The sequence below is a fragment of the Nyctereutes procyonoides genome, unplaced genomic scaffold (assembly GCF_905146905.1).
Source record: "Nyctereutes procyonoides isolate TBG_1078 unplaced genomic scaffold, NYPRO_anot_genome, whole genome shotgun sequence".
NCBI classification, from domain to species: domain Eukaryota; kingdom Metazoa; phylum Chordata; class Mammalia; order Carnivora; family Canidae; genus Nyctereutes; species Nyctereutes procyonoides.
In genome coordinates, this window is record NW_026575043.1 from 50,216,178 (window position 1) to 50,336,382 (window position 120,205).

The 120,205-nt window shown below is 46.7% G+C and overlaps 1 protein-coding gene across 1 annotated transcript; it reads left to right on the forward strand.

Moving 5' to 3' along the window:
- Positions 1-17,511: 17,511 nt before the first annotated feature.
- On the forward strand, positions 17,512-107,575 carry NOS1 (nitric oxide synthase 1). The gene is made up of 29 exons (XM_055323363.1): positions 17,512-18,600; positions 31,507-31,633; positions 47,692-47,820; positions 49,314-49,459; positions 51,060-51,222; positions 51,939-52,030; positions 54,677-54,818; positions 57,180-57,319; positions 59,030-59,204; positions 62,578-62,679; positions 64,129-64,323; positions 64,750-64,835; positions 67,404-67,548; positions 68,825-68,929; positions 69,486-69,544; positions 70,483-70,584; positions 72,670-72,786; positions 77,460-77,634; positions 81,886-82,024; positions 82,469-82,547; positions 89,267-89,460; positions 90,846-91,015; positions 94,100-94,310; positions 95,036-95,123; positions 96,920-97,041; positions 98,139-98,287; positions 99,766-99,960; positions 100,540-100,658; positions 102,063-107,575. Exons 1-29 carry the CDS (start codon positions 17,885-17,887, stop codon positions 102,076-102,078), a joined length of 4,398 nt encoding a protein of 1,465 aa, XP_055179338.1. The 5' UTR covers positions 17,512-17,884; the 3' UTR covers positions 102,079-107,575.
- The last annotated feature ends 12,630 nt before the right edge of the window (positions 107,576-120,205 follow it).

Below are 120,205 nucleotides of genomic sequence, written 5' to 3' on the forward strand. Positions count from 1 at the left end.
GGAAAAACCTTCATTTGTCATTTCTTTCCTGGTATCACCGTAGTCACTGAAATAAAATCCTTTTGTTTCTCACCAGGCAGGGTATAAAATAATGAGACAGGATGGATGTTTTGGGTTGATATGTTGTTTATTGGGTTTGATTATTTTTTAACAAGGATGCAAAACTCCTACGTGTAGTAAATGTTTCCTTAACTGCTGTCTTCAATGCACAGGATTTCTTGGAGGGTACCTCCTTCAAGACTTGCCTTCCAAAATTATATATTTCTTTCTGACTTTCCTGAGTGATAGCTCATTGGGCTTTTAAGGGATCATTTGCATTTCAGAAATAACACAAAGTCACTGGAAGCCACATTTTGTGGTTAAAATGGGTGATTACATGGGTTGAACTCATGTGGAGATTTTGTTTTGAGGAGGGGCTCTTTTCCAAAACAATGTAGTATAAACAGACAAGCTTTTTTGTCTGGTTGCAAACTGATGTCTAAGCCAAGCATTGTGCCCTGTGCACTTCATCTTGAGACTCTGATGACGAGAACCAGCCCCATGAAGCCAAAAATCTTCCCGCTCAAGAACCTCTTGACAGCCTCTTTACATGTGGCAGATTGGCTTCTCTCTCCTGAGCAGTAGGGATTAGATTTACTACCTCGATTGCCATTGTTTAACACACAACCTTAACTGAATATTTTGGGACATTTTATAAGGATAGTTAATTTTCTTTGGTGTAATAATGATACTGTGGATTTTGTGGGAGACTGTCTTTTTTTTAAGATTTTATTTATTTATTCATGAGAGACACAGAGAGAGAGAGGCAGAGACACAGGCAGAGGGAGAAGCAGGCTCCATGCAGGGAGCCTGATGTGGGACTCGATCCTGGGACTCCAGGATCATGCCCTGGGCCGAAGGCAGATGCTTAACTGCTGAGCCACACAGGGATCCCTGGGAGACTGTCTTTATTCTAAGATACGCATGTTTAAGAATTTAGGGCTGGAGCATCATGACATTGGCAACTTATTTTCAAATGGTTCAGCAAAAGAGAGCTGCAGACAGATGATAGATAGTAGCATAGATAGAGAGGTGAAGTCAGAGAGAGATGGATGGATAGATGGATATACAGACAGACAGGGCAAATAGGACCAATGGTAAGTTGGAAGTTTATAGTTGGTATTGTACTATTCTTTTCAATTCTCTGTGCTTAAATATCTCATAATAAGAAGTTGGATGGCAAGAATAGCTTTAGGCTTTCCTCCGTGTTAAATTTTCCCAAGTTTCTTACGAGAATAACATTCAGCCTCCTCATCTCCGTCCCCCTCCCCACACACAGAGAGACACACACTCATGAGCGCTGCTTTTCCTGGAAGAAATAATCCTGCAGTTTAGCAGAATGTCACTGTTTTCCATGGCAGCCTTTCTTTACATTTTTCTCTCAGCATTTTAATTAGGGCTGTGAGTCACTGTGCTTTATGAAGGCTGGTGACAATGTCATTTACGGCTGTTTAGCATCCCAATCGAGCTCTCTTCTGCGGCGCTCATTACATCAGGGGCATTGAGCAGTGAGCAGGCGACACTTCTCTCTGTCAGCAGCAGAACAGGCTCCGGGCCTCTTGAGGAATTCAGAAATGAGCTTGAGGTTTGTCCCTGGAATATCTTCCTGAGTCCCCTTTTCCATTGCTGGGCTTTATAGTTCTGGTGTGGTTTTGAATGCATTTCAGCTCCAGAAGGTGATCCAAAACTGAGCACTTGACATCCTTCTTGGAGACAGCAGGCTTTTCTCCCAGGCACTGGGGTCTGACTTACCCTGACATCAGCTCTTGGATGCACGAGCCTCTGGATATGAAGTGACAGCACGAGGCAGGATTCTGGAGCCCTTCCAAGCCAGATTCGAATCCAGCCACTGCTACTTATTCATCCTGTGACCTGGGGCAGGCTATTTTATCTCTTTTTAAACCTCTGTTTCCTCTTCTGTAAACGTGAGGGTAACTCCACTTCACTGGGTTATCAGGACCATTAACACCTGGTGCCTGTTGGGTGCTCCATATGTTTGTTCGTGACGATGAGGATCGCCTTAGGATCATCTGATGTAGACATGCTACTCCCTTGACCATTGGGGTCACTGCTGATAGTCCTTATCCCTAGATCCAAGATGCAGTGGAGGTGAAGGTTTGTCAGCCAGGGTCCAAGCAGAACACAGAAGACACCTGTAACTGTGCTACTTTGACTCCAAGATAATGTAATGAAAGTGTTACTTAGATACAGTTTAAGATACTGACAAGGGAGAGTGAAGCATCCAGGAACCAGCAAGGAGGGGGAGGAGGTGATGGCCACCACAGGACTGATGGAGCAGGGGGAAGGAGCATGTTACTGAAGCCCTTTGGGCCATAGAATGAGGTGTGGGAAGCTCTCAGCAGAAGCTGTGCCCAGAGAGGAATGCAGACCTCTCCAGACCACAGCACTGGGATGGCGTAGATCCCCCTCTCTTTCCTCCTTTGCATCTCCTTTGTGCCAAACCCAATTCGAAGCCAGAGGACATGGAGCCTATTGATATCCATAGAGGTCAGCCCCCTCCTGGGACCCAGATAAGTTAGGAGAAGGGCAGAGGATGCATCAGGGGACAGAGGATGGAGAACAAGTATCCTCACACAGACAGGGAAACGAAGAAGGCCTCTCTGATAATCAGGAAGAAGAGCAAGCCCAACTCATCAGCTCTGAGCAGAGACATGCTTCCCTCATCGAGGATATGCTAGAGTGTCTCCAGTTTTCAGTAGGATCCCCCATGAAATTCTCAAAACAAATCAGGTGTTTGCTTTCATTTCAAACATGAAAATGCATCCCAAGGTGCTTTGAGGAAATAGGAGTGAGCATTATAAAATCAAATAAACAATTTCAAGGCATTACAACCTAACCAGCAAATTTTAGGGTAGCATCTCAGGTAAATAAAGCCTCTGGTCTACTGAGGAGGTAAGGCTTATTGGAGAAGCTGCTGATACACGTTTGGTGTTCAGTCAACAAGTAACCAGTGTGGTATCTGTTAAATGTCCACTCTGTGTGGCTCTGAGCACATAGCTGGAGATGATGGCCAGGTGTGACATACCTGTCAGGTGTGCACCTCGTGAAGCAAGAGACCTTGGATGCCAAAGCAAGGCATTCTAGTTGGTGTTATCCTAGTGACCCTGAAATTTCATTGCTGATCTTCAAAGAAAGTAGTAGATCAAACTTGAGGGAATTTTCTTGGTGAAAGCCACAGGATGGTGTAGAAAGAACCACAGAATGGTAGCCAAGAGGCTGGTAGGGGTCTAGCACCAATGATAGCACAGACCAGCATTCTTCATACACCTGCTGAGGGCTCGGTACTGTGCTAAGTTCTGGGCTCACCAAAGCACAGCTTTTCCAAAATGATAAATTATGGTAAAATCCACATTTTAAGAAATACCAATTTCTCATCTTAAAGTATACAATTTAGTGGCATTGAAGACATCCACCAGGTTTTACAGCCATCACGTCTATCCAGCTCCAAAGCATTACATCACCCCAGTGGAAAGCGTTATCCCCACTAAAAATTGAAAACAAGTGTTCAGGCAAAAACTTGTACGTGAATGTTCACAGCAGCATAACTCGTCATAGTCAACAGGTGGAAACAACCCAAATGTCCATCAACAGATAAACACAGTGTGTCCCAAATAACCATACAATGGAATAATAGTCAGCTATAAAAAGGAATGACTTACTGATGCGTACTACAATGTAGATGATCCTTGAACACAGTATGCTAAGTGAGAGAAACCAGGCACAATAGGCCACATATTCTAGGATTCCATTTATATGAAATGCTTGGAATAGGCAAATCCATAGAATCAAAATGGGGTTGCCAGGCGCTGGAGGGAGATGGGGAGAGACTGCTTATCTTCTACTCGTGTTTTAAAACTTTTAATTTTGAAGTAATTTTAGACTTACAGAAATATTGCCAAATAGTGCAACAAGTCTCATTATACCCCTTTATCCAGCTCCCCCTAATGTTAACGTCATACATAGTTTTAGTACAATTATTAACTAAACTACAGACCTTATTTGAATTTCACTTTTCCCATGAATGGCCATTTTCTGTTCCCGAAGTTTATCCAGAATCCCATATACTTTTAGTGGTCATTTTCCTTTAGTTTCTTCTGACCTGTGACAGGTTGTCACACAGGCTGTCTCTCCTGACTTTGACACTTGTGAAGATTACTGGTGGGTTTCTTTGGAGAATATCCCTCACTTTGAGTTTGTTCAATGCTTTTCTCATGTTTGGAACAAGATAGTATCCACTTTTTTTATTTGCATGTTAAATCTTTGGATCAATAATAGAAAAACGTAGCTGCCCCTTTGTACAATGATTTCATGGATGTTGTTCCTTTGGATGAGGCTTTAGTAAGTATTTAAGGTAGAAAGTGAGTCCACTCTAAGGAAAAATTGTAAGCAGATGATAGCATAGGATGAGATACAGGTAATGGCACAAAGATATGAAGGTGGCAAGACCAGCTGGGGAAACATGACGTCATTTTATGTAATCTTCATAAAAGCCTTCCAGAGTAACTACTATTATTTGCCATTTTACAGCTGAGGAACCAGAGATACAGAGTTGCTAAATGTCTTACCCAAGGCTAGCCAGTCAGTAAATGGCAGAGTCAGCATTTGAACCCAGGACCTACCATCTTAACCATGACAATCCCCCATAAGCCTTCCTTCCCACCTCTGTGATGTCAGCTTAGATGCTACTCATGGTGGCATCATTCTGTTTTCTCTATGATTTTACTGCAGGGGGAAGTTTGCAGAGCTGTATTCAGTGAGGCCAAATCAGGTGAGAATGTATCACTCAGGGCTGAGGGAGGGGTGTCTTCTAGGGGCTTACCATACTGGCACAATAGGAGTTGAAGAGCCGGCAGGTTCATGTCACCCCAAAGTAGAGTCCCTAAGGAAAATGAATGGGGTCTTGGATGGCGTGTTCCCTGTAAATGAAGAAGGGAAGCTGGTTACCATTCAGCTCTTGTTGGAATAAGTAGGCAGACTGGTTTGACATCCAAAGTAAAAGCTCCATTTACAGAGAAGGGCGTCACTCCGGGAAGGGGTTTTTATAAACCAAGTTGAGAGAAGAAACAGCTATGGAATTAAGGATGACTATTATGTGAATTGCTCTACCACTCTCAGAAGCTTTAACCCAAGGAAAATGAGGGCAGAGAGCATCAGCCATAGGGCAAAGGCTGGAACAGATGCTCTCAGGAAGGTGGACATCAGTCGAACACCCGGATCAGCCAAGGGCATCTATGGCAGGACCCAAGTCACTAAGCACATCTGTCCTTCCACTGAGCAGCTTCTAAAGATGACCTTCCTTGTTTTCCTTTAAAATTCACTACATAACAAGGGTCCTCATAGTCAAATAAACACCTGCGGGGTCCTGGCAAGAAACAAATGAGTGAAGGAAGCTACATGGGGGCCAAGGGGAACTGGAGAGCCCATTCCCTATCTAAAGGGGCCACACCATCTACTACTCCAGCTGTTTGCTGACTTTCTGGAATACAGAGCCAGTCTTAATGTGCCTTCCAGTTTCCAAGAAAACCAAAATTTGCATTTCACATGAAATTTCCAGTTTTTATGTGGTGGTAAACAACATGAAAAAAAATTTTTTTAGCTGTATTAACCAAACAAAACTCATGTGTCGTGCCTACGGGCTGTTGTTCATAGCATCTGACTAGAGACTTTTTGAAACAGTGGTATCCTGAATCTAAAGCACTTTTGTGCAGAACAGTTTATAGTTTAGGTGGAAATGAAATTTCATTTGCGACTGCCATTTTTGCAGGTCACAAAGTCATTGGATATCTGCAATTTTACTTGGTTCAACCTAATATTATTGCTCCCTTGACTCAAGTGTTCTGCTTGAAGCTTCATGGGACTGCAAAAAAGTAACATAGGCATTCAGAGGCAAACTTGACCAATGTTTCTCAAGCCATAATGTGCACACTAATCCCCTGGGGTTTTGCCGAAAATGCAGAGTCAGATTCATAGGGCTGGGGCTCTGTATTCCTAACCAGCTCCCAGGTGATGACTGCTGGTCCATGGACCACACCTTGTATAACAGGCACTAGACCATGTCCGTCACGTGATTTTACAAACTACATCGAGACACGCCCCCCTCTTTTACCTCTCCTTTTTCTGAATCCAGGTGTTCTTACCTGAGTTGTGTGAAGTTTCATTTATTTGTTCTTTAATTTGTAATGGGCCATGTTATCACAGCTGCTTGACAAGAAGTGAGCCAATACTTGCCTTGCCAATAGTGCTCTGGATGTGGCACGATGGTCCAGTTCTTTACTGGTCCCCACTGCTCCCTCTCACTTCCCATCTGGGCTACTTCATTCAATAGCTGTGGACTCAAGAGATTGAGACTCTGATTTACTGAGCACCTATTATGTGCCAACCAACCTGCTGTGCACCAGGGGTACAACAGTAAACCAGAAAACCATGATCCCTATCTTCAAAGAGCATACAATTTCATAGTTCATTTAGGATGATATGTTTTTGGAACAAAGTCGTTACCCGGTAAAAGCTGAGAAGATGAAGGAGTTGTGGCCAGGATCTGTTATACTATGATCCTTACTTTTATTTTATTTTAAAAAGTACGTTGTTTTTATAGCTCTGTTAATCAGTACTAAAAAACATATAATCAGGTTTTTATCCTAATTATAAATTTGATCTTTTATTTTATTTTTTTAATTTTTATTTATTTATGATAGTCACAGAGAGAGAGAGAGAGGCAGAGACACAGGCAGAGGGAGAAGCAGGCTCCATGCACCGGGAGCCTGACGTGGGATTCGATCCTGGGTCTCCAGGATCGCGCCCTGGGCCAAAGGCAGGTGCCAAACCGCTGCGCCACCCAGGGATCCCTGATCTTTTAAACATTTACTTTGACAAGCAACTAATATGGTGTCTGTGGGCCCCTACAGGGCTCTAGGAAACCTGAAAATCTGGAATTGCATGCACAGCTTTTGTGATGATTTTCCCCCTCCCTTCACCTGTCGTGATATCTTCACACCCCATATTATCAGTCCTGGATAGGCAGATGATAATTGGTGGTAGTTCACCAGGAAGGGATGAATGAGGACATACTTGATGGCTTGGGCTTATTTTGAACAATCAAGAAACAGTATAATAGACGTAAAGGGCATCTACAAAGAAGGCTGCATCTTACATCCTAAGATTAGCATTACTGTCAAATATAGGACCCTGAGTAAATTTCCTAATTTCATGGAAGAAACAAAGAAAATGAGCCTGTAACTTGAATTTGAGAATAAATCACACAAGAGAACAGGATTCTGGCTCTGACTCAATCTGTAAGAACCTTTGGCAAACCCTTCCCTATCTGTAAGCCTTGAACTTCTCATCTGTAAAATGTAGAGTTAATCTAGTGACTTCTACTCTTACTGGTTACTGAGTCATGGAGTGCTTAGAAAATCATATTATGGACTATCTCCTCATAAAAAACATGCATATGCACAGACACAAAAGTTGTGCACACAATTCCAGAATTGTCAGGAATCCCCAATCCCTCCTGCAGGTCCATAGACGCCATATTATGAGCAATTGAAATAGAAAGCCCTACAGTCCATTTCAGCCACCAATTACTAACATTATAAGTGGTGACTCCAGCCAAATGAAATAAAAATACTATTAGTATTTGGAAAATGGCAACAGCAAAGACTTTGAACTATCATTATTTATAGATGATATAATTATCTGCTTAGAAAAGATGAGGCTAAAATTTACTGGAGATAGTAAAAGAGTTTAGTAAGTAAAAAATAAAAAGTGGAGACTTTGAGCTCAAACTTGGTTTGAATCTCTGTCACTGACACTAGCTGAATAAACTTCTATGATGTAATTAACCTCTTTGAGCCTCAGTTTCAACATCAATAAAATGGGAATAGCAAAATCATGACCTTCATATAGATGTTGCAAGGATGAAATTAGATAATTCAATGAAGTGTTTACATATATAAATATTCAAAATATGAGGTTGAACTATAAGACAATGGTGAATTTGGTCATTTGCAAAACTGCTAGTTTAGTATAGTTCAACCTGATTAATAAAAATTAAATGAAAGAAATTGCTGTGGATAACTGATCATTTATTCAGTAAATATTTATTTTGTCCTGATCAGGTGCTAACATATTTTAAGAAGAGAGTGAATTATATCTTTCAAATCAAAGCAGACCTATGCTGCCTATGCAAATGTACATCAAACCCATACCTGCCTTTGCAAGCTGTTTTTCCTCCTGTCCTTCGCCCTTGTCCCCACATCCATGCTGATATAAAGCAACTGAAAATGCATTTAGTCAACCTGAGAGTCTTGATCTTTTATTCAAGTTTAACCCATTTACATTTATTGTTTTTGCTGATCCATCTTGTGGTGTTATTCTCAGCATTGTAGTTTGTGTTTTCTATTTAATGTATTTTCTCTTTGCTGAAATTCATCTGTAACTGATTGGGATCTACATGGATACTGTGATCTATCTGCAGGGAATTTCCAAGTTAAAGGAGCAGACATTATCACTCGTCCCTTAAAAATAACCATTCTTACTTCTTTTTCCTTCTATGGGTACCTTTTGCCTAACCCAGCTTCCCTGCACCAGGGACACCCAAGTATGCCAGGCATGAGAGGAGAAACTTGGTTGAGTCTCAAGTTAACACTGAGCAGCAATCTGAAGGGTATCATTCTTGATGTCCCCCTTGAAATAAAGACTTATCATTGCTACAACAGTTGACAGTCATGGTTTATAAAGTGCTCTTCACAGCACCTGTCTTATTGAATCTTCACAAAACCCTTGTAAGTGGTTGTTATTACGTTTTCAATTTTGCAAAAGAAATTGACATTCAAAGTGCTTAATGACTTGCCCCAAATCAAATAGCTGGGGAATGAGCCAAATCAAGTGTATATTTTCTATAACCCCTCCCTTCATTCTCAGAATTATGGAAATAATGCTATCAGGAAATGTTGACTCTTGCAGTATACTAGACCGCAGTTAAATTATTTATTATTACTCAGGAAGGACAGTTTTATCAAATTAGTCTCATTCATTCTTATCCTTTCTTTTGCCCTATTTTTACCCTGCCCTCCTGTGCTCTCTTAGCCAGGAAATGGCATCATGATCCATCTACTTGTGGAAGCCAGAAGCTGGGAAGTCACCATGGACACCTCTCTCTCCTTTGCCCCCTCCATGCACTCAGTTACCACATCCTGTTGACCCAACCTCCTAAATATCTCTTAAACCTACCCACTTCCCCCCTTCCTCCCTTCACTATGCTAACCATGGTCATTTCTCATCTCTGGCCTGCAACAGCCTCCTAACTGGGCTCCCCATAGCCAGCCTTGCCTCCTCCCCACCCATTCTCCATGCTGCAGCCGGAGTGATCTTTCTAAATCTAAATCTGACCACAGAACTTCTCTCCTCAAAACTCTCCAGTGCTTGTCATCACTGTAAGAATAAGGTCCAAAATCTTTAACTTGGCTCTCAAAAGAGCTGCATGATCCAGCTTCTGAAGATCTCTCCAGCTTTATAAGACATTGGCTTGCTTCTCCTGCCACAGTGGAGAGGGCATAGGCATGTCCCTCAGATGCCTGTTCTCTCCCTTCTGACTGCCTTCTCTCCCCCACCCCTCCCTTCAACCACTCTCGCCTTTAATCTGGCTAACTCTGCATGCTGACTCTTCCTCCAGGAAGCCTTCCCTGCTCACCTACCACTGAAACTGTTAGATGTCCTATCCATGCCCCTGTTAACACCCTATATTTCCACTTTGTTCTACTCACTGCATTTGTCACTAATATCTCTCTCCACCACCTTCTTTCTCCCTTCCCCCAGCAGTATGCTCTGAGGGCAGGAAAGCTGTCTGTCTTATCTATCCCTCCATTTCCAGTGTCCAGCTTCTTGTTGGCCCAGGTGGGAGCTGTATAAGCATTTATAAGGAGCAAATGGACAGTATGAATGGGGGGGGGAAGGAAGGAAGAGAGGAAAGGAAGGAGAGAAAGGGAGGGGAGAAAGAAAGAGGAAAAGAGGGGAAGGTTAATTGGCATATGAAATATGCACTGACTTTTTGTAATGATTCCTAATAAGTGTTTCAGAAACCAATGGCAGTGTTTCATTTTTACAGTAATGAGGCCATCCTTTTGGCTGTGATGATGTTCACATATCTGGCCCAGGATCATTCATTTTCCTTGATACAATCTAGAGACTCTAAAAAGAGAAGTTTAGCAGTGCCACACATTTTGCATAGATTAACCCATCAAATGTACTCCCATTGAATTATCCCATGTAATATATTGGTTTCTACCTTAAAGGTTGTTCCTGTTTTCCCATTGTTCCCATTTTATAGATGACTAATCTGAGGCTAAGAGGTGGTAGAAGACGTAGGTTGCAAACCCTTGTCTTGTGGCTCTAATGTTCATGCCTTTGACCACTACGTGACACCTCCAGCAGTGGAGGATGTCTGGTGCACAGGGGGAAGGGGGAGAGGAGACGTGCATCTCTGTGAATTTTTGTGCCACTGAGGGGTGATGGGAGGAATTTAATTACCTTAGCCCCAAACTCTGGAGTATTCTGTCTCAATGATGGATATAGTGCTCTACAGATGGCTGAACTCACTCATAAAAATGAGCCTTGCAAAATGAAGATAAAATAAAAACTCTATAATACCCCAGACCTGTTCCAACATGGGGATAACAGCCCTGTGGCTCTCTACTGATGATGGACTGGACCCATGACATCCCTGTCCTGCCCCAGTGGTGTTGACTCACCACCGGGGTCCAGGGCCTGAGTTTCTGGCTGCTTCTCTTGAGTTCCATGCCCCTACATGCCGAATCCTGCTCCTTTGGTGTTCCAAGGACATGGTGACAGGCACCTACTCCGCTGAAAAAGTAAGACCAATCTATGTGTCTGCAGCTTTCTCTTGGTTCTTCAGCAGAGTGCTTTAAGCAATATATGTCCACTTGACAGCATAGAAGACCAATAGGATAATGGCTGCTTGTATGAGAGTTATTCATAATTGTAGTGGGAAGAGGGTTCATCTGTTGGGCACTTACCATAGTGTATGGCATATTGTAAGAACTCAGTTAATATCAACTATTGTTCCATCTTCAAAGATACCCTGAAGAGATGCTATTATCACTCCCATTTTATAGATTCAGGAACTATGACTCAGAGCGGGTAAGCACCTTGCCCACCCACCACCACAAAGCCAAGTGGAGAAGCTAGAGTACACATTTAAGACAGTCTGACTTAAAAGACTGTGATCTTTTTTAATATACGATACATAAACATAGTAAAAGATGAATAAATAAGAAGTACAAAGGAACATACCAAAAAAAGAATATACAATAAAAAGTAAGCTTTCCTCCCATCCCACCCGGCCCCCTCTCCCAGAAGCAAGCACTGTTACCAGTATCTTGGATGTTTTTCCAGAGATTCTCAATGCATCTCTGAACTTATATGGAAGTGGGAATGAACACATAGGATGGATGTGTAAATATATTTATATGCCAATGCTCTCCACTTTGTAAGGTATAACAGTGTATCTTGAAGACCATTCCCCATTGGTCCTTTTAGATCTAATCCCCTCTTATGTCATGCCTGCACAGGCTCCCATTGTAAATATGTGCCATTGTTTATTTACTCTGTTGATATTCTTAACAGCCCTGCAAGGAAGAGGCATGTGTATATCTGTGTGTGTGCAAGTAAGGATGTTCCTTCTAGTTTATCTGCAGGAGAAAGTCCTAAAAATTGAATTGCTGGGACAAGTATCTGTGTATTTTAAATATTAGGGTAGATACTGTCAAACTGCTGCTCAAAGAGGTAGTACAAAACAGCAGTGTGAGAGAGGGAGGCTTTCCCAAAGCCTCACGACAAGGTATACTGTCAAACTGGAAATACCCATGAATACTCATTCTACTAACTCTGAATTATGCTCATGGGGTGTGGGCATTAGATCTGGAAAGATTAAGGTATCATCAGCAAACCACACCCATGAAAGTGGGGGAGTTACATGGTGGGGCCAAGGTGCCCCTGTATCTGGGATCCCCAAAACACAGAACACCAACTGACCCCCCTGATTTGCAGAGGTTGGCAAGTTTGTAGCTATGATCTGCCAGCGTGGGAGAAAGCTCGTCAGCTTGATTCCCGGGTGGTGTTCTCTCTGGGGAAAGACTGCAAATTAGCAGTTTGGGAGATGTAAGGAAGTTGGTTGCTTTGTCGTGTTTTGTTGTTTTTTTTGTTTTGTTTTGTTTTGTTTTTTTAAGAACACAGTTGGGTTACGGTGTGGGTCTTTTGTTTGTGTTGAGGGTGGCGGTATCTTCTTTTGTTTTTGAGACACCAAGACTTGGAATTTGTTTCTAAATGAGATAAGAGGGAGATGGGAAATGGAGCTGTAACTCCATCAGAGATTTTGTGAGTGTGCAAACAGAAAACACCCAGGAGTTCACAGGCTGAGTGTTGTTTTCTTCAATATTATTCATTTAAAAGGTAATACACATGTAATTAAAAACATCATTTAAGTGATATTCAAATAGAAAAATAAGGTAGACAGTGCAAAGTATGTTTTTCTCCTACTTGTGATTTCTCATATTCCTTGTAAATTACAACCAGTGATACCCATTCCTTCCAGAGTATTCTCTGCATTTACATGTGCAGAATTTACATGTATTTTTGTATCTTGGAACTCATATCGTACCTATAAATAGAGATCTGCATCATTCTTTTTAACTAAACATTCATTATATACATAGGTTAGACTTCAAATGACCTTCGGACAACAGGATATTGCACACTCTACTGTTGGCCTAAGGGACATCCTATTACCTCTCCCTTCACGTAGTTCTAGGTGGATTCTCTCCCTTACCCCATCCCCATCACACGTATTCTCAGAGGTCAACCTCAAAAAGTGGCAAGATCTTTGCTAACCCTGTGTCATTTTTCTGGTTTCTTTAGAAAGAAGTATTATCTTCTCTGGTGAAGTTACCAGTATATTCTCAAGGGGGCCCAAGGGACAGTGGGATACAGAGAGGAAGTCAGACTCCAGACCTGCACCACCCAATGGCAATACAATGTGGTCCAGAAGTGTGATTTTTTTTAACCGTACAGTAGTCACTTTTAAAAAGAGTTTAAAACGCCACAGGTGACATTAATTTTCATAATAATTTTATTTAACCCAGTAGATCCCAAACATTACCAGTTCAACATGTAACCGATATTGAAAAATTATTGAGCTATTCTATGTTCTTTTTTTCAAACTAGACTTTGAAACCCAATGTGTGTTTGCTCTAACAGCAGATCTTAATGGAACCAGACACAGTTAAGGAGTTCAGTGCCCACATGTAGCCACATGTAGCTAGTGGCTGCCCTACTAGAGAGCATAGCCCTAGATTCCCCCCCCCCCCCACCTATCGCTGATCATGTTGAATGAACCCCTTGGCTCTCCAGGCCTCTGCTTCCTCATTTTTTAAAAATATTTTTTGTTTATTCCTTTAAGAAAGAGAGAGCACAAGCCATGGGAGAGGCAGAGGGAGAGGGAGAAGCAGACTCTCCGCTGAGCAGGGAACCTGACGTGTTCGAACCCAGGACCTGGAGATCATGACATGAGCCAAAGGGCAGACACCCAACCATCTGAGCCACCCAGGCACCCCTGTTTCCTCATTTTTGAATGGAAGTTGAGTTGGGTGATCTCAGCACCTCCCCTCCCCTAATGTCCTCTGACTTTCAGTACTAAAAATGGACAGTCATGGACAAAAAAGTAGCTTAATCTCACCATCTATACAATGGGGACCATCAAATGTGACCCTAATCAAAGTGAGGATGAAAAATATGGAGCCAATGAGGATGTGCTTTGGGGAGGAAAAGAAATGAGGCAGTTTGTGGGTATTAGGATTGGAATCGACCCCGTTATGAGGACTCAGAAGCCACTTGATAGACCCACCGGGTTCACTTATCTGAACCCCACTCACCTCGCCCATGGGTAAGGTGGGGCTAGGAGTTTCTCCATACAGTCTCTGCCACAATCAAATAAGACAGCCATGCAGAGGGCTCGGCGCCATGCTCGGCACACTGGAAACTCTCCATTACCAGAAACTGCTGCCATCCCCACCGCTCTGGTTGCACAAAGGCGGCCCAGAATAGGAAGTGGCTTGCCCAAGGTCGCACGGTGAGATGGTGGTAGCAGACGCTGGCCTATTTTGGCTCCCTCCTTGTCTCTGGCAATTGTTCCAAAAGTCAGCCACTAATTTCCTCGCAGCAAGGTAAATGAAATAAATACACCCAAAACCACTGAACTACTCGCATGAGGCCCAGGTCCAAGTATTGTTTCCATGGTATGTACGCTGGAGTGCATGCATGTGATTTGTTTAAAATCACAGCTCCACAGGGCGGGGGCTGGCTTGGCAGGACGCACTGCCCTGCACCCAGCTCCCTGTGCTCAGAGCCCCATTCCACGACCCGTGCCAGACTCCACCAGATTTCCAGCAAAGGGCCCCCTCTAGATGGCACATGAACTACCTTTTGGTGAAACTGTGATGGTGTAGAAAATTAAAATTAAAAGCCAGGAAGCCTGAATTGTTATATATTATATAACAATAACAGGAAGCCATTTCTTCTGGGCATTTGCTGTGTGACATTGCTGGGTACCCTGCATTCACCATTGTAATTAATCCTTTTGGTTACCCAGGGTAGAGGTAACCACTTAACAACTCCATTTTACAGCTGAGGAGATAGAAATTCCAAGAAAATAAGGAACTCACCCAGAAATACACAGACAGAGCCAGAAGGGGCCTTAAAAATCTTCCCTGGGGCAGAGGCATTGCCAGCCACCCCACTGACCCAGGAGCCTACTGGACACTAGACATTCACCAGCTAGGACAAGTGGGTCTTCCTAGAGCACCTTAATTTATTTATCTGTAAAATGGGGATATTTGAACTTGACTTTGGTGAGAGTGAGGATAAAAACATGGCAGCAGATGAGGATGTGCTCTGGGAAGGAAAAGGAGGGAGATAAGGTGTTGTGGAATGGTTATTAAGATTAAGGTAGAGCCTGGCAAGTGCTCAGAATCTGCTGGCTGAGACACAGGGCTTGTTGCACTCTTGCGCTCGCTCTCTCTCTCTCTCTCTCTCTCTCTCTTTGCTGGCAGACACTGAATATCCCTGTTTCCCCCAAGCCTAGTCTCTTTCCAGTTCCTTCCAAAGATCAAGTTTCCTTTCTAAGGCCAAAGTCTAAGAAACATCACCCCAATCTCCCAAGCACCAGCCAACAGCCCTCCTTGATTTGGAAACCAACTGAGAAAGAGAAAAAGCTGAGCAAGGCTGGGAAGGTTTATGGATCACTTCATTCTTTTTCTTTTTCCTTAAGCCAAGCCCAGGCTCTGTCCTCTTTAGGGTTTGGCCCAAGCCAGAAGTGTAAGAAAAGCACTTGGAAGCTTTGCCTTCCCAGAAGCTCACCTACAAGTCCCTTCCTTAATTAAAAAACAGAGTCCACTGCCAAACTTGGACACCTAAGAGCTCTGGAGGTCCCAGCTATCTCTGCCTCCAGCTCAACAATGAACATCGTGGATTCAGTACCCAGAAGAAATGAGGCTTGGGGAGAGTTAAGGAAGTAAGGAAGTGAGGGGAGGACCGATCTTGCCCCGTGAGGAAAGACACAGAGATTCTGGATGGTTTTCTCTGCAAATCAGAACCCCAGCAGCAAGATGCTGAAAGACATTCAGCCGGTCGACACTCGAGAAACACACGCTCACACACACAGCAGAGAAATGACACAGCATGAGGGCAATGCATGAATACACAGAGAGAAACACACACATACAGCGACGCCAGATGGAGAACGCAGCCTGGGCTGGGCCTGGGTATTCATTATTCCCTCACCCACACAGGGGCTGGCAGAGTTACATAATACAAGCTGCAAAAGGGGAGGCTGACTTACTAACCGACCCGCCTTGAGGGGATCCAGGAAGTGGCACCTCCTTCTTGGGGGGAGGGGATGTCTGTACCCATCTCCTGCTCACAGAGGCAGTGGGAGCTTGTCAGCTGCCTCAGCCCCTGGATGACCCCGAGAATTCACTAAAAGGGAAATGAGGGAGTGAGTGTCACTTTGTTAGTAGTGGCAGATGGGGGCTCCCTCCTTTCGCTAAGCATGGTGAGGATGCCAGCAGGGAAGGGAAGGGGTAGAGCTGGAACCAGGACTTGAACTGGGGGACAGAGAAAGATGGAGGGGTTCTTTGCTGCTCCCACCTGCCCCTGACTCCACCCATAATCCACAGATCACCTGCTCCAACCCAGACCTGTAGGACACACTTACATAGCTGCCTGCCGTGTGCTTGCTACAGATGCATGCACCTCCCCTGGGCTGCAGCATGCCCAGCGGGGCCTCCCTGTTGCCCTTTGGTACCCCAAGCATTCCCCGAGCCTGGGGAAGCTGGTGGAAGTTGAGAAAATAACCAGAATATGAAGTTTCTTCAATTAGACTGTAAGTTTAAAAGCTCGGCTCAGGAGTGGGGCAGACCTGAGTTCAAAGCCTCTCTTTACCATCATTTCTGTGTGATTTTGGACAACTAACTAAGCCCCTTCCCAGGCTTCTCATCTATTGAAGGGTAACCATGAGGATCAAAGGAGGAAGAAAGATATATATGTTAGGAGCCTACATGTTCAATAAGTGTCGGCTGTGTTTAATCATTTGCGATTTTTCTTCATTCAACAAATACTCATTGAGCACCTGCTGTACACTTGTGCTAATCCTAGGGGTACACAGCCTGCTCTCCTTAGTATTTCCCCGTTAGGGTTTCAGGTTGTAGAGTACAGATGTTCTCTAAAGTTTTGTGTGGAATCCATGTCTTTGGTGTTTATTACATCAGATTGGCTTTATGATGGTTTGTAATGTGGCCACATCTGTTCTCTTGAGCCTAGAACAGGTCGATATTTACAAAAATGGTCAGAAAGGCCAGTTGACCCCTTGTCAGGATTCCCCTTCCAGTGGGTTTGTTGTGAGGACTTTGGGAGTGGCCAGGACAGAGAGTTCAAAGATCTGTGCTGGCTGAGCTCCTAACCTGTTAGTGGAAAATGTACGTAAAATGCTGAGAGCCAAAGGCCACATGACAAGCTGGAATGGTGGCCTCTCAGGACGGGAAAGAGATGAGATGAGATTGTGATTCTTGCCTTTTGATTTCTAGGCTGTCAGTGGTTCCCTTGGTTTCAGAGGCCTTTGATCATGGGAGGTGAAACCAGGCAATTTGCAGCTAACAGGGAAGGTACCCCCTCCCCTCGAGGAGGAAGGATTTCATTTCGAGGTTGGCTTCCAAACTCCAGGGTCTCATGGCTAGACTTCTCAGTTGGCTGCATTTCCCATCTCGGTTTTGACGGTGGCGTTGGGCATCCACATCAATCTCTCTTTTTGTAACTTCACCCCCTCCCTTTTCCTTCTCTCCAGCACAGGTCTGACGAGCTGGTGATGCCCAGAGAATAGTGCATGGTAGCTTGCGTCACCTCGAGACACATCTAGACGCAGCCACCAGACGCTTCTCCTCCCCAGTCTGCCTGACCTGTTGCTTAGGGACACGTCCCACGGCTTCTCCTGACGCCTGCCTGATCGACCATCACTTCCTAGAGAACAAGGAGGAAGGCCAACACAGGAAATCATGCCACCGACGGCCGGACAGCAATGAGTGGGTGACGCCAAGTTGACGTCAAAGACAGAGAAGACAAAGCCCAAGAGCAGCTCAAAGTTGAGACTCCTTGCGGCACCAGCTCTTCCTCTCGGTGTGGCATTAAGCCTGGCTCCTCCTGGTGAAGTCATCTTGGCTTGATATAGTGTAAGTCTTCAGACCCTTGGACCGTAGACACCATGGAGAGTCAGGTGTTCAGTGTTCAGCAAATCCAACCCAACGTCATTTCTGTCCGCCTCTTCAAGCGCAAGGTTGGGGGTCTGGGCTTCCTGGTGAAGGAGCGAGTGAGCAAGCCGCCCGTGATCATCTCTGACCTGATTCGGGGGGGTGCTGCGGAGCAGAGCGGGCTCATCCAGGCCGGCGACATCATCCTCGCAGTCAACGGCCAGCCTTTGGTGGACCTGAACTATGACAGTGCCCTGGAGGTGCTCAGGGGCATTGCCTCTGAGACACATGTAGTCCTCATTCTGAGGGGCCCTGAAGGCTTCACCACTCACCTGGAGACCACTTTCACCGGGGATGGGACCCCCAAGACAATCCGGGTAACACGGCCCTTGGGTCCCCCCACCACAGCTGTGGATCTGTCTCACCAGTCATCTGCCAGCAAAGAGCACACACTGGACGGGGCCACAGGTCCTGGCAATGGGCCACAGCATATCCAAGACAGTGGCCAGCAAGCCAGCTCACTCTCGAATACCAACAGCCTGGCTCCCAGACCCCCGAGCCAGGACTCTACCAAGAAGAGTACCGGGGTTGCTCTCCAGGACAGCCAGAACAATGAATTGCTCAAAGAGATAGAGCCTGTGCTGAGTCTTCTTACCAGTGGAAACAAAGGGGTCAATGGAGTGGGACCTTCCAAAGCAGAGACAAAAGATGCAGAAGTCCAGGTGGACAGGTAAGCTCTACAGGTGTGTGCGTGCATGTGTGCGGTTATGTGGTGTATGCAAGCATGTACTGCAACTCAGATCAGAGCCCAGAAGCCAATCCGAGCTGTTCCAGACACCTGCACAGACATATCCACTCGGCCACTCTTGCCTCTTTCCCTTAAAACTGTAGTTTTAAGATTGGAATGGGCATGACTTCTAGCCTGTATCTTTTGCCGTGAGACCCAGTGCTGAGAGTCGTGGTAGCTGATGTCATGTCTTCCAGCAACCCCTCAAGGTGGTTATTTTTGCAGTCTATAATTCATGGGGCAGAAGATTGAGACTTAGAGGGAAGGGACTCTCCTAAGTCACCTAGTGAGCGAGAGGCATGTCCATGGCAGCCTCAGCATAGAGTGAATGCCAGGGTCCTGGGAAGAGAGAGAGGATGAGCAGAAGCCTGGGTAACCCTCAGCCTAAACCAGCTCTTGCCTTGTGACAACCACTTGGGAGCAAGGGAGGTTCTAAAGGAACAGAATGGAATCAAAGTAGAGAAATGGCCCCAACTTCCCAAAACAGTGGTTGTGCTCATATTATGTAGGATCCAAGGCTAGAACATGAAGACCTGGGTCCCAGCCCCTCTGTATTTGCCAGATTGAAATTTTTTTTGCTTCTGGGGAGGAAGAAAACAGGTGACACAGTGAGTGATTCTAGCTCCTTCTTTGGAAGAAATTGGTAGCTAAGCCCGGGTGTCAGAGAATAGCGGGTCCAGAGACTTAAGAGAGACATTCCTTTCCACTCTCATCTTCGATTAGCACTAACCCTATAGCTGCTACTTCTTATCCATGCCCCACTACAGAGGAGGCACAGGTGTGGGGCCAGAAACCCAGGCCAAGATTTCCCAACCCCCTCCCCAAGGACCCCTGAGGGTCCAGAGAGCATGTAGAGGTGCCCAGGATGCCCCTCGGGAGCCTGGATTGAAGCAACCCTCCAGGCCCCTGCACTGATTCATTTAACAGATGTTCATTGGAGACCTCCCGTGGCCAGACACTGCTCTGGGCGCCAGGGATGAAGCAATGAATGGAACAGACAAACCCTCTGACCTTGTGAATGAATGATATAGACAAGTCCCTTGACCTTGGGGAGCCAATTACAGTGTAGTGGGGACAATGAAGAATAAATGAGACAAAGATGTTAAAATACACCAGCCATCAGTGATATGTGCTAACGAGAGAGATGTTACAGGGAAGGAGTCAGGAAGTATTGCAGAGGGTGAATTTTAGAGGGAGAGGCTGGGTAGGCCTCAAGGAAGGTGATGTTGGAAGACCCAGAGGAAAGGGAAGAAGGGCACCTTGAAGCTTAATAGAAGAGAGACATTCTGGACAAAGGGAAAGGCAGGTGCCAAGGTCTGGAGGTAGGAGTGAGCCTGAAGTGGTGGAGGAACCACATGGGATCCAGTCTTCCTTCCTAATAGGTCAGCCCCCATTTTGTGGGGTCTGTGGCATCCCGCCTCAGCCAAGTATTGCATCCCGAAGCTTTTCTAACTTCTCACACCTGGGCAAAAACCAAGCGAATTTCAGCAAGACCCCAAGAGAAAAGGTAGAGGCTCTGTCAGAAGCCCCCAAAGGGCCCCCCACTGCCCTTTTTTTAAAGATTTTATTTATTTATTCATGAAAGAGAGAGGCAGAGACATAGGCAGAGGGAGAAGCTGGCTTCATGCAGGGAGCCCAATGTGGGACTCGATCCCAGAACTCCGGGATCACACCCTGAGCCAAAGGCAGGTGCTCAACTGCTGAGCCACCCAGGCGCCCCCCCCACCCCACTGCCCTTTGAAGGTGGGAGCCCCTTTTGTCTTGACGTTCCTTTCCAGAGCTGGGGGCCTGGATCAGTCCTCGAGTCTGTCCCAGCTTGCAGAGATCCGGGGTCTGGTTAGCCCATGACTAGCATGGAGACCCCCCACAGGCTACAGCCCAGTCCTCAGGAGAGCTGCCACCTCCCGGGGGCCCCTACAGTGGCACACACATAGAGATGACATGGTCTTGACATAGCTTCCGGGAAGCCAGCAGCCCCCAAGTCCACTCAATGGACTTACATCCTAAAGCAGCTGTAAAATCCAGAATCAATCATTGGCCTGGTTTTCTGGGAGGCACCAGAAGTGCCTCCTCCTCTCCAAGGCTCAAGAGCAGCAGGACCGTGAATAAGCGTGGCCTTCCCCCTTGGGGGCTATATTCCATACACTTGGTTCTGATTCTTGGCTGGGCACGGGACGGGCATGGAGTCATGAGCATCGGAATTCCCTGGGGCTATATTTCAGCCTGCCTCCCGGAGCCTGAATCTCCATGTGTGACATGGAGACATCCCCTGGAAGGTCCCCCCCCCCACTCTGAAAAGCCGGTATGACCCTCTTCCAGGACACGAAAGCCCGGTGCAGGACTCTAGGCTTGGGGGAGGTCATCAGATATGAAGGGCTTTAACAGGAGCCCTCTTACCAGCCAGCCCTGAGGGGCCTCTCCAAACACCAACACAGAAAAGCAGCCTTCATTTCCCCAAGGATGGGGGAAGGGCATACCTGTCTGGCACGGGGTTTCCTCCAGCAGATTTTTTTTCCCAAATTGGGAGGCTGCACCTGAGCTCTCAACCTGTCACCATCCATCACAGTCTTCCTTCTAGTGACCAAAAGGAGCAGAAAGCACTGCTTTGGAGAAGGTGCAATTTGGAAGACAGTGGCCCAGGGCAGGGACAGGCCTCCATGAACCCCATTAAGGTAAATGGTTCTATGGATGAGTATTAGCTAAATCTAGTGCATGTTCCCCTGATTCAGTGGTTTACACCTGTGCTGGACTCAGAAACCCACCCCTTCACCCCGCCACTTGAACACATATTTTTAAATGCCCCCTTTACTAACCAGGAGCTAGTTCATGTATCATATAACCTACTCACACTTTATACTTTTTTAATAAATATCATGCCCTAACTATAAAGTAAAGGAGACTATAAAAGTAATTCATAGTAGGGGCACCTGGGGAGCACAGTCGGTAGGGTGTCTGACTCTTGGTTTCAGCTCAGGGTCATGGGATCGAGCTCCACATCAAGCTCCATGGTCAGCAGAGAGTCTGCTTGAGTTTCTCTCTCCCTCTCCCTCTGCTGCAACCGCCTGTGCTCACTCTCTCTTTCTCTCTCAAATAAATAAATCTTTAAAAGAAAAAAGTAATTTATAGTAACAGGAGCTATAATTCAATATATCAGTGCTCAGATATTTGCCCCTAAACACAGAATTAGTCCGCACACGACAGTGTCAAATGCAGATTGACACAAGTGTGTTATTTTGGCAACTCAGATGTCACCAGTGGTGTTGCCTTAGTGATGGGATGGTGTGATTGTCCAAAATGGCGACAGATTCCCAATAAAATGATATCCTGTCTTTTTTTTGTTGTTTTTTTTTTTGATGTCCTGTCTTTAATTTATCCAGTGGCAGCGTGCACAGAAAACTCAACATATTTTTTTCTTTTTTTTTTCAACATATTTTAAAGTCATGTTTATGTGTAAGACCAATTGGGATCTTGGCCCAGGAATTTCAGCTTGCTTTTTTATCTGTGTGGATGTCCAAAAGTTTTGTGGCAGCCAGGACCCTTCTTCCTGGTGTTGCTTTGTCCCTTGCACTGCAGGATATCTACCCTCCCTGATGCCACCTCCTTCCCGCTGTGATGCCGGGGCCCTCACCATTGTTGGAACAACCAAAACTTTGGTTATTGCAAAAGTTCCCTCAGAAATTACCAAACTGCCTCCTAGGGGCTGAGATAAGTGTTGTGCTAAGTGTCAGCATCCCAAGACAGGAAATGGAAGCCCAGGAACAGAATGGCCTTCGTGGTCACTCTTGGGGCTGGCAGGTCAGGGAGCATTCAAGCTCCTTGGAGCATGTGGCTGCCTGGAATTACTCATTACTCATCCTTCCAGTGGCTTCCCCATCCAGGATGGGGATCGGAACTGGCAACCTGGATTCTCTATGGCCAGGTGACAGTGAGGCTGGCTGCCCACCAGCCCTGGAGCCCCACATCCCAGTCAGTTCAGCAGTCTGTGGCTTCTTGGGGCCAAGCATAGGCTGAGGCTATTCCTAGTTCTAGCAGTGCCCTTGACTCTCCTGCTGTCTCAGCCTCCTTTCCTTTCTTCCCTGTTTCTTCTTGGATACAGGCCTATTCTCCTGCTTCATCTAGTTCTTCTCCCTCACGGGGCATCCCTGGTCCTGTAATTTGGGGATGCTGGCCCTTTGTTGGCGGGGAGAAGTGATGCTTTCTTAGTCTAGACGCAGTGTCACCCTTGATCCCAGGGGGAAGGTGGGCCTGGCAGGTGGTAGCTGCGTGTAGGGAACGTAGGAAAGGGAAATCTGGGGGCTTCTGGGACCTTCTGCACTTGGGAGCTGTCACTTTAAAATGCTGCATATCGGAGGATATCCAGATTGTTCAGCTTGCTGCCCTGAAGGAGGGTTCTAAAGAGGCCAAGGTCCCTGGCCCAGCATCCATCTGGACCAGCCGGTCAGCCTCACCCTGCACTCTGATGACTTCCTCTCCACTTGCAGGGCAGCCGGTTACTGACGACAGAGTACCTTCCCAACAGCCATCTCTTCAGAGCTTCGGTGAATTCAGCTCCCTAAGTGGGTTGTGTGGTCTGGGCTCCCCATAGAGACCAGGAAACTGAAACTCCAAGAGGGGGAGCAGTTTGCCCAGGGTCACGTGGCACTGGCCACAGGGTGCTATCTTGGTTCTATCTAGAAATCTCACTATGGATGTCTACTGTTAAAGAGAAACTAGGCAAGACAATGTGGCTGGAGGCACAGAAGTCAATTTTGACCCCAGAGAATGAGCTTAATTAGGGAAAGGTGGTCTCCTGTAGCAAGCCTGTGTTTTGTGACCATTATGCAGGTCAACATATACTGAGCACTCCAGGTGGGCCTGACTCCAAGCTAAGGTCTTTACATCAGTTAATTCATTTGTTCCTCATAGCACCTCATTTTCCTAATAAGAAAACCAAGACTCAGAGATGTGCAGTCACTTGTGCCAGGTCACATAGCTAGCAAGCAACAAAGCCAGGACTTGACCCGAAGCCTTGACTCTTGGCTTCTACTGGCATAGATGGCACTGTTGGCCACTAGCCACCAAGTGTACTCAACCACTAGCCATCAAGTTGCTGGGGACATTGGAGCATTTTCTCCATCTAGAAAGGAAACTGAGGCCCTAAGGTGCTATCTAAGAGAGAGAGCACCCCTGGAGAACTGATCTCAGACCAACCAATGACAGCATTGACCTCAGGACCATCTGCATTAGAGGATCTCCTCCCTGGCTGGACTGGACATGCCTTGTGGCTTTGGATCACTCTGTTGGCATTGACTCCAATGACTGCCTTCACACTGAAAATCAGTGTAAATTTTCATTCTCACCTTGACTGTTTGAACACAAGGGGCTTCCCCAGTCCATCCTTTCCTGGGAAGGGAGAGAAGTCCTATTTATAGAGTTACTACTCTTGCTTTGCACTCTCTTCCATCTGTGTCCCCACCATCTTATTAGATAGGCACCTAGCCCCTCATTTTGGGGAAGAGCTATGGAATAAGCCCACCTAGCCACCACTCACCCCAGATTGCATGTAACTAGGGGGTGTCTTACCATCTTTCATTCAACAGATATTTATTGAGCATCTGTTCTGCTCCAGATACTGTCCTTAGAACTGAGGATCCACTGATGAGCTCTGACCATTCATAGGCAAGAAATGAATAATAAACAGGTAGATTCAGGCAGTCGTTTTAGATAGCGACGCATGCATGAAAGAAATGAAATAGTGATTTGAAGAAACATGGCTTGGGGTTAGGTTAAAAAAAAAAAAACTAGATCGGAGGGTAAGAGAAGGCCTCCCTAAGGAGGCAACATTTATACTGAGGCCAGAAGGTGTGAACCATGTGAAATCTAGGGAAAGGCATTCCTGGCAGAAGGTACAGCAGGAGAAAAGGCCCTGAGGCAGAAACAAGGTTGGGATGTTCAAGGAACATAAAGAAGGTCTGTGGGACGTGAGCATAATGAGTATAAAGAGTGAGGCAGTGACATCGCACACATGGGCAGGGCCACCAATCCCTCCCCTTCACCCCCCGCACACCCTCCCTTCCTCTGCCACCAAATATTCACTGTATCCATTTCCCCTGGCTCTTTGCTACAGTAATGAAGTCCACAAACTGGCCTAAAACCACACGCATTCACTCTCTTACAGCTCTGGAGGTCTTATGTCTGAAGGCTCTAAAGGTGAATCTGCTTCCTTACCTTCTGCAGCCTCCAGAGCTACATTCCTTGCCTTTCATGGCTGGTGGCCCCTTCCTGCCCCTTCAAAGCCAGCATGAGGCATCTTGTTTCCAGGGTCACATGGCCTTCTACTTTTATGGCCGATCTCGCTCTGCTTCCTTCTTATAAGGACATGTGTGATGGCATTTAGGGCACACCCAGTTAATCCAAGATGATCTCCCCATTTTCAAGATCCTCAACGTCATCACCCCTGCAAAGACCCTCTTTCCACATAAGGAACCATATATATAGGCTCCAGGGGTGAGGACTTGATGTCTCTGGGGGCCATTTTCAGCCCACCACACCCATCCAACAAACTCCATTGAGCGATGCTGTGTCTAGGCCCTGGATAGGCCATTGCTATGAGGTCTAACTGGACTGGGATCAGGGACATTACTTCTAGTCCCCCTTTGCGGCTCACCAGCTCCATAGATGAGCCATAAGATTCTTCCCGGAGCTACCATTCAGGTTCCTCCCGAGGTAGGAGGTCAGTGGTGGGCATACTCATCACAGGCCAAGCAACTGATCAGTCCACCTCCTTGTCAAGCCCACCTAGAAGGTTAACTGCTCCCTTCGACCTCTCTCCAGGGGGAGGAGCTCAAATATCCCTTTAGGTCAGAGGTCACAAACTGGAGTTAAGGCTCATACCCAAATCTCCCTCCAGTTTTATTGGGCCTACAGAATTTTCTGGCAAAGTGATTTTTGTTGCAAAATAGAGAAATCAAGAGGTTTCACACTAAATCTGATTTCCAGCCTATCAAAACTAGAGAGACTAGCCGAAGAGCTATTAGCACCAAACCTGTATCGTAGGGAGACAGCCAGCCTCGGGGACTGGGTGGGGCTAGCGTGAGCCCTCCAGTTCCCCAGGATCTAAAATCAGCCAGTCGGCTCAGCCTGGACACTGTAAACACTGGAGTTTAAGGATCCTGCCCAGTTTTTGTAATGTTAACAATTATACTCATGATTACTGCTGAGCCCAGAGACCCTCATCCCAACTCTCCAGCTAGAGCATTGTGAGAAAATTCCAGCTCTCAAGAGCCTACTCTTCTCGTTTGCTCAGGTTCCCCTACCCTAGCATGATGAGATCTAGAACGAAGCTTTGCAGAGACCCCAGACTCATTTCTCACAGCCCCCAAGTCTTCCTGCTTTAACTTAGCTCCCAGCATCCACAACCAGGTGGATGGCGGACAGCAAGAAGGGGAAAGTGGTGAGGGCATAGTGTGGTATCTGAGGAGAGACGCAGCAGGCTTCTTGCCAGGACCAGCTGCTCCTCAGCGGCCTCCTCGCCTGGTTGGGGCGGAGCAGGTGGCTCCTACGTCCCGACCATGCCCAACACACAGGCCTGGCCCACCTGCTCCCCATCCTGGGTACTCTCGGTTGGTTTGTGGTCAGTACTGGGCTGACCAGCACTTGTGCAAACTCCCCATGGAGTGGGCCCAGGACCCCCACACCCTCTGCCTGAGAGCCTAACATCTGGCCCCCAGGAAGCTTAAGTTGGAAGGAGCTGGCAAAGGTCTTCAGAAGGTCTAAAGAATGCCAGACTGACTGTGAGCTTGGATGTGATTGTCCAGTTGGCAAAATGGAAGCAAAGGAGCTTGGGTTTCGTCCTTGCCAGGAAGCTCAGAAAATGCTCGCCAAGTAGGAAATAGAGCTCCAGGCCTGATCTTATTGTGGGGGAGGGGAAGCAGAAAGGGAGCTAGGGGGACATTGACGTTCCTAACCAGGAGGGAACCTTGCTGTTCATTGCTAGAGTCAGACCCAGAGGCCTCCCAGGAAGGGGGTTCTGCAAGGATGTCCATGGACCATGCTTCTGACAGTGCAGATTCCACTGTCCCCACTTAGACCCACTACTTTGGACTCTCCAGGGGGCAAGTTCAGGGGAATTTTAACAGGCCCCTCAGTGGATTCCAGTAGCCCCTGGAGCATGAGAACCGCCATCATGGGATCATGATACTGGGGATACTGGTCCACCTGGAATGCAAGCCCACTGGAGGGTGGCTTCCCAGGGGGCTGAAGACACCTGAGAGAAGGTGAAAGCCACATGGCAAAGGCAACGTTTTCAATCCTATCTGGGAACAAGGGTGAACTAGTAAATAAATCCTCATGGATATAGAGATGGGCATAGAGCAAGGATGGGAAGCATGAGATTGGGGTCCTTAGCCACACCTAAGCCAGTGCTTCTCAATAAGGAGGAGTACATTTTGTTTCCTCCCCAAAGGGACATGGGGTAATGTCTGGAGACACTTTGGATTGTCACAACTGGCAGAGACTGTGGAGGGGAGAGGAGTATTCCTGGCATCTGATGGGTAGAAACCAGGGAGACTGTGAAACACCCTGCAGTGTACAGGATACCCCCACAACAAAGAATTATCCAGCTCCCAAAATATCAGTTGTTCCAGGTTCAGAAATTGTGATCTAAACTGAAACCACTCCAGGCAGCTACGCAGGACCAACATTCATAAGGACTAGCAAAGGAGAGTCACCATCCAGGCTTCTAAGTAGTCAAGACAGGCCCCATCCACCTCCATCTATGGGTTCCCAGTATATTTATTTAAATGAAGAAATGATACATCAGAGCAACCAAAAACCTCATCCAATGGATAAATACATTCAACATCTCTACTGCATTTAGAGGGAAAGAACAATATCTAGATTTGAGGTTCTTCACCAATATGAGATTCAACTAGATGATGACTCTCCCACCACCCCCTTAAGCCCTGTTCTCAGTGATTTGCAGCCAGAGGAACAGCAAAAAAGGGGACATCTGACTTTCAGCCTTTCTCCACTGCTCATTGGTGGTGTGACCTTTGACAAGTTACCTAATCTTTCTGAGCTTCAATGACCTTAGTTGTCAGTGAAGATACACATATTCGATCAGTTCTGACTGTGTTAGGCATTCTTCATGCATGGCTTCGTTTAACCCCCAGGAGTCGAGAGGTGTAAAGTGGGTGTTGAAGGTTGACTAGGAGTTGGTTCCCAGCAGAGGGAAGATGAAAGGGCATCCCAGGGAGGTCAAGTGTAAAGGTAGGAGTGGACAACACTCCCTCGAGAGGAAGGGAGAGTGTAGATCAGGACTGAGAATGATGGAAAGTGAGAGTCTGGAAGGGGAACAGAGGATTCTTGAAGTCCTGTGCTCTGTGAATAAGACATGACAGTTTAGAAAGGGTCTGAGTATCCCTGCCCGTGCCCTCAAACCCCCAGGAAACATGCTTTTTCTCAGCTTAGAGCTATATATGCCTTCATTTCCCAGTCTTCAGAGACATTAAGGCTTTGAGGGGCACTTGTCCAATGCTACAACCATCGGCCACATTTAGCTACTCAATTAAAATTAGATAAAATTTCAGATTCAGTTTCTCATTGCCCATAGGAACATTGCAAGTACTCAATTGCCACATGTAACCAGTGGCCATAAAACTGGACAGATGTAGGATGTTCCCATCATCGCAGAAAGTTCTACTAGACCCTGCTGGCATAGAGGAAACTTGGCTGTTTTATACAGAACCAGCATTTTCCTTTTTCTGTTTCTGTCTAATCAGCCCATAACAACATTAGTAGGTGCTACACACCTAATGGCTATTAGCTTTACCTCGTTTAACCACTGCTGCCACGCCACGAACTAGGTATTATTAACCCTGCTGTGGAGATGAATATGGAGGTTAAGAAAGCATAAGTATCCAAAATATCCAAAGTTGCACAGCTTATAACCAGCAAAGCCAAGAGCTGAACCCAGGGCCACCCAACCCATAGCCCATGGTCTTAACCACCAAGCTACTCTGCCCGTACAAACCCATCAAGCAGCTAGATCCCGGGGGGAACAGATTCGTGGCAATGAACCAGAGGTTTCCCTCAGACCTGGTAATCACTGTCAGGCTGGGAGCTGAGAATCTACTGAAATCTACTTCTGATTTTGCTCCTGGTTGAATGGAAGCAGAATAGCTCAACCCAGACAGTCCCTGGTTCCATATTAAAAATATTCTTGCCCTGATCATCACACAGGACTCTTAAATAAGTTTTTGTTGACAAAATATTTCAAATGCATTATTTAAACAAAGGTGTTAAAGGCTTTTTTTAAAAAGGAGGAAAAAAAAATAAAAAATAAATAAAAAGGAGGGAGTGCAGGAGGGAATAAAAGCAGCTCTCCCTGAAGATTCACAACAGACAAGCCATGTGAGCCACTTCAGAGTTGCCTAGGTAATTGTCCCCTAGAATTTTTGCAGACTGGCCTCATTCAGGAAAGAAATGTTGGATTACTTACTCTTTAGCCTCTGGCTCAGAGTAACTACGTTTTCCTGTCTGCTTTAAAAAGGAAGGATCTGGGCCGAGCATCAGTGAGACCTAGTTTCAAATCCCAGCCCTTCTGTGTGCTCACTGTGGGACCTTTGGAAACTTACATAACCTCTCCAGGCTCAGTTTTTGCATCTGTAAAATAGGGCTTTTAATGTCTGTTGCGAGTAAATGAAGTAACTTCCGTCCTAGTACCTGGCATGTTACAGACACTCGAACACTATTAACCTCTTGTCTCTACTGAATCCCCATTTATAGTCACGTGATATCATAGGATCAGGAGTTTCAGAGTTGAGAGGGAGCTGAGTGACATTGAGAGCTGCCATCTCAACAGACAATTCCTCTGTTTATCATCATGTAGGTAAACCATTGGCTTGTGAAATGTCTGTAATCAAGGACCACTCCCCGTGTGTTTTAGTGACATTTTAAAGAGGGTAAAACAGAATGTTACCTCCAACGATTGCAGTCTTCTCTAAGCAGAAGAGGTGGCTCTGACCCAGGCCACCAGGACTTTGTAAAACACAGTGAAGGGGGGAGGTCTGGCTGGCCCTGAGTGAGCAGCCAGAGGGACCACTCAGGGCCAAGCACTAGAGCTTGACCCCTGACTTCCAATTGATCCCAAATGACTGTCAGTGCCAGACTAGGGGTTGAGGGAAACTATAAAACCAGGATTTTAAATCCCTAAAGCTGGAAATGTAGAACAGAGGACTAGGTAAGGGTTCACCTTGACACCTGGGACCAAAACCAGGAGGGGCCCCAGAGCAAGCCACAGTGCCCAAAATTGGGGAACAGACAGATGCTATAGTCAAACTAAAAGTGGATGGGAGGGTTAAAAAGAGGCCAGTTGTCAGGAAGCAAGAGGGCAGAGCTGAGAGGGAGCAAGGACAGAAGGGAGATGGGGCTGGTCAGGAGGTCTGGATTTTGATGCAACATCAGTCCCATTGCAGCCATGATTTCTTTCCATGTTAGAGGATGACCAAGCTGTGGAACCTACCTGAGATTGTCTCCTCCTGAATCTGAGTTCAAGAGCAGAGAGCCAGGAAAGCTTTGCAGTTAAGAAGTCAGGATTTAATCATAAACAAGTCTGGTTTTGAATCCCAACTCCACCATCTGTGGCTGTGTGACTTTGGCTAGTGATTTAACCTCTCTGAGCCTCATTCTCCTCATCTGATGAGAATTATGAGGATTATGATTATAGCAACGGAGATGCTAATGATGGTGATGATGGAAGGAGGATGGTGATGCTGGTAGTGATGGTGATGACGATGAATAGTATGATGTAATGAAAGTGATGATGGTAATGATGAGAGTGATTATGGCAATGGTGATGGTGATAATGGTGGTTATGCTGATGAGAAACTGGATGGTGATGATCATGGAATGATGGTGGTGGTGGTGGTGATGGTGGTAGCAGTGGAAGTTTGGGTAGTGATGCTGATGGTGGTGATAGTGGCAGTGGTGATGGTGATGTGATGGTGATGCTGGCAGTAGTATTGATAGTAATTCTTGGTGATGGTGATGATAGTGATGCTAGTGATTGTGATGATGGTGGTGGTGGTGATGGTGGCAGTGATGGTAATGATGATAATGATACTGATGAATGATGATAATGAGAGCCTCCACTGCAGAATGGCTGTGAAGAGTGGGCTGGAAAACTGTGGCCTTGAACATCTTAGTTTCTGTCTTGCTTACACCATCTATAAAATGTGGTTAATTTTCATTCATTGTCACAAGGATCAAATTAGAACACTTGAAAAGTGCTTGACACATTATAAGTGCTTAATAAACACTAGCTATTGTTTTTAATAGTATTATTATTTTTGTTGCTCTGTTCCTCTCATTTTCAGAATCTTTTCTGTTTCTCTTGGGCTAGTATCATCAGTCTCCTTATCAGCGCTTATTCAGAATTAGGATGACTTATCACCCTAGCCCCCAAGACTTGTTTTCTTCCCTGTTCATCCTGCTTCCTACATCTTAAGTTGTCCAGGGGATCTGCCAGGAGATGAGCCTTCTGTGTTCCTAGATCTTTGAGATGGGGAAGTGAGAAGGGAGGATCAAAGCCACATCGTGGCTATCCTGAAGTGATGTCCACACTAGTTAGTGCTTGCCAACCATCAGTGCTGACCTCAATGAGCTCACCTTTATGCTTGACCACAGGGCTGCCTTCCTCCGTGTTGCTGGCAATTCTGTCGAGCAGCAGGCTGGGCACCCACGGTTTGCTGGCTCCACATGTGGGTGAACCATGAAGGTTCTATACAGACTCAGGACTTGTAGACCAGGGCCGTTAGCCTGCCACTCCTGATGTCATGCCTTTCTCACATCCCCTGCCTTGCCTTTCAGAGGTATGGACAGCAAGTCACACAAACCACTGCCCCTTGGCGTGGAGAATGACCGAGTCTTCAGTGACCTGTGGGGGAAGGGCCATGTGCCTGTCATCCTCAACAACCCGTATTCAGAGAAGGAGCAGGTAAGTGGGTGGTGCCAGCTTGGCTCCCACATTCCACAGCTTGCTGAACCTTCTCCAGTGTAACGATGAGGGGAGGGAGGCCAAACAAATGTCAAACCATGTTGGGATGGAAATGAGCTACCACGGCTGGAGGGGTCAGGGATGCGGAGGCCAGGAGCATGTATCCTGGGATACAGGTTTGGCTCTGTTTTGCTTTGTCTGTGATCTTGCCATTTTCCAAATTTCAATTTTGCTTCCACCAGGAAAGGCTCTCCCATGCCGTTCACATTCCAAATTTAGAAGGTAAAGATACATGGTAAAAAGTGTTCCTCCCTCCCCTAATCCCAGCCACACGGTTGCCTTCCCAAGAGGCAAGCAACAGTTATCATTTCTATGGTCCTTTCAGCAAAACTTTATGTGTAGACTGACAAATACGCACACATTATTTTCACACAAATGAGAGCAGCACATTATGCATTTGCCTCTTGCTTTTTCACTTATCAACATATGTTGGTGATTAGTCCCAATCGGTAGGTGAAGAGAGTCCTAGTTCTTTTTTCATGGATGTATAATATTCCATTCCATACCTCTGCTATACTTCTTGAGTCAGTCCTCCATGTGGACACCTAGGACATCGCCAGTATTTTGCTAGGATGTTGCTATAATGAGTGACATTGCATAAATGCCTCACATGGCTCACGGGCAGGCTTTTCAATAGCATAAATTCCTAGAAGTACAATTGCTGGATCAAAGATCATAGATATTTGTGATTGGGGCAGAAATTGAGAAATTCCTCACTGTAAAGTTTGCTCCAGTCCTGCCAGCTAAACAGGAGAGTAGTGGTATCCCCACAACCTCGTCATCCTAATGGATTATCAAACTTTTTGGTCTCTGCCAATTTGCTGAGATGTGTTTTGACAGCTGTGTCAATATTGTTCCTGAGCATGGAGAGATTTGGCTAGAGACTTACAGTGCCTTTTTCTCACCTGCTTGGGCAGCTAATGGACCAGGCCACTGCAACCCTATTAAAATGTGTGAATTTCCCGCCCATCCTCTGTACTGCAGTGAAGTGGGAGGTCAGAACAGGGAGATGGGCTAAGTCACTCAGCAGGCCACCTTCTTCTTCTCTCCACCTGCCCCAAGCCCTGTATGGCACAGGGCAGGTTGTCAGATTCTGTCTTCTGATGCATCCATGTGGACAGCACCTTTTGCTACCAGCTCACTTGAGCAATGACATAGCCTCATGGGGGGTTGGGACATTCCAGAGCCTCGGGGGGGATTGCTTTCCTTAGCAGCTGATAGCTGGCCAAGAAGATAAGGATGTCCAGGATTCTGCACTAGGTCATCCCCATGCTCCCACTGCTAGTTTCTCTCCCTCCTCCAGTGACATCTAGGAATGCTGAGAGAAGCACTAATATAGACTTCTGTTATGCCATCCTCAAAAATCAGGGTCACTCTGTTAGCATGAGGGGACCAGTGTCCATTCATGATTAAATGAACAAATAAAGTTAACACATTTTTCTTTGTATTTTCTTTCCTAACCAGAAATAAAGGGATATTACCATAATTCAAGTCCTCCCAAGACAAAAGAAAAAAAGAACAGAAAGAGACAGCCTCAGGCTAGATCCAGGCTCTGGACATGACTTGTTAGATCAGCACGTTCTTGCCCTAAGGGTCAATTTTTATTTGTACTTTGAGTTTACTGCCACTGTTTTGAAATTTTATATAAATATCATATTCACAATTTTTCTCTAAAAATGCAGACACTCTGACCACCTCGAGCCTGTATTTTTTTTTTAAGATTTTATTTATTTATTCATGAGAGACACGTGAAAGAGAGGTAGAGACAAAGGCAGAGGGAGAAGCAGGCTCCCTGTAGGAAGCCCGATGTGGAACTCAATCCCAGGATCCTGGGATCATGACCTGAGCTGAAGGCAGATGCTCAACCACTGAGCCACCCAGGTGCCCCTCGAGCCTATATTCTTATGGGACAATAATCTGTACGGACTGAGTAGCAGCTGCCCGTCTAGATAGACAGAACATGGGCTTTCCAATTTGCCACAAACTTCACCACTCCCTATCATCTGTCCCCTTAAGGCCCTGTCTATTTTCACTTTTTATAACATTAGTACTGTTGATTTTCTTAGGATGCAAGGGGAATATTTTTATATCCATGACTTTGTTATCAGTGGCAGATAGAGACAGACCAAGAGGTTTGTATGTTTCAGGAAACATGAGAGAGATTTCATGTTTTATAAAAATGAAGAATATTCTTGCATGTTTAATATGCAACCAAGTGTTCTGTCTTGAAATCAGCCAGCCTGCTTTGCTAATTTACCTTACCTACCTACCAGTCCTCTCCAGGTATCAGAGTTTGTAACTGCTGGTATACAGTAACCCCTGAGTCTCTGACTCACAGAGACAAAGCTGAGGATGCCTTGACCCCATTAGAAAGACCCTTAAAGTCACAGCTGCATTCTAAGCAGTGGCAGGATAATGGCCATTTCCTTTAATGCTGTCACTTCGGTTAGACGGTGACAGCTTGGAAACCATAACCTTGGACTTCAAGCCCTCAATGTTGGGAACAGGGCAGGAGTGATTAATAGGACCACTGACCCTCTTCTCAGAGCTCCGTGATGAAATGATCAGTGTCTGAGGTCAGGCAGGCTGCTATAATTCCAGAATTCTAGAAACTGAGTGGCTTACAAACAACAGACATTTATGTCTCACAATTCTGGAGGCTGGGAAGTCCAAAATCAGGGCACTAGCAATTCAGTATCTGATGAGAAACTTCCTGGTTCATGGCAGGTATCTTCTCGCCATGGCCTCACATGGCAAAAGGGGCATTTCTCTGGGGTCTATTTTACAAAGTGATCTAGTCCCTCCCCCAAGGCCCCACCTCCTAATACCTTCACCTGGGGGATCAGGCTTCAACATATGAATTTGGGGGTGACTCAGATATTTAGTGTGCAGCCATCAGGGAGTGGTGCTGAGAATCTCCCCCTCAAAAATGGCAGTTCCCTTTGCTTAGAGAAGGAGAGAGGGTGCTGGGCAAAGGAGGAAAGACCACATACATCTTCCTGGGGTTAAGACAGCCAGATAGTTTTAAAATTGGGAGCTCCTGGACGCACGCCATACAGACAGCCCATGCTTGGGATGTATATTCACTCCTTTATCCTCAGCAAATCCTCACTGTCATCTATGACCCCAGAACCCCTGGCCAGCAAGATCACCCTGGCTCAGTTGTCTGAGATAGTTTTCCAAATGCATCTCAAAAATACAGCTGCAAGAGGGTAGAGTTCCCAGTGCCTGGTTATATTTGAGTCCCAGCCCCTGAGCTACAGAAACAGCCCTGTTACCTCCTGCTAGACATCTCCAAAGCCACAGCGCCGAGAAATGTTTCCCAGGCTGAGCAAATTAATAGAAAACATAATGTTCTTCTTTCCATCCTGAAAGACCAGCATATATGCTTAGCCTCTTCTCTACCTGCTCAAAGCCACTTTACCTGGAGCTCCGGGGATCGGCTTCCTTCCTCTCAGTTGTAACCCACATTTGCTGCTTTTTTTGGCATCTGTGGGGGGTTGGCATTGTTAATAACACAAAGAGAGACCCAGCCACTACCTGCTTTCCTGAGTCGGGAAGGGACAGGAGGAGGTGGAAGCACAGCTGATCTGCCTTTTTTGCCCAGGACCAGGCAAAAGGCAACAGAGTCTAAGTGAAGCAGGGTGGAGACAAGCTAGACAAGAGAAAGAACTTCCTGATTCAGAAGCCTATCAGCTCCCTGACAGAATCATGAGATCTGCCCCATGCTTCTTGATTCCCTCCTCTAACCAAATTCAAGGAATATCAGCCATAGAAGCACCTTCTCTTAAATCAGCCACAGGAGGCTGAGATGTTAATTTCTATCTAGTGGTGATTTCTCTTGCTAAAGGTCTGGTTCAGCAGTAGGTACAGCCTGTGAGACTCAAGTCCCTGGTCACTGGAACACAGTGTGTGGATGACTATAGTGCTCATCTTTAGCATCCCCTTGCAAACAGTATCTGGCCTGGGCTGGTATATAGAATAAATCATTTCACCCATCACCTGCCATGTGCATAGCTCTGGGGTGGAAGCAAAGGGGAGTTAACCTCGCCCTCCCTGCCCTTAAGACCTTCACAGATGCCTGTGGGGGGACAGACACAGGTACAGTGAAATTCATCCTAAAATACAAAGGGACACAAAACACTGTGAGACCACGAATACCTCAGCAGGTATCAGAAAAGGTTTAGCTGAAGAAGTAACATTTGAGCTGAGTTTTGAAGATCATGTAGGAATTTGCCTAATAGAAACTAGGAAAAGGTATTATAGTAAAAGGAACACCTGTGGCTGATATATGATATGCTCCATTTTTCTTTCTTGCTAAAGATCATTCTTGGACCTCTGGTGCTGATACCACCTGGGATGCATACTGAATTTTGGCAGCATTCTAAAGGCCCTGTACCTTATAATCCTCTTAAGTTAAAATGCTCTCCCACGTAAATGACTTGAAAAACTACTGTTGGTCTGTTCTCCCTATAAAACCTCAGGATTTGAGTCAAGCTCTTCTCTGTCCCCCCTGCTTTTTTTGTTAAGATTTATTTATTTAGGGGCACCTGGGTGGCTCAGGCAGTTAAGCATCTGCCTTCAGCTCAGGTCATTATGTCATGATCCTGGGGTCCTGGGATGGAGCCCAGCAGGGAGCCTGCTTCTCCTTCTCCTTCTGCCCTCCTCCTGCTCCTGTGCACGCTCTCTCTCTCAAATAAATAAATTACATCTTTTTAAAAATTTATTTATTTGAGGAGGGGAGATGCCAATGGAGAGGGAAGGAGAATCTTTTTTTTTTTTACTTTTTTTATTGGAGTTCAATTTGCCAACATATAGCATAATACCCAGTGCTCATCCCGCCATGTGCCCCCCTCAGTGCCCATCACCCAGTCACCCCAATCCCCCGCCCACCTCCCTTTCCACTACCCCTTGTTCGTTTCCCAGAGTTAGGTGTCTCTCATGTTTTGTCACCGTCACTGATATTTTCACTCATTTTCTCTCCTTTCCCTTTATTCTCTTCCACTAATTCTTATATTCCGCAAATGAATGAGACCATATAATGTTTGTCCTTCTCTGATTGACTTACTTCACTCAGCATTATACCCTCCAGGTCCATCCATGTCGAAGCAAATGTGGGTATTTGTCATTTCTAATGGCTCAGGAATATTCCATTGTAGCCATAGACCGCAGCTTCTTTAGGGAAGGAGAATCTTAAGCAGACTGCACACCCAGCGCAGGGCCCGATGTGGGGCTCAATCTCACAACCCTAAGATCATGACCTGAGTTGAAATCGGGTCGGCTGCCTAACCAACTGAGCCACCCAGGTGCCCCTCTGCTTCCCTTCTCATTAAGCAACTATTTCCTTACCTGCCCGATTTGCTTTCCTAAGGAGGAAGGGGTGAATTGTCTCTTGCTTCGGGGCAGCATGTCTATTGTCAGATATTAATTAAGCATCAATCCAGTCCTTAGTGGATGTGAGGGAGGGTCTTGGGCCAGGGGGAGGTGGGTTTTCCAGTTGGGGCTCCCCCCCATCTTATTCGGCTGGCTGCCCCTCTCCAGCCTCTTGCTGACACTGGCAATCAGGTAATCGGATAGATGACTGTGACCATCAAAATCCCCATCCCCACCGTCACCACCTCCTCCAGAGCCTGGCATTTCCTCACCCCTGGGGACATGGGGCTTGCTGGCTGCTTTCAAAATGTCAGAATCTGTTGAGAAGCTTTTCTGTACTACAAAATAAGTGGCAGCATCATCCCAGTCTCTGGAGAGCCCCAAATTATGAGGTGTGGGGGGGCATATTTGTGGGTCCCTAGCATCCAGAGGATCAGAGGGGGTCAGGACCCCTCTCCACACAGGCACACGCCCCTGCTGGCCATCAATGCCTTTGTGGAAAGCCGAGAGCAGGCAACCAGCCCCAGCAGGGCTGCGTCTGAATGAAGGCAAGCCAGTGACACTCTGCCTCTCAGCGACACCCCAGCCTGCTGCTGGGAAACCTGCACGTTAATGATGTCAGGATAAAAATAACAGTAATGCAGATTCCGGTACCACCGTGAGGGTATGGCCGCTCTAACTGTGGGATCCCCTGCCCCCAGCTCTGGGGTCCTCTGGCGTTGGGCCTCATCCTGCTGATAACCTTGGTCAGACAGCAAGTTAGCACCTGTGCTGAGGCTCCATTTCCTAATGGGCTCGTCCAGCTGGGGGGAGGTGAGGTGGGAAATGACAGCATCTCTAAATATCAGCTGATATGTATGTCGAGCAGTGTCGGCCACTATGCCGAGCACTTCAGGACCGTGGTCTCAGTGAAACCCCACCCCAACTCAATGAAGTGCTATCGCCCTCATTTTACAGATGGCTAAACTGAGGCACAGAGGGTTAGCTTGAGGAGGCCTAGGAGGAATGGTAGAGATGGGACTGGAACCCAGGCCGCAAAGCCCCAGAGCCTGCCCTTAATTCTTAAAGGCCCAGCACAGAATAAGTTCTCTGAAAATGTGCATCTTTATTACTATTGTTGGTATGGTTGCTGTTGCTTCATTTGGCTGATTATTATATTGCTCATTTAGATACAGTTTTCCTGGTAACTGTTAAATTGCTAATGTGAGGCAGACAGGGCAGGAAGCACCATCCCGGTTCTACAGATGATACCCTTGGGGTCTGGAAAGGGAATGTGAGCAAGCAGCCACTGAGTCTCGGTGACAGAGCCACACCTCTCTCCCTCGGTGACTCCGTCATCATCCTCATCAATCATTCCGATTGAGGCAGCATGTGTCCTTCTGCTGCGGGGGGCCAGGCTCTCAGAGTCCACTGGGGCGAGTAGCCAGGTCTGCAGTGGAAAGGCCCAGCCTGTGAAAGCCTGAACCCCATGCCCAGCTCTGTTGCCTATTAGCTGTGAATTTGAAGATAGTCATTTCACTTCTTAGAGCCTCTGTTTTCTCCTCTGAAAAATGGGTTGCCAGGAGGATTCCGTGAGCCAGTAGGTGTACAATGGCCTAGCTTTGCTCAGCCTCTGAATAGGCATTTACTAAACGTTGCTTACTACATTAGGGAATCAGGTGCAATCACTGCACTTAAGAAATTCACTGTCTGAGCATCATCTCTTCATCAAAGCGTTGTCTGACCTCCAGAAACTTCTACTTCTAGGATGAGCTACAGGCCATATCGCACGCGCGCGCACACACACACACACACACACACACAGCAGTTATCACAGTGTGATATTTGGGGTTTCATAGCATCACATCCAGACATTCTCTGGAGACCTGCCCTGCTGGCTTTGGTAGATTCAGTGGCTCCGTTTAGGGTGTCTGTTGATTACTCCCTTCCCTAAGCCTCTCTGAGCGCTTAAGAAACTCCTGTCTTTTGAGATTAATCTCTTTCTGTGGGAGGGTCCCCCAAATCACTAGCCATAAACTCCTACTAAACTCATTACTGCCCCCAGCTCAGTGGGACCAGCTTTCCCTCGGCTTGATCCAGCCCATGACCGGAATAAGACATACAGGTTGGAGTTTCCCAAAAGCACCTTCCATAGCTCACTCTTTACAGGTCACCCAGTGTTCCAGGGATGCCCTCAAACAGGGGATAAAAAAAACCTCAACAAAGATACTTTCTGGGAATTTATGTGGAATGGAGTCTCCCTCGGCCCCCAGTGGCAGCAGAATCCAAACCTCGCTGATGTTTCGCTTCCTCCCACCCATGCCATCACCTGCTGGGTACCTCTAGGGTCTTTGTAGGCCACTTTGCCATGAGACCAGCCATCCCTGTCCTGCTTCTTCAGGTGGTCAGAGCCAGGGCGGAGCCAGGAAGCAGGGCCTGAATTAATGGGGGTTTGGGTTCAGCCCTGCAGGAATTTCCACATATTTTGCTGTTTGTTAGCTGTTTGTTTTAATAGTGAGTATATTCAGAGCAAGCCGTCCCAACTGTTTCCATTGAGACAATGATGTCTGGCTCAGGAAGCAGTGATACCGCTCTGCATGCTTAGTCATTGCAAACCATATTCAAGTTCAAACTATATTCAAGTTTTTTCCCCAGATAAGCCAAGTCAAAGTGCTTTTTCCTCCCCTCTGTGCAGATTGATACCCCTCCAAACAGAGATTCTGAGAGGTCAACAGGGCTTTCAGTTTCTGAGGGTCACAATACCTTAAAGGTAAAAACTCCAAATCACAATTGTAAGGCTTGTGCATTTTAAATAGTTACCTTTAGCAAGTCAATGCTTTGAATAAACAGACACACACACACACACACAGAGTCCAAATGTAATAGAAAGGGGTTAGGGCACAAGATAATTATTACAGCATTTCTTTTAAAATTAATTCATGAGGCACATATTCATTGTGGTCTGGTAATGGGATGAAGTTTAAAGTTGTCTAATAACATCTGGCTACCTTGCAACATCAGTGCCACTAAACATCTACTCAGCAATGTACCTTAAGGACCCCTTATCTTCACAGGCCCTTGTCTGTGGCTGCAAACTGTGATGGTCTGACTCTGGAGCATCTCCTTCTTTAATTATCCTCCACAGAAAATGGCCTGTTGAATCAGGATGGGGAAGGGGGGAGAGAATCAATGATTTCAACCTTCCATGGAGTTATTATAAAGAATGAATCACTTTATAAATAATGCTTTGCATACACTACAAGGAAATTATACTCAAAGGTACTAAACACAGTTGGTTAAGTTTTATAAGTAGCAATTTTTTCATCACACAGCATACCTGCTGATTTGCGGGTCTGTGGTCCTGGACCCTGATCTGCCACAGCTCATAACCCAGTTACACCTGCTGCCCTGAGGAGGTGGTAGCCACAGGTTAGAGCAATGCTGCTTGGGGCTGCAACAGAGGGCACGGTGTGTGGACCTGGCCTCTAGGGTGGCTGGCGTGGTGCCCAGCTCAGCCCCAGGATGCTGTCCTCATTTTAGGACAAGCCAAGCAGGGCAGGTTGCTGCAGGCCTAGAAGGGAAAAGCTGTCTCTGGGGCCGATAGTTAAAGAGTAAGAAACTACTTGCTTCCTACAGGTTCCGGCTTTAGCTCCTGGATTATTTCTTAGGGTTCTTGTAACAAAGCATCACAAACTGGGTGGTTTAAACAACAGAAACAGGGTACCTGGGTGGCTCAGTGGTTAAGCATCTGCCTTTGGCACAGGCTGTGATCCCAGGGTCCTGGGATCAAGTCCCACATTGGGTTCCCTGCATGGAGCCTGCTTCTCCCTCTGCCTGTGTCTCTGCCTCTCTGTGTGTGTGTGTCTCTCACGAATAAATAAGTAAAATCTTTAAAAAATAAAAACAAAACAACAGAAACATTCTGGAGCCTGGAGAGCTCCTAAAATCAAGATGTTGGCAGGTTGGTTCCTTCTTAGGGCGGTGAGGGAGAATCCTCCACAGGGCTCTCTCTGTGGCTTGTGGACGGCAGTGTGTATGGGTCTTGAAATTTCCCTTTTATAAGGGCACCAGTCATATTGGATTAGGGCCCACCCAAATGACCTCACTTTAACTTCATTACCTCATTAAAGACCCCAGGTAAGACCATATTCTGAGGTGCTGGGAGCTAGGACACCAGTATATGAATTTGAGAGGGACACAGCTCAGCCCTTAACAGTTCCTAGAATGTGGTGTCTCCCAGGGAGCTTCCTCGCTGCTGTCAAGCTCCTGGCCCCATTCCATGACAAGGCTCTTGGCTGGGAGGGCCCACAGTTGGGGAACAGCAAGGTACTTGGCTGCTGTGTCCAGATCTTCCAAATTCTGATGTCTTGTGTCTATGTTCCTGCCTTAAAAAGCCCCCCTCCACCACCTTCCTGTCACTGCTGCTCCTTACTCCCCGATGTCCTCCCACTCACGAGGAGGCCTCCGAGTCACTGTTGATTTTGTCCCTTGCCCCCTCCTACCCTCTCACACCCCCGGGCTGTCTGTTCTGCTTCTGGCACCCCACTCTGGCTCCTCCCACCCCACCACAGCTGCTGCAGCTGTGCTTTGCCCTCCCGGCTTCCCCCCTGCACTGAGGCAGCCCCGTGGTTCTCTCCGCACTCACCCTCTCCCTCCCACAGCCCTCGCAGCTACGTGGCCTAAACCTTGGCTTTGAGAAGTGCCCCCCCCCAATCAGGCAGCTTCATGGGTGGGGGCCCATTCTCTACTTAATCAAGACAAAAGCCTTTGGCTTAGCATTCAAGGGATTTTGAAATGCATTTAGACCTTGTGTTCCTTGGCTTGGGCTGCCATCACAAAATACCACTGACTGGGGTGGCTTAGAAGTAGAAAGTTATTTCTTGTAGCTCTGGAGGCTGCAGTCCACGGTCAGGGTGCCAGTGTGGTCACACTGGGCAAGGGCTCCCTTCCTGGCTTGCAGACGGCCACCTTCACCATGTCCTTATTTTGGTTTTCTGTGTGTGCGTGGAGGGAAAGAGAACGGTCTCTTCTTCTCATAAGGTCACCAATCCTGTCAGATTAGGTCCTACTCATGACAATTTTTTAAAAATATTTTATTCATTTATTCATGAGAGACACACAGAGAGAGAGGGAGGGAGGGAAGCAGAGACATGGGCAGAGGGAGAAGCAGGCTCCATGCAGGGAGCCCGACCTGGGACTCGATCCCAAGTCTCCAGGATCACACCCCAGGGTGAAGGCGGCACTAAACCGCTGAGCCACCCGGGCTGCCCCATTTTTTAAAATTTAATTTATTTATTTGAGGGGGAGTGAGCAAGAAAGAGAGAGTGTGCAGGAGTGAGGGAGAGGTGAGCAGAGAGAGAGTGAGAAGCAGACTCCCTGCTGAGCAGCACGACATGATATGGGGCTGGAACCCAGGACCCTGAGATCATGACCTAGGCCAAGGGCAGATGCTTCACCCACTAAGCCACCCAGGTGCCCCTCTTATGGCCTCTTTTCATCTTAATTACTTCCTGTCTCCAACAGGTTAGGGCTTTCACATAGGAGTTCAGAAGGGACAGTTCATCTGTGGCAGACCTCAGTTTGTTGAGCATGTACAATGTGCTGGACACTGGTCTAGGGGCTAGACACAGAGCAAAGTAGACAATGGGTAAGCAGAAAACCATATCTGTAGACATCATATATATGTATATATATGTATGTATTATGTCTAACCGGATCCATAAGACATAGAGACTTAGACATATATACATTCACATGCAAATACATATACACTCGCGAATTGCAGGCAGTGATAAATGCCTTGAAGAAAACTAAAGCATGATAAGGGAGCACAGAATACTGGGTGGGGCGCTATTTTAAAGGACAATCAGGAAAGATCTCGAATGCAGGGCCATTTAAGCAAGTGGAGACACAGGTAAAAATAACTTAAGCGTTCCACCACTGGAAGTCGATTCTCTGGATCAAGAGTCTAGATTTTTCTGTAAGGGGAAAGGTAGGAAATAGTTTTAGCCTCTGTGGCCCTTAGGACCTTGGTCTCCGTGACAACGACCCTGCTCTGCTGCCCTATCCCTAAAGCCTCCACAGATAATCTAAGAACAAATGAGGGTGGCTGTGTGCCAATAAAACTTTATTTATGGACACTGAAATTTGAACTTCATGTAACTTGTATGTATCATGAAACACGACTCTTCTTTTGATATTTTTATTCAACGGGCTAAAGATGGGGGGAAAAAAATCCTAGCTTGTGGGCTGCATAAAAAGCAGGCAGCGGACCAGGTTTGTCCCCGGGGCCACAGTCTGAGACTGTGGCACGCAGCCAGATGAGGCTTCTCCTGGTTGCGGGATGAGAGTGGGGACCACCTTAGGGCCAAGAACACGAGTCCCAGGCACACAGTAGGTGCTCAGTGTGTATTTGTTGAAGGAGAGGGAGATGGAAGAGAAGGAGAGGGCAGAAGGAACCAGGGTGTCAGGGTGCCTACAAGGCTGAATTCCTGGCTCCCTCACTATCTCCTCTTGGACTGCAAGGCCACGACCTTCCATTTCACAGCCCCTGCAGGCTCCAGAAGCAAAGAGGTGTGGACAGAGCCTTTGAAATGCCCACTTAGGAGCGATGTCCCAGGCAGCCCTCCCACAGAGCCCACCAAGATCTAACCAGGATCTCCCATCACCTAAACAGCGTCCGCTGACCACACCAGGCACAACTCTAGTAAAGGACACGTGGAGCTGCTGCCCAAAGCCCACCTGTGCCCTGTCCCCAGCTTAATAACTCGCAAGTGCCACTAATCTGCATTTTTAACGAGAACATTTCAGCCCCACTCGGAAAAGTCATTTGCATGCCCCATGCAGGGCCCCTGACTGCTATATTAATCTCCCCATTTGTCCCCTCCTGAGTCATCTAATATTACTGCTGGCTAATTAAAACATCAAAGCCCCAAGTACAACAGCCCTGCCAGAGGCTTCCTAATGCCTGGTTTCAAGTGTGTGCAGTTCAGCACAGCCCAGCGGGCAGAGAGGCGCAGCTCGTGCCTGAGCCCCCCATTCCTTGGCTCGAAATGACCACCCCTCACACATCTGGAACCTCAACAGATGGCCTCTTTCGTTATGCCTGTTACTCCCTCCACACACTGCCGATGAAGGCTGCCGGCTGCCCACCCACTAGCTGTACCCCACCCCTCTTCCCCCTGCCTCACTCTGCTCCCCATCCACCTGCCCTCCCACCCCCTCCATGGATCCTAGGCCTGACCCCAGCGCTAGCACTGTGTCTGTCCCATTATCCTCTCTCTGGGATTCCAGCTGCTCCCCAGCTTCCAGGACATCCATGTGGGTGGTTAAGAGAGTTTGCAAACTGGCTGAATGATGTGCAATATTTAGGGAGGATGGCTCGGGTGCCTCCCGCATGGGCAAGGTCAGATTTTTTTGGTTCTCATGTTGGCATGGTCGGAGGAATGTGTTGCTACAAAGTCTTGCCCAAAGATGTGACTTCCATCCCTTGCATGTCTGCTGGAAGAGACTGTAGTGAAGACAGATCTTAAAGAAGTGTTGGTGCTGTCTGGCCAGGCCTTCAAAGGAAATGGAACTGTCTGCATGTGGCTTCACAAGGCGACATAGTAAAATAACTCAGAGCTCAGCAGGCAGAAAGTGCAAATGGGAGTGAAGGGAAGACTCCTACATCCTTCTCCTGTTCCTGGTGTGGCAGGACTATAGTAACACTTATGGCCGTGGCATTACTGATAGGACTAGCAGGGGTACTGACCCTAGCAGATTATGACACTAAGAGCAGGAAGTGGTGGCTGACATTTAGGAGGTGATCACATTCATCCAAGTGAAAGATGATTTTGTCTGGCGAGGGTACTGGCTGGTTAGATGGGGAGAAAAAGGAAGGGGTGTATTCTAGAGCTATTTTGAAGCTAAAATGGGGGGACTTGGGGGAGGATCAGGTGTGGAGGATAAAGAGTACTATGTCCAGGATAGCTCCCACCTGTGTCTTGCACAGGTGGATGGATGGTGATGCCCAGCACTGAGATGGGAACCACTGGAGATGACCGGATCTGGCCACAGCAGGGAGGTGTGGAAGATCAGGAGTCATGGCACCTTCCTTTTGTTCTCTGCTACCACTTGGATGGTTCTGGAGCTGTCTTTAACATGCTGTTCACCTATCCTCAGCTCCCCAGATACTAACATAGCAACATAGATGCTTAAGCACAGAGCTCTTATTCCACTGGCCAGAAAGGAGGCTATGATATGCCTGTCACCTCAGGACCTTTGCATAAGTTGTTCTTTCTGCCTGCAAGACCTTGCTCTTCTTTCTTTGCCTGATTAACACCTACTTGTCCTTCAGATCAGATCTCAACTTAGAAGTTGATGCTAAGTAACCTAAATGCTATAGGTTAGGTGTCTCTCTTTTGTGTTTCCACAGTCCTTTGTACACCACCAACGTCCCATATTATGACACCCACTGGTACTTGATTATAATGATCATACAACTGTCATCTCTCCCCCCACCCCAACATTGCACTAAGAACTCCATGAGGGCAGAGTTCTCATCTGTCTAGTTGTCACTATAGCCCTGGCCCTTGCTGCCTTGCTTGGAACATAGAACCTACTCAATAAACATATGTTGAATGAATGAATGAATGACTTATGCATAATGGCGAAGAGGCAGGAGAGTCCAACAATTAATAACATGGTTTGAGGGACTCCTGGTGGCTCAGTCAGTTAAGTGTCTGCCTTTGGCTCAGGTCATGATCCCAGGGTCCTGAGATCAAGCCCGGCATCAGGCTCCCTGCTCAGCTGAGAGCCTGTTTCTCCCTCTCCCTTTGCCTGCCACTCTACCTACTTGTGCCTTCTCTCTCTCTGTCTCTCTCTCTCTCTCTGTCTCTCTCTGTCAAATAAATAAATAAAATTTAAAAAAAAAGAAAAAGAAAAAGAACATGGTTTGAAAGACAGACTTCCAGGATTTGACTCCTGGCTCCAGTGTACTAGCTCTGTGACCTTGGGCAACTTAACCTCTCTGTGCCTCCGTTTCCTCATCTGTAAAATGGGCATGATAAGCTCTTGCTTGGCATACAGTAAATGCTTCTTGAATGCCAGTTTTCAGTCTTAGCCCTTCAGCATGCTCTATGATTTCTTTCCTGGACTTAGCCCACTTAAGTGTAATTCACAGCTTCCTTACCCACCTGAGTTCCACCAACCCAGTTCCTCCTGCCTCCTGCCTGACTTCATCTCCTTGCCCTAATCACCCTCCTGCACTCCAGCCACGGTGGCCTCCTTGCTGGTCCTTTGAACTTAACAAGCCTATCCTTACCTCAGGGCCTTTGCACTTGCCTTTCTCCCCTCCACTTAGTCATCATCATATATCCTTACCACCAGCTGATACTACATTGTTCACATACGGGTTTACTTGTGACTTATCTCCACTTCTCTCACATCAGTGTCCCAGAAGGGCCAGAGCACTCTCTGTCTTGCTCACCACAGTGCCCCCATTGCCTAACAGTGTCTAGCTCATAGTAGGTGCTCAATAAATACTAGTTGAGTGTGTGAATGCCCTCCCACAAGGTCTCTGTCCAGGGCTCCATTCTTTGGCATGAGTGTCACTCCACACTGGTTTGTCTTCTCCCTTCCCCCACCTAGCTGGGCATACCTGCTGCTTCTCCCTTACAGTTGCTGACTGACGCTTGTCTGATGCATAGACAGGTAGACAATTACTCGGAAACACCCAAGACAGAACGTAATCCTTATTAATGAGATCTAAAATGGATGGGCCAACTTTGGTCAGCCCAAGACTTATCGCCTAACACCAACTGGACATTTTGTTTATAGAAGGGAAGACAGATGGGAGACTGAAGGTGTTCAACACAGAGGGAGCAGTCAGTGCAAAGGCCCAAAGGCAGGAACACATTTGGCATTTTCGAGAGACAGAAGCATAAAATTCAGGGGAAATATTCTATACTTTGAAATTTTTTAACTTAATTTTTTCCGTTTTCCCAGTGCTCACCAGATGTAGTGAGTTTGGACTATAGCAGGGAAGCCCAGGAATCCAAGGAATTTGACCTAGCTTCAGCTTTGATTCCTCAGGCCTAAAAGCCAGCACCATTCAGAGAGGCAGACTCTGTCCCTTGGTCATTTACTCATTCAGCAGACATTCAGTGAGTCCCTGCTATCTGCAAGGACCTGTGCTAGACACCAGAGAGGCCACCTTTGAGTTCTTGACCCCTCCCCAAAGAATAGAACCCAAAAGGCTTTTCCACAGTGCCTCCTTTGGCATAGGTAGAGGGACCAGGTTCCCAACCACCTTGTAGGTGTCACGTGGGAGAATGAGTCCTTCTCTCTGTGCAGGTGCTTGGTAACTCTGGCAGATTCCAGGAAGAGCAACTCACCTGCCTCCTGCCTGATTTCATCTCCTTGCCCTAATCACACTCCTACATTTCAGCCACGGTGGCCTCCTTGCTGGTCCTTTGAACTTAACAAGCTTATCCTTACCTCAGGGCCTTTGCACTTGCCTTTCTCCCTTCTACTTAGTCATCGTCATATATCCTTATCACCAACTGATACTACATTGTTCACATACGGGTTTACTTGTGATTTATCTCCACAAGTGGAGACAGTTTTCCAGTCTCTGATGTCCCATACTTCCTTGTCTCCTCCAGCCCCCTGCCTCGGGAAAACAGTCTCCCACAAAGAATGGAAGCCCCTCCAAGTGCCCCCGCTTCCTCAAGGTCAAGAACTGGGAGACGGATGTGGTTCTCACTGACACCCTCCACCTTAAGAGCACATTGGTGAGTATCCCAGCAGGACAGAGACCAACTTCACATTTGGCGTTGGCTAAGTCTTTGTTGTGGGGACTGCCCTGTGCCTGTAGAGTGGTTAGCATCATTTCTGGCTTATACTCATGAGATGTCAGTAGCCCCCCTGAATTTGTGATAACCAAAAATGTCTCCAGATATTACTCAGCGTCTCCTGGTAGGGAAATCCACTCCCATTTGAGAACCACTGTTGGATACTTACTCATGGAAATACTTTTCATTTGTATACCTTGAACCCACAAGAATCCAAGTGGAGTTGCTGGTTCTGAACACATCTTCTTTGTCTCCCACAGTGTGACCACTGATAAGGTATTGAAAAAGCCCTTCCTTTGTTTCACTGGGTTTCTGCTAAACTTTTATTTATTATATTTTTTTAAGATTTTATTTATTTATTCATGAGAGATACAGAGAGAGAGAGAGCAGAGACACAGGCAGAGGGAGAAGCAGGCTCCATGCAGGGAGCCTGACATGGGACTCAATCCCGGGTCTCCAGGACCACGCCCTGGGCTGAATGCGGCGCTAAACTGCTGAGCCACCCGGGCAGCCCTCTGCTAAACTTTTAGATCATATTTTTAACAGTTAGCAATTCAACACATTGCTTTACATTTTTGTTGAAAATGAGCCTCTTGGAAGAATAGTGTGTTGGTTAGCTATTGCTGCAAAACAAATATACCCAAAAGTCAGGGACTTAAAACAACAACCACTCATTATTTTCCAAAAGTCTACAGATTGGCTTGGTGGTCCTGCTGGTTTCAGTTGATTTCAAGCGTCTGCAATCATCTGAGGGACACCAGGCAGGTCTAGGATGGCCTTGGTTAGGATAACTCTGATCCTCCAGCAAACTACCTTGGCCTTGTTCATATGGTGGTTGCAAGGTTTTCAGAGAGAATGAGCAGAAGCATACAAGATCTTTTGAGGCCTAGGCATGGGATGGGCACAACAGCACCTCTGCCATTTTCTATTGACCAAAACCAGATCACATTCAAAGGGAGAGGGTATAGGCTCCGCCTCTCGATGAGAATTGCTCTAGAGTCACATTGCAAAGGGTATGAATACAGGCAAGAGAAGAATTGGGGCCACTTTTCTGCAGTCAACATCCCAGAGAGATGTTCAAGTGACCTATTGCAACCACTCTACAAGTTCCTTCTTGATCAACACAAGATCAAAAAATATTTGGGGATTCAGTACCAATGAGTCTGATTCTCAGGCAGTGCCAGTCAGAAAGCCTCTCTTCCCCTAGATGAGTAGAGCAAACACTTTCAGAACTTTAACACACTGCCTGTGGATTCTCACCTTTACTGGTGACCACATCCCACAATGATTTGAAGCTGGTACTTGAGAAATCCCATTTGGGTATTAAAGGCCAGGTAAACTCTACCATGAATGTCAGATCCACGTCCACAGCCCCGCTTGTGCTACACTTGGGTAAGACCAAGTGATCGTCCAAATCTCTCTTGTCCTTCCAGGAAACGGGATGCACCGAGCACATCTGTATGGGCTCCATCATGCTCCCTTCTCAGCAAATACGAAGGCCTGAAGACGTCCGCACAAAAGAGCAGCTCTTTCCTCTCGCCAAAGAGTTCATTGATCAGTATTACTCGTCAATTAAAAGGCAAGTGTATGTTGACTCTGGGGACCCAGGGTGAATTACCAAGGACCAAGACAAAGACTTCAACTCCAACTCTGTGATGGTTGAACCAAGACCTGAGCATAAGGGCTCTGCCCTCCATACGCACAGTTTGAAAACTGGTGGCCCAAGGGCCAAATCTGGTCCCCAGGAATGTCTTTGGCCTACAAAGTTGCTTAAATCTGAAACATTTCAAGCAATTCTGTGTCTAGGCACACTACCCTAAAGAAACTCTCACACTTAACTTGTTCACCAGAAGACATACATTAAAATGGTCAATGAGACATTGTTATAATAGGAAAAAAATTAAAATCAAAGAGCTAGCCTGAAAGAACGTCGACTCCCTCAGCAGAGGATGTGTAAGTAAGTGGTGGTATTTTCCAAATCATGGAATGTCATAACAGCTACAGAAAATGAGTGAGTTGGCACTCAGCATGTTCATGGGAATGAAGCTTGCAAATAACTATGCAAAAGGAAGAAAGGATGACTTTGTAAAAGAAAACATTCAAGGTAGCACCATTTATATAAACTTTTTAAGCATACAGAGTAATACTGTACATGGTTTAGGGAATAGTTACATAAGTATATATATAACACATATATATTTATGTAAATACTTATATATGTACTTATGTAAATATATACAATATATATACTTATGTAAGTATGTATACAATAAACATAAAAAAAGAAAAGCATGAGAGGGGGCACCCTGGGTGGCTTGGTTAGGCAACTGACTCCTGATTTTGGCTCAGGTTGTGATCTCAGGGTCATGAGATGGAGCCCCAGGTCAGTACAGAGTATGCTTGGCATTCTCTCTCCCTCTGCCCCTCCCCCTATTTGCTGTCACTCTCTCTCTTTCTCTCTCTCTGAAATAAATAAATCTTTAAAAAAAAAAAGACAAATATGAGACACTTCCGGGAAGAAAGTGGGTTACAATGGGAACATAGTCCCCAAGGAACTATAATATCATTTTTCATTGATTATTTCTTAGGCATGGGTGTTCATTATATTGTTCTGGATACCTTTTTGTAAGCCCGAAATTTTTCATAATATTTTCAACTTTCTAAAATTGAATTCCCTGTCATCATTTAAAAATAAAAAGACTTCTCTTTAAAAAAAAAAAAATCAGATTTCCAGGAGTACCTGGCTGGCACAGCTGGTGGAGCACATGACTCTTGATCTCTAAGTTGTGAATTCGAGCCCCGCACTGGATGTAGAGATTACTTAAACATAAATAAATAGATGAATAAAATTAAAATAAAAATCAGATTTCCAGTTTCTCTTGAAAGGAGACCTGGCATCCCCGGCCCCCACTCCTCCCAGCAGGAGCAGAGTGGTAGCTGCCCCCTTTGAACCAGGCATAGACTCATCCATTGGGCACAGTCCCCACCCAGCCAGTTCAGTCACTACTGGGCCTTTGTGGGCTTTTGAGTTTGCAGTCTTCTTATGCTTGAACTGTTGTGTCCTCATGTCGACTCAGACTCGCTGTGGCTTCTGCCCTCGTGGGACGGCTCGCCCCCTTCGCCTACCCCTAAATCAGGAGAGAAGGTGACCCTCCCCTGTCCCTTCCTTCCTCACTCAGATCTGGCTCCAAGGCCCACACAGAGAGGCTGGAAGAGGTGAACAAAGAGATCGAAACCACAGGCACCTACCAGCTCAAAGACACGGAGCTCATCTATGGGGCAAAGCACGCCTGGCGGAATGCCTCCCGCTGCGTCGGCAGGATCCAGTGGTCCAAGCTGCAGGTAGGCTGTGTGGCTCTGGTGGGTGAGGACAGATGAGCTCCAGGGGCCCCTGGAAGGCAAGGTGAGATAGTAAATGGATGGTCATAGGGCCCCAGATTCTCAGGTCGTGACTGAATCTGCCGTATAGTCCTGTCTCATTGAGCCAACATGGTGCTTTTTTTAAAAAGGAACGTGCGTGTCTCTTGGTAAGGCTTACACTCTCCAGTTTACCACAGACCCCACCATTCCTTTTTGTCTCCTACCTACTCTCTCTGCTTATTTATACTATCAACCTATTCCCTGAAGGCATTAGATTCTGTGTCCCCTGGTATGATTCCCCACCACCACCACCCGGGGAATAGTTTGAAGTCTCAAATAGATTAGTTATTAAGTTCAGAGGGCTTTGTTTGATTTGTATTTATTTTGTTTTTAAATCCCTGATCCCTAGTGTTTCCTACCAGGAAATACATCTAGCCCACTAAGGTCTCTCCTTTACTCATCATCCTGTAACCACATGCACTTACACAGCATGCCTGCTTTCAGGGGATTTTTCCTGGTTTGATTGACCATAGTTATTAGGATAGAAGACAAAACTTAAAAGCCCAGCCCAGGTCTCGTTAGTGGAATGCTTCCTACTTGAGTGGGGCAGCAGGTGACGTGGGCTCCAGGTTCTCCGCCCACTGGGGAGCCGAGGAGGGAAGGCAGAGGCACCCATTCTCACCATGTACCCCTTGCAGGTGTTCGATGCCCGTGACTGCACCACAGCTCATGGGATGTTCAACTACATCTGCAACCACATCAAGTATGCCACCAACAAAGGGAACCTCCGGTGAGCCTGCCAGCTTGGGGGAGGGGAGTCTGATGCCCCCAAAGCACTGACCCTGGGGTCTGGAGTTGACTGGCTCACCTGCAGAGAAAATGCTCCCCTTCTCCCCTCAGGGAGATGTGCTTAGCTGGAAGAGGTGGCCTGGCTGCTTTGTTCCACCTCCCATGCCCTGTCTATTCTGGAAGAAATAGACTCTTGCAACCAAAATCAGACTTGACCCACAGTTCAATATCACCCATGGAGGGGGAAGGAAGGGGTGTTTCCCATTCCCAGGACACGGAAAATCCCAGTGCCAATAGTGACCTGCTTGTACCATATCCTACTGTGTTGCTCGGAGCTACCTTAGAATTTCCCTGGGTTTAAAAGACCATGTCTTTTCCTGCCACTGTGGGTGCAGCTCCCTCAGATGCTACCCAGCCAAGCCACACCTTGGACCCCTCTTGCCCCAGACAAAGAACAAAGCCCCAGGGGACAGACCAAGGCAGAGGATCCCAGTACCAATGTGGGATGGCGGCTTCCACGCTGGCAAGTTGCAGCTGGAAGGGAACAGCTGGGACCCCACAGTTCTACTTGTCAATCTTGTAAATCAGTTCTGCCCCGGCATCTGGTCCCAGCTGCTGAGGACCAGCCCCACGGAGGAGCCATGAGGGCCACTGTAGGGAAATTCCCACAAGCCCCAGGCTGCACTGAGCTTATCCCCATGGTGGCTTGTTTGCATTAAGCAAGAGTTGTCTTGGCCATGTCCCTTCCTTGAGAAGGAAATTGTTGCTCCAGCTGAGCCCACCAGTAGGGAAGGGGCCTATAATATAAGCCCAGAGCCTGAGCTTGGGGAATTGGTTTTTCAATCTCCTCCTAAAAGGCCTCATCCCTCAGAGTACATCATCAAGAACCCTCCCGTGTATCCTGAGCATCAATGGAGGGCCCAGTCAAGGTCTCAGCCCTCAAGGAGCTTATGTGCTCTTCTCTAAATGGTGATATTACAAGGCAATATGGGGAAGGGGGGAATCACCAAAAGCCAAGCAATGCACCTCCACTTTTTACAGTTATCAACTTGGGAGGGCAGTTCTCAAGATCTTCTACTAAACAAAATATTCTGCTAGACATGATAAGAAAGCCATCAGAGAACGTATACCATACATAGAAATCACCTAAACATAACAGAGAAAGGCAAGCAAAGGAGAAGGGAGAGGGAGAGCGAGATGTAAGGCATTCGATCTGCTGTTCAGTGAAATTATGTTTAGGAGACATAAGTGTGTTGTGTTTCTTCTGTTGGTCTCGGTTCCCGCACACAGAGTAAGCATTCTACCCGCTGTGTGTGATTCTGGTGTTTCTAAACATACTTTTTAAATATATATGTTACACAAACACCCTTTATCTGGTGCTCAACCAAAGCAATGGCCATGTGTTTTACTGCTGGAGGGAAGGCCGACAGCTTGACTCATTCTGTGTTATCTCCAATATGGCGCCTTTGCTAGGAGGTTGTTGAGAGCACTGTTGGCTCTGGGTGAGTGCTACCTTCAGCCCTCATTCTAGACTCGCCCCCCTTCCCCCCTCCCCCAGGTGCAGTGCACCATCCCTGCAGTATTCAATGGCATCTGGTCTAGTGCACACAGTAAGACCCTCATGTGCCCAGAAAGAAGGCGTCCCTGGAAACATACAAGACAGGGGATGCTTTGTGGAGGAATGGAATCTGAGTCACTCCTTGAATGTGGGTACATGACAACAGAGAGGGATTCCAGCCAAGATGGGCAGCAGGGCAAAGTTCCAGGGGCAGAATATGTAGAGAAGATCTGCAAGCAACGGACTGGACCTGCCATGTGATCCTCATGCTGACACAAGCCAGGGCGGTGGCTTCCGCAGCCTGGGATGGAATCCACTGTTGGGACGGGTGAGCCGGGTGGCAGGAGCTCCTGGTATGAGATCACATTAAACCATGTCCTTCCGATGATGCCAAAGACAAAGCCTCAGTTTGGTGTTAAGACATCCTTAACGCTACTGATCACCCCTTTAGCAGCATGAGCGGGGCTCCAGCTAGGTGTCTTCAGCAAACAACATCTTCCTGCAATGTAATAACAGTATACAGTCTCATAGTTGCCTCTTTAGGTAGGCGAGGCCAGTGGCATCTCCAGTTTTCTTCTAAAGTGAATAAATGTGAGTACAAGGGAAGTACTAAGGTTTCTTCTTAGTTGTAAGTGTGTAGACTTTGGTATGATACAGGGGGTGGGCACATGGGGCAGGAAGTTAAGGATGGTGGTAAGTGCAAGACTGGAGCTGGGAATCAGTGGTGGGCTCTTAGAGGGAAGGAGGATCCCACATTGTTTCCTTGGAGATTACCAGCTGCAAAGGATCCCATGGGAAACTAGCCCAAGCCAAGAGTATTTAATGGTCTCTAAGCAGAGCAGGATTCTTTGTTCTCCAGGGCTGCCATAGGGCCTCCCATCCTCTATTCTTCAGACCAGTGATGCAATAGAGGGACAAGGCATGGTCCCTCCCTTTCAACAGTGACCCCATGGTCCTTTGGGGACCTTGGCACAGAGGTAGTCCACCCTGAGCCTCACACACTTGGTGGCCTGGGTGATGCCCTTTCCAGTATGTCCATAAGGCACCAACCCTGCCCTGACACCACAGGTCCCCCTCTCCCCACCACAGGTCTGCCATCACCATATTTCCCCAGAGGACTGACGGCAAGCACGATTTCCGAGTCTGGAACTCTCAGCTCATCCGCTATGCCGGCTACAAGCAGCCCGACGGTTCCATCCTAGGGGACCCAGCCAACGTGGAATTCACAGAGGTGTGTGCCTCCCACCCCATCCCCTGCCTGGGCTCTCAGTCCCCTAAACTGTCTTTATCCACAGCCTTTTCTTACTTTAACGCTTATCATCACAGGGAAAGCAGCCAGTGGGGTACCGTTTACTCCTCTCCCAACTTCCTGCTCCTTTTAGGTGCCCCCAGTCCAGCTGATTCCCTTACAGCTAGTCATGTGGTCATTTTCATCCATTACCTTGTCTGGCTGTCATGATAGGAACTATTGTCCCACTTCACGGATGAATAGACTGAGTCTCAACACAGCCGAATGAGTTCTCCAAGGCCACCAAATAAGCAGAGAGAGATCTTGAAGTACAGTCCAAAGTTCTCCTGCCTCCCACTTGCAGGAGAGGAGCTGACATACAGGGACTATTGTCTAGTCTCCACCTTTTCTGAATTGGGTAATATGTCAGACTCCTATCATTCCTTCACTTCCACAATTTTGCCTACCCAGTCCTTCTTTGGATGAGCACGTCTCTGCATAGTACCAATATGACCACAGTTTCTGGCAGCCCAAATCAATTCATAAAAGCCAGGAGGAAAACAGGCACCACCATCTCCCCATCCACTGGTGATGCAGACGGGTAGCAAAGGTAACGCACGATAGCTTAGGTAACGCACGATAGCTTACAGCACCTATGCCCGTAGAAGACACCATGGGCAGACCCATGCCTAGAATGATCTCAAGCACAAAGCCTGGCACCCTTCTTATTTATCACCTTAGTCAACACCATCCCCAGTTGAGATTCATCTCTATTCTTTCCACTGTCACCACCCCTCAGGACAGAGCTGGCAAAACCAAGCGCTGCTCCACTCTTTCAATGCTACTGACTTCATTTGCATGTGGCTTTTCTTATTAAAATGTTTTTTTTTTTTTTATAAATTAATTTTTATTGGTGTTCAATTTACCAACATACAGAATAACACCCAGTGCTCATCCCATCAAGTGTCCCCCTCCGTGCCCGTCACCCATTCACCCCCACCCCCCGCCCTCCTCCCCTTCCACCACCCCTAGTTCATTTCCCAGAGTTAGAAGTCTTTATGTTCTGTGTCCCTTTCTGATATTAAAATGTTATTATCGAGAGAAGAAGGGGCTGTAACCAGGGCGACCAGGAGTTGCACCTGTGCCGATTTACACTCAGCCAGACTCTCGGCTCCACTTGGCTGAGCGCTAACTGCATAGTTGGCTGACCTTGTCTTCATGGCCACCAGAACATAAACGCCACAGCCTCTTCCTCCCCTTCTGTCTCCAGAAACCTTGCTGACAGCACATGTTCTTCTAAGCCCGTGATTTCGTGCTTTTCCTCTTCCTACCGACACAGCAGAAAGAATCACTCCAAACATAACCACATAACCATAGTTTTCGAAACCGTCTGCTCTGTGCTGTCCAGGGTGGCAGCCTCTGGCCACATGTGGCTAGTGAGCGCTGGAAATGTGGGAAGTCCAAGTTGAGGTGCCTCGAGAGTAGGAAACACACACCGGATCTCAAAGACTGAGAACAAAACAGAGTGGAAAATATCTCATTTAATAGTTTTCATCTTGATTACATATTGTAATGATATTGTAGATAATGTTAGGCTAATCTATTATATTTATTAAAAATTAATATACCTATTGAGTTAGTTAATATATTAAAATTTATGTTAAATATATTATGGTAATATTAATAATGTATTTAATAATTTACCATTATCACACTAATGATGATTAATACATTTAATTATGTAATATATTATACATTTGGTATATTTATTGGATAACTATATTACATATTTTAATGTTAAGTATATAATTAAAATATATTGCTATCAATACTGAAATATATTAAGTTAATTTTGATATAAATATGATTATGATGATTAGCAACTAATAATCAAATATTGTTGAAATTAAAATATATTATTTAAAATGAATGTATTATTTAAATTATTTCACCTGCTTTTTTGTTTGGGCTTTTTTTTTTTACCTTTTGAAATGTAGCTGCTAAAAAATTTTCAATTATTTATGTGGTTTGCTTTATATTTCGATTGGACAGCTGCTCTAACAGATACATTTATGCACAAACTCTGATAATTCCGCCTTCATCAGATGTGGTAGGTTTTCTTTATATCTCAGGGTGCCCGATGCAAACAGTTCCAGAGCAAGTACCTAGCACATGCCAGACCCTGTGCTCGAGGGTATTGTAGATACAACAGATTTGGCTCTTGCCCTCCAGGAGTTCCAGAGGAGGGTGCTGCTTGCTGGCTTGCATTGGGATCTCTGCCCCTCCCCCCACTGCCATAGTGTCTGGAGGGTCTGGGGCACAGCAGCAGTGGCGGTGGCATAACCTGACCACTTCTGGTTGCAGATCTGCACACAGCAGGGCTGGAAACCCCCAAGAGGCCGCTTCGATGTCCTGCCACTCCTGCTCCAGGCCAACGGCAACGACCCCGAGCTCTTCCAGATTCCTCCAGAGCTGGTATTGGAAGTACCCATCAGGCACCCCAAGTAAGAGGAACTGGCATGGGGTGGGTGGCATGGAGCGTTTCACCCAGTGCCCCACTCTGCCAGTCCCTAACCCTCTGGCTCTCCCTGTTGCCCGGACAGAAACTGAAAGGGGGTCTTGGTTCCTTGGTCACAGTGGGCCTGGGCAGAGTAGGTCCTCCCAACCCCCTTCCCCACACCCCCTGCCTCCCCACCAGCAACAAGCAGTAAGTCCTCCTTGACCAGCCAGAGGATGAACATTTCTTCTGAACCATAATCACCCTCCTTACCCCACTCCTACACAATCAACCACACCTGCCCTTTTTCTAGCCTTTTTTCCAGCTTTCCAGAAAAGCAGAAGCACCTCCTGTCTTGTGGTGGGCACTAATTTTAAATAGAACTGTTTAAAACTGTGTGACCTGATGTGAGTCAAGTCCAAAAAGAATTTGGAGCCAGGAGAGAACTGCAAGTCCTGGCCAGGAGCACGAGCAGAGGTCACACTTTGAGAGTGAAGGAGATTCACAGTGAGACATTGGCCTTGGAGGCTAAATGAGGCAGGGGACCATGTGTGGGGGGGTGGCACCAAAAAGCTCAACAATCCAGACCAATATTATTTTAACACAATGTTTTTATCAAAATTAATTTTTATCTCAAAAAAGTTTATCAAAATTTAATTTAAAATTGTATGAAAATTTTAAATAAAGACAGGATCCAGTTCAGGGCTGAGGTTGAGGTGAAGCAAGCCAGGTAAGTCATACACGTGCAAGGTGGGACCTGTCTTTATTTAAAGTTTTGATGTTTTGTTCATTGTGGAGTTTCTTTTGCATTACTTTTGATTTGTTTGGAAAACGTAGAGTTAATTTAGAACATAACATAAATAAAAAATAGTCCTGGACTTGATTACTGAGTTTGTTGGGGCCCTCTTACATTTTGTACCCAAGGCTAGTGCCTGACTTACTTCACCCTCGTCCCAGGCCTGGAGAGGGAGCAAGTGTCCTGAGGCCCCTGACACTGCTCAGTATCTGGGAACTCACCCAGTCTCCCTAGTGAAACCTGGCCTACATTCATTAATGCATTCCTACAATATGGTTTATTATCCCTGCTCTGGGCCAGGCATTGTGCAAGCCTTTGTAGGTGACATGGTCTCTGCCCCTATGGTGGTTTTGGTCCCAAGAAGGGGGACTTACACATACTATTACTCAAATAAATAACCACTTAGTTCCCAAAAAGTGCCACAAAAGAAATGTTATGGTTCCCAGAGGGATAAAGCCACCTGACCCAAGCTAAACTAAGCATCAGGGAAGATTTCTCAGAGTAAGCAACATTTTAGCTAAGAATTAAAGTTTGTATAAGGGCTGGACAGACACAGAAGGAAGAGAGAAGGTCCCAGGAAGAAGAAAGTGCCATGCAAAGGCCCTGAGGTAGGAAGGAAGTTGGCAAGACTCCCTTTCTGCTGGATTAACTTTCAGAGTGGGCTCAGGAGATAAATAGCAGCCCAGCGCAGTGGTTCCTGGGCTTGGATGTTCATCCCCATCACCTGGGAAACTTGTTTCAAATGCTTATCATCAGCCCCGGCTATGATCCCACAGGTCTGAAGCGGAGCCCAGGAGAAAGATTCTGACATCCCAGGAGGTTGCTGGCATTTCCACATCCCCAGACTCAGGCTGCTCCGCCCACATGTCTGCCTGAGAGGCTCCTGCCCCGTGGTGAGCTGGGCTGTGTCACTCTCTGCAGGTTTGAGTGGTTCAAGGATCTGGGCCTGAAGTGGTACGGCCTCCCCGCTGTGTCCAACATGCTGCTGGAGATCGGCGGCCTGGAGTTCAGCGCCTGTCCCTTCAGCGGCTGGTACATGGGCACAGAGATTGGCGTCCGCGACTACTGTGACAACTCTCGATACAACATCCTGGAGGTGAGGTCCCTCCCTGGCCATCACGATGGGCCAGCAGGAGGCAGAGGGGGTGGGCCCAACGGTCCTTCCCCCACAGCCGAGCTTTGGGTCATGGAAACTGGAAGAGGTTAGAACAGAACCTGCACCCTAGATGGGGCCCCTGGCAAATCCCAGGGCATCCACAGCAGGAACAGTGCATGTACTCTGGGCTAGGCACTGTTCCAAGCACTTTGTGTCTGTTATGTGCTCATTTCATCCCCAGCACAAGCTCCAGGTATGCTAATCCCCATTTCACAGATGTGGAAGCTGAGGCCTTTCAAAGGTTAAAGCGACAAGCTCAAGGTCACCCAGCTAGTGAGTGGCAGAGATGGGATGTGAACTCAGTCTGGCTTAATGGTCCAAAGTCCTAACCACCCAGCTACACTTGGCCTCTTATTAGGCCAGTTTGAAAATGATCCATAAAGGAGCACCTGGGTGGCTCAGTCGGTTAAGTATCTGCCTTCCGCTAGGGTCATGATCCCAGGACCTGGCATCCCAGAGTCCTGCATCCAGCTCCCTGCTCAGTGGGGAATCTGCTTCTCCCTCTCCCTCTGGCACACCCTCTGCTCGTGCTCTCTCTCTCATTCTCAAATAAATAAATAAAACCTTAAAGAAAAAGAAAAGAAAATGACCCATGAACTCAAGAGATTTCTTGCCTTTTTTCTGAAAAACAAAGGAGGAGGGTTGGCAGCAGTTGGCCAGCATATACATTTCTCTGCAGCGAGTCTGATTCCCTCCTTGACTGAGTCATCCTCCTCTACTAAACGCTGCTAGGGTGGAGTCTGGAGCTCAGACCTGGCAGATACATCAGGATAGCTGTGGTCTTGCCAGCGACTGTTATTCCTAACAACTGTCTGCTGTGGTGGGCTGTGTTTCAAAAGGAGGTGCTAAGAAACAGAGCAGTGGTGAGCTGGGCTGATGTCACACAGTAAATAAGGCAAGATTAGAACTGAGAGTTGAGCATTAGGTTTATGTTGTTAAAATCCATGGGTGTTCACATGGATGGGCCTTGAGACATTACGCTAAGTGAGATAAGTCGGAGAGAGAAAAAACAAATGAGGGATCCCTGGGTGGCGCAGTGGTTTGGCGCCTGCCTTTGGCCCAGGGCGCGATCCTGGAGACCCCGGATCGAATCCCACGTCGGGCGCCCAGTGCATGGAGCCTGCTTCTCCCTCTGCCTGTGTCTCTGCCTCTCTCTCTCTCTCTCTCTCTCTCTCTGACTATCATAAATAAAAAAAAAACAAATGATATGATATCACATGTATATGGAATCTAAAAAAGCAAAACTCATAAAAAAAGAGGAGAATGCTGACTACCAGGGGCTGGTCGGGGCGGGGGGGGGGGGAGTTAGGGAGATGTTTCAGGGTACAGACTTGCAGCAAAAAGATAAATAAGTTCTGGAAATCCAATGCATGGAAGAGTAATTATAGTCAACAATACTGAATTATAAACTTCAAAGTTGCTAAGAGACTAGATCTTAATTGTTCCACCACAGAAAAAGAAATAATAATTATGTGGCATGATACAGAGGTGTTAACTAACAGTGGTAATCATATTGCAATATATAAATGTGTCAAACAACATGTTAGATTTCTATACCTTAAACTCACACGATGTTATGCCAAGTAGGTCTCAAAGTTTTGGAAACAGAAGCCAGGGGTCCTCAGCCTTGCCACACACTGGAATTACCTTGGGAACTTTATTATGCCCGAGTCCCACTCACCAGGATTTGGTTATAATTGCTCAGGGATAGAGCCTAGATACCAGCATTTTTCAAAGCTCCCCGGAAGAGTCTACTAGGCAGCCACTGATCTGTACGAACTTCCGACAGGAAAGGAAAAGATGTTTCAGGCAATTTCTATAGATGTGGCTCAAGTCACATTTGGGGATTTTTTTTTTTAATCATACAGTCTTTTTTTTTTTCCTGCAACTGCTTTCCATTCTTTTAACCAAAGTAGTGGTGTAGAAATAACAGTAGCAACATAATGGCTAGACACACTTTCCTCTCTCATAAAATAACTCAAGTTTTATATGTTTTTCATGTAAAGCAGCAAATTTCTTTCTGTGTGTCACTGCCAATGGACCACAGCAGAACCTCACACCTCAGCCTCAAAGAATGAATTAATATGAGATCTGCTTTCATGATCTCTGCTTACATTTCGATTGCAGGGAGTCATTCCCAAGTAACTTAAATGAGACTCTCTCCCACGCCTGCCCTCCCAGTCTGACTGCTGTTATGTACAAATGTTGACAGCTGGGCTGAGAAGCAGTTTACCCAAACCTGAGAAATTGTCGCCTCATAGCCCCATAATGAGACCTGGGCTCCCACAAGTGACTAGAATTGACAGAGGAAAGAATAGCAAGGCTCTAATTAATGAATTTGCTAGTGGGTCTTCCCAACTCCTGACATCAGTCCCTGGTTCAGCTTGAGCTGTAACATGTCAGGAGTTGGGTTTTTTCCAGTAGTTTTGCCAATGGAGTTGGCTGGCTAGGGAGCAGCTCTCAGATCTTGAACATTATGCATCTGCCTGGGCTCTAGCTCCGAGGCCAAATGGCTCTATGGACCTTGCTGAGCCTAGTTTCCTTATCTCTCAAATAGGAGTCAGGCAGTTGTCCCCACTGAGCTCAAAGCATCCATGATCTGAATCCCAAGTATGGCTACTCCAGGCATGGAGCAGAATCAGTGGAGAGCTTTCCCTTCCAAAAAGCAGATCATGTCACTCCCAGACCCACACTTCTGCTTAAAACCCTCTAAAGACGCTCTCCATGATATTTGGAATGAAATTTCCACTCCTTAGGCTCATCCCAGGTCCTGCATGATCCAATGCTGCCTCTCTCCCACCAACTCCCCTGGCTCACTACCCACGCCCCTCAAATACACTGACCTTCTTTCTGTATCTCAGATGGTGCAAGCCTCACCCCACCTCAAGGCTTTTGCACCTGCTGTTCTCTCTGCCTAGAACCTTCCCTCAGTAGACCTGCAGATATCTTGCTTCCTCCCATCATTTTGATCTCACCTGCTGTGCCACTTCCACAGTCGGCCTTCCCTGACTATCCCGGCTCAACCCAGCCCCCATATCCCTCTTCATCTCATTTCCTTGTCTTATTTTCTCCCTGGGAATTAGCCCTCATCATAATATTAACTGTATCTCTCCCCCACTAGAAGGTAAGCTCAAAAACAAAGGGGCCATCCAAGTCTCTCTAGTTTCCTGCTACCAGTAGGTACTCAATAGAAAAATCTTTTGAGTGAATTCATCTATCTGGCTATGAATTGACTATTCATTGGTGACACTAGCTAGCCCTGTCTCTCCAAAGATGGCCCAGCCTGTGAGTCTGTGTTTTGTTCTTTTTTCAGGAAGTGGCCAAGAAGATGAACTTGGACATGAGGAAGACATCCTCCCTGTGGAAGGACCAGGCACTGGTGGAAATTAACATTGCTGTCCTCTATAGCTTCCAGGTAGCATAGGGCACACATCCTGGCTGTCCAGTCTCCAGGGGAAACTAAAACCTTCCAGAGGCTTGAAGCAGAATGTCAAGAGACCTGGCTGCCAGGGGTGTATCTGTCCGTCAGCAAGGTCTGCTTCCCAAAATACATGCCTTAGTCTCCATTTTGGATCTTGGGTGGAGACCATTTGAAGAAGAGATGAATAGATAGGGATGAGGGGCAGTGTGATTTATTGTTTAAGATTTATTAGAATTGAATGGCAGGCATCTTCTGTGTCTTGTCACCTCTTCAGGTTTCAGACTATCACAAAACAGACACAAATACCCCTCTTCATTATCAGAAGCATATAGGCCCCTCAATGTGTGAGGTCAATGAGTGGTATTACGTAGAATGGCTGTAGAATTTATTATCTAGACCACAGTTCTTTTGAGTGCAAAAGGACGATGCTGCTAATAATTATGCCAGGGTGACAGCCATAAGCTGGCATTATCCTGGGCAGAAGTCTATAGAAGACTATAGAATAGAGATCACTCTCTGTAATAGAAACCAGCTCTATATCCTCTGGGGGCTGAGAGTCTGGGAAGCTAGGCCCTCCTAGACATACATGGAAGGCACAGACAGTAGAATGAAAGCATCAGGTCATGGATGGACATGAACATGAACTGTGGGTGTAGGGAGAATGGACACACTGGGGAGTATCCCAGGGAAGATACAGGTCGAGATGGGGTGATAGGGAAGGAAACCCCCTCTTCTCCCTCAACCGTGGAGGAGTGAGGTTTTCAGGAGTCGTTGAGAAGGATACAGTGTAGTTCATTGGACTGGGGGTACCAGTGAGCCAGAGATGGGAGAGATGGGAGCGGGTGAGTGATTGAGGAAAGAAAATGCAGAAAGGGGTAAGGTTTTGTGGGCAAAGAGGGAAAGCACTGTCTAGACAAGGTGTGAATCCAGGGCAGCCGACCAGAATGGGCCCCAGGGGCTGGTTACCCAGATATGCAGTCCTGCACCTTTACTGTGATTTCTGGGTTTTAATTTTAATCAACTCATCCTCAGTACTTTTTTTTATTTTAAGAGGCTTTTGTATCAGCACCACAAATGGAGAGTCAGTATCAGTTGCCATAAATAGAAGGTGACTATAATATTAATTAATAAGCAAATAAACACAAAGAAAACAATGCAAAGTTGTTAAATTCTAGCTCAGCGCTGAGGTTCCTCTCTCATGAAAAAGCCAGTGGGGTGGCGGGGGGAGAGGAAACTTGGCAAGAGAGGCATTAGAGATGTGTTAGTACCAAAAGGAGACTCTCCCGTGGGTATAATTGAGAGAGAAATGTGGAAAGCCACTTCACGTTGCCTAACATCACCTCCAGGACGATATTCTGGGAAACGCTGCTCTATGGGGAAGGGCATCCCAAAATACCCCAGCTTCCCTTTCTTCCTGACTCCTTGTCCCCTTTCCTTCTGCAGAGTGACAAAGTGACCATCGTTGACCACCACTCTGCCACCGAGTCCTTCATTAAGCACATGGAGAATGAATACCGCTGCCGAGGGGGCTGCCCTGCTGACTGGGTGTGGATTGTGCCCCCCATGTCTGGCAGCATCACCCCTGTCTTCCACCAGGAGATGCTCAACTACCGGCTTACCCCCTCCTTCGAATACCAGGTCCTGCCCCTCCCTGCCTCTTTTGTGCTAAGTCTTTAATATTTGTTATGCCTGTTTTGCTTCAAGCATGTCTGAATTCAGATTTGCTCTTTGGACATCTAAGTGCTCCACAGCCAACGTGGCTGATGGCTACCATATTGGACAGTGTAGCTCTAGCTAAAAGACTAGTGGAGGCAAAGTGAATAGTCAGGGGTCCCCAGGGAAGTATTTGAGTGGGACCAAGGGCTGAGTGGAAAGGTCTAGCAGGACAATGCAGAGAGACTGGACCAGCTACTCTGTGCAAGGACCCCATGCTCATCACCAGCAGTCCCTTCAAGAGCTGAGGGTTGGACATAGCTGGGAGCCACGAGCGCCCAGGAAGTCCTGAGCATCCCCCAGGAGGAGTTGGATTCCCTCACTGTGGTGACCATGGTCCTCTCTTCCCAGCCGGAGCCTTGGAACACCCATGTCTGGAAAGGTACCAATGGGACTCCCACAAAGCGGCGAGCCATCGGTTTCAAGAAGCTGGCAGAGTAAGTCTCCTGAAGTGGGTGGGAGATAGGAATGCCTCCAAAATCAGTGAGCCCCAGTAAAGGAGGCTGCGCTGATGCTTGGCCCTCTGACCCCTTTTGTGATGTGATTTCTCCATCTTCTCTGAACCCCTCATGCCTTCTTTGCCTCAGGATCTGAGATGCGGATGTCGCTTCAACTCTTTTCCTTCCCAGTCTCACATTGCTCACCTCCCATGTCCTAAATTCTTGTCTTGGAGGCAATAGCATGTTGATAAACCAGATCTCCTAAAAATAATAACTGCACTAGTAATTATAATAAGAATAATAGATTTATAACATTTGCCAATTTCCATGGTGTAAATACTCCCCCTCTGGCCAATTTCAAGCTACTAACATGAAGTCACTGCACCCAGAGGTGGGAGGAGCTGGAACAAGCCAACTCGCAGGGCTCTCACCAAAGGCTGAGCTCTAACACTACTCATTCATTCTTTCCTTCCTTCATTCATTTGTCCAACAAATGAATACTGAGGGCCTACTCTGTGCCAGGCACTGTGCTAGGCTCCAGCCATGCCTGATGAGCCAGATAAATGTTGTTCCTGTCAAAGCTCACAGCCATTCGTTTCCCAAGAATCACACCAATACAGGAAACATTACAGGTGCCATTGAGGAATGATTCATGGTGCCATAAATAGAGTTAGCCGAGATTGGAAGGTCAGAGAGAGCTTCCTTCAGAAAATGACAATTGGGCTGAAGAATGAGATGAATAGACTTAACCGAGCAAAGGAGGGCAGGAAGGAGATGATGGGCCAGGCCACAGAAGAGTAATGATCCTAAAGAATGTGTGGCCAACCACGGGACCCGCTGACAAGTTAGGTGGGGCTGACAGAGATGATCTAATGGGGATAGCAGCCTTCTCCTAAAGAGACCCACTCAGCAGAGACCCCTGTTTGGAGTTAACCTTTTGGCAGAGGAGCTGGATACACAGTGAGCAACTCTTCCATCAGCACCCTCAGGTCCAGAATTCTCTGGGTACAATCCCACGATGTGCAACAGATGCCATCCATGCCATGAACCCCAAAAGAAAGGCACTGGTGGGTCCTGCAGGGACTGCAGACCTAGGTCCTGGCTCCAGTCACATGGCCCATGGCACCTCTGTCCCTCTATCTCCCACGCTTGTCTCTCTTTCCACCTAACCCCATCTTGCAGCCAAACAAGAACACATCAGTGGCCATCCTTTCCCTAACAAGAGAATCACGAATATTCTCAGGGAGGGCAGGCTTTGGCTTTAGTTCAGTAGAGCTGTTTTTGGGAGAAGAGAGAGTAAGAAATCTAAAACATTAATTGCACTATTAAGTGTGGGGTAGAAACAATGGTGGTTAATTATAGATGCTTTTTTATGCTCCGATCATGCAAAGGGAATCCTCCAGACACCTTTTATTCTTTTCTGTTTCTCCCTCTTAGCTCGGAGTGCTCCTGCAGTGTGGGTGGTTTCCCTTATTCTAAAAAAATGAATTTCCCACCAATAATCCCCAGGTGGGGCTAATTAGCAATTTGTCTACTCTAAGGTTCCTTGTTGGAGCAGGGGTGCCAGCTCAGAAGGTGAGCCCAGGCATTCCTGAGCCTCTGCCTATCTGCCACCCCCACGCCCTCATTGGCAGGAGGGAAGGAACACTGGTTCTGAATCCTCCATTTAGCTAGAAAGAGCCTAGACTTAATAGTTAGACTCCCCAGGGATTCGGTGGTAGCAGTGTCTTTAAAATTCATTCCTTCCCTCTTTTGTTAGATATTTATTTAGTGCCTATTAGATATCAGGCTCTGTGCAAGATCCTGTATATGAAGCCTGACTAAACTGGAACAAGTCCTCCTTTTTGGATAAATAAGCCTCTAAAATCCCTTCTAATTCAATACCTGGTGATTTATTAGTGTCTCTCTTTCTATCACACACACACATACACACATGCACATACAGACACACACTAGAATTAAGCTCCATGTCTATGTTCTTCAGCTCTTATAACTATGCCTGACACATGATTTAGCACTCAACAAATGTTTGATGAATGAACAAATGAATGAATGAATGAATGAACTATCATCTTTGGGGGCCATGCTTGGCAAACCCAGGTTCTCAGACTGGGATTGGTCAGGCAAGCAACAAACTAACAAAACTAACAACCATGTTAGCTCATGACTAGTTGCTCTTTTTTTTTTAAGATTTTATTTATTTATTCATGAGAGAGAGGGAGAGAGAGCCAGAGACACAGGCAGAGGGAGAAACAGGCTCCATGCAGCAAGCCTGACATGGGACTCCATTCCGGGTCTCCAGGATCACACCCTGGGCTGAAGGCAGCACTAAACCACTAAGCGACTTGGGCTGCCCTAACTAGTTTCTCTTGAGAGATTTAATAAAAGGGTTGATATGGTGCTAGACTTAGGCTTCTAGTGTCCCTGAAACCATCAGAGATCAAGAGAAGAGTAAGTTCTCTCCCGTTACATTCCAAGGATCATGATCCTTGCCACAAAGCCCCAGCCTAGCATCTTCCCTCTTTTCTACATTTCCCATTTTCTTCTCCATCCTCTTCTCCCCAGAGCCGTCAAGTTCTCGGCCAAGCTCATGGGGCAGGCAATGGCCAAGAGGGTCAAGGCGACCATCCTTTATGCCACTGAGACGGGCAAGTCACAGGCCTATGCTAAAACCTTGTGTGAGATCTTCAAACATGCTTTTGATGCCAAGGTGGGTAGTGGGCAGTGTCAGTTCCCTGGTCCCATGTGGTAAATATATAGTTGGGAAGGGGAGTGGAGGAAGTTAACAGAGAAAAAGAACCCTTGAGAATGGATGCACAAGCACATCACAAGGTGCCCATCAGCATGTACATGCATATTCGTATAAATTTCAGGGGACTTTGATGCCCCTCTTCCCATGACCTTCCAGGAGTCCAGGAATCACAAAATTAAACCCCATCTCAAAGCAAAATCTTAGAGGGTTGATGAGAAGACATTCTGGGGTCAGTTTGGGAAGCTCTGCATTAAACCCATTTCAATGATATCACAGAGCCTTCAATTTGCAAGTCTGCACAGTTGACCCTTGTGCAACATGGGGGCCAGGGGTGCTGAACATCTGCATGTATCTCTTGACTCCCAAAAACTGAACTACAGATAGCCTATTGTTGACCAGCCTTACATGAACAGTTGATTGACACGTATTTTGTATGTTGTATGTATTATATACTGTATTCTTATAGTAAAGTAAGCTACAGAAAGGAAAATGTTATTAACAAAACCAGAAGGAAGAGAAACTGCATTGACAATACTGTATTGTCCTTATTGGAAAAGAACCACATATAAGTGGACCCACACAGTTCAAACCCATGTTGTTCAAGGTCAATTGTATTCTAATTTCCAAATGAGAAGGGGATAGAATATAAACATATTTGTTCATGGCTCACTTATTTTCAAGGAGCCTCTCAGGAGACTGGGCTTCCCTAGAACCTACTTGGAGAAATGTTGCTCAAGAGATGCTAAGATATAGGGCAATATCTTCCCTACGGCAGGGATCTCAGAATTATTTCACCCAGGTCCCATGCTGCTGGAGGGAGGATTAGCAAGGAAGCTGAGCAGACTTGGGCAGATCCAGCTGGGCCATTCTCAGCCTATATGTGGTCAAGAAAATTCCACAACCAGTTGATTATAAGGATCTCCATCAAGATCTGTCTCTATTAGCAGCTAACCCCCTTCCACCACTGCCCCAGGTTCTTTATGGTCCTTCAGGCCACTGTGACCACAGAAAGGTCCCACACTGCCAAAAATTTTAGGTCTACCGACTTGAGCCCATTGAAATAGTGACACTCAGAACTTTTAGTTCTCCTTCCAAAGGCAACAGCTCAAGATGACTTATCTTGTTCCCTTGTCTCTCTTCTCCTTCCCCCATCACTTTTTGTTCTCTCTTATCTCTTCTCTTGCCACCTTCTCCCTTCCTCTCCCCCACCATTCCTTCACCCTTGCCCTCCTAGGTGATGTCCATGGAAGAATATGACATTGTACACCTGGAGCATGAAACTCTGGTCCTGGTGGTTACCAGCACTTTTGGCAATGGAGATCCACCTGAGAATGGGGAGGTAAGATGAGCTTTCACCTATTCTAGCATGTTCTCCATTGGGGAGGTGGGGGGGAGCAGTTACACCTGCCAGTCAGTAGCAAATCCTCCCAGAGCCTCAAAAGCCTGTGACTTTGATTTGGATCCAAGTTCCACAGAGATTGGACACTTCCCAGACCTCAATCTCTCAGTGTCCACTGACTAGCCAATTCCAAGTGAAAATGCTGTTGCCTGAGTGAGCTGTTGCTTTGGATTGGATGCTCCAATCAGGACCTTGGCATCCCCTGCTCCAGCTGAGAGAAGTGGGGACAATCTTTTTACAAAGAGAAAGCCACAATGGGGGTTTGTGAGCTGGGGGTAAAAGGTTCACACCTGTAGCCCCTACATCAGCTGGCCCTTCCAAATGCACCTGCAGCTGGAGTACAGCTGCCCAGCCTGAACCCCTGACCATCTCTAGTATCCTGGCCCCTGGAGCCACTCCTCTTGTGCCAGCCAGGACCCCAGACTCTCAATGCCCAACCCTATTCCACGTTTCGAAATCCATGCTTCACGTTTCAATCCTCTCTTTTGGCTTCCAGAAATTCGGCTGTGCTTTGATGGAAATGAGGCATCCCAACTCTGTGCATGAGGAAAGGAAGTAAGTGAATGACCCTCCAGGGTCACATTACACACTCTGGAGGCAGCTGAAGATTATCTTTTGGCATCTGGGTTTCACATTTGAGTGCTGGCGGGTTTTTGTGACCTGAAGTCCATTTGTGAGCAGTTTTAGCTGGTGGGTGTCTGGGGTCCACTGGGGCTGATATTTTGACTTCTCGGGTGACTGCACTGCCCCAAGTCCCAGTTTCTTTTTCCATCAAATAGGGCTTGTTACACCTGCCTTAACTTCTTAACTTGTAAGAATCAAAGGAGAAAATAGATGTAAGCATCTTGTGAAAACTTAGGAGCCCCGTGTAAACACCAGTTCTTACTATTTTTCCTCTTTGGAAACCTAGCTTCAAAATTAATGAAAATGAGCTTCTTTCCCCACAACAGTTCCATCAGATGCTCTTGGTGGAGTTGCCGGCTAATGTAGAGGTTGAGTTCAGAAGATAAGATACCTCATAAGGCAAAAAAAAAAAAAAATGCCTGGAGCCAAAAGATGTTCATAGTGAAATTGCATTCCAATGTGGTGTTGGGTTTAAAAGATATTTTGTAAGGTGACAAACACCTGTTATCCTGAGTACCCTTGCAAAGCCCAAAGTCCTGCATAAAGTAGAGAACATATGGCGTGTGCAAGCTGAGCTATCTTTCGGTGAGACCAACACAGTGTCCCCTCCAGCATGGAGCAGAGCAAATGCCATAGCTGACTGCTACTTAGAGGCCATAGTCTGCAGAAAACCTCTCCTGGTTTTCTCATAGCCAAGCACCTGTTGGCGAGTTCATATACATTCCACATCCAAGGGATAGCTGTGTCCCTCCTGCTCAGCCACCTTTGTCCCCACTCTCCCTGTCCCTCTCCTTCCTAGGTGATCACCACAGGCTCCCCCTCACCCCTCCTTCAGGGAGAGAGAGGGCACCATCCTTTCTCCCCTCTAGGTACCCGGAACCCTTGCGTTTCTTTCCCCGTAAAGGGCCTCCCCTCCCCCAAGGTGACACAGAAGTCCATGGTCTGGCTGCAGTTCGTGACAGCCAGCAGAGGTAGAGTGTGTGTGCGTGTGTGCATGTGCATGTGTGTGTGTGCCCATCTGTGTGTGCACACGTTGGTGCACATGTATGCACCATGTTCGTGTATGCGTGTGGGCATGTGTGTGCACATGTGCATGCATACCCAGTGCCAAAGCATCCAAGGACACATGTGGGTCTCAAGGAGACCTGAGTTCTAACCCAGGCTGTGCCACTCACTCACTAAGTTACCTTGAGCAAGGCATTTGACCTCTCTGGGTCTCAGTCTTTCTCATCTGCCAAATGGGGAGAAATCGTCTCCGCCCTAACTACCTCTGGGAGTTGTTGAGAGGATCAAAGGATAAAAACAAAGAGGAAAGCGTTTGGAAAAACCTCAAACCTCATACAAATACATGTGCTATTATTTTTAACCCACAAGCATCAACCATCCCTCCCACACTAACAACACAGCCACCCCCTGATATGTTGCATGACTTATTTGCAGAAATGACTCAATGTGAGACTATTTTAGGGCAGAAAATACACTTACATATATTTAGAACTTTCCTGACGCTGGAACAAATACTTTGAAGAACGTCCAGCTTACAAGCCCTGCTGCCAGAATGCGCAATGTCTTTTTTTGTCTTTTGCACTCAGATTTGTCTGCTGAGACGTTTTGTTTTGGTTTGGGTGTTGGTCTTTTGTTTTGGGAGGAGTCGTTTTGTTGTGTTTTTTGGTCTTTTACAGTGTTTTTATGTTTTGTTTTTGCCTCGTCTAAGAACAAAACTTCCCACTTTGGGAGGAGAACAGGGAAACTGGGTTTTTTTTTTTTTTTTGAAGTCTCAAGTCTCCTGAGCCTCTCATGCTGAGGTTTGAGTCCCAGTGACATCTTCCTTCTGCTTCAAAATAGTTTAATAAGAAGTTGAATCTCTTTTCATGCCATGTCTCAGTGCTGAACATTTTCCACGTTTACTTGAAACGGGAAATGTGACAGATCCTTGAAGTGTCCAAGGACCGTAACTTACTAGAAAGAGAATGTTGAATGGGAGTTGTCCAGCATAATCCAATAAAACTTTCTAGGATGGTGTAAATGTTCTATATCTGTGCCATCCAATATGGCAGCCACGCCACATGTGGCTCCTGAGCACTTGCTAGTGAGGAACAGATTTTTAACTGTATTTATTTCAAATCAATTTGACTTTTTTTTTAAGGTTTTATTTATTTATTCATGAGAGACACACACAGAGAGGCAGAAACATAGACAGACCGAGCGCAGGGAGTCCAATGCGGGACTCTATCAGGATCCCAGGATCGCACCCTGAGCCAAAGGCAGGTGCTTAACCACTGAACCACGGAGGCATCCCTAACTTTATGTTTAGATAGACACACATAGCTACCGGGGCACCTGGGTGACTCAGACAGTTAAGTGTCTGCCTTTGGCTCAGATCATGATCCCAGGGTCCTGGGGTCGAGCCCCGCATCAGGCTTCCTGTTCAGCAGGTTTCTGCTTCTCCCTCTCACTCTCTGATCTCTCTCGCTCTCTCACTGTCTTTCAAATAAATGGATAAAACCTTTAAAAAAAAAAAAGACGCACATAGCTACTACATAGTGGACAGCACAGGTTAGTTCCTGGCTACTCAAAGTGAGTTCTGGGGACCACCAGCATTGGCATCCCTTGAGTGCTCATTAGAAATGCAGAAACTCAGGTCCTGCCTGGATCTGCTGAATCAGAACCTGCACTTTAACATCATCCCAGGATGATTCTTGTGCTTGTTAAAATTTGGGAAGCAAGGTAGCTTGGTCTCATAGTTAGGGGATGGTCTATTCTGTTTGTGACTTTTTGCCAATTAAATCATCTTGACCATTTCGTTCTCAAGATTCCTGAGTCGAGTGTGGTCAGGAACCTTTTAAATACACGTAGTGTCATGTGCCGATGGCTAGCTATCGTCATGATGGATGAGGGTAAGTTGATCCATTCTGGAAGCATCCATAGAAGCATTATGGTCTCAACATGTAAGAGAAGGTCCTAGAAACAGGGTTTGTCATGTGAAGGTCCATTGGGACATTGACCCCAGAGGGAGTTCCAAGCCAGAACTCACAGGCTGTCTTCTGTTTTGGCAGGAGCTACAAAGTCCGGTTCAATAGTGTTTCCTCATATTCTGATTCTCATAAGTCATCAGGTGATGGGCCAGACCTCAGAGACAACTTTGAGAGTGCTGGACCCCTGGCAAATGTGAGGTGAGCAGGGGCCTTGGGCATCAGGGAAGAGATCTTGGGGAACTGGATTCAGTTGCAAAGTGGGCTCTTTGTTTGGGGGGAGGTTCTCCCTTCTACTCCCATCCGTCTCTTGAATAACCAGCTGCACGCTGGTTGTCTGGGGACTGTACCCGCCCTGGTAAAGCATGCGACCTGGGCTCTCCTGTGACCTCTTCCTGTACATACTCTCAGAGCTCCATTGCCCAATCTCACCCCATCATCAGCACATCATTTGTGCTGAAGGATGTTCTTCCCTAGAAATTTCTCACTGAACTGCCCTTCCTAGTGATACATTTTACACCAAACTTTTGGGGACACCCTGCCATGCCTCAGTCACTCTCAACCCTGGATACACATCAAAATTGTTTGGAGATGTTTGTAGTATACCAATAACCAAGCCCTATTTCCAGAGATTCCTGTGTAACTGGTCTAGAATTGGGCCCAAGCTTTGCCTTTTGGTTTCTTTATTTCCCCCAAGTACCTCTAATGTGCAGTCAGAGTCAAAAAATATTGGCCCAACCCCCTATTTATCAGAGTACAGTGGTCACTTACCAAGAGATCATTTTAGGTAGATGGACAGATATTTTGTATTTCAACAGTTGTGAATTAAGTTCAATGAACATTTAGGAAGAAAGATAACTAGATGTCAGGTCCTTGGTTTTGCCAATGTCCATAAACACAGCTAATCTAAGCCAAGTATCAGGCCTGGCCACAAATCTTCCTGACCTTTGCCAACCGAACCTTCTCATATCTGCTCAGGGCAATGCTTGCTAGATGATACACATCACAGGGTCCTGGGTATTGAGGTATTATGTCCAGCAGGGCACTTTTTTAATAGACTTTATTTTGTTTAAAGCATTTTTAGGTTCCCTGCAAAACTGAGAGGACGATATAGAGATTTCCCATATCACTCCCTTCCCAGCCCCCAACAAAAACAGCCTCCTCCAGCACCAGCATCTCCACCCAGGACGGTACATTTGTACAGTTGATGGACCTACACTGACACATCATTATCACACAAACTGCATAATTTATATTAGGGTTCATTCTTGGTGTAATTTATTCTGTGACGTTTGACATCAGGGCATTGTTTTAGCTTGACATTGAACATCAGTTTTGTACATTGACAGTCAGACCCATTTTTTCCTTATGAAGTCTATCATAGCTTAGAGCAGGCATTGGCAGGCTGCAGCCTGCAGGTGCAACACAGCCTGGCCACTGTGTACTCTTACACAGCCCATGAGCTGGGAATGGTTTTTACAATAGAGCATTTGTAATTCACCTGATGAAAGAAAACATTACTGCTGAACTCCAATTAAGCAAAACTCTACCCCCCCAAAAAAGGAGTTCTATCTTCATAAGTAGGCACAATACTAAAACATTATCCTCAATAACTATAATAATAATAATTTTTAAAAACTTTTTTGTTAATAAAAATGCACAGGCATTTGTTTTCCATCTCTTATGTAAGTATCTACAGAATAGCTTCAATTTTGCTTCTTGGCCTAGAAACCTAAAAATATTTACTCTCTGGCCCCATGTTTAAGAAGTTTGCATTATTCTGTATGTTGACAAATTGAACACCAATAAAAAATAAATATATTAAAATAAATATAAATAAAATAATAAAAATAGAAAAAATAAAATAAATTAAAAAAAGAAAACATCTCAACGACTTTCAAGCATCATTTATTATTCATGCAGCACAATTTCCTTTAATTGTTGATTACCAATGTATTTTCTGCATTAATAAAATGCAATTTTAATAAAAAAAAAAAAGAAGTTTGCCAGTTCCTGAGTTGGAGACTTAAAATGGGAAGTTTGCAATCATAAGGTAAAGATAGGGGCACCTCGATGGCTCAGCAGTTGAGCATCTGCCTTTGGCACAGGGCATGATCACAGGCTGAGATCCCAGGACTCAGTCCCGCATCAGGCTCCTTGCATGGAGCCTGTTTCTCCCTCTGCCTGTGTCTGCCTCTTTCTCTCTCTGTCTCTCATGAATAAATAAATAAAATATTTAAAAAAATATTTAAAAATAAGGTAAAGTTGTTGGTGGAAATGGGAGTCTAGGAAATAACTGGACTTCAGGTCTTCAGTTGTACCAGGAAACATATTAATGAATGAATCACCTGAGCCATCTGGTAGTGAACACAACTGAGTTTGATAAGCTAATGAGTACAAATTTAAAGCAGGTTAAACAGCAGTAATAAGGAAATAATAGGATCGGTGGAAGTCATGAATGGCAGATGCCATGAACATAAGTATTGCATATTTGAGGAACAACATCATAACTACAGTCATGACTGGTGCTAGGAATTTTCAGTCTCTGTTAGGCTGAGGCTAAGGGGCATGGCTTGGGGCAGAAATGCTCCTTCCGGGTCCCTTCCAAACAGTCCACTCCTGGTTACTAGCTGTCCTACCTGTCACACTACCATCCTTGGAGGAGAATGTGAGGAATCCAGCTCTAGGAAGATGACAGGTGAAGGAGTGATGGGAGGAAAACACTGCCTAATCCCACGTACTTTCCTTGGAAAGGCTCTACAAGCTCAGGGAAAGAAGGGCAGGAAAAGAGAAGAGGCTCAGTGAGGGAGCATGCATGTAATTTTCAGAGGACTGGATATTAACCTATGCTAATTCTCACTGGATCTGGGAGACACCTGGACCCATCTCCAGCGCATTCTCCAACGCCAGAGAGAATGGGAATCCCTTCCTAGCTTCCCCTCCTCCTTCCCTACATTCCCCCATCTCAATCTTTGGCCAACTTGACCCCTTCATCCTAAACAAAGAGATTCAGAGGCCGAGCCAGAGCCAGCCTGGAATAGCTGACACAGCTCCGCTCCTGGGCTTGTCTGAGATGACAGTCTACAGCAGAAAACTCCAACCCAGGAAAGAAGTGGGGTGCGGTGTTCTTGTCCCACTTGTCAACCTGTCGCTCTGGTCCCCATGAGGTCGAGACATGCAGCTAGGACCAAGCCCTGGAAGTGTGACATAAAGGGTCTGTAGGACAGTCAATTAGCAAGAGTGGCCGTCTGAGACACAGCCCTTCTCTTCTCGTACTCCAGTCAAGGCAGCCCACCTTAACAGAAAGGAAACTCTCATTAACTTGACCCCCTGCTGATTCAAACAGCCACATTTTCTTGGTGGCATCTAGGCAAAGAGTGTTTGTGAAGCAAATTAATTTCATAGACATCACAAGGGGTGGAGTCAGCATATTTATAAATCTTTCATCCCCTTTTAGAATAACCTGTTTGCACACCAATATCTGATGTGGGGTTTTTTTAAGGTTTTTGCTTTAATCCCAGTTAGTTAACATGCAGTGAACATTTGATGTGTTAATGACGAGTCCTTCTGATCCCCTCATTAATACAGGTCCCTGAAGACCTCTGTATTGTGATTTTTTGTTATCTTTGTCCTTAAAACTCATCTGGTTGTGTCCCTTATAGAATTCAAGCCTTCCCCAAAAAGTAGACTAATTTCTCCAGCTTAAAAAGGGACACATGAAAAACAGCCAACGGTTCTGGGTCATTGCTATCCCTATCTAACTCATCCTCCTTGGGACCATTGGGAATTCTCGCACAAGGATGGTCACACCTAACAGAGACCAGAAGGAAAGGAGAACAGGCCCCAAGGGCACCCAGATTTTATTTTTTTATTTTTTTATTTTTTTTTTTATTTTTTTTATTTTTTTAAAGATTTTATTTATTCATGAGACAGAGGAGAGAGAGAGAGAGAGAGGCAGAGACACAGGCAGAGGGAGAAGCAGACTCCATGCAGGAAGTCCGATGCAGGACTCGATCCCGGATCCTGGAATCATGCCCTGAGCCGAAGGCAGACGCTCAACCGTTGAGCCACCCAGGCATCCCAGAGCTCCCGGATTTTAAAACAGCCTTCCCTGGGTGGGCTTGGGGCTGTCTGACCACCATGGGCTAAACACCGTCCTCATAGAGCTACCAGATGTCTTGGTCTGATCTGGCCGTCATAACAAAATACCAGAGTGGGTGACTTCAACAACAGGTATTTATTTCCTTGCAGTTCTAGAGGCTATAAGTCCAAGATGAAAGTGCCAGTAGGATTGGTTTCTGGTGAAGCCCCCCTTCCTGGCTTATAGATGGCCACCTTCTTGCTCTGCCCTCACATGGCCTCTCCTCTCTGCAGGGTCAGAGTGAGAGAGTGCTATTGGTGTCTCTTCCTCTTCTTCTAAGGAGACCAGTCCTGGGGCGCCTAGCTGGCTCAGGCAGTTAAGCATCTGCTTTTAGCCCAGGTCATGATCCCAGGGTCCTGGGATCAAGTCTCATGTCAGGCTCCCCACTCAGCAGGGAGTCTGCTTCTCCCTCTCCCTCTGCTACTCCCCCTGCTCATGCTCGCACTCTCTCTCTCTCTCTCTCTCATAAATAAATAAATAAATAAATAAATAAATAAATAAATAAATAAATAAATTTTTAAAAAAGACACCAGTCCTATTAGACTAGGGCCCAACCTTAGGAATCATTTACCACCTTAAAGGCCCCATCTCCAAATATGGTTGCATTGGGAGTGAGGATTTCAACATATGAATTTGGCAGCATGGGAGGGGAAGGGCATAGAGTCCATAATACCAGACTCCCCCTCATGCTCCACAGTCCTTTAGCACAGACCTTTTGTTGTCTCCTTGACAGGTTCTCTGTGTTTGGCCTTGGCTCCCGGGCTTACCCTCACTTTTGCGCCTTTGGACATGCTGTGGACACCCTCCTGGAGGAGCTGGGAGGAGAGAGAATCCTGAAGATGAGGGAAGGGGATGAGCTCTGTGGACAGGAAGAGGCTTTCAGGACTTGGGCCAAGAAGGTCTTCAAGGTAACCACCTGCCCAGATCTCAGAGACCCAGGGGAAGAAGTCATGCTCCAAAGACAGAGTACCCTTTCCATTAGAAATAGAAGAAACTTGAGAGAACCCCTGGTATTTCCCCCGTGTGTCCAGCCATCTGAGTTAAACAACTCAGATGAGTTTGGGTGGTCTTAAAACAAACATTCTCCATCCAGAATCTAACCTCCTGCATTATGCATAGGGACTTGTTCTATTAAAAAAAAATTATAGGAATCCCTGGGTGGCGCAGTGGTTTGGCGCCTGCCTTTGGCCCAGGGCGCGATCCTGGAGACTCGGGATCGAATCCCACATCGGGCTCCCGGTGCATGGAGCCTGCTTCTCCCTCTGCCTGTGTCTCTGCCTCTCTCTCTCTCACTGTGTGCCTATCATAAATAAAAAAAAATTATAGTCTTGGGACTTCAGAGCTGGGAGGAATTAGTTGATCCCTCACTCACATCAAGTTGGTTAGCCAAACCAAAGGGCCGTGCCTCACCCTAGAACTCAGATCTCTGATTTGTCTACTTTGACAAGCTTCTCCCTCCTGTACTAGATCTCTGTTAACCAATACAGGGGCCACTAGTCCCATGTGCTATTTAAATGTAAATGTAAATGAATGCACATTTAATAGGATGAATGGATAAGTGAATATGTTATGTCTAGACAATGGAATATTACTCAGCCATGAAAAGGATGAACCAATGACACCAGCTACACCATGAATCAGCCTCACAAACATGAAGAATGAAAGAAGCCCAGCACAAAAGGTCTATGTTTCCATCTATAGGAAATGTCCAGAATAGGCAAATCCATACAGAGATTAGATTTGTGATTGCCAGGGGTCTGGAGAAGTGGAAAATGGGAATGATTGCTAATGGATAGAGGGTTACTTCTGGGGGAATGAGAATGTTCCAGAACTGGATAGCAGTGGTGGTTGCACAACTTTGTAAATACACTAAAAACCATGGAACTGTACATTTTCAAATGATGAATTATATATTACATGGAAAATTTCTAGGGCACCTGGGTATTTCAGTAGTTTAAGCCTCTGCCTTCCCCTCAGGTCATGATCCCAGAGTCCCAAGATTGAGCCCCACTTTGGGCTCCCTGCTCAGCTTCTCCCTCTGCCCCCTCACCCCACCCATGCTCTCTCTCTCTCTCTCTCTCTCTCTCTCTCTCAAATTAATAAAAATCTTTTAAAAAAATAAAAGAAGGGATCCCTGGGTGGCGCAGCGGTTTGGCGCCTGCCTTTGGCCCAGGGCGCAATCCTGGAGACCCGGGATCGAATCCCACGTCAGGCTCCCGGTGCATGGAGCCTGCTTCTCCCTCTGCCTGTGTCTCTGCCTCTCTCTCTCTCTCTCTCTCTCTCTCTCTGTGACTATCATAAAAAAATAAAAATTAAAATAAAATAAAAATAAAAAATAAAAGAAAATTTTCTGTGCATACATACATAGAAATAAGTAATACTAATTATTAAGATTAATAATTATTATGATTAGTAGTTAATATCAATAATTTATATATATTTTTAAAGATTTTATTTGTTTATTCATGAGAATACACAGAGAGGAGAGAGAGAGGCAGAGACACAGGCAGAGTTCGGAGAAGCAGGCTCCATGCAGGGAGCCTGTCATGGGACTCCATCCTGGGTCTCCAGGATCACACCCTGGGCTGAAGGCGGCGCTAAACTGCTGAGCCACCCGGGCTGCCCAATATCAATAATTTATATTACATAAAATTACTAAATATGTATTTAATATACCACAAGTAATATAAAAAAATTTAATAATTATATTTTTAATTCTATTTAATACCCATATTAATTAGATCCTATTAAAAATCCCATTCCTTGGCTGTGAATTTCATGTACCACAAGTAGCTAGTGGTCACCACAGAAAACAGCACAGAATATTCCTATCATAGAACATGCTAATAATGACTTTCTATCTGTATGTGGGATATGATTCGATTAGCCATCCTAGGAGAAATGAAAAGCCATGAGTCCTGACCCCTTACCTTTCCCTGCTTCTTCCTCCATGCCAGAATGCATTCTCTTTAGCAGCCATAGGAGAAAGGGCATTTTACAACCTCCTATCACTCAGTTGGCACTTTCCATCCCTCATGCAAATGCAGATAAGGAAAAAAAGGGGAAACTGAGGCCCTTGAGCTATACAGATATCTGTGGAGGAAGGCTGTGTCCACAAACCTGTTTCTGCATTTCTTCCTAGACAAGGTAAAATTGAGATAACTTGGCTTTTGTTATCTTGAGATCACTGTGGTTCTTGACTTCCATCAGCCAATTTAATTGAGTACCCTAGAAACAGGGCCTGTTACAAGCCACCATGCCCTTCAGCTATCACCAGCCCCCATTCTCCCACCAAACTCCCAGTCTTGGCAACCACTAATCTACTTTCTGTCTCTGTAAATGCGTCTATTCTGGATATTTTGTATGAATGAAATCATAGTATGTGGTCTTTTGAAACTGGCTCATTTCACTTAGCATCTTGTTTTCAAGGTCATCCACGTTATAGTATATATCAGCACTTCATTGCTTTTTATGGCCAAATAATATTCCATTGTATGTATATATCATATTTTGTTTAACCATCCATCAGTTGATAGATTGATGGTCACCACAGTGGTCTGAAAATCAACATAAGGCCAAAGAAATGGTTAAAGCTCCCCTTAAAAACCTCTTGAATTGGGGCACCTAGGTCATTGCTAGGTGGGTCAGTCAGTTAAGCATCCCACCCTTGGTTTTGGTTCAGGTCATGATCTTAGGGTTGTGGGATCGAGCCCCACATCAGGCGCCATGCTCAGCACAGAGTCTGCTTGAGATTCTCTCGCTCCTTCTCCCTCTGCCCCTCCCCCCTTGTTCGTGTGCTCACTCTCTCTTTTGCTCTCTCTCTCTCAAATAAATAAATAATTTTTAAAACTCTTGAATTATCCATGGCTTTTATCCCAAAACTTGAATTCCAAATAATAATTCTTAGGACTATTAAAGTCAGAGAACTTAGGCACTTGCAAAAGAAAAACATAAGAAAATTTCATAGGTGTTCAAACATTCAGTATGTTCTGCTTTTAAGGTAATTGGGTTATAGAAGGGGAGGTGGGTAGGAGGATAGGGTAACTAGGTGACTAAGGAGGGCACACAATGAGATGAGCACTGGGTATTATACTATATGTTGGCAAATTGAATTTATTTAAAAAAATTTATTTTTTTAAATAAAAAAAATTTTTAAGTAATTGAATCTTTAGAGGAAGATAAGTTCTAAGGTGTTTCTTTTCTCTTTTTTAAGATTTTAATTTTTTAAAAAGATTTTATTTATTAATGAGAGACAGAGAGAGAGAGAGAGAGAGAGAGGCAGAAACACAGGCAGAGGGCAAAGCAGGCTCCATGCAGGGAGCCCAACGCGGAACTCGATCTGGGGTCTCCAGGATCACGCCCTGGGCTGAAGACGGCACTAAACCGCTGAGCCACCTGGGCTGCCCAAGATTTTAATTTTTAAAACTTTTTATTTATTTCTTTGAGGGAGAGGGAGAGAGAAAGAGAGCATGAGCAGGGGGGAAGGGTAGGGGGAGAGAAAGAAGCCACCTCCCCAGTGAGCAGGGAGCCCAAGGTGGGGCTTGATCCCAGGATCCTGAAATTACAACCTGACCTGAAGACAGACGCTTAACCAACTGAGCCACCCAGGTGCCCCTAAGGTATTTATTTTCTTGTTTAATGTTAGGCCTCTACAAATACTAGTTTTAGGAATAAATGACATAAAAGTTACATATTAAATAGAGGTTAAATCCTAAAGTCGTTACTTAGTAAATATGATATGTCCAGCACATCAAAGGCATTCAAAAAGCATAGGATGGATTAGTAGATAGACTGATGGATGAGTGGCTGGCAGGTAGGTAATGGGATGTATAGATGGGTGGATGAGTAGGCGAGTGGATATAAGTATGGAAGGAAGGAAAGAAGGAAGGATGGATAGATGGAGAGAAGAAAGGATGGATGAACAGATGGAAGGAGGGATGAAGGAAGAAGGGAAGAAAAGAAAGAGGAAGAAAGGAAGGAGAGTTGGAGGGAAGGAAGAAGGGTAGGAGGGCAGGTAGATGGAGGGTTGGAGGGATGAACGGACAGATGGGTGGATGAATGGATGGATGGAGGAATACATGCCATGACTTGAAGCTGTTGGTGGAAAGTCCCTCTTGACTGAAAGAGGTCACCCACTGAAAGCCCTGCGTGTGCCACAGGCAGCCTGTGATGTGTTCTGCGTGGGAGATGATGTCAACATTGAAAAGGCCAACAACTCCCTCATCAGCAATGACCGCAGCTGGAAGAGAAACAAGTTCCGCCTCACCTATGTGGCCGAAGCTCCAGAACTTACACAGGGTACCTCTCACCACCTTCCTGGGGAGGCATGCAGGATAGTGAAGGGGGTGGAGCTGGGAGGGGAAGGAAAGACAGGAGCCCTCACCTCCCTGACAGGTACTGAGAGAAGGTGGGTTTCATTGCTTATGTCTCCCTTGACCACAGTCCTCTGAAAATAAATATGCTTCCAGGGCCCTATGCCCCGTCAACCTGTGCCCGGATGTTTCTCCCTCCAGCAGGGTGGCATGTTACCCTGAAACTCTTCTTCTCAACTCAGCTTTACCAGCTTTGCTGCTGCTTCTGCATTATCCACAGCACCCCCCACCCCAATGTCTTTTCTTTCCTCTCCTCACTTCACTCCAGAGGACAGTGGAAGTGTGAAGACAGGGTCAGTAGAAGCTGGAAGGTTTGCACTGACCACGGTTTAACCCCATCTCAGGGAGCCTGTTGTGTTTCTCCCCGCAGGTCTATCCAACGTCCACAAAAAGCGGGTCTCAGCCGCTCGACTCCTCAGCCGTCAAAACCTTCAGAGCCCTAAATCCAGGTAGGAGCACCTTGGTTGGTTCGGGGTTACTCCTCTGTTCTCCAGATGCCACCCACAATCAGGGAGGAGCCCTGGTTGACTCGCAGGACTGGCATCCCATTACCATTCCAAATGCCATTGAGCTCGCCTTGCTGCTTTGTAGCATGGAGGTTTTCCTGCTTCCTCTTTGCTGCTCTCTGACCTAGAGGGACCAAGAGAAGAGATGCTGATAATCATCATGGAAAGCAGAAAGGGAAGGGGTTTATGAGGAATTTTGAATATAGACCACCCCCTTGTCAAATTGCTAATGTTCATCATACCAGAGCATGCTAGTCAGAGAACATTTCCTCCCTGTGGGTGATTCTATAGAATCTTGAAAACTAGCCACCCAGGCTCTGCTTAAATTCCTTTGGGATGATGGGAGGTTCATTACCTCACAGAACAACCCACTCTGTGTTTCAAAGTCCTAATTGTTAGAAATTATCTTATATTGCTACAACCAAAGGGCATCTTCCTAGCACCTCATATTGATCTCTGGTGACGCTCAAAACAAACTCAGTTCTTCCAAATGAGAGACCTGTTGATAGCCAAGGATACTGACCAATGTCTCCTGGGTTTTGATCCCTTCAAATTGCTCTTCCTAAGACCCGGTTTCCCAAGCTCTTCACTTTAGTACAAGGACACACTCTGTCCTGCTGGAATTGTCATTCTCAGACCTGGTCACAGCACCGTGGAGGACTGGTCATAGCTGCCACATGCACTGAGGCTATTTTAGCCACCCTCCAACCTAAGCAAGACTCACTGATGCCACCAACATGGCAGGCATTGTCCTGGCAGCCATGCCACACTCCCATTAAGCTTACACGCTTGCTGCTATTTTCAAGATGATTGAGCCAGGTCTGTCTATCCCTCAACTTGTGTAAATAGTATTTTTGGCTTTAATGAAGTCCTTTGCATTGGTCCCTATGGAATGGCATCTCTTTTTTTTTTTTTCACTTTTCAGCTACAGCCCACGACGATCTTTTGAAATTTCCATTCTTTAGTACACAGAGTGGGCTCATGAACTGGACAACTCTGGGTTCTGACCCCAGCTCTGCTGCACACCAGCTGTGTGACCATGGGCAAGTCACTCAGGTCCTCTGAGCCCTTGTCTCCTTATGTAAGATGAGAATAGTGGCTACACGGATTGCTGATGTTTATCTAGTGCTTTCTGTATGCCAAGTACTGTTTCAAATCCCCTCTGTGCAGGATCTCCCAGAACTCTTGACCAGCCCAGGAAGTAGATACCACTATCATCAACATTTTATTTATTTTTTTAAAGATTTATTTATGTATTTTAGGGGGGAGGGGCATAGAGGGAGAGGGAAATAATCTCCAGCAGACTCCCTACTGAGTGTGGAGCCCAGTGTGGGGCTTGATCCCACAGCCCCTGAAATCATGACCTGAGCCAAAATCAAGAGTTGGATGCTTAACTGACTAAGCTATCCAGGTGCCCCATGATTGATGTTTTAAACATGAAAAACGACAATTAGAGAATGCAAGTGACTTTTTCAAGGTCACATAGACTCGGTTCTCCGACTCCAAAGTCAGTATGCCGAATGGCTACACAGGTGGCGTCAAAAGCATTGCAAGGCTGCTGTATTAAAGATGAGGTGCACAAAACTTTCTCGTTACTCTTCCTTATCCGTCCCAGCTTCAAACACCTGCAAATTTAGTGTGCATGCTTTCTACATGGACTTCAAACCTTTGATAGAATTATCAACAGGACAAAGCCCCCAGGCTCTCATGTACTCTCTTAGATCCCCAAACATTAAAGAAATGGATTAGGAAATTAATCCCTTTGAATAATTAGTTAAATGCAACATTTGGAGCATAGGGATCTCTGATAAAGAGAGGGACTCTGTGTCTGAAATATGCACCCCTACTTCCCATTTCTGCCCTATAGAAAGGGATGACTTCAGTAGCATGGAAGAAAAGAGATTAAGAATCCATTGGAAATTTCCTTTAGCGACAAACTGTGAAAGACCAAATCACAGAAATTACTCCCTAAACCATAGTACATAAAAAGCAAGGTCCTCTGCAAATGTTCTGATGCTAAGTTGGACCAAATCCCAGAATAACCCCCACTCACCTCTGGAAATGGCAGCTGACTCTATATTGAGTGATTTACAAGAGAATATTTCAGCAAGGTTAGGAACTAGAACCTAGTATTAAAATCAGTCATGAATTAGCACAAAAAGGATCAAATTGTATGTAGATCTCTTTCTCTCTCTTTAGAAGCACACTCTGTTTAGCACAACCTATTTTCAGGCTTACTACTGTCTCCAGCTTTATAAGTTGTTGGTTTGTTTTAAGGGATAATCAAGTAAAAAAAAAAAACAACAACAACAACATGATACTCTCTCTCATTTTCCCCTGCCCAAGTCAGCCAAAAGTCAGACTGTTTGGGCCAAGAGGCCATAAGTGAGATATCACAAAATACTCCCCACCTCCCAGGCCCTTAATTGCAAGCAAAGTGCTTAAGAGGAAGTAAACAGCCTTCTGAGGGTGATCCTTGTACATCTAAAGAGAAAAGTGACCACAGTTGCTGCCTGGCCAGGAAGTACATTTTCTAGGTACACCAATTCACAAACAATACAGACCAGAGTATAATGGATTGGTAATGGGTAGTGGGTGTGGTGATCATAAGTCCTAGATGTCAGAAGGGGGAGGGGAAGCACAGGGCAAGCTTTGGAAAGGGAATGAGAACAGGGGAGGAACATGTAGACAGAGGCTGGCAGGAGCAAAGATGCAGAGGGGGACCCAAGTGCTGGGGCATTGTGGAGGTGGTGGGATATCACAATGGAAGGTTCTTGGGGGGGGGGGCTCTTGATTCTCATTGCTCCTTGGGTGAAGTTCCTTTTCTCCAGCCTTCCCCATTTCGACAGAGAACAGCAACATTTGGCTTAAGCCAAAAACTCAAGAGTCCTCTTTGCCTCCTCTCCCTCCCTTACACTGCACATCCAACCCTCAGCTGGTCCTATGGGACTTGACTTTCAACTTCATCACAGACCTATAGCTACCATCTTGAGCAAAGCCATGTGCATCAACGGTATGAGTGACTACAGTAGATGCTAACTTGTCTCCTTGTTTCTTGGCTTCTCTCTCAAAGATCCATTTCCAAACAGCAGCCAGACTAATCTTTGAAAAACAGAAATTGAATCCTATCACTGCATAGCATCACACCCTTCAGTGGCTTCCCACTGGATTAAGGAGACCTCCAAATTTCTTGCTGTTACAGGTCATGATGAAGCCCTCATGATCTGGCCTCTTCCCAGCTCTCTGAGCTCCTTCTCCTACCCCCACATCTATGTTGACCACTCTCCAAACACTCCAGCCTTCTTTCCCTTCTCCAAAACATGCCACACATTTTCCTACCCCAGGGCTTTTGCACATGCAAACACTCTTCCCAAACAGATCTTTGCATGTCCCCTTTCTCTCTCTGCTCAAGTATCACATCACCACAGAGGTCTCCTGGACCATCCTATCTGATGGTCGCTCAGCCCACTGGCCCTAGCCCATCACCACCCACCCATCCACATCACCAACTCCTCTGGGACCTTTTAAGTTGCTTCTCAATGAGAATAGGACATTCTGTGAGAATGAGACCCCAGACCCATCAGTGTCTCACCAGTGCCTAGAATAGTGCCCAACACTCAGTACAAATTTGCTGAATGAATGAAACTTACAATGTTTATTCTTTTCATTAAAGAATGAACATTAGCCTTTTTTTTATTATTTGATGCCAGACATTAGCAGACTGTTGTTTCATCTGTGAACCTGTCATTGAACCACTGCCAAGCATACATGCCTGTGTGTGTGTATGTGTCTGTGTGTGTGTGTTATGCTTCTGGAGTCTGGAGGAGGGGATGGAGAGGCCCCCAGATGACTGCCCTTGTCTCTAGGTTAGTGCTACCAAGAGAAGGTAGAGGGGAATTTGGTTTCCCCCACAAAGCTTCAAAGACCAGCCCATTAGGGTGTCCTGAGGCCACAAAGCCATTCAGCGCTGGGGTTCTCAGCAAGCCATGTCTGATCAGAGGCTTGCAGAGTCCCCCTGGTTTAATTCCCAGCACTAGCAGAGCCTGGGCCACCTAGCTAACCTGCCAGCTGCCTCGTATTCCTGCCCCTTGTCTTCCTGACCACCTTGTGTCACATTCAAGAGGACTTGGGGGAAGTGCCTGTGAGCGTGAGCCAACTCAGCAAGTTCAGGTCCTCCGCGTTTCTATTTTGTACCGGCCAGAAGAACGTAGGCAAATATACTTCTGAAAGAAATCGTGATGATCTGGGAGAAAGTGGGAATTGATTTGGGGGCCTTTGAAAGGCTTCCTGTGGTTGGTGCAGGAGGCTCCGAAATTAGCGGCCCCACAGCTCCGCCTGCTGGCTAATTCCCATCCTGGAGCTGGCAGGAGGCGATGGTTGTCTTTGCTCTCCAGGAAACCAATGAGCTCAGAGCAGAATCAGTCATGCAAATCCGTATAACTGACAAGATTAGTGGCCCAAGAGGCAGCAAAATCTGTCCAGGAAAGGAGAATGGGGCCCCAGATCCTGACAACACCCTTCACAATCTCTGCCACCAATTTCCCGCCACTGTGCTAAGGACAGGGGTGCCTTGCTTCAAGAAAATACTTGCAAAAAATTAAATGTGCCAGCACAACTATTTTTAATAACGGTGGCTATTTGTAGCACAAAAGGGTTCTTGGGTGTGCCAGAGACTCCTTTATATAGCGAGTCCCATTGATCTATTCAAGTGTTGATTTACATACCATGGAGAATGTAGAAACTTTGTGTTGAATATGAAGTGTCTCTACTGAGAACCAATTGGCAATGAAGAAAAGCAGATCTGAAATGCAGATGGGGGGGCACTTGGGTGGCTCAGTCAGCTAAGCATCTGCCTTTGGCTCAGGTCATGATATCAGGGTCCTGGGATCAAACCCCACATCAGGCTCCCTGGTCAGCAAGGAGTCTGCTTCTCCCTCTCTCTGCCCCTCTTCCTGCTTGTATGAGCATGTGCGCATGTTCTCTCTCTCTCTCTCTCTCTCTCTCTCTAAAATAAATAAAATCTTTAAAAAAGAAAAGAAATGCACGGTACACCTGGGTGCCTCAGCGGTTGAGCATCTGCCCTCAGCTTAGGGCATGATCCCTGGGTCCTAGGATCATGTCCCACATGGGGCTCCTTGCATGGAGCCTGCTTCTCCCTCTGCCTGTGTCTCTGCCTCTCTGTCTATATCTCTTATGAATAAATAAATCTTTAAAAAAAAAAGAAATGAAGATGGAACCCAAAGAGGACAAAGAATCTGATTTACCAAAATATAATCAGTCCCCAAGTTCTCAGGTATTGTGGAAAATGCAGTAGATCCATTCCATTTAAAGGACTAGAATGATCAGAGTCCAAGAATTCATTCTTGAAGCCTTCACTTAGCAAAGGCTTCTTGCCCTGAAAATACAATAACCAGTGGGAAAGAGGAGGACTTGGCAGGACATAAATAAGTTCCTGTGTGTTTTCTCCTTAGATCTTTCAAATTTATATTGGTATTTGTGCACAACCAATACCAAATGTGTTTCTCTTTACACAGTAATATGAGGACCCTTCCCCCACCCTACACACACACACACACACACACACACACACACACACACACTAGAGTGGGGTGGAGCTTGGGATTCCCAGGAGAGATGGCATCACACAGACTGGGGACTCCACTACCTTGGCTCCAATTGGATAGTGATTCCTGGGAGAACCCCAGTTGGTACTGAGAACAGAGGTTGTTCTGGCAAGCAGTTAACCCTAGGAGTCTGAGGTTCCTTCATCCAATAAATATTTCTTGAGTACCTGCTGTGTACCATGCACTGTCCTACTTGCCAGGAATAGAGAAGTGGACAAAAGAGACAGATCCCTTGCCCTCTGGAGTATACATTGTCCTGGAAGCTTGGATGGGGCTGGTAGGCGGGGAAAGGCATTTTCCATAAACCATAAACCACATGATGATGTAAACTGTTCAAGAGGGCAGACGCCCGTAAGTGCTATGGAAAAAGGCAGGTTCAGGAAAATAGAAAAGCAAGGAATCTGGGATGTCTGGGTGGCTCAGTGATTGAGTGTCTGCCTGTGGCCCAGGTCATGATCCCGGGGTCCTGGGATTGATTGAGTCCCACATAGGGCTCCCAGCAGGGAGCCTGCTTCTCCCATTGCCTACATCTCTGCCTATGTCTCTGCCTCTCTCTCTGTGGGTCTCTCATGAATAAATAAATAAAATCTTGAAAGAAAGAAAGAAAGAAAGAAAGAAAGAAAGAAAGAAAGAAAGAAAGAAAGAAAGAAAAAAGGAATCTGAGGACTGAACCCTGATTACTCTAATGCCCAGAGTCTGGGGAGATGGGAAGGGACCACCAAGAGAAAGAAGATCAGGAGAGCCTGGGGTGCTAGAACCTGGAAGAAGAGAGTGGAGAAAGAGGAAGTGAGCAGCTGTGTCCAGTGCTGCTTCCTTGACCAGGATGAGCACTTGGAACTTGCCATTGGATTTGCACTGAAGAGTTCATGGGTGATCATGCTAAAGGCCATGGTGTGGAACGATGGGGGCAGAGGTCTCATTGGCCAGGGTCCCACAAAGAATGAAAAGAGAGAAATGCAGCCACACGGAGACACAAAGGAGCAAAGAGAGGAGGCAGTAGCTGGTGACTCTTAGCCGACTATCCCCCTTTCCCTCCAGCCGATCAACCATCTTCGTGCGTCTGCACACCAATGGGAATCAGGAGCTGCAGTACCAACCTGGGGACCACCTGGGTGTCTTCCCTGGCAACCGCGAGGACCTTGTGAATGCTCTGATCGAGCGGCTGGAGGATGCACCCCCCGTCAACCAGCTGGTGAAGGTGGAGCTACTGGAGGAGCGCAACACGGCTCTGGGTAACTAACTAACTACGGGTGGGCGGGCAGGCAGACCAGGCACCCCACCTGGCCCCTCCTAAGAGCCCTCCCGTTCTCCAGGGAGTTCTGGAGGCAGTGGGTGTCTGAGGAAGAGGAGACCCATCCTTCTTCCCAATATCCAGTCCAGGCGAGAGAGTGGGTCTCTGTCACCTCCAACTTAGGAGACTGAAGACTCCTCCTTTCTCATGGCTTGACAACCTTGGCCCAACTGGCTGAGCCAGTGACCATGATGCCAGGACACCAATAGCTCATCCTTGGGGGAGCTATATGCAGCTCCATGGCCCACTCAAGGTTGAACCCTGTTTCTGACCTCATTAGACCAGGCCCCAGTCTGTTTCAGTGACCATCCTTGACCTTTCTGTTCAAAAACTTTCAAACGCAAGTGGGTCTCAGCGCTTCGTTTCAGTCGGCACAGGTGAGCTCAGGGCTCAGGTACAAGAAACCACAGTGACCTTACCTGACCGGCCCATGATATGGTAACATGTCCCCTTTACAAAGGAGCTAGAGTACGGTCAGAGCAGAATGTGAAAATAGCACGTGGTCCAAGCCCTATTGAAAAGTCCTTTGGGACATACCACTTTGAATTAATAAATCTGACCCAGCCAGTTCTTCCTTCATGTTGGAGCAGCACTCTTTCTCTTGAGTTGAGCCCCTGATAAAGTAGACACTGTATATCCGATGAAAATTACACCGAAGCAGTACAGTGTAGTAGTTAGAACGAGGTCTGGGGCAGGAATGCCTGACTTCACACTGTGAGCTGTGTGACCTTGGGCAATTTCCTTGACCTCTCTGTGCTTCCATTTCTCTCAGTTGCAAAATGGGGATAGTAATAGCACCACCACCTGAGATTGTTTGTGAGGACTAAGTGAGTTAATAATATAAAGTGCTGAGAATAGCACTTGGCATATAGAAAGTGCTAGCGAAGTGTTAGGCATGTTTGTAATTTTAAATGCCGGAATCCCACTTAGAGGTTGGAGAGGCCAACACCATTAGAGAGCAGACAGCCAAAATAGACTCATAGCTTATGCTCGGTGGGGGGGCTCACTGCACTGAATGCCAGAGGACTGACTGTCTCATGCTATTTTAATATTGCCTTATATTTTAATTTTTGAAAATTCAAATTTTTAATTTGTTCAGTTGATTTTGGATATGCTCCTTGCACTCATGAGGTGATCACACAGTCCCCAGAACTCTGGGTCTGGAGGTGAAACATGGAAGGTGACAAGCCAAGGGATTGCTTGGCTCACCTGACCCCATCCTCTGCCCTAGGCCACCCAATCTGGCCTTCCTGACTTGGACCCAAGCCCTGGGAGCTCATACTCTCCTTCCCCGATCCACCCCTCACCTCCATTGTACCTCCACAGGAGTTATCAGTAACTGGACGGATGAGCACCGCCTCCCACCCTGCACCATCTTCCAGGCCTTCAAGTACTACCTGGACATCACCACGCCGCCAACGCCACTGCAGCTGCAACAGTTTGCCTCCCTGGCCACCAGCGAGAAAGAGAAGCAGCGTCTCCTGGTCCTCAGCAAGGTGGGTGTCTGGCCTCCTACAGCCCCAGGGGCACCTTTCACCTCCCCGTCAGTGGAGAGCTGTACAGCTATTACAACAGTTGTCCAGCAGATGGCAGCGTTGAGCAAGAGTGGCCCATTTTTAGTTTACAGCTGGTCGCCACCCTACTGGCTAGTCCATTTTGGTTCGTCCTCACCATCTCCCCTCATTCTAACTAAGGTTTGGCACAACAAGGATAGCCCTGTTGAATCTCAGAGTTCTCTGGCCCAGTAGAAATTACTGTTCTAACTCTTGTTCCTCCTTCTTTTGGAACTCTTGAGCTTCCGTTAGCTCCAACTGAACCCATGCTTGGAGGGCAAAGAAATAAAGAATCCCACAGTGCCCTGTTTTAGAGGGAGGTCTTTCCCAATGCAGAAGAGCTGTTGGTGAGACTTGCAAGATATAGGAGGCCCTCGGATGGTAAAATAAATCACACATTTCTACCATCTATGCTTTGAAACCCAGGACTTGCTTGCCCCAAGGCACTACAAAATCTTGCTCAGTAAGAATCCTACCCAGGAGGACCACCCAGAGTTTTCCAAGTGGGGGCTCCTCTCCATTAAGCCACCGGCAAAGGATGGCTTAGCTTTTCTTCTGCTGTCCAGGAGAGGGACGAATGATGGGCAGAGAGGAAGAGGCTAATTCAAAGAATGCCTAGTACAGCTGGCCCCTGAACAACACAGGTGTTAGGGGTGCTGACCCCCCCTGTGCAGCAGTAAATCCATATAACTTTTACCTCCCCCAGAACTAAACCACTGATTTAGCCTACTGTTGACCGGGAGCCTTACAGATAATATAAACAATCGATTAACACATATTTTGTATGTTTTATTCTTACAATAAAGTAAGTTAGAGAAAAGAAAACGTTAAGAAACTCATAAGGAAGAGAATTTTCATTTAGAGTCCTCTATTATATTTGTTGAAAGACAATCTGCAAATAAGTGGACCTGCGCAGTTCAAATCCATGTTGTTCAAGGGTCAGCTGTACGTAGAAATGAGAAAACAAACATCAAAAGGAACATTTAAAGAGTTTTAAGTGGTTCATTCTGGGGAGTTGGAAAACAGATTGGAGAAGTGGAGCATTAATTTCCATTGTAAGCTTTGCAGAATTGCTTAACTTCATATACAATGTATATGTATAAATGTAATTTTAAAATTTAATTAATGAAAAAATTTTAACTAATGGGGGCCTACTATGAAGAGGGATCCGAGACTGCAGTTTGCATGAGATGATTTCGAGTAGAATTTGATAAACTGTATGTGTTAGCCCATTTCTTCTGAAGTGCGTGAACTCCAAGGTGGGATTAAATGAGTGAAGATTTCTATTAAGGGAAACAGCCTATGTGAGGGAAAAATGAGCAAGAGACAGATAAGGCTGGGAGGACCATCAGACCTCCAACAAGTCTGACCCCAAGTGAAGGAGAGGGAAGGAAGTATGAATGGAAGCATCTGGAACTGCAGCCACAGCTATAGGAAGCACCAACATGGGTGAGCCATGCCTGTTTTCCTGTGAATGCTCCTGAGGCTTTTGGCTAATTGCACACCTACAGCTAGAGGTCAGTGAGGCTGAGACCTGGGAGGCATGTTCTCAAGGATACCATGCCCTCAACAAAGCAAGGATGATCTTTAGGGACATGGGGGAAAGCTGTGTTATACAGTGCACGTTTTTTTTTTCTTTAAATTCAATTTGCCAACATATAGTATAACACCCAGTGCTTATCACATCCCATGCCTTCCTTAGTGCCCATCACCCAGTCACCCCATCCCCTCACCCTCCTCCCCTTCTACAACCCTTTGTTTCCCAGAGAAGGAAGTCTCTCATGGTTTGTCTTCCTCTCTAATTTTTCCCCACTCAGTTTCCCTTCTTCCCTTAGGGTCCCTCTCACTATTTCTTATATTCCACATATGAGTGAAAACCATATGATAATTTTCTTTCTCTTATTGACCTATTTCATTCAGTACCCTCCAGTTCCATCCACGTTGATGTAAATGGTAGATATTCATCCTTTCTGATGGCTGGGTAATATTCCATTGTATATAGAGACCACATCTTCTTTATCCATTCATCTGTTGAAGAACACTTTTAATATGCTTTTCTCCTCAAAATCTGAGTCTCCTATAAGCAATCAGGGACTGCCCAGAACAGCTTCTGAGATGTAGAAAAAATAACTCCAGAGCCCCAGAGAGTTCCTCCGTTCCCTGGTAACAGCTGGGCTTTGCTGTCCACAAGCCCCTGAACTTGGTCCTCCACACCCTAACCTGTTCCTTTGGGGCTGTCATTCACCATCCTGAACTTGACCTATGCTCTCTGCAGATGCATCTCCAGCCCTGCAAACTCACAGATCACAGGGCTGCATGCTATACCACCAAATCATGACTCCCACCATAGTGCTTCTCTCTTGACCTTTACATATGGCAGGGCCTATGATGGTTAGGAGCACACATCCTAGGGCTACACTGCCTGGAGCAGGGGTCAGCAACCGTTTTCCATAAAGAGCCTGGTAGTAAATATTTTAGGCTCGTAGTCCATGAGATCTGTATCACAACCATTAAATTCTACCATTATAAGCCCACAGCATAGACAGTACCCGAGTGGTTGTGGCTGGGTTCCAATCAAATCTTACTTGTGGGCACAGAAATTCACATTTCATATCTCATTCTTTGCCATGAAATAGTATCCTCCTTTGTATCCCCATCCCTCCCTCAACAATTTAAACTGTGTAAAAACAACTCTTAGCTAATGAGCCCTACAAAACAGGTAGTAAGCTACATTTACCCTTTGAGCTAAAAAGTTTGCCAGCCCCCAATCTAGATTCAAAACCCAGAATCACTGCCTCAAAGTCAAAGAGCCTCTGTATTTGTCAGTTTCCTCAGCTATAAAATAGGGATAACAGTCATACTTATTTCATAAGGTCATTGTAAGAATTAAGACCTAACATGGAGTCATTACTGTGTAAGTGCTGGGTATCATCGTTACTACTTACCTTCATCCCTGGATGTTCTGATGCCCTCACTGGACATGTACCAGGGGCGGGGTGCAAGTTCTGTGTCCCTCTTCTTGGACAGGGTTTACAGGAGTACGAGGAATGGAAATGGGGTAAGAACCCCACCATCGTGGAGGTGCTGGAGGAGTTCCCGTCCATCCAGATGCCTTCCACCCTGCTCCTAACCCAGCTGTCGCTGCTGCAGCCCCGCTACTATTCCATCAGCTCCTCCCCAGACATGTATCCAGATGAGGTGCACCTCACCGTGGCCATTGTCTCCTATCGCACCGGAGGTAGGCAGAGGTGCTGGGAGAGCCTTGGGCATCTGCATTTGCCCCCAGGGACCTCTGCAGGACTGCCCAATCCCAAATTCCCAGGAGGTGACCCACCCCGAAGACAGGAACTAGGAGAAGAAGCAGGACAGGCAAACTGTCCCCTTTGGCAGAGCCAACCCTGTGCAGAATTAGGAAGGAGGGAGGATATGCCCTTGAAAGCCTCCTCTACTCCCAAAGCCTGAGAGCCCTTTTACTACCTTCATCCCCTCCTCAGCCCTCCACCCCTGCCAAAGCAGCAACTGGAACAAGCCATGCCTACCCATCCCTCAGAGGGCAGAGCTCTCTGCTGCCTGAAGTCCCGCTGGTTGTAGGATAGTCAGATACCCTACCCTTTCTCTCCTATATTTTCCCTCCCTGATAAAGCAATTAAAATGCACAGTGCCTGAGAGAGCTCTGAGACCAGGATCCTGGGAGGCCACCCAGAGCACACTGACCTGGACCTTTTCAGTGAGCAGGGTCTGAATCCTACCCACCGGTACCCACAGGAACCCTGGGCAGTTTCACAGCTGTGAGCTCACCCCAACTATACCATTCCCTCTTCCCCTTCAGTGGAAGGGATCCAGACAAGGACTTCCAAGGCAGAAACTTGTGGCATGGGGCTGTGAGCCTTCTGCCCTGGAGGGGGGGGTGGGGGGGCAGTGACAGGGAGTAGGCACACCAGACCACCTCGGTTATTCTGCTAGATGGAGAAGGACCAATTCACCACGGCGTGTGCTCCTCCTGGCTCAACCGGATACAGGCTGACGAAGTGGTCCCATGTTTCGTGAGAGGGTGAGTGGCAAATGAAGAGAAATAAGCAGTTGTCCCAAATCTGCATACTGATGTCCTGAGTTGGACTGGGTGGACCAGCCTCCAGGGTTCTGGAGATATGGCTGAGTCAGATAGAAGTAAGATCAACACTCTGTATCCCTCCAAGCTGTTAAGTAAATGGGATCGTGGGATGGGCAACACAGCAGAAGCAAAGCAAGCCCGTTAGTCAAAGTCAGGTCAGTGCAATGAATATTTATCAAGTGCAAGCACTGTGCTAGATGCTGGGGCAACAGTAGCATCTACAATGGGCAAAAATGCCACATCAGCTTTCCTGAAATCTGCAGACTGGTGGAAATACTATCCACTGTCTACCAGCCACTCTGTTTCCACTTTCTTGGAGATGAGAAAGATCCAAACCCTCGTCCCCCATCCATCAGAGCTGTTCCTCCCAAATTCAGTTGGTTGGATTTTTTTTTAAGATTTTTTATTTATTTATTTATTTATTTATTTATTTATTTATTTATTTATTTATTTAAGACAGAACATGCGTGCACAAGCAGGAGCAGGGGGAGCGGCAGAGGAAGAGGGAGAAGCAGGCTCCCCGCTGAGCAGGGAGCCCAACACGGGGTTCAATCCCAGGACCCTGAGATCATGACCTGAGCGAAAGGCAGACGCCTAACCGGTTAAGCCACCCAGGGGCCCCCCAAACTCAGTTTTAAAGGACGTTCCTATCTGTGATTACCAGCACTGTATCATGCACTTAAAAATGTTAAGAGGGTAGATTTCATTTAAGTGTTCTTACTGCCGTCAAATAAAAATTACAACTCAAAAATCATTCACAATGAAGGGTATACCTGAGCTCATAGGCTCTGGAGATTCCTGCTTTGTCAACCATTGACTTCTGTACCAAACAGTGACCTTGACCAGTGACTTTTCTCAGCTATTGAGAGTGTAATCTTCATAGGATGGTCCATGTATGGGGGGATCCCTGGGTGGCTCAGTGGTTTAGTGCCTGCCTTTGGCCCAGGGTGTGATCCTGGAGTCTCGGGATCGAGTCCCACATCAGGCTCCCTGCATGGAGCCTGCTTCTCCCTCTGCCTGTGTCTCTGCCTCTTTCTCTCTCTGTCTCTCATGAATAAATAAATAAAATCTTTAAAAAATAAAAAAATAAAAAAAAGGATGGTCCATGTATCATGAGCATCAGAATCCCCGGTGGTGCTTCAAAAATATGGTATACTGAGCCCAGACTTGCTTCATGCCCAAGAATCTGCACTCTTAACACCACCCGGTGTACACTGAAGTCTGTTCCCTGATTTAGGAGATCTCATTGGTGGCCGAATCAGTGGTTTCTCAGCAGGAGGTGATTTTCCCCCTCAGAGCACTTGTGGCAAAGCCTGCAGAGATTATTGTTTGTCACGGCTGGAGGGTGCTCCTGGCATCTAGTAGTTAGAGACCAGGGGTGCTGCTCAATATCCTACAATGCACAGGACACCCCCCACAGCAGAGAAGTATGTCAGTAGTGCTGACATCGGGAAACCCTGAGTTAAATCAATCCCACTGCCCTGTGTGGCTTAGCTCAGCAATGAGGAAAATTGGGAATTGGAGTGGTAGCTGGGCTCTGAGGAGCTCCTGTTTTGAGAAGTCCCCAAGCCTGTGAGACCTCCCACTCTGATAAGGGGCACTCTGATAAGGGGCACCCAGCTGAAGAACACCATCCCACCTTATCACCAAGACAGTCATCTGGTCTACCCAAGGCCTAACCACCCTTGATCAGATTTGAGCTCAGCAAGCCTTCTGATTCTCTCTTTCCTGTCCAGAGCACCCAGCTTCCACCTGCCCCGAAATCCCCAAGTGCCCTGTATCCTCATTGGCCCAGGCACTGGCATCGCCCCTTTCCGAAGCTTCTGGCAGCAGCGGCAATTTGATATCCAACACAAAGGTGGGTCACAGTTCAGCAGCTAGGTGATTTCCACCCTGCCTGAACCTGGAGAGACTGCCTGTGTCTCAACCTCCTGGAGGAATGATAGAGTTCCCTCTCCACTGCGTCACTGCCTGGGGGAGGTCAGGAAGATCATAATATGACCCGACCCAGAGGTGAGGTTCATGGTTATACTTCAAAGGACCTATCCAAACAAATCTCCCACACAGCTTGTTCTAAGGGCTTGAAATTCCATCCCCAGAAGACACTTCTTTCTTAAGATAGGACCCATCTGAAAATTCAGACAGCTCTAGAAGAGTAAACATTAAGCCTTAGCAAATGTATGTACATTTAAGGGATTGTCACAAAGGTTATATTCAAGAGCAGGCTTTGCTGTGAGAGACACAACAGATCAGTTTTGGGAGGCGAGAGAAAGAAACCCACAGTTGTGGCATCCATTAAGCAGGGATTTATTGAGTATCTAGTAAACACCAAATACTATTGTGGGTGCCAAGGGATAGTATTGAACAAGACAGAGAAACAACTTAAAAAAAAAAAAAACTGCCCCCATGGCCCAATCATTCTGGTGGAAGAGCTAACACTGATAAAGGATTCACTGTATATATTCGCTGGGCTGTAATGTTTTACTTCTTGAAGTAACCCTAGGAGGTGGATGCTATTATTACTTCTATTTTGTACCTAGGGAAATACACACATAGAAAGTCAAGTTGCTCATCATCACACAAAGCTGGAATTTGAACCCGGGTAGTATGGCCCCACAGACTGGGCTTTAGGCATTACCCAGTGGTAGGGGCTGCTAACTAGCCAGGACAGGGGAATGGGGAGCAGAAGGAAAGATTGAGATCCAGAGAAAGGGGGTCTGCTAAAACCTGAACACCTACTTCTTTCAGTGTGTGCAGGTGCGTGCATGTGTGTGTGTGTGTGTGTGTCTACACGGGTGTGTGTACAAGTACATACACCCACCTGTCCCAGTGTTCAGATGCCTCTATGTGGCACACAAACTCAGGTTCCCAGCACCCCTCCCCTGGCACCACCAGCCACTTCCCCCAAATCGGACATCAGAGCTGTCAGTGACATGAGATCTCCCTGGTCCCCAGGAATGAGTCCGTGCCCCATGGTCCTGGTGTTCGGGTGCCGGCAGTCCAAGATAGACCACATCTACAGGGAGGAGACTCTACAGGCCAAGAACAAGGGGGTCTTCAGAGAACTGTACACGGCCTACTCCCGGGAGCCAGACAAACCAAAGGTAACCCTTGGCCCATTCACAGCTCCTGCACCCCAGCCCAACACACACACACACATACACACACACACACACACACTTGTACACACATGCACCTCCGACCTCCAGACACCCCCACATGTATTCTGAATTCTCCTCCGGGACATTGCTCAAGCATAAAAATATTGATTTAAAATATCTAACAGCCCATGTTATATGATGCCACTTAGGTGAAATATCCAGAACAGCCAAATCTATAGGGACAGGAAGCAGATCTGTGGTTACCAGGGGCTTTGGGGACAGGAGAACAGGAAGTGACTGCTCGTGGGTACAGAGGTTCCTTTTGGGGTAATGAATGAGTTCTAGAAAGAGATAGGGTGATGGTTCCACAAGATAGTGGTGCACAAAGTGTTCCCCTGAAAATGGTTACATGTTAAATGATATGCTATGCGTATTTTACCAAAAGAAAAACATTTTAAAAATATGAATTAAAAAAAAAACGGGGATCCCTGGGTGGCTCAGCGGTTCGGCGCCTGCCTTTGGCCCCCGGCGCGGTCCCGGAGTCCCGGGATCGAGTCCCACGTCGAGCTCCTGGCATGGAGCCCGCTTCTCCCTCTGCCTGTGTCTCTGCCTCTCTCTCCTCTCTCTATTGCTATCATGAATAAATAATTAAAAAAAAATTTAAAAAAAAAACAAAAAACACTCAGCAGTCCACAAGAGGTACTCCGAGTCAGAATGGACACAGGCCATGGGACTGGAGCGTGCTCCTACTGGATGTTGGGGGGAGACCCAAGGGGTCCCAGGAAAGGGGCCTGGACAACTGGGGTGGGGCAGGAACTCTGCAGGTCTGGGCAACGGCTGTTTGATGACTGGTGTGCAAGTACACCAGTGTTTTAAGAAGCAAGACACCCATGCTGGGACATCCCAGCTGCATGTCAACCTCACTCTGGGGCAGTTTCCTGGACAACTGAAAGGCATCCTCAACCAATAAGGCAAACCGCCCTGGAGGCTGTATTGGACTTCCCTGTGCCCGCCCCATGCTCTCTTAGCTCCCGTTTCACTTGCTGTAGCAGCTGGCTTTGTGCGGGTGTCAACAGACAGCCCGTCCCCTCCCCCATCTCTTGCTGCTTGCCCTGGGGATGCTCTGGCACCCCAGCATAGGATGCCCGCAGTAACGAACCCCACACCTGGCGGAGTACAGGTGTTCACACCCCGTGGGTGACCGCTGCCCACTGGCCAGGGGAGCAGGTCGATCGTGTCCCACTCTCTGCTTCTCCAGGTTCTGGCTCTGGGATGTGTTCCGCATGGCCCCCTGGAGGGTCCTCAGCACAGCTGAGCACCAGCTCGGGGAGCAGCTCCTTCACACACCCTGGGATCACCTTTCCCTGTCTTGCTCACTGTCCTCCCAGTCCCCCAGGGTCACCTGTGTCGGGCTCTGCTCTCCTGGGGGAGTGTCTCCCCAGGACCCACCTCCTTCTCATGCATCTTCCTGCTCCCTGCAGAAGTATGTGCAGGACATCCTGCAGGAGCAGCTAGCAGAACCTGTGTACCGAGCCCTGAAGGAGCAAGGGGGCCACATCTATGTCTGCGGGGACGTCACCATGGCCGCCGATGTCCTCAAAGCCATCCAGCGCATCATGACCCAGCAGGGGAAACTCTCCGTAGAGGACGCAGGCGTGTTCATCAGCAGGCTGAGGGTGAGTGACAGGCTCAGCAGCCCATTCCTGTCGCCTCTTCCTCACCCCACCTGTCTGTGGTTAGAGGAACCATGATGACATCCCTGCCTGCTCCCAATTTCCTATTTATGGCTCAGAGTAGAGGATGCCTGTGCTCCCAAACCATAGTTAAGGGAGGAGGATGATTGGGTGCTGGGTGGGCAGGCGCACGTATTAAATATGGGTAGGGCCTGTGGTGTGTGAAAATAACAAGCAGGTGGAAACCATCCTACCAACTTTTCCTGCCCCCAGAACCAAGCTGCAGCACTGTCCTGTGCAGTTGTACAGGCTTCACACTGCACAAAAAGTTTGTCCAAGGTTTGCCAGCTCAGATGTGAACTGAAATGTTCTTTGCCACTGGGGTGGTGAGACCCCATGCCCTAGAGAACACAGGGTTTTGTGAAGCACAGTCTAGGACGCCAGAGGTCCTCCAGGAGCCACTGGGTTACATCTTGTTTGCTTAGAACTCATCTTCTTTAAGGACATTCCACGCCAGGGTGTCAGTATATCTGCCCCTCTCCTGCCTTTGGCTGGCATTTGAGGGCTGTTTCTGTCCTCCAGGATGACAACCGGTACCATGAGGATATTTTCGGGGTCACCCTTCGAACGTATGAAGTGACCAACCGCCTTAGATCTGAATCCATTGCCTTCATTGAAGAGAGCAAAAAAGACACCGATGAGTAAGCTGGCTCCATCCCCAAGGGGAGGGGTGGGTAGAGCCCTCTCTTCCCAATCCTGATGGGGGTGTTGTGGGGGGGGATGTCTGGTTTCATCTGCCCTGGCTTTCCCACAGTGGGGAGCAAACTACAAATGCAAATTCCCAGGCTACCCCAGACCTGCTGACTCTGAAACTCAAGTGAGAACCAAGGTTTATGTTTGGTTTTTTTTTTTTAAGATTTTATTTATTTATTCATGAGAGACACACAGAGAGAGGCAGAGACACAGGCAGAGGGAGAAGCAGGCTCCCTGCCAGGAGCCTGATGGAGGACTCAATCCCAGGACCCCAGGATCATGACCTGAACCAAAGGCAGACACTCAACAACTGAGCCACCAGGTGCCCTAGGTTTATGTTTTAAGGAGCCCTCCAGGGAATTCTGAGGCCCCTCCAAGTATGGGAACCCTGGCTTTGGATGCCTGCATCTGCCTGGGGCACCCCCTACTGGAATGACAGCTCCAGCCTCCAGAAAGGTATATTCCTGGCCAGGGCTCCCAGCATTTACACCACCTCCCACACACCCCCAAATTGCCCCAAGCATTCTCATCCACGCAAATCCCAATTGGTATTACTTTTACCGTCTCACTGGTCTTCTAGAAATTGCTGGAAACAGTCTGATGTACCACAAGACTGGATTGAGTCTCACTTATTAAACCTCACCTTATTGCCCTGACCTCTGAACCATGATTGTAATGCCCCTCACTCCATGCCCGCCCCAGAGTGCCCCCAAACCACCACTGTGTGCCCCTTATGTTAAATTAGGTAGGAATTGGATTGTCTCATTTTCAGTAGCATAGGGAAGACACTCCATTTCTTTTTTTTTTTTTTTAAGATTTTATTTATTCATGAGAAACACACAGAGAGGCAGAGACATAGGCAGAGGGAGAAGCAGGCTCCCCATGGAAAGCCCAATGCGGGACTTGATCTCGGGACTCCAGGATCACACTCTGAGCCAAAGACAGATGTTCAACCACTGAGCCACCCAGGTGCCCCCGACACCCCATCTCTTAAGCAGTTGCATTTTTACACCATATGATGACACAGCAGTCTTGAAAACATATTTTGGATCCAGTCGGCTGACTTTACTGCCTTTAAGATTCCAACTCCTTTGGCTGTCATTGTCTCTCTAACGGGTCACTTGTGCTGGTGAGCAAGCACTCATTCATTCATTCATTCATTAGCTTGCCCATTCGTTCAAGACGAGCACCAGCTAGGGGTCAGGTGCTGTCCCAGGTGCAAGGCCTGCAGAGGAAGTGGCAGTGAAGCCCCTGTGCCCAGGGCTTTAGTGGCTTCTCTGGGGCTCTGTAAGGACACAAAGCAGCTTTGCTTCCATGGCACTAACTCCCTCCCCCTCCCTGTCTTCCTGCAGGGTTTTCAGCTCCTAATTGGATCCTCTTGCCCAGACGACTGGCAGGGGGGCCGTCCCATGCGCCCCGGCGGGACGGCTGCAGGTTTTATAAGTGTGGACACTGCTGAACCTTCCCTATGGGACCCCATGTGGCCCCCAGCTGTCCTTCTCGTCCTGTCGCTGTGGTTTTTCCTCTTCTGGGTCCTCGCCCCTCAGTGATTTCCTTGGCCCCCTTGGGTTTTCTCCTTGAGTTTTCCTGCTGCAATGCAATGCCTTTATAATCCACAGTGGCTCTTACAAAACTAATTCCCCCTCACCCTCTTCCCAACAAGGGCAAATCACCGGTGCATGAAATCACTGGAACATGGCCGTTGCTCGTGTTAGGGCTTGTTTTCTGGGAGAAGGCTGCAGGGACTGGTCAGGAGAGTCTTCTGAGCCAGTCTATCTGCCGCTGAAGCCTCCCTTTATCCTTTTTTATGATGACGTCCTGATCGCGTGCACGCATGTGTGTGTGGGTGTGTGTGCACAGGTGTGCGTGCGTGTGACAGGCCTGGGCCTCCGTCTGCCTGTGTAAGTGTGTTCCCTGCAGACTCTCAGTGCCAGGAACCGTGCCCTAGCTCTTCACGCGTCCATAATTAATATCTATGCTCGTCGTGTCCCTGAAACACTTGTCCTGGTTACAAAGGGCAGGGCAAGGCCAGCGTGATGATTAAGGAGGGAGCCTCCATCAAAAGGGGGCTCACAGAATTGCTTGCATTTAGATTCTGGCACCGGTTAGCAGAGCCCTCGCTGGGAAACTAACCCGTCTGGTGGATTAAGCACACCTCCTCTGCAACCCTAACCCTGCCCCAGATGGGATCACCTGATTTGGCCCTCCCCAGACAGTCCCACCCAGAACACCGGAGAAGTAATCTCCAAGAGAGTATGTGGGAAATAAGAATTGTCCCATCTTTGCCACCGGGTGACTTCGGACAGGTTACTTTACCTCAGTTTCCCCTCGTGATGTGATGAAGCTAAAACAGTTGGAAGAGATCAGATTTTTAAAGTGGTAGAGACTGGAAACAATATCAAGGAAGAGTATCATTGCTATTTTTTTATTGCCCCAAATGCCCCAAAGACTCACCCTTCTACCCTAGGAAGGAAATAATAGAAGCCGCTAACGCGGATAGGTTGGAGAAGGAAGCCACCATGAGGCACCAACAGGGCTTCTTTTACAGGACCACAACGCACGGTGGCCTGGTCCTCATGCCCTTGGCCTTCTAAAAGTGATCCCCCAAGTCTCTAGCCTGATCAAATAATTTTGACAAATAAATTGAGCCTTGACTCCCATCCAAAATGAGCATCACAGTCTTGTCTTCAGTGACAATCAGCCAGTTGCAGTTTGTCCTCAGCAGGTTGCCTGTCCGAATGAATGAGCTGGGAGGGTCCCTCTCTACCTGGAAGTGCTCAGAATCAGTGACAGGCCTGGAGGGAGCCACAAAATTCCTGGAGGGGCCTGCCCTGCCCCCCCTCCACCCCCAGGGTAAAGGAGAAGCCTTCCTGGAGGGGAAGCCTGCCACCCTGTATGTTCTTCTGTTCTGTTGCATTATGTTTTGTCCTACAGAGAGACACATTGCCTTTCTATATGGCACAATGGGTATTTCCTGATGCTCCGTTTAGGAGGCTGCCAAAGAGAAAGGGCACTGGCCCTCTCTGGAAGGGCCTTGGGACACAGGGTGCCAAAGAGGTGTCCCCAGGAGGAGACAACCTCCAAGATTCCTAAAGGCAAAGGACAAGCTAGACATGGCCTTTCTTCTCCACCCTCTGGGGCAGCCCCCCTCCCTCTTGGGATTTTGGGATCCCATTCCCTACCCCCCAACGCTGAGCTGTTTTCCCTGTTACCACGTCTGCACTTCCTGTGTGCCAAGCACCTTCTTCATGCATCCCTGCCCCTAGTAGCAGGCTGGCGCTTGGAAACTCATCTTGTCTATCCGACACAGCGATTATAGAACCTGGATGCATCCTTCTTCCCGAGAAGGATTTTTTGTTTTTAAGGTAAACACCTTTCAACCCCCATCACAAGCCACTTCCGGACTCCCCGCTGGAAGATTCTGGTCTGATGTATTTCTCTCATTTGCCAGAATCCCTGTTATGAACAGCCTCCCTGTAAGGAGCCTATCAAAGGGGCAGAGTGTGAAATCTTGATTTAGGGGTTAGCTCTGATCCAGAGTGGGTCAATGCTGCCCTCTGGTGGTGGTTTTTTACGTCAGTTCCCAGTAGCCAAATCTGGCACAAAAATTGGTTTCACAACAAGTGGGCAGAAAAGTAGGATTGATTGGGCATTTGGGGGTTACCTAGATTACAGACCTTTTTGTCCATCTTCCCCCAGGACTGGCCTGCAGTGGCTCCAACTCCATTTAACAAAAGTGAGTTTGGCCAGAAGGAAGGAGACATCCCCTAAAATGGGGAAAAGCTGAAATGGCCATGCCCCCCACCCCATCATTACTAGGAAACCAATTGCCCCACCTTGTGTTACAAAAGGAGCAGAGGTCATTAAACTCCCTGAGAGGAGGAGGATTTTCCCGCTTGGTTTCTAAGGAGGGAGATGGCCAGATATCCTTTCCATTCAGGGAAATGCTTCAGATCCACCAAAGTGGAGCCTTTGGAAGCAGCCCTGCATCCAAATGCTAACTCTTGCGCTCCCCACTTCCCATTTCTGCAGACAGCCCTGGGCTGGCGACTTAACCTTCCCATGTCTCTATATCCCCTTATAGAACAAAGCGGGTTAAATGAGATAATGCCCAAAAAATAGCCAGGTCCTGGCCCACTGAAGCTTTCAAATTTTATTTTTCCATATCATCAATACCTGTATGCAGAAGTCACAGCGGAGCGTACGGTTTGTAAAGATGATTGGAATCTCGTATGTAGACACACAATTCTTAGAATTGCCATAAATGTCTGGGATTTGAGAAATGGGTGGATTCCACCTACAGGTTTAGGGAGATAAGATATCCAGGAAGTAGGAAGAGTGGGAGGAAAGGCGCAGGTGGGAGTGTGTTGTAGTAAATCGAGGCTGGCTTCAGGCACAGCTTTGGAAGGCTGAGGATGATGAGCCAGATGCTGGGAAGGTGAGCAAGGACCAGGTGGTAGGGACAGGTGAGCACATGTCAAGGAATTTGGACTATTTGGTAGGCAGCAGGGGATCCCTAGGAATGTTTTTCAAACAGGAAAAGTAAGGTAATTGGAGTTGTGCTTGGAAAAGAATATTCTGGCTGCAGCACAGAGCCTGGACAGCTGGTCTGCTGATCTGTAGACTATTGCAGTAACCAAGGCTGGAAGGAGGGAAAAGGCAGATGTAGTGATACAGTGACTCCAGGGGCTGATCAGCAAGACCTGGAGACCTGTCTGTTGTGGAGAAGGAAAACAAATGAAAAAGTCAAGAGTCTTACCTCTAGGCAGAGAAAGGAGTCTCATGAGAAAAAGCAGCCTCAGGGAAAGATGAGTTTGCAGTTGTTGACATGATAGCCAGCTTACCCACCAGCCAACAGGGTGCATCCTTCCAAGGTCCAGCCATGCCTAGATGCACAGAAAGAAAACTGACCCCAGGCCAATTAGACATTGGCCTTAGAATATAGGATTCTCTTGCCAAACACATTCTCAGCAGCCACCTGCTTTGGACTTACAAAAGGAGGTCAGGTTTTGCCCTAAGTCCAAAACAAGTGAGATTTTCTGACCCAGATCACAGGCAAACTGTCTCTCTGCCAGGATGGGCAAGCCAGATGTCTGGGCCCTTCCACCGCTAGAGCGCTGACCACTCATGCCTTCGGGAGAACTGTGGGGTTAAGATTTTGTGTTAAACTCACCATTAACTTGTATATTTACATCTCCACTGCCCTGACCTCCAGCATGTCGCCACCTTACGAGCAAAGCCTTCTGTTTGAATTGGCAGGTTAATCTGAGACTTCCTGCAGGTGACAAGGAGAAAGAAATATTCATCCAGGCATCCTGTATGACTTGTGTGTACTCCTTGATGTCTCCCAGCCCTTGTCAAGTTTCCTGCATCCAAATGTCCTGTTTGGCTTAAGAATTATAGACCAGGGGCTGGGATGATGGAAGATAGATCTGAGAGTCCCTGCCCCCCAGAACTCAACACAGATGGTCCCCACGAACCTGAATCTGACCTTTGGAGGCTGACACCAGCCTGGTCTCTCCTATTTCTGTCATATGTACCTGTCCACCCCAGGTTTCCACCTAGTGGCCAAAGCTGCCTCTCCCCAAACCCTGAGGAGTCTCAAACCTACTTGAGGACCTAAGTAAACTCTCACCCCCGGAACATGGGTGGGTCTTGAGTCGATTCTCTATTAATATCTGTCAAAACCACATGCAAGGGAGGAGGTCAGGGTTAAATATACCTTTGTTTGTTTACGAGTTTGTCTTGTCCTGGAAGATCTGAACGGTTCTGAAGAAGCAAAGCATGTCTGTCTGGTCCAGGACAGAGACTGTTCTGAAGGAGGTGGCCCTGGCATGCAGGAGCAAATCTGCCTTAAAATGCTGCTTTCCATAGTCTTCTAGAAAATGAGTCCAGGACATCCAAGTGCCCAGACTTGACTCTGGTCCAGGGTCAGCCAATCTTTGTACTATTGGCATTTGGGGCTGGAGAATTCTTTGTGCTGGAGGCTGCCCTGTGCATTGTATGCAGGATGTTGAATGGCATCCCTGGCGACCACTCACCAGAAGCCAGTAGCAGTCCCCCTACCCCCACCAAATGTGACACCCCCACCAAATGTGACAACCAAATAGGTCTTCAGGCATTGTCAGATGTCCCCAGGGGGCAAAAGAATCTCTCCTGGCTGCCCCAGACCTTTGCATCAGGGAACTTCTGGAGTCAGTGAAGCAGCCCTCAGCCCGATGGCTTTGTTTCCATTATCTGAGACTCCAAGGATTGGTGGGGGATGGGGGGGCGAGGGGGGGAGGGTGAAAAAGTGGTTTCACAAATTCCCTCCCAAGACAGAAGGATGACGGTTTTATTTTGGCAAGATGCTGTGCCCTTGGCATCGCTTTAATTATGACCCAGAGAGGCCCGATGCCATGCACCCTGCCTCCACCCTGTTTTCCTTATGTCGTGCTGTCTTGTGATCATAGGACCACTCAGGGCTCAGCAGTGGTTTCCTGGAAGGCAGAGAGAGAGAGAGAGAACATGCAGGTGGCCGCCCCTCCATGCTGTACCAGTGGGTTTCCATTCGGGGTTGAGGAGCCGGGGAGGTGGGCAGACCGGGTGTCGCATGTCACCACACACACGCTGTCAGAAACTCGGACGTCCCCCTACCTCTGAGCTCTCGATGCTGCTAATGTCTGCCTAGTGTCCCGTGCGCTCTGGCACCTTCCTCCGAGGACCGATGCCCGCCCCAACGCTCCTCGCGAGGTTGTCCAAGCTGTGTTCACCGCATGCTCTCCTTCTGCATTGTCCTCATCTTCTAACTTGATGGAATTCAACAAAAGTCTAATTATGCCTGTTTGCATTATGGTTACAATATTAAAAAGTGGAGTTGACTTCACTGGCTGTTGTCTATTGCTTGATTTGCTTAGAATTTCTCCCACCTTTGCTGGCCATTGCCAGCCAGATGCCCCCAGGAAGCCTACCTTGAGACCTGAGACAAGTGGCAAAGGTTGATCTGGGATTGGTCTTGGGGGGGGGGAGGGGAGGGGAGGGGAGGGGAGGGAGGAGAGCAGTCCAGAGAAAGCCTGAACCACAATATCGCTGCATCAGAGATTTCGGCCAATCCTTGCAGGGACTTCTGAAGGTGACCTTTCAGAGCTGTCTGTGATTTGGGGCCAGAAGGCTGGGTTCCATACCCTTCCATCAGTCAGGCCTGGACCAGCCTGCTCTCCGTAGCAGAAGCTACTCCCAAAGGGCCAATTGCTGAGAGCACTCCCAGCAGCCGGGGAAGGTTCTTGAGTCCTGACATAGATCCAGGTAGAGCATCTCATCATCCTCTCCATCCTGCCTGCACCACCTTTGCTCCCATGATGGCTGCATCCATTGAATGGGCCCCAAAGAAATGGTACCACCTTCATCCCCAGCCCTACCTCCCTGTATACACAACTCTGAGAACCCTGAGACCTAATTCCTAGCTGGCTTCAGACCCAATTCCAAAAGGAAGGGACCTCAAAAGCACTAAAAGGACAGATAAAGAAGAGCTGACCCCAAATACTCTGACAGGGTGGTTGGTATAAAAGGATAAACTAGGGGGTGGGAGCCCCCAAGGCTTTGTCGTACCCTTCTGGACATGGCCATTTGGATGCTGTGACCATTTTGACATTCACGCCTATTTCCTGGCCAAAAAGCACAAACCGCCAGATAGCCTTTTAAATTACAAAACAATTTACCCAACATCAGACATTCCCCACATACCATTCCTGCCTCCTCTACACCATCCCTGAGCCTCACGCCCAAGTTCAAATGTGAGAGGTGGGTCAGAGTTGGGGTAGGACCAGGGAACCCCTTCAGTGTCCGGCTCTACCCTACCCCACAAAACTTAATTAAAATAATGGCTAAGAGGTATTAAATTCTAGTCTTCATGGAAATACTTAGACACGTATCATTACTCTCTCCAATTTAAAACTTGGGGAGACCGAGGCACAAGGAGATCTGCCAATCTGTGCAAGGTCAACAGAACCCGTACAGGTTAGCAGTAGAATTCGAACCCGGACTGTCCAGCTCTAGAATCTGCATTCTTCACCACCTCCCAGCAGTGCTGCTAAGAGACCCAGCCCGTTGAAGTCCAAATCCTGGCTCCTCCCCTTTCTAGCTGTGCAACTTTGGGTGAGTTACTCAACCTCTCTGTATTGTCCTTTCTTCACTGTCAAGTAGGCTGTGATTTTTTTCAACTTCATTGCGTTGCCATAGAATTAGATGAGTCAACATTCAACACGCGTAGAACAGGATAGGATAGAATAGACTATTCCTATGTATGAGTAAATAAACAACATCTCAGCTTCCAATTTTCTCAGCTTTTTTCTCTTACTGAAGCTCAAACAGCTCCCTCTTGATGTAATTTGCCATTTGCTATTCAGCCCTGGGATCCTTAGGTCTTCTCAGACCACCTGCCATCACTAATTTTAAAAGCCAATTCCTGGGCTTCTCCCTCTACCAGCCCATTAATGCTCACTGGGGATGAGGTCTGACTTCCAAATTTTTAACCAGCATCCCCTCCCATCCCCCACGTGCCCTGGAGTTTTGACAGGCCCCGCCTCCAAAGTGGCTGGGAACAATTTAACATTTCTATGCATCCTGACTGGGGTGGCTGCTGTTGCCTGGCAACCAGGTGGGGAAAAAAAAAAAATCCCAGTTTACACCAAAACAGAACCTTCCCAACCACAAATCCAAAGGAGAAGGGGGTGGGAAAAGAATGGATTTTTGAGCGACTGCTAGTCTTTATAGAATATGGGCCTCACAGTCAGTTAAATATTAAAAAATGTACTTTTGTTTTGTTTCTGCTTTCATCGTGCCCTTGGCAAAATCGCCAAGAGAACAAAACCAGGGAAAATATTTACAATCAGGGGATCGATACAGAGCTTGGAACCCACATCACTAAAAGGAAATCACCTTAGCAATGCCCTCCGGAGGAAAATAAGATTAAATTAATCAAATAGCAAACAATTAGGCCTGAGTAATTAGTAAAGTGATTTTTTTTTTAATTGTTTTGGACTGCTAGACTTGAGGTGGGGGACAGGGGTGGCTGGTCTCCTGGTCTTTCTGCATCTCAAGTTCTTTCCTCTGCAGGAACTCAGAGTTGATATTGGAAGCCTCCCTTAGCTGAAATCTTCAAGAGTTATGGGCCCTTCTCTCCTCTGCTCCCATTTCGGGTCTCACAGGGAAGCAATGGGGAAGAGAAACTGAATGCAGGAAAGCCTCTGAGATTCATCATAAATTCAAGGTGTAGTATCTGTGGCCTCAATTGTATTGTATGTGGCCTCAACTGTATGCAGCAATTGAATCAGTTTTGGTTTGAAAGCTTTGAAGAGAGTCGCTAACGGAAATGCAGTTCTTAGCAGAAAAGCTACAGGCAAATCTGTGGGGAGAGAGACACCTGTTCCTTGTTCCTCCAAACTGGTGGCTTCACCTTCCTTGAAAAAGACACACTGCCCTCATATAGCCCTCCTGAAACATTTATATTTTCTTTTTTTTTTTTTTTATGATAGTCACAGAGAGAGAGAGAGAGAGAGGCAGAGACACAGGCAGAGAGAAGCAGGCTCCGTGCACCGGGAGCCCGATGCGGGACTCGATCCTAGGTCTCCAGGATCACACCCTGGGCTGAAGGCGGCGCTAAACCGCTAGCCATCCGGGCTGCCCAGGCAGCCTACTCAATCAGAGTACTCCACGGCTCCACGCAAAGCTTCCCCTCCGTGGGTTCACCCCAGTGGTTCTAAAGGCAGCTTTTACTCTCCTTTGCCTAGCCTTTATTTCTGCTACTCCCCTTACCTGGAAAGCCCACCCCCCTCTTCCACCAATGCCAGTCTCACTTCTATTGCTGAAGGTTAGATTCAAAATTGTGCTTTCAGCTGTCTGTACCAATCGCTTGGCATACTGGCAGTACTGCTTTGCAGCAACTGTGTGCGTCTGCACACTCGTGTTTTATCTGCCTCTATATATTTGTTACCTCTTGCCACTGAACTCTAACAAGTGACCACATAATCTCCCTGGCACACACTGCATTACTGAAGCAGAGGTTCAGGTCATGCAGCTGTGAGCAACAGTTCTGCTGACCCCTTTATTTTAGCTTCATAAAACTCATCAGAGACTTCTGATACCCAGAGCGGTGAGATCATAAATTTGCATTGTTTTAAGCCAGTAAATTGTGGTAATTTGTTATAGCAGCAAAGGAAAACTAAAACAAAATGTGCATTAAATATGCGCCACTGGGGCAGCCCAGGTGGCTCAATGGTTTAGCACCGCCTTCAGCCCAGGGCATGATACTGGAGACCCAGGATCCAGTCCCACCTCGGGCTCCCTGCACGGAGCCTGCTACTCCCTCTGCCTGTGTCTCTGCCTCTCTCTCTCTGTCTCTTGTGAATAAATCAATAAAATTTAAAAAGTAAATTAGGGATCCCTGAGTGGTGCAGTGGTTTAGCGCCTGCCTTTGGCCCAGGGCACAATCCTGGAGACCCGGGATCGAGTCCCACGTCAGGCTCCCGGTGCGTGGAGCCTGCTTCTCTGTGTGTGTGTGTGTGTGTGTGTGTGTGACTATCATAAATAAATAAAAATTTTTTAAAATTTTATAAAAAAATAATAAATAAATAAATAAAAATTAAAATAAATAAATAAATGAATAAATGCCACTCTGCTAGAGAAGAATCCGCTTCCTTGCCTCTTCCAGCTTCTAGAGGCTGCCCGCATTCTTTGACTTACGACTAGCATCATTCCCACATCTGCCTTCTAAAGATTTTATTCATTTATTTATTTATTCATGACAGACACAGAGAGAGAGAGAGAGAGGCAGAGACACACAGGCAGAGGGAGAAGAAGGCTCCATTCAGGGAGCCTGACGTGGTACTCAATCCCGGATTTCCAGGATCACACCCTGGGCTGAAGGCGGCGCTAAACCGCTGGGCCACTGGGGCTGCCCCCACATCTGTCTTCATTGTCAACCTATTCTCTCTTCCTCTGACCCTCCTGTCCCCCTCTTAGAAGGAGGGGGATTTGTGATTATGTTGGGCTCACTCAGGTTGTCCAGGAAAATCTCCCCATCTCAAGATTCCTAACCTAATTACCTAATACTGCAAAGTCCCTTTGGCATATAGGGTAACAGTGATACTGTGATGTATAATAAGAAACACATATTTGGTTTTCACTCCTGTTTCTGGCACAGAGTTCCTAAAATCCTTGGAATTTCCTAAGTGATATGAGCAATAAAGTCTCATTATTCCTAACAAATCCCTTTCACCACACCGGAGTTTATGTGAATGAGTTGACTTATGGAAAGCATCTGAGGATGCAGACTGGTTGCCAGGGGTACCAACCACATGATCAAAGGTTTGGAATTTCCCATCACACCAATACTGACCTCCAAGGAGGGGAGAAGTGCTGGAGGTGGAATCAATCGCCAATGGCCAGTGAGTGAATCAATCATGCCTTTGTAATGAAGCCTCTATAAAAGCCCAAAAGGATGGGATTTGGAAGCTTCCAGGTTGGTGAACAAGCGGAGATTTGGGGAGCATGGCATGCTCAAAAAGCATGGAAGCAAAAAATAAAAAAAAATAAAAAATAAACAAAATAAAAAGCATGGAAGCTCGGAGCTCAGAGGCTTCTTCCCTAAACCTTGCCCTATGCATCTCTTCCATCTGGCTGTTTCTGAGTTACATCCTTTTGTGATATGCCGGAGATTTAGGAAGTAAAATGTTTCTGAGTTCTATGAGTCATTCTAACAAATAAATCAAACTGGTGAACAGGTCATGGGAACCTCTGATACAGCCATCAGAAATACAGGTAACAAGCTCTGCTTGTTAAGGATCAGCTAGAGTGGGGGAGGGGGACAGTCTTATCTGTTTGAGCTCTGAACCTATAGGGTCTGGTGCTATCTCCAGATAGACAGTGTCAGAATTGGGTTGAATTCTAGGACACCCAACTAGTGTCAGAGGATTGCTTGGTGGTGTTGGGAGAAAACACACATATCATAGTATAAGAGGTGCCAGGGATGTGAGAATGCGAATGTGTTTGGGGGCCATTTCTCAACCTGCCATCCTCTGCCCTCTGGCCCTAATGATTCATGTCCACCCCACCCCCACCCTCACTATGCAATTTACAACCAGTTCAATTGACTTGCACTTACAGGACTAATTACTTATTCACTAGAAATATAATGAGGACCTACTACGTGTTAGACCTAACACATAGACCTGGCAATCTTTTTTGTAGATATTGGAGATCTTAACCAAGAGGGCTCACAATCTGCTAGAAGGAGAGAGACAGGGCCTCCAAACAGTATAAGCATCTGGCCCCACGGAACCTGGATCTGCCAGTGCTGGTGGGTGAACCCAGTAATCATGTCAGTGTGCACACGATGACAACTTGGGAAATGTGTAATGAATGGAAGGAAGGAGACTCCGTGAGGGCACATTCCCCCAGCCTGTGGTCAGCAGATCTGTGTTTCTGCCGACACAGTGCTTGAGTTTGACATCTGGACTGTGAGCTAGGGACTAGAAAGCTGGCACTCCAGGAAAAAGAGAACTGAATTAGCAGAGGTCCTCCCATGGGACAGAGTCTGGGGAGGTAGATCAGAAGAAAAAGATTTTGTATATTTATTTTGAGAACAAGGAAAGCCATTAAAGATGTTGAGGGCTGTGGAAGTGATCTCTCTAGTTAGGCTGTAGAGATCTCTTGGGAGAGGAATATTGAAACCCTCCAGCCAGAGATAATCAGACATACACCATATGCTGATAGTTCACAAAGATGGGTTTATTTGCTTGCTGAAACAGGGAGAGGGCACCCTGGGGGCGGGAGGGGGGTGTTCTGGGGGGCCAGGTAGGAGGGGCAGGAGATTAGTCTAAGATTTGGACTTGGGTTAGGGAATTTTCAGCAGGAGCTAGGGTCATGGGGATCAGCTCTCCATTCAGTACAGTTAGCAGTTCAGCAAGAAGGTACTGTAGGATAAATTGTAAAATTTAGAGGTTTCTCTGTTGCCCAAACAGAAAGAGACTCGTTCCCTTCTTCCCTTCTTAGAGCATTTTCTTGAGGAGCTGTGTGTATATAAATCTTTCCTCTGTCTCTTTGATATGCATGTAAATCTTTTGTGTCAGTGCTATTTTTTTATTATGGTAAACTATATGTAACAGAAAGTTTACCATTTAGCTATTTTTAAATATATGGTCCAACGGTATAAAGGGCCATGTTGGGAGCACGTGGGTGTCTCAGTCAGTTGAGTGTCTGACTCTTGGTTTTGGTTCAGGTTAAGATCTCGATCTCAGGATCGTGAGATTGAGCCCCATGTCAGGCTCTACACTCAGTGCAGAGTGTGCTTGAAATTCTCCACCTCTGCCCCTCCTCCTTCTCTCTCCCTCTTTCTCTCTCAAAGAAAAAATCTTTAAAAAAAAATAAAGGACAAAGGTGTGTAACTATCACCAGTATCTATTTCCGGAATATTTTCTCTCACCCTAAACAGAAACTCTAGAACCATTAAGCAATAACTCCCTATTGCCTCTATCCACCCAGCCCTCCCATTAATCTACTTTTCATCTCTATGAATTTGTCTACTCTAGATGTTTCACATAAGTGGGATCATACATGTGTCCTTTTGTGACCAACTTCTTTCATTTAACATAATGTTTTCAGGGTTCATCCATGTTGTAGCTGATGTAGTGCTTCATTCCTTTTTACAGCTGCATAATAGTCCACTGCACATTTATACTCCACTTTGCAACTCTTTTTTATTTTTTTATTTTTATTTATTTTTTTAAAGATTTTATTCATTTATTCATGAGACACAGAGAGAAAGAGAGAGTGAGAGAGGCAGAGACACAGGCAGAGGGAGAAGCAGGCTCCACGCAGGGAGCCTGACTCGGGACCGATCCCGGTTCTCCAGGATCACGCCCTGGGCCGAAGGTGGTGCCAAACCACTGAGCCACCCGGGCTGCCTAAAACTCTTGTTTTAAAGGCTAAACAGGCCTTTTGCCAATATACAACCCAGGAATGTTTTTCCTAGGGGCCTCAGAAACATCTCTTTGAAATGTAAATATCAAGGAAGACAGTGTCCCTAACTCCCTGTGACCATGTGGGTTTAGCCTAAGCACCTGTTCCAAGCTGTAACAACCTGCCTATCATAAAGATGAGAAGTTTTATTACTTCCTTGAGACAAAAGCAATTAGCTAGCACAATGCATACCCCAATTACCAAGGGAGTTTAGGATGAACTAGGAAAGATGCAGTCAGGTCTTTCTACCTGAGAACCAGTCAGCATTCATCTTGAGAGCATGTGTGGGATGCAGTACTCGGCTATCTATAATAAGGGGTGGGATTTCCCTCCATCTTTGTAATCTCGTTAGCAGATTACCTGTGCTGTGCCTCAAGTCTAGTTTAATGAGTATTCACTATTAAAACTATTATTTTCTAGCATTGTAGGGAGGTTTTTCTGGATTGGCAGGAGATCTTAATTCTTTTTTTTTAAGATTTTATTTATTTATTCATGAGAGACACACAGAGAGAGGCAGAAGGAGAAGTAGGCTCCATGCAGAGAGCCTGATGTGGGACTCGATCCTGGGACTCCAGAATAATGCCCTGGACTGAAGGTGGTGCTAAACCACCAAGCCACCCAGGAATCCCCCAAGATCTTAATTCTTTCCCCTGATAGTATCTTGATCATCTTTGATTAGAAATGGGAAAGGGGGGGGTGCCTGTATGGCTCAGTCAGTTAAGCATCCAACTCTTGATCTCAGCTCAGGTCTTGATCTCAGGGTTGTGAGATCAAGCCCCACATTGGACTCGGTGCTAGCCATGGAGCATACTTTAAAAAATTGGAAGAAGAAGGGCCTGGATGGCATTGATAAGAAAATAATAGCTTTTCATAAGAACAACTAATCAATCACCTGTGCAGGTGTGGGGTCTGCCTTCAACCTAATGGACTGAAAACTTTGGTTACAAAATCTGAGTGTCATTGGGCTGATTTTCACACTCTTGGGGCCAGGGTGAAAGCCAGGGGAACATTTAGAAGCCATGCTAGGGACGTGGACAGGGACTGTAGATAAGGAAACAGAGAAAAAGAGATTCACAAGTATTAGGTGAGATCTTTTATTTATTTATTTAAGGTCTTATCCATACATTCATGAGAGACACACAGAGAAAGGCAGAGACATAGGCAGAAGGAGAAGCAGGCTCCCCGTGGGGAGCCTGATGCAGGACTCGATCCCAGGACCCTGGGATCATGACCTGAGCCAAAGGCAGATGCTCAACCACTGAGCGACCCAGGGGCTCCAGGAGAGATCTTTTAGAGAAGAAAACTGCTTCCTTATTAAAAAAAAAAAAAAGAAAAAAGAAAAGGGCAGCCCCAGTGGCTCAGCTGGTTTAGCACCGCCTTCAGCCCAGGGCCTGATCCTGGAGACCCAGGATCGAGTCCCACGTCGGGCTCCCTGCATGGAGCCTGCTTCTCCCTCTGCCTGTGTCTCTGCCTCTCTCTCTCACTATGTCTCTTATGCATAAATAAAAGTCTTAAAAAAAAAAAGATGAAAGAAAGAGTTTTCTCAAAGAAAAGGAGGGGAGAGAGAAACTGAGGCAGAGAGAACATAAACTCTGGGTGTTTGAGTATGGAGAGTGCTTCCAGCACATTTAAGAATAAAGTCTCAACCCTCTTTCCAGGCCGTGTGGGATCTGACAGAGGTAAGTACGTGCAGTGTTTGAGAGCATGGAATCCAAAGCCACCACCTCATTCCAGTTCAGAGCTGGCCAACTAAGCCCTTCTTCCCCTTCTGGTCCACAAAGTCAAGAGCAAAAGAACAAGAACAAAAACAAGGTTGTTTTACATTGCTAAGTGTTGGGTTTATTTGTTAAGCAGCAACAGTAACTGAGATATATTATATGCATTGTTACATTTAATAGGAAGGTCTGTTGTCATCCCCATTTTAGGGAGCAGGAAACCAAGGCACGGAGAAGTTAACCTCTATGGGGCACTTGGATGTAAGATGGTGAGAGAGAAAGAGGCCACAAATTCTAGTTTTGGGGGAATGGATGGATGGGCAGCCTTCTCTACGGTAGGAACCATTTGGAGAGAACAAGGTGCAATTGCTGGAAGCGGTGTGTTTTCTCCTGGACATGCTGAGATTTAGGAACCCAAGGGGAATGTTGGGTAAGCAGTTAGCTAAGTGAATCTAGATCTCAGAGGACCCAACTGGGCTGCAGAGAGAGTTGTAGACATTTAAAGTGAGTTTGGATGGTCACTCAAGCTGGAGACTGTGTGGGAGAGTGAAAGAAGGTGGTTATGGCTGAGCTCCCAAGGTACCCCCCCCATCCTTTCCCCAGCTGGGGGCAGCCCAGAGGGAGAACCAGGAGAAGGTGGGGCCCCAGAGGCCAATGGGAGTCAGCATTTCCAGAAGAGATGTGATAAACAGTGTCCCACACTGCCACCGGATTTAGAGGAGGGAAGGCCCAGACTCTGTTCCAGATTTGCCATACTCCAGGGGCTGCTCTAAACCTTTCTGTTTTCATGATAGTGGTAGCAGCAGCAACTGCACGTCCCCCACCTCCCAAGTTCCTATGCTGAAGCACTAAGCACCAAGACCTCAGAGTACGGCTGTATCTTTGAGGTACCTGGCTGGCTTGGTGGGTACAGCATGTGACTCCTGATCTCAGCGTTGTGAGTTCAAGCCCACGTTGCATGTAGAGATTACCTTGAAATAATAATAAAGTCACTTAAAAAATTAATAAAGACAGAGTCTTCAAAGAGGTAATTAAATTAAAACAAAGTCAGTACAGTGGCCCCTAATCTAACAGGATGGGTGTCCTTCTAAGAGCATATTAGGACATAGACACACACAGAGGGAAGGCCATGTGGGGACAGAGGGAGATGATCATCCATGAGCCATAGAGACAGGCCTCAGAAAAAACTAAACCTGCCTACACCTTGATCTCTGACTTCTAGCATCTAGATCTGCGGAAAAATTAATTTCTGTTAAGTCACCCAGTCTGTGGTGCTTTGCAGTGTGCTAGCAAACTAATACAAACAGTAACACACTTTTGAACAAATTTGAGGTGAAATTCACAAGACATAAAATTAAATATTTTATTTTTTAAAAGTAAGCTCTCTGCCCAACATGGGGCTCAAACTCACTGCTCCTAGATCAAGAGTTGCACCCTCCTCTAATGGAGCCTGCTGGGTGCCCCTAAAATTAAACATTTTATTGATTGATTGATTTTTAAGATTTTACTTATTTATTCATGAGAGACACACACACACAGAGGCAGAGGCACAGGCAGAGGGAAAAGCAGGCTCCACGCAGGGAGCCCGGCATGGGACTCAATCCTGGGTCTCCAGGATCCAGCTGTGGGCTGAAGGTAGTGCTAAACCACTGAGCCACCCAGGCTGCCCTAAAATTAAACATTTTAAAACAAACCATTTGGTGCCATTTAGTACATTCACAATGTTGCGCAATCAGCACCTCTCTCTAGGCCATCCTTTACAACTTCAATATTTTCGGGGCATTTCCAAATTGGGGTGGGAGCCTTACTGAGCCTCCATAACTGACAACAGATTGTGCTACACCCATGGGTCCCCCCAACTGGACTTTGAGCTCCTGCAAAGCAAAGACACTGTCTTACTCACATCTGTATCCTCAGGGCACATAGCACAGGGTCCAGGTTAATAATAATTATTATTAAATAAGGGATGCCTAAGTTGCTTGGCGGTTGAGTGTCTGCCTTTGGCTCAGAGTGTGATCCTGGAGTTCTGGGATTGAGTCCCGCATCTGGCTCCTGCAGGGAGTCTGCTTCTCCTCCCTCTGCCTATGTCTGTGTCTCTCATGAAGAAATAAATAAAATCTTTTAAAAATTTATTAAATAATAAAAATAATATTATTATAATAAAACATATTAAATAATAAAAATATCATTAAATAAACTATTAAATAATAATTATTATTATAGGTGCAGGTACTGAATTACCTGGATGGTAATTCCTGCTTTGAGGATTCAAAGCCAGGCTCTACCACCTTTTGTGTCTTTGAGCCAGTGATTCCCACCTTTATGAGCCTTCTTTTCCATATTCGTAGAATAGGTATATTACAGTATTCATCACAGAGGCTCGAATGAGGAGAAAGGTCATGCAGAATGCTTGGCACAGCACCCACTCAATAATATTAAATTAGCTGTTATTACGACACACTTGTTCAGAGCACACTCAAGCAGACGGGAAGAGCTCTGAATTAACATCTAGATCACGGGATTCTGAGCAAGTTTATCGGTCTGAAACTCAGTTTCCCCCACCTGTAATTTGGGGAGATAAAAGCTGAGAGGGATATTGGGAAGGACCGCTGAGCTCATGCACAGGAAGTGCTGAGGACGCACAAGAAAGATGGATTCTGTTAAGATCGCGGGTTCGGGGTGGGGGGGATCCCTGGGTGGCTCAGCGGTTTGGCGCCTGCCTTTGGCCCAGGGCACATCCTGGGGTCCCGGGATCGAATCCTGCGTCGGGCGCCTGGCATGGAGCCTGCTTCTGCCTCTGCCTGTCTCTGCCTCTATGTCTATCATGAATAAATAAATAACAGCTTAAAAAAAAAAAGAAAAGAAGAAGATCGCAGGTTTGCAAGCTTCCAGAGCCACACCACTGTTTGCAATGGCACTGCTGGGGATTTACCCCAAAGATACAGATGCACTGAAATGCCAGGACACCTGCACCCGATGTTTATTTATTTATTTATTTATTTTTTGAAGATCTTATTTATTCATTCGTGAGAGAACAGAGAGAGAGAGAGAGAGGCAGAGACACAGGCAGAGGGAGAAGCAGGCTCCATGCGAGAGCCCGACGTGGGACTCGATCCAGGGTCTCCAGGATCACGCCCTGGGCTGAAGGCGGTGCTAAACCAATGAGCCACCTGGGCTGCTCCCCATTTTTTAAAAAGATTTTATTTAAAAAAAAGATAAAAAATAAAGATTTTATTTATTCACGAGAGACACAGAGACACAGGCAGAGGGAGAAGCAGGCTCCATGCAGGGAGCCTGATGTGGGACTCGAGCCCGGGTCTCCGGGATCACGCCCTGGGCCAAGGCAGGCGCTTTACCTGCTGAGCCACCCGGGCTGTCCCTGCACCCGATGTTCATAGCAGCAATGTCCACAATAGCCAAACTGTGGAAGGAGCCTCGGCGTCCGTCGAAACACGGCTGGATAAGGAAGCTGTGGTCTGTGTATACGATGGAATATTACTCAGCCATGAGAAACGACAAAGACCCACATTTGCTTCGACGTGGACGGACCTGGAGGGTACTATGCTGAGTGAAGTAAGTCAGTGGGAGAAGGACAAACAGTGCATGTTCTCATTCATTTGGGGAATATGAATAATAGTGAAATGGAATAAAGGGGAAAGGAGAGAAAATGAGTGGGAAATATCAGAGAGGGAGGCAGAACATGAAAGTCTCCTAACTCTGGGAAACGAACAAGGGGCGGTGGAAGGGGAGGAGGGCGGGGGGTGGGAGTGACTGGGTGACGGGCA

What these genes read in the sequence shown, in the direction of transcription:
- NOS1 (XM_055323363.1), top strand. Translation starts at nt 17,885, where the DNA reads ATGGAGAGTCAGGTGTTCAGTGTTCAGCAAATCCAACCCAACGTCATT. An exon ending in CCCCCTCCTTCGAATACCAG is followed by an intron (nt 64,324 to 64,749) that starts GTCCTGCCCCTC and finishes CTCTCTTCCCAG; the next exon opens with CCGGAGCCTTGGAACACCCA. An exon ending in TCTGTGCATGAGGAAAGGAA is followed by an intron (nt 69,545 to 70,482) that starts GTAAGTGAATGA and finishes TCTCCCCTCTAG; the next exon opens with GTACCCGGAACCCTTGCGTT.